Genomic DNA, 144179 nt, shown 5'->3' with positions numbered 1-144179 from the left:
GGAGGTGCTGATCTCCTCTCCCTGGGATACAGTAACAGGACGCACCAGGGGAGGTTCAGTGTGGACCTTAGGAAGCATTTCTTTACTGAGAGGGTGGTCAAACACTAGAACAGGCTTCCTAGAGAGGTGGTCGACGCCGCAACCCTGTCAGTGTTTAAGAGGCATTTAGTCAATGCCCTTCATAACATGTTTTAACTTTTGGTTAGCCCTAAAGTGGTCAGGCAGTTGGAATAGAGGATCACTGTAGCCCCTTCCAAATGAAATATTCTGTTCTGTAAGGGATTTTGTATCTGCTTTCAAGTATGAAAGAGAAACTGAAGCTTGCTATCTCCATGTTGTTTCACTTTTCCCTTCTTTTGTGAAATTTCCCTTACTATCTATCTCCAGCAATGATTCAAAAATGAGTTCCTATGAAAATTAAAGCTGGGCTAACACAACATTGGCTTTGTCTCTACACTAGAGCTTTTCCTCTCTCTGTCTGCCAACGCTTTTTATTCATGTGTTTTGAAGCAATAATTTTACACAACAGAAAATACAATCCATCACAACAGGCCCCTCATCTCAGCTGGAGCCTTTGAGAGTGCCAGTATATTCTGAGGGAGCTGGATGTTTTGTCAAGCACATGTGTATACCCAGACAAGCTGTTAATGCTTTCTTTGGTCTTTATCCTGAAGTTCCACATTAATCCCTCTGTTCCTCTGGTTAGGATTCCCAAAGCCAAAAATAAAAAAAATGCCTTCAACACACAACATGAAGCCATCTATGTTATAAGTATCTTATTTACATGCAGATTATTTCTCATTAACATGACATTGCACAGTCTTGTAAATAAAGGCACTCCAATTCTAACACCATGTGGAGAAATTTCTAGTAAGCACTAGTGCCACCTGTTTGAAACCCTATTCACAGAAAATAAGAAAGCAAGCATTGGACACCACAGTTAAATATTTAACTATTAGGCTTCAACTAGGTGAAAATTTTGCTTAACTTCAAATATGAGCGCTTCACTGGAGGAAAAAGAATGAGATGGAGACAAACTCTCCTGGTTCCCTCCCAACATAACAAAATCTCTTATGTGGTTGACTGCTTTTAAAATTACACAATTTAAATCTATCTTGTTCTTTATATTATACATACTACAGATTCAGGTATAGTAACTTTTCAGCCTCCCACTACATTGATATGTAAATTATTTACAGAAAGCTCATGTAAAAACCCACCCCCCCCTTAAGATTTCTTACATCATTAGCCCTGCAAATTCCAGTTAACCGCCCATCAGATCATCAGTTTCTGTTACAGTCAGCAAGTTTCCACATTCACAAATGAGACTTCCTTTTCTAAGTGTTCTCTGTCCATTCATAGTCATCAGATTTGTCTTTTAAAAGTTGAGACAGAAGTGTCCTGAAATGTCCTTATTTGCATTTTTGGTAGGCTTTTTTAATGCCAACAGAACAGTGATTTGCAGTGCACTTTGCTGCTGTATTTCTAGTCTGTAATAGAACTATGGTTGGTTAGGAAACAAAGCAGTAGCCTTGAAATCTTCAGCTCATGTTTGAGGTAAGTATGCATTTGTATAGTCTACTGATCTAAACAGCTTCTACTTATTTTCATACACTTTATTTTTTTTTTCCAGGCTCTGATCTCCACACTGTGCAGTTCACTCTTTGTACTAAAGTATTTAGCTAATGAAACTCAAATCATGCCATCAGAACTCAAGCATGCCTGTGATCTGTCTTAAAAGCTGAACACTGTATAGAAGTAAATTAAAACTAAAATAGAGGTAAAGTATTTCTGCTAATACATTCTGCCAAGAATATGTTGTTTATACTACCTTAAATATGGGAAATTCAGAAGCAAAACATTTGAAGTTAGTACATGTATAGTATATAAGGAAAAAAGATTCATACTTATTACATACAATTCAGAAACAGAAAATTTGTTCCATTTTCATTTCAATTTTAAGAACCTAATGTAGGTCTATACATATAATTTTGACATCTAGCTTTTATATACGTGACTTCCCAGCACACTTCTTTCTAACAAGACACAGTAAGAAGATATAAAGTTGAAGAAAAAACACAAAAGCAAAACCTGGTCAAACCATAATGACTGTCCTCTGAATTCAATACCCACTTGTTGCCTCCAGAACCAGATACCTTAGATCAACAATGTAGACCTCTATTCTGTTTCGAATTACAGTTTATAAAGTAGTAGCTTGATTTTACCTTCTGTTTACAAGCCCCCGAGATAAGATGTTCATCCAATGCTTTTGCAAGTTTTGGTATGCAGAAAAGGTAGTCTGTAGAGACTCAAGGTCTGTTTATATGAATTTTTTCTTATGGGCACTGGGCATTTTGCCTTGGTTTCCCCACTAGTATTCCAATCATCCCTTCCTCACTCTTTCTCTTCTAGTCTTTCACTTCTCAAAACTTTACATGTAAATTGGTCTGCTGCTTCTTCCTTGAACACGTTTGTGGACCATCTCAAGAACTGACAGCACATTTCAAGGACTCTGTTGCTCTAAATTCCAGCATCCAGAAGAACAGTACTAAGGAGGAACGGCAATTATTCGGGACAAGCTGAGTCTCAATCCATGCTCAGCAGATACCAAAATTTAGGTGATACACTAATCAAATTCATACAAAAGATGTGTAAAAAGTTATTTTCAAAAGATTATGACTCAAGTTTAACAGGTTTTTGCAATTATAGCAGAGTTGTGAACATATTTTGTTCCCTCAACCAGTACTTTAAGTGCAAGTTCCAAACATTTAAAAAAAACTCACAGAAAATATCAGATTGTTTCATTAACAGTGAACTGAACTTGCAAAATATTCCTTTCCTGAAACCAGGCCAGTGATTTTATTATAATTTACTAACAAGTAAGATGAGGAAGACATCCCAACACAAAGTGGCACCTGAAATTATCTGTTAGTTCAAGATTCACAAAGCTAAATCCAGTTCATGCAATGGCAAGTGATTTTTGATCTTTAATGCCTTAGGCAATTTTTATCACTAATAGAGAGCATTAGGTTAGCTATAGGTCTGGTCACACTACAGTCTCTACCAAGACCAACAAAATTTCCAATTGCAGGAACAGAGATTTAACCAAATTTAGATGGATTAAAAGATTGGTGAATTTGGCATGCATAGTTTATCAACTCTAATTCCCTTTGTCATTACCACAAATCACAGGCCAGAAAACTGTTGATAACTCAGTATTGAGGAGCATGAGATCCTTAAATTCCTAAGATGGGAAGGTGTCAAATGCAGACAAACATACAAACTCACCAACACACATACTTTGTAAGTCTTCTGGCTATGCTGGAGAAAGTCTAGTTAAAAAGCAAGTACAGCAGTCAATCCAGAACTAGAGACTGGCTGGTTCCTCAGACCTTCTGCACTCAGTGATGAAGACAAAACCAGATGCATCTGGGTGTTGGCCGAGCCACCAGTTAAAATAGTCATTTCAGAGTGTATTCAAGAGAGCTCTGAAATACTAGACTTGACATCTATTTTTCATCTTCAAGTCAATACTTTTCAGATATTTTAAAAGTTGTAACATAAAAGCATATTAATGACAAATAAGCCAAAAGGTATTAGTAACAAAGCTCTTACTATTGCTTCACCATTTTGCTGGCTTAGGCAATAGGATCAATGGCAGCTATTCACATTACACACTGTAGATCTATCACTGTATGATGTTGCTCTTGACACTCTTTTATCAATTGCCAGGCATATATGCTGTGACACTAATACTGAAAATGTCCACACAAATTAATCTTGGCCATTGTCTGGGTAAATTCAGGTCCAATCCAACAGTATGTCATTAATCTACAATGTAGCTATGCAGAACATGTGGAAATATGCTTAAGACTCCAAGGAATTTCACTGCTCTGTCCAACTGGATGTCCTTAATTTTAAAAAATCGGGGTTTTATTTGTATTACAATTACTGACTTAAGCTTAAACAGCTGTTACTGAGGACATATCAGAAGTAGTGTAATTTTTTAGCCACTTACATTGTAGTAGCCCATAGAATTAAAACAACCATAGTTATTTTAAGCCATGTGCAAACTAACAAAGAGAGGCCAACACCATTAAATTTTAGTGGCTGCACCTCACTTAAGTTTAACTGAATGGGACTGCTACAGTAGTGGAAAGGATACCTTGTAAATAAAGCAAGCTTCCACCGACTAGAAGTGGGCACAGGTAGACAGATAGTTGAGAGCTGCCAATTTAAAAAAAACATAGACCCCAACCTTAATCAATAACAAAATTACCAGCTGTCTACACCTAGCAAGTATCAAGCCTTAAATTTGAGGAAGAACTTGAAAGAAAACATGGCAGTGGCCTTAATATCTAATTCAAAGTAGATGTTCCACATATTGGCCGGAATTAAATAGTTCAAATAAGTATGGTAAATCAACCATTATTCTGTGAACTCACTCATCCATTTAGAAAACACTATACTGTCTATAGTGACAGGAATAAACCGTGGCTTAACACAATTCAGCAGTTCAATTTTTGTAACATTATTTATTCAGTAACAAACTAAAAATCAACATTCTGTCTATCACTGTATTAAAAAGGAAAAAGGCTGAAAATAAGTCAAAGTAATTTGGAATTAATTCTCTTTGATAAGCAGTTTTCCAAGGGACACATATGAAGATGTTGGTCAAATTATGTTTTTAAAGACGTGAATGATTATTTCAAAACAATTCCATTAAATTTTCTTAATCCATTTTTAATTCCAAAATGATCTGCTAATATTACAACAACATGAAAGGCTCATCATTCTTGCACAGAAACAAATTTGGACTGGAAATGTTTTGGTAGACACTACACTGCTCTGCTAGAAAGTGAGTGCCACTATACTATATTGCTAATACCACTTACAAACCATTTCCATCCATATAAAAGTCTACTATTCACATTACCTAATAACTTCCTCTAATTAAGAACAGCAATAAAGAAATGGAATAAACCCATCTCCAGTCCTTCCAAATCTTGCAACTACAAAACAAGGAAAAAGGTATGGTCAGTTGACACCATAGGTTAATGTTTCATTCCTTTTGTTACAGTCCTTTAAAAGTGGTCTGAACATTACACAAACACTTCATATATCACAGAACTAATTATCTAACTACCCACTGTTACCAAAAGCTTATCTGAGTGGGGGGTGGGCATTCAAATTCATAATGAGGACATGTTTTCTATGTCAGAAGCAAGTAATTCCCAAAATAGACTGGTAGCTTTTGACATGGGAATGAAATAAAATGAAGCAGTGACATGGAAAGTGATTTGTCTTGATTTGCACCCAATTAAGTATATCCACTTCCTAATTCAAAATGCTTTATCAAATTTCTGTGTAGTAAAATTTACATTAAAATTTAGTATCAATATAATTTCATATCCAAGATCTTTAAACATAAGAGAAAAAAGATCTAATTTAAATGACTGACCACTATGTAAAAAATTAACCATGTGCACATATTTTTGCTGCCTTACAGATGAAATCAATCTTTTTTATAAAGGTGAAGTTGTTCATGTAACATTGATTTTTTTCCTAACAGAACACTTGAATTAATTAAGACTTCCAAGAGTTTTACTGATTTCTTTAAAAAATGTATTGCTACATACATACAAACATGGACAGTACACAAGAAAAGTGTTATACATCCCTACACTTAGTAAGCATGACAAAGAAAAACTAAAACTATGTCTTCCCATTAAGAAGAAAATAAGTAAAATTGCAAAGAACTGCTAATCTCAGCAAGTTATTTTAATCTAGTTTCCATACATTGTAATGGAATAATTGCTCTCCTGCTCACCAAAGAACTTCATGAGAATTTGTATTATCAAGATTACCTATACAAAGCATGCTGTTAATCACTTAATTTCAACACAAACTCCTTTTTACTTGAAATTCAAGAATTTATTCCTTTAAACTGTATCTTCCTTATTTTATTTACAGACATTCCTACTGAAGTTCAGTTTCCACATAGCATCACACACAAAATATTTACAAAATGCAGTGTACTGCACCATATAATATTGATCAAAAAAGGCAAAAAAAACCCAACAGAAAAAGGACGTAGAACACTTAGAGCAAGGGTTTATTCACATGGCGAAAAAGAAAAAGAAAGGAAGCTTTGTTTTGTTTTTTAGTTTGGTTGTGTCCCCCCCCAAATGAATCTTGGCAAGTAGACAAGACAGACAACCTCAGAAGAGAACAAACCTGTCTGACTCCTTAATGTTTACTGCAAGAGAAGATTAATTATTTTTAACACACTAAACCACACTGATCATAGAGAAAAGAGTGTGAATCTCTAATACCTCTATTTCTGGGTCTGCCTAGTCTGTAAAAGATTTCTTTCCCTTACCAGCAGGTTTTAGTGTTACACCTTCCAGTACCCCACATAAATGACAATACTGAAATAGCACTAGCCCTTGATGCAGTACTACTATATGTATAACCCTGATACAGTGCCCATAGAGACTGAGGTCTGTATTGCTTCTATACTTCCCAAAATGAGGAAGCAAAGTCAACAAGCCTTGTCCTCCATATTATTTTACAAAGCTATTCTAATCAAATACTGTGCCAGTAGAATTCAAGAACAAGATTTTGAATCATAGTGTTACTTGCAATTTCAAAATACACAAATCCCTCCAACTGCTACAGTAGTATGAAGGATCATAAATTACAAAGAATGTTTGGCTTGCAACCAAACATTCCTGTGCAGATCTCAAGAGACCCCCAAAGGAACACCTAGTCCAGCAGTTCTTATGAAATTTTCTAACACTCAGGAGGAGAAGAATTAGTTTTTTGGCTAGCAGATGAGTCTGCTAACTACAGAAGAGGAACAGTTAGTGAAGACCACTAGCAAAAACCACAAATATCCAAGGTGATCTTGAAGAGCAAGAGACCACATAACAAGAGCTGAGCAATGGAAAGACTTACAGGCCATGTTCAGAAAAAATATCTGCCTTTCAAGTCAATATTTTGGAAGAGAGTCCTTATTCCCTGCACCACTACATTCAGACCATCCTGGCTATTGGCACCTGTATCTATAATTTAACTTATTATTTGCAGAAAGGAAGGGAATGAATCTCCATTACTGCAGCAAGTCTGGTGGATGAGGATAAAGCATAAGACAAATTATCAACCTATGCATTGCAGATTTTCAAAAGGCAAGATCTAAGGGTCCTGTCTGGAGTTAGAACATAAGTATAAGGTTCCTTTAAAACGATCTGCACGCAAAATAATTTTATTGGGGCAATTATATGAAGTATTTTATTTTAAATATAAGATCAAACAAACACTTCCCCAAGTACATTCCCAAGAGAGCCCAAATCTGTATTTTGAAGGCCCAAAGACTACTACCACTTGAACTACAAGAGTAAGCATTTCCCTCCCAACACATAGCAGCCCAACGAAGACTGTGTACAGAAACACATCAGTGAAACACTGTATTCAAGAATCCAGAGGTCTATTCTGAACACGGTAAGGGAGCACCACTGTAACAACAGATCATTGGCAGGCTTTACAGTGCAGCAGAACAGAAAACTGCTTGCAGCCAACACACAGAACATCCTCTTCATCCAGCACAAAGATAGGTCTGTGCTTCACTTGAGGTTTAGTTTTAGGGTTATACCTCCTGAAAAAAATCAGGTTTCTGCTACCATTCCTCCTTTTAACAGAGCAGCATAAAAGCTTTTAAGATCTTAAAGAGTGGTAGGGTTTTGGGGGGGGGAAACAGAAAACAACTTGCCATTTAAGATATTATTATATACCAGTGAAATTTACTAAGCTTTGTTCTTTTTAATCTGCAGCTTCCTAAACCACGAGTAATATACTGTAGAAGCCTCTGAGTTAGGAAGACAGTGGTGAATTAACTCAGTTTGTAAGTGTTGCTTTTCTACAAAAAAAAAAATATATATATATATATCTTTGCTGTTTTGCACAATTCTAAGAGAAAATAAACCACACTTCCTATCCCAGGAATCAATTTGCCCCCCCTCACTAAAACTGTTCACGTAACCTAAACCATTTTTTAAAAAATCCTTTGTTTACATTTTTGTTGCCTAGGTGCTTCATAAAAGTTTGGGAAAACTGTGAAAGTTCAGATCTGCAAAACAGTAGAAAAAGACAACTAAAGATTCATACTTTAAATTCAGAACCATCGGCCATCTTTCACAGTATAGCACTTAACTACCCCAAACATCGTTACCTTCTTCTTCACCAGCATCTCCTGTGAGACAGTGCCAGACCTACACTCTTTACCTCAGTGTAGCATCTTATCTGACTCAGACTCTGAAGTCTTTATGAACATCTTAAATCATTTCCTAGCTGTACTTTTGCACTTGCACAACTGTCTTTCAAGAATCTCTGCATTCTTAATTTTTGTAGACCAAAACTCAGTTGTGGGATTCTGTCTGTATTTTAGAAGCAGTATTTCACTGCGTGTTTTCACCTGCTCTCTTATAGCCTGTCTCAGTTGTCACCCAGACTTTTGGATGCTTGTGAACTTAACTATTTTTGCATCTCGAAGTATCTGGATTTTTCCCTGGAACTGTCAATAACTGAAAACATTTTCATATCTTCCCCAGGTCTAGATTTTCCTGGCTTTTAAAATGTGAATAAAGTTCTACCTTGCCATATGAAAATCCAGTGGAAAAACACAAGGAATAGTTCAAATCATTTAGCCCTCCCCCTCCACTTTTAAGAATAAAACTGGAGAAGAATCTACAGTAATCTCCCATAACAGCATGTCTACTGAAGTTATATGGTTTTGGTCTTATAAGGAGAGTTGTAATTTTAAATGCAGCAAAATTTACAGTAGCTAAAGCTTTTACATCTTTCACAGCACAGGCTTCTTCACACATGGCCCAGGAAGGGGCCTATCTAAAAAGAATTCAGATACAAGGATAGCAACAACTTTTACTACTCAAAAACAGAGCACTCGGGTTCTGTGTGTATCTCTATTACAAAGTGTAGACACACTGTCAATTGTTTAGTACACAGCAGGGAGAAGCAGAAACTGAAAATAATACACAGAGACTTTGAGGTGGAACATCACAACACAGAATGAATCCTGTTGGAAATACTAATTTTGAAATTAATAAGTACTGAGCATTCTTGCAAAACAAAGTTGAGAAGGTTAGGTGTTGAGCCTCAGCCACTGCAATGTCCATACTGTTGCAATACTTACGGCTACCAGTTTTGCTCAGTTGTTCTGACCTTCCACAGCTAACTTTCAGGGTTCATAGTATTTTCTTTCTCTCTACCTCACTGCGGCTTATTAAATAAATAAACCTCAGAGATCAGAGTGCTTTAAGATGCCAAAGAGTATGCTCATGTTATATCAGAGGGGATTTCCACATATAAAGACATATCCCACATACTTGACCACAGATATCTATTACATACACATGTCCATTTGTATACATGGAAGTTCAAAGTATAATCCAACTTCTTTTAAATTTAATTTAAATAAGGATCAATTATACATTATGAACCTTTGCTCATGTGCCTGGTTGTGAGTCACACAGAAAATAAAGGAAGCAGAGAGAGAAAGGAATTGAGATAGAGAAACTGAGAGCACTTGAGAAAATTGTCAGGAGTGCGTGGCTGCCACTCAGTCATTTAAACAAAGACAAATAACACTAATGCACGAGCAAAGTGAATAGTAAGGACCCGTAAAGTAAGCCTTCTCCACCAATACACAAAATGAGGGGGGAAAGAGCAGCAGAGATACATCTTTTTCCCTGTTACATGAGATATTTAACAGGCATGCTCTGTTCATATGTATCATATAAAGGGATAGGTTTAAAACTAAAAAAAAAAATACATACTTTATATTTAACTTGTTATTCCAAGAACCCTGTCTAGAAAAATGACATTTTTATCCTATCACAAGTCCATGATGATTCATAAGCAACCTTAAATGCTTACAAAGGAAGATTTATTTTGCTCTGCCCACCTCTATGACAAATCCGTAGTTTAGCTTTCTTTACATTAAACCCACATATCTGCATGATTTGCTGAAAAAGGCATATTTAACTGAACAACTTTCCCAAATACTATCCTCATATTTGACATTTACCAGTATCATACAATAATCTAGACACAAAGTATACTTGAACAGAAATAACTATAAGGTATAGTAACTATACTGTTACAAAGATAATTAAAAGAAGAAACGGGCAGTGGAAGTATCACACGACAAAAAGGTTTATTAGCAGATTAGTAATATATATATATATATATATATATAATAAGCTACTGAAACAGAATCCTGGCTCAGTGAACTAAAAAAATAACCATAACCTGCAATAATTGGTATGCTTTTCAGGCAAACATCATACCCACATCTAAGTTTCAGATGTAATAAAAAACCCAGTGGTTAAACCACATAATTATGATCACTGCAAAAACGACAGAAATCTTCACTTTGAATGGTAACACTAGGGTAATTGTAAACAGGGGCAAAGAGATGTCCTTCGTGATCTGTGCACCCCTAGAAGTCCTTCTGTTTGGACCAGAGTTACCTGCAGCTTCGTTTATTTAATCCTAATATATCTTTTTGTTTACTAACACTGCAAAAAGGTCCAAAATCAAAGGTCCAAAATTCAAGAATCTGGAGGGAGAGGAGGGTGAGGAGCGAAGTGGTTATTCACTTAGAGCATAGGAAAGAGTTTTTCCCTTTTAGGCATCTCTCCTTGTGCTAGCCTTATTGGCACAGGCCAGTTTTATGTACAGTATATTTAATTTGTTAAGAAACAGTATGAAAAACAAGAATATACACTCATATTTGAATACGTTGCTACACCAACCTACTACAAAGAGGAGTTCTCAGCAAGTTTATTAGCTTTTTGCACATACATATACGTGACATTTTGTATGACTAGGTCCTTTTAAGAATTAGGGGTTTAAGATTAAAATGTATCCATTTAAAATGAAATTATATAACCGGTGTTAACAAAGGAGTACACTGAAAAAAACCAGTAAAAACATAGCTAAACACACTTTATCTCTTACTCATCCACTTTATAAGACTAGAAGAATATTTTTTGATGTCAGTCTCCTAAAGATGGGTAAATGAGTAACTCTCCCTCTATTTAGCACAAGGAAAGTCAAAAAATAACTTACCTTTAACACTTTTTCTGTTAACATCGGCTCCTTTTTCAAGTAAATACTGCGCAATTTCTTTGTGGCCTTTGTAACACGAGATCATCAAGCATGTATGCCCATGACGGTTTGATACTTCCAGGTCTGCTTTGTGCTCCACAAGATACTTTACTATTTCCAGGTGGCCATCAAAACAGGCAGCTCTAAGTGGCGTTGAATTTGTCAGAGTTGTATTGTTGACAGATGCACCACGATCTAACAGACACTGAACCACCTTCAAGTGGCCAGCTGCCGATGCTGCCCATAATGGCGGAGCCCCCTCAATAGTCTCACCATCAAAATTCACCGAACCACCAACTTCTATTGATGCAGAGCAATGGTCCAACAAGTATTCCACCATGTCAAGGTGACCATAACGGGCCGCCATCAGAAGTGGTGTGGCACCATTGGTTTTCTCTGACATGAGTAGGGCTACCTCCTCCCTTGTTTTGCTTGCCAGTAACTTGGAAAGAAGCCGCAGCTTGCCATCACGAGCTGCATTGAACACCGCTGTCTTTAGATCCATTTAGTCTGTACCTCTTTGCTTCTAGAAGGATACACACCTTCCTTTTTCAGAGTCAAAAGCTTACAGGAAACGCACAGCCCAAACAGAACGTTCCCAGCTTCTTCTCAGATCAGTTTGATCTACATGGGACAACATGGAGACTCTGAACAGGGTCCTGACAAAGCACAGGCCGTGCTTGTTATAAACCTGCAAGAGAACGAATTCTAGATGTTTTTAGCTCCTACTTTCCAAACAAGTAACTGCAATTGTATTTTTCGACAGCTATACCCAAACAACTCGTTGCTGTCGTGCACTGACGTCCCGCCGCCTTCCTCAGGACTCTCCCAGGCTGCGCAGTGCCCCCTGAAAAAAGCTGGTGGGGGACAAGGGGTTGACCCTACCAGTGTGTTATCCATACCAGCCGCATAAGAATCTTCTTCTCCCTTACCCTACCCCCGACTTGTCCTAAGGTTTAGCTTAAGGAAAAAGCACCCCCCGCTCCCCCAAGGAGTCCCGCAAACACGCACCCCACGGGGGAAAGCCAGGCGGGGAAGGCAACGAACGCCGCGGCCGCCACGCTCTAGCCAAGCCTCAGGCGGTGAGGAGAGCCTGAGACTGCCCTTTCCCTCACGACCACACTCAGTCCGCCCAGAGGCCCGCCGCCCTTCTCAAAGCGAGCCCCCTCCTCCACCCTCCTTCTCCTCAGGGCCCCAAACCGCTCCAGGTTCCCTCACGGCCCGCCCCGGCCTGCCCATCCGCCCGAAGCCGGCCAGAAAGGGCCACTGGGCTACGGCTTACCTTCCTGGGGTTCTATCAGCCACCTCCCGCCGCAGCAGACCTCACAGGAAAGCACCCACCGCCGCCGCCGCCCCCGGCGCCCCGTCCAGCTCCTCCATGACAGCCTACCCCTCCCCACCCAGAACCAGCCTTGTGCCCGCGGCGCGGCGCGGCGCAGCGCAGCCTCCTGGGCGCGGCCGGCACCAATCAGAAAAGGGCGCGGGCGCCCGCCAGCCACTCGCAACGGGGCTGGGGGCGGGACTACGCCGCCGCTCAAGGGCGGCGGAGAGTGCAGGAAATGACCGCTAGGGGGCGGGCGGGAGACCGCGCGCGCACACACACAGACACACACACACACACACAGCGACACAGAGACAGACACACACAGAGACACACACAGCGACACACACAGAGCAACACACACACGGACACACACAGACACACACAGAAACACACACAGAGACACACACACAGACATAAAGACACACACAGATGCAGACACACACACAGATACACACACAGCAACACACACACAGACACAGACACACACACACAGGCACAGAGACACACAGACACAGACACACACACAGAGACACACAGACACACACAGACACTGACACACACACAGACACACACACAGACACACACACAGAACACACACTCACACACACACAGACCACACACAGACACACACACGCAGAGACACAGACGGGGACACACACACACACACACAGACACACAGAGACACACACACACAGACACACAGACACAGATGTAGACACAGACACACACACACACAGACACACACACACAGAGCCACACACAGCCACAGCTACAGCCACACACACAGACACACACATAGACACACACACACAGACACACACATGCACAGACACAGACGCAGACACACACACACACACAGACACACACACACCCAGAGCGACACACACACAGACATACACACACACAGACACAGATGCAGACACACACAGACACACAGAGATACGCAGACACACACACACACAAACACACAGAGACACAGACACACAGACGCACACTGATACACACAGATACACACACACACAGACACACAGGCACACACAGACACACAGACACACACAGACACACAGACACATACACACAGACACACACACACAGATACACAGACACATACACAGACACACACAGACACAGACACACACACACGCACAGACACAGACACACGGATGCACAGAGACACACGCACAGACACAGATACACAGACACCACCCCACCACCACCCCCCCCCCCAACCCCGGTGCCGCACCCCTCTATAGCGTGGCCGGGTGGTGTTACGGGCCGGGGGCTTATTCCGAGGTTCGGAGCTGGCTGTGCCGCACCCCCGGGTGCGGTGGCATCCTGGCAGGGGGGTGCAGCACAACCTTACCATATATATATATATGTCTCATTAATTAATAAAGTTTGAGTGAAATGTCTGATTTTTGCAGTGCAGAGGATAGTCTGGCTCCGGACAACATAGCTATTTGGCGTAAAATTTGCTTTTCCTGACGTTGCATGTGGCTTCATACAGGCTTGGCACATAATGTTTCTTTTATTCCTATAACAATAAAAAGGGCGAAACCCTAAAGACTGCACCCAAACAAGGGGATGTAGCGTCTGTCACAGCCAAGTACATTATCTGCAAGCCTCAGAAAGGAGGGGCGCCATATGCAGAAACAAACTTGGAGAAGACCATGGACATTAATGGGCAGTGATTTGAACATTAATTTGCAATGCAATCTAGTAGCCGCCCCCCCCAAAAAACAACCAACAGCAAGAAAAAAGAGAACACAGTTAAATTTGCAATTTTATGTATAGAAGCAATATATCACAGCCTGTTTGACCCTTTGTACGCTGCACTGATGAGACAGTACATAGGCTGCTGATTGTTTAGTCTGCAAACCTCAGAACCAGAAAGACAAAACAAACTGATGGGGATTTAGAAAAGAGCAATCAAAATGATTAAGGAGCAGGCGGTATTAATTGATGGAGACAGATTAAAAGATATAACTGTGTGTAAATGCTAAATTATAAGTGGGGGTAAGAAGAATAGGGGACTTTTTCAAGAGATGTGAGTGGAACGAAGGAATTATTTGAAGAGTTTTACAAGCTTTAGTCAACAGAAATTGGGAAGAAAATGAAGGGAAGAAAGTGCATGCTTAGCATCAAAAATAATATCCTGGTACAGAGACTCTATCAAGCCAGAAAAATCATTTAAATGTTACAGGAGCTCAAGGATAGAGTCATTTGCAACTGGGCAGTTCACATCGCATCACATATAAATAACGTACTGTAAGGAACAGTTCTGTGCTAGGCAAAACATGGAGACAATAACTTGAGAGACCTTTCCCCTCTAGTCCCTGGAGTTTTCAGGGCAGTCAATATGCAGCTTAGTCAGCACCGACAGACCTGGATACTACAGGGCTTCACAGTCGCTTGTGAAGCAGTGGATGCAGCAGTGCTTCTATGGATATCAAACACAGGCATGTCCCTGCCCTTCCAGGCTCTGAATTAGGCCAGGATTCCAGGACAGGGTCCACGGGAGGAAAATTGGGCAGGCAGGCCAGAGAGGAAGGGGAACGGCTTCTGCAGAGACCTTCCTTGTGGACCGTGGCAGAAGATGAACCCTGGTACAGAGCTGCAAGGCACACTGACAAAGCGTTTAGACACAGCCTGTTGGACCACCAGGCTTCTTCTTTAATAGAAATCTCTGTCTCCTGTGGCAAATAATAATCTGCCCTGATATTTCAGAAATCTTCCTTAGAGTCACTAGGTGTAGGCATTTATAAATTAAGCAGAGAAATAAATTATTAAAGAAAATTTTACAGTAGTTACACTTCTCCAACTGTCCTGTTGCGATCTTTCTCTTTCATACCTCGATATACATACATCTTCAACATTTTTTTAGTCATACTGATGCTTGCTAGCTGATGCCTGCAAGCAGTTGGTGCTAATTGCTGTAAGGGGCCTCAGACAAGAACGCGCCCAAGGACATAATTTTTGCAAGTGTGATGGGTGCATCCAGGAAGGGTAGAGAAACCACAGATACCTGTGGGAGCCAAGGATAAGAAAGCTGAGAAATTTTACAGGCAGAACAATGAGCCAAGAAGAGGCCATATATGAAAAAACCTCTGAGTTCATGGAAAGGACACTAAGACACCTCTTCAACAACCACTAGGGACCACGACAGACCACTGAAAACCCACCTGGAAGCCCCTCAGAGACCCTTCCCCAAATTTTAGTACACTTGCGCAATGTGTTAACATATGCACCTCTGAAAATACGTGTGTACTTCTCAGAAATTACATTAATATTCATTTCTTTTATTGTATATAATAAGTGTGCTTTTGTCTTTCGGCATGCACGCTAGGTGGAACGATCCCCCGTGCATCCAGCACTGCAATAAAGAATGCCTGTCTTCTAAAACTTCAGACTAAGTCTTAGAGGGTTCTTTTGAGACTGAATTTATGGTAACAATATTTATATTTTATAAAGGCCATTCTCAAGACATGAGTGGACTTAGGGGGGTTGGACAATGCAGCTGCATCCTGACCACTGTTGTACATGTTTCACACTTTCATGCTGCCCCATGGAGGCAGCACTTGCTGGGCAGTACCTGGCTCCAGAGGGACACTGAAAGCCACAGGTCCAGGTACATCCCCAGCCGGTGCTTCCCCACCGCAGTTATTTTCTGACTCCCAGAGTGGACCTAAGTCCTGCTTCCCAGAGGTGAAAAGCAAATATTTTGACCCAGTGTACCTGAAGCACCACGAAAAACCAGGGATACCAATTCCATCTTTCAGATTTTGACTTTAGTCATTCATACCCAGCCAATCTGGCATGGGGACATGGTGCCAGGGACAATTTCACCTGGCTTGCCTCCCCCTCTCTTCTGGCCCCATGTTGGATGTAGGAATAATGGCCTCATGCCCACAGGAAAGAGGGGTGTTGTCAGACTGGGATTTTTGGTGGTGCTCCAAACGCAGGCCTTGCCTTTGTAAAGTTAGCCTTGATGCTTGATCAATTTTGCAGTTTCCTTCCCCAAAATACACGCTCTGTTTTTGAAAGCTGTGAATGGAGAACAGTGTTAAGGGGAATAGTAACATGTGTTGTGATCACTTTGTTCTCACCTCAGGGTAGTCTTGTCCTCACAGCTATTCACAGGAGACAGCACAAGGGATTTGTCACATACGTGGGCTATTAATGTGCTACCCACCTTGCAGACACCTATGGTTTGGTGTGGAGAAGTCCTTCCCTTGGTCCCTAGGTCACACCTCTGTGGCACTGTGTCTCACAGACCAGTGTTTTACATGTTCATTTTGCATGCAAATGGTAACACCGTAAGGAAAAACTCACAGGTCACCACCACCATTGATAACATTTCGGGAGCCAAATTTTGTTTTCAGGAAGAGATCCGGTTGTAAAGGGCTGTATTATTTAGTTTCAGCGCTTCAGTTCTTTATCCCTATGTCCCAAAGGACAAAAGAGGATGGCACAGAGCATGCTTTCTTCTCAAGATAGGCTATGTGCAGCAATACAGGAAAGAGAAACCTCAACCACATCTCAGTTGTTAGCTTTGGAACTAGAAGCAATATATCTACATTAATGTGGTGATTTCCTCAAATTTTTTATCCCACTTTTCGTCAGGCACCAGGAGATATCCCCAGCATGACTATACTTCTGTTGGGCCCTGAGCTACCTTGGAAAACTCCGTGTTACATTGTGCAAGTAGGACACGCACTCCAGCTTGTCTGCATAGTGTATGTAGCATGTGTCTTATCTAAACTGGCACTCAGTCCCCTACACAGAGCTGGCTGACAGTTAGGAAGGGAATATAGGGTATAAGGTCAGGAAGGCTCCCAGGAAGGGGAGCTGGAATAGATGGCAAGGTGAGCAGAGAGATACCTAAGGCATCTGTGAGCAAATGTCAGCATGTGAGCTGAGGCCCAATTATTCAATAAACTGAAATACCTGTTGAAGCACAGCCTGAATCCTATGTCTTCCTTGAGGCACTCTGACGACTGGGTGAGAATGTCATAATGGCAAACTCCTGCCATCTGCTGCCAAACTTACCTTAGTAAAGCCCCTTCCTTGCTTGCCCACACTGCTGGCAGCCCCACTGGTGGCGCAGATGCCAACAGTGATGCTACATGTAGTTGCTGTCACTTGTTCTTATCAATGAATATTTATGCATTTTCATATGAAGCAGAAGAGCTTCACGAGGCTGACAGAGACACCCACCCAGGAAATGTCTGCGCCCAGGGGCTGAGACAGCCTCTGTGGCAGTGGGAGACCCCTACACCACATAAGCTGGCCAGGGAATGAAAACCTGCGCCCTGTGGCTGGGGCGAGGGCTTGAGATACCAGCAGCACCTCCTCACCCTGCCTGAGCCTGAGAATCATCTGCACATACTGCACTGCAAACCATTCCTCTCTCTCAGGACAGCAAGCACCACGGGCCTTGGACACGCACTTGGGTTAGGGAGATTGCATGCATGAGACAGTTGCACATTTAGGCTAAGTCTCCTAAAATGTGATTGCTCACTTTAGGTAACATTAGTGATACAGACGTTCACCCTTTTGTCTGAAGCCACAGCCCTTTGTATGCAAGTCCACTGTAGGCAAGGCAGATGATGATGTTTATTCTTCTTTAACTGGCAACTCTTTCTTGTATCATCCTGTCAACAAAACTCTGGGAGCTGAATTCATTAGTTGTGTAATCAGACAGACTTGGTACAAATTGGTGTTAAAATTGTAAGAGAGGTTATGAGCTGGCTGGAGATGTGAGTCTGCAGGAACTGAAAAGTTTTGGCGGGTTTGCTGAACCCCTGCAAGCTGTGAGCCTTCCTTGTCCTTTGGCACTTAACTCACAGACAACAGCAGAAACAGTCTGCAGCCTGCATGTGAACACAGACCAAGACAGTGAAGTCTGATCCTGGGAAGTACCTCATTTCTCAAGAGGAAATAAACATCTCTGCTTGTTCACCCTGGAGTGTAAGGATGACATTTTGTTTCCAATGAAGTCAGCTGAGCCAGGGTTTTACCCCCAATATCCATAACAATATTTGGTTCCCTAATTTTCTCTAGGTGCACTATGAAAACAAGGAAATAAGAAGAAAATTATAATCAGTTTGTTTATAACTTGTAAAAAACTTGGACAAGTCATACTAATTTTATAGGCTATTGAATTATACATTTGTACATGTGTATGTCTGTATGTGTATATAATGGAAATAGTTTATAGATTCACTTCCCTAAAATACATACAGGGGTTTAGTAATGGAAATATACTACAGGAGACAGGTGCTATTCCACAAGATGTGTGTATTTCTTAAAGGTACAAATAAGGCAAGTTTACAAATATCCTCATAAAGGGAGTTCAGGGTTTTTAAACAGTCTAATTAACCTTCACCTTTCCTCACTGTTCTAGTATTTGATGTGCAAGCGCAAAATTTCCTCTCCTCTCTCTCCACTGCCTCTGGTGCTAATTCAACAGGTTGAAAGTACATTGACAGTGGTTGCAATTTTCAGAAATTCAAGCATTTCTGTCATTAAATTCAGGGGCAGTTGTGCACCTAGCTTTTTGGTTGGTATTTGCCAACCTTGTGAAAGCTGAATTTGCCTCCAAGAAGACAAACCCAATTTTTTTTTCCCTTCTGGCAATCCCTAGCATGCAATTGTAAAAGACCCACATGTCTGAATTCATACATCCAAAGACAGTCCTGCTAGCCAGTGTACAACTGTACATTGCCTCTTCAGTAACAATAGTCTGACATTTTGGGAGAGGCTGCCCTAGTCTGCACAACTGATCTTGAGCAGTAAAACTTGTAAATTTAACATGGCAGAATTTAAATGTCACAAAAGCAACTGCCAGAGTAAAATTCTCTCCCAAAGCAACATTTGCAATTTACAAAATAATCTCAGATTCATCAGTACAGTTGTTTTAAGTCAACAGTTGGCTAAGCTGTAGATAAAAAAATGTGTCAAAAATTAGCTTACTATTAAAAATGATCTCACTATACTTTAACCGACCATTATTAGGTAGAGCCAGTCTTGTTCATGTTGCTAGCCACACTGGGGTCAAACCGTGCTCTGCCGTGGTGTGATCCTCTGCCAGAGAGATGTTGGGCATGCACTGTGCCTTTGCTTACAATCAATTGGTTTGACTAATCTTTTGCTCTGTTAAACTTCAGGTTGTGCCTTTGTGACACTGGAAGCCTCTCCTGTCCTGCAGACTATACCCATTCTGGTATATTATAGATGTGAAACTTCCAGAATAAGCTGCTCACAGTCTCTTTGCTGCTCTTTTTTTACCCCATACATATTATCCCCCTGTTATTTTCCTTTTGTTGCTCCCAGGCCAACTGAAAAGATGGGCCTGATAGTGTTGATAAAGATATACAGAATTTTAGCCATTGAATTCACAAGATTTCCAGAGTGGGTGGAATAAAAAATACATAACATCCTCTGCTTTCCAAGTATAGAACAGACATTTCACCTACCATGAAACCTACTAGGATAGTCATGATACTTGGGAATATGCATATTTAATTCCCAGGCATTTGCACAGACCCTTCTGCTAGTTCACTGCCCATAAAAACTACCAAGCCAGGGAGCATTCTGGACTGACGGAAAGCTCAAAAGGCTCCAGGGGGTCCAAAATGGTTGGAAGCAAACATACATGTTGCAAAGCTACTTTTCCTCAAATAGATGTCAGTAGAAGGGGGGAATCTGGGGGTAATCAGAGAAATACTCCATTTACCGTAAGCACCAGCCAGCACGAGTATAGATTGCAAACAAAACTCAGCGCCAGTGCTAGGCAACGGTCTGTATTGCAACACACCCTGTGCTGCAGCTCCTGCAGAAGCTGCTGAGTGGCTGGGAGCATGCTGGTAGTATTTCAGTCCTTGGCTTCAGATGCAAGTGCTATAAGCGTCCCTACATTTTAGTCATCTGCAGCTGTAACTGTCACTGGAAGCCTGCAAAGCCACCAAGCAGTTCAAACTAGCCCTGACCTTTTCCATTGCCACGTATATCCAGAAACCTTTCCATCTTTAGCAAAGAATCCCAGTTCCCAGAGGTTTCCGGCCACATGGGTGTGAGTGTGTGTACGCACACATGTAGTCACATGCTTATGTGCTTTGGAGAGTTCTGCTCTCATTTTCTGCCTTCTAACTATTTGCATAAGCAGCTGATCACAGGCAAGTGTGTGGCCTCTTAGCAAAAACGTCTCTGGCAGTAGCTTCCTATTAAATCATGACGAGGGACTCTTTCGTTAATCTGCCTCTGACTGCTGACTCTAGCTTGACCCTGAAGAAACAGAGGGCATGGACTAAGAGGAAAACTATTTCCAAGCCTGGCTTAATTCTAGGGTAGGAGACAGAGGTTTGGGTTTTTTTTTTTTAAGATTACATAAGATTTGGCTACTGAGTTTCTCAGTTCCCTTGTGCAGGGGTGTCTCTGCTTGTCTGTCTGGTGGTTTCTGATAAGAAAGACTGGTGTCATTTCAGTAGTGGCTCTTCTTGTGGAGCTGCCATCAGCCACAGCTGTTCCCTTGGCATTGTCCTGCATCCTCCCCTCCAGATGCTGGACCTGCCTGAGGAAACCCCACAAGCACTTGCCTTTAACAGCCGGGTTTCGCATTTCTGAGTAAGTCTGCAACAAACAACAGTGTAACCAAGTCCCTCCTTATCTAGGCTGACTGTTCTACTGTTGCACCATATGAGTATCTACTCCATTTTCTTCTGCAGGCTGGGTTATGAAAATACACTTTACTGGGGCTTCTTGCAAGCACGCCTCACAAGATTCAGTTAGAGCAGACTGGAGCTGTTTGCTTGGCTTTTAATGCTAACCACACTGAGCTTGTTAAAACTGTTCTTCACAGATTGCCTTAGCTTTTTAAAGATTTATAAATTTCTTGGATTTGTGCCACTAGCACCTCAGGTACTCAGGCACTGTCCTTTCCTTGGGTACCCCCCAACTCTGGCTGTCAGCCAGAGAGCACAAGCAAACCATTCCCAGCACTGAAATCTGAGGAGAAGCTGCCTTATCTCAGTTTTGGTTTTTTACCTTTTTTTCCCCCTTTAATGGTTATGCCAAATGAGATTGATGGTTTTCTGAGAAGGAAGGGCTGCTGTTTTTACCCTGCCCTTTGTCTAAGGGATGAATGCAGTGCAGGGCAAGGTGATAACCACAAGACTTCACGTTTTCCACAAGCCAACTGGATTGGGTAACACCTGAGATGAGTGCCAGAAATTTTGCAACAGAATTGTACTTTTAAGAGAAAAAAGCCCAGAAAATGTCTCATTCCAGCTAGTAAGTCTGGACATTTCTTTCAGAAGTCTTTATAGACCTTCAGGCCGAGCAAAGGAAAATTTAAAATCACAGATAACCTAGTGCAGAGAAAGCCAAATACATCATTAGGCATATGAAGCGTGTTAGCTCTGCTTCCCATTGTGCAATGCCTTCCATCACAAGACTTTGTAAATATAATGTATGTAGCCTTCTGTGACATAAGGGTTGCTGTCCTGTTTAACAGCTGAACATAACAGTGCACAAAGAGATCTCTGAGCACCTAGCCTGCTGTGGAGAGAGGAAGCTGAGACTGATGGCAAAGCGCATTTTTCCAGTGTGCTGCCTTGCTGTCCCAGCTCCTGACCTCACCACTCGCCTTCCTTGTCTGTTCAGGCACATCCAATTTCCAACCACTAATAAGGCACCAGCTTCAAACACTGTTGTTGAACCAGAGGATCACCATGGTCCTCACCCACCAGGGTCAGGAGGCTTTCACTCAAGTCCAGTGCAATGCTCAGCATCCCCAAGTTCTCTCCCCATCTCTGACCCTTTGCTCACTTTTGCCAGGACAGAGCGTACTGAGGGGACAGGTGGTGCCAATGTGACATTTGTGATCTCCAGAGGGAGGAGAGAGCGCAGAGGCTGCCAGCTGCAGAGTGCTCCAAGATGCAGGTGAGAGTATCCCTTGCAAATGTGATAGTCTTGGCAATAGTTCTCTGGCTTCTCCCAGAGAGCAGTAATTCAGCTTTAGACATATTTCCACATACTTGGTTTGTGGTGCAGTATTGCTGACCCAGCAGTATGCTCAAAACTCCTGAACTGTTTTTCTCTTACCATAGCAAACACAGGGGAGGGTCACCCAGCTTACTTTTCTAGCACTTGCATCTATGAGTGTGAGACCAGGTGCAGGTCACAGCTGGATGACATACACATTTCTTAGGCTTTACTTATTGCAGGATACAAATTTCCACCCTTTGCCAGAGTATCCCCACATACCCTTTTTAAGTACTGCATTCTGCTGAAGTGCTTGGGGAACTCCACATGTGGCACAAAGGCAGCTGCCCACAAGAGGTACAGCAGAGCTGTGGTCAGCAGCAAAGACAGCCTAAGACAAGTAACAGAAGTTTCATATGGCTTGAGTCTGCAAGACCCAGGCAGACCCTTGCCTAATAGCCAGGGAGTTGTCAGCCAGGAGGGCGGCACACAAAGCATCCTGGTAAGACTGGCAAGAAGATGGGTGGTGGTCAGTAATGACAAGGCACACATTTCTGTATGAAAATGAGATGGCAATTTTTATTTGCAGGCACCTAGCGTACAAGCTAGCTGTCTGTGTGGTTCTTGCAGGCAGTATGCAGCAGTATGAGCAGAGAGTAACACTTAAGGGAACACTTATTTTCTGAACTAGATACTGAAAGAACAACATTAAACCAGTAAATGGCCTGGGGACTTTAACCCTCAAACATTGCCTGAAAGCTGCACAGTAGGATATTACCTGGAATCAGCCAGAAGATATGGTTGTATACAGATGTGAGAATAACTAGCAACAACGATGAAGAAGCTTGGTAGCTCAAGAACAGGAGTCTCTGGGTTGATGAGGTTTGGTCCAAGCCTGAAAAGTGATTTCCTTTTTTGGAAACATTTAGCTGCGTAACAGCCCAGGACAGACCACATCTCCTCTGGTTTCTCTTAGACTTCTTCTCATTCTCTTTTCCTTCTGTCTTCTTTGCCTAATCCTTCCTTGGTATGGTTTACAGACTGTGTCTATAGACATGTTGCTTTACATTTACCATTTTAAATATTACAGGAAAAAGTGCATTTACACTAGGGGAAAAAATAAAAAAGGTAAAAAATACTGTAGACAACACTTAAATGAACCATCACTGGCAGAGGAATTCTGAAAGCCTCCCACAGCCAATACCCTCCACCCATGCTCACAGTGCTTGTGGCTCTCCTGGGGGATCTTGGGTGGGTCCAGCCACTCCACCATGACAGGGAGGGCAGAGAGGAGCAGAGGTCTGTCCTCCTGCCTGCGGTGACCTGGTCCTCACCACTGGTGTCAGAAGTGCCCCTCTGCCTGCAGGCAGCTGCCTGTTGTCATTAGGCATCACTTGCAGCACTGGGGACATCAGGAGTGAATAACTGAGAAACTCACTACACTGCTCAGGAGTTTCTGCCATCCCAGGCACCATGACTGACTGCACCAAGGGTGCTTTGCAAGAGCTGTGGACACCCAGCAGCCCCCTGACTCCAGAAATTTGCTTTTCTGCAACACAGGGGTACAGCCCGCATGTGGATGAAACATGTGGTGTGTCCATAACTGATTCTCCCCCTAAATTTTTGAGACAGAGATACATAGCTGTTATTCTCCTCATGTGCAAAACAGGGAACAGAGGCAGATCACAAAACACTGTGTCCAGAATCTTGCTGCACGCAAGCAATGGCACAGCTATCACGTCAGCTACCTTCCACAAGCATGGCATCGATGCTGATCCAGACACTAATGCCCTTCTCACTGCCTCTTCTCTTCAGCGAGGAACAAATTGTTTTGTTCAGAGCTGACTGTCCTTACATTTGGAATAGCCAGATTTCAGTCATTCAGAAAATAATAAATTATCATGTTTTGATTTAATTTCCACCAGAAAAAGCAAAGATTTCCAATGCTATTTTAGTAATTACATTCCACATCAGCAATACAAAACTACAGCAAAACCTAATGCAAGCTGGTTTACTGAATCACAGCTAGCAGTCCTATCAAGCACAGGAAGAAAAAGAACACTGAAGATTCATGTTAAATCTGTTCAAATATGCTTAAGAACTGGGATATGTAAAGGGCACAAGATACAAGTAGTTCAAACTGATGTCATTTCTGTGGCTCTCCTTTTTCAGCCTCAGCTCAGAATACTTGCCTTGAAGACAAACACAGTCTCCCAGACTATTCTCTCCAATATAATTGTCTAATGTTTTCCCTTACAGAATGTGTCAAACAAAGTTTAGTCAAAATGAGCCTAGAAAACTTTTATTGAAATAGCAAAACACATCAGAAAATGTTTTCTTTGTTGAAAAAAATCCTAAATGTAATAAAAAAAGATCTTTGAAATGCTTATTACTCTAAGTGGCAACATATTTCATAGAATGCCTTTCATAATGCATTTATTTCACTGTGATGACAAGTATCCCTCTTTTATTAATATTGTTCAGTATCAGCTACAAGATGTGAAAAGCTGTACCGTGTTAATGGAAAACAGCACATGTCTGGCAGAGCTCAAAAGATAAAGCCAAACGCAGGTAGGATTTTGGTTTGGCAGCATCTTGTACCTCTAAGTAGACACAGTGACAGGAATGCCTTCATATACAGCATGCATGCAGCAGTACTTAATTAACATGTCTTGGTGGAGAACTTTACCGTTAGCTTTGTCAAAAGAAGAGTTTCCCTTCCTTTATAAAACAAAAGCAAGGAATAGCACTTCTGCTTTAATCTAAACATTGTCTGTCTTCACAGTTTTTCACCATGACAAGTGGTCTACTTTCTGTTTCATCCTTTCCTCTGTGTCTCTCACTGCTGTCTGTATGTAACCTCCCCTTGTTTTGCTAATCCAGGACTATCCTCTGTGCATCACCAGCCTCCAAAACAAACAAAAAAATCTTCTCCTGGCTAGCTGGGTATTTAGAGGCCTCACAGGTATCAGAGTGTTGTAATTTATGCTGTTAAGAGCATTGACAAGGGAGGTAAAATATTGACACAAATATGAAGATCCATTCAGAAAATTTTGTCAATAACATGATAACCTATGCTGAGCCACCCACAGTATCACTTAAGTTTTCCAAGACATGCTCGCTGCAAGGCATTGCTGTGAAGATTGTTCCAGATTTAACACAAAACTTACTCTGCAGCAGGTTCTGGATCTGGATGGCTTAATCTGCGTCATTGTCAGTGTACAGAGTCACAAACTTATAGAAAACAGTGTCAGTAGTCTCATTACTGCTGCAAACCCCTGAAACCCTGCTTGTGGGCTCTCTGATTTCAGCAGAGAGGCTGCACAATTCATTAATTGGCTTGGAGTCTCCTAGACCAGTACTCAAGCTGTTAGCCTTTTGTTGCTCTCTGCTGAGAGTGATTTTCCTGGAGTTAGTACTGCCCATTACTAAAAACACACATGCAGGAATGACTTGTTGGTGTGACTAATGTCTGCTTTCTCCATTCTTTAAAAAAAAAGTCAGAGAAAGAAAAAAAGCAAGAGACTTACTGAGTGTTATGACAATGTAAAAAAAAGGATTCCTTGCCTTTTTGAAATAACAAACTTGTTTGACTGGAGGAAGCTATTATTCATTAAGCTGCTAATGAACGAAGGCAGAAATGCTGACAGAAAAGCTGATACTCAAGTTCAATAGTTCCTAGCCCTTTTTGCTGATGAACTCTCCAGCTTGCAAAGCAGGCCAGGCACTTCCCATGGAGACTCATCAGCTTCCAGCAATAGGAAGTCCATGCAAGAAGATCCAGCTCTTGTTGTGGTTCCCATGTTGCAAAGGGAGGTGCTCTGCTGTAGATGTTGGCACAGCGTTGGCAAGGTGGAAGCTCATCCATCCCCTATGTGATCTGTGCTGTCACCCCAGCTGAAATCAGTGACGGTCAGACACAGGGAGTGTCCAGCTGCCAGCAGCACTATGAAGCCAATGCATCAGCTCTGGGGAGGTGCTAAAAGGCGCAGCACCTGCAGAAAACTGAATGGCCAGCCTTTTGCTGTCACATTCCTCTTCATTTCTTTAATCGTCATTTGCACAGCTTGAGCTGAATTTCCGGGAGCATCCTTCCTCTGTGAAAAGTTGGAGAAGCTGGTGGTTTTAATTCTGATAATGCCACTTGCAGACCTGAGCAAATGCCCCAGGGGAGAGCTGGGCAGGAGGCCAAAGCTGCCAAACCCATCTAGCTGTAGCATGAAAGTGCAGTCAAGGCTCACACCCTCCAGGTAATTTAGGCAACTGAACTGGCCTTCAAATTAATCTGGGCTCCAGTGCCCTTGCCCAGGTTACAGAGGAAGTAGGAAGCTGACAGCATGAACAATGAAAATGTCTTACACATGGAAATAAAGATACAATATAGCTGTACAATTGTTTGTCATGTACATTTAGTCCCCTGTAAAGCTGTAGAAATGAAGGTGTGGGACCTATGCCTTTTACACAGTGTCCCCAGAGCAGCCCCTGATGTTACTCTGACCATACTCCCATGGCACAGAATTTACTTTCAAATGGTTCAGCAGAAGTCTGGGCTAATTTCTTTTGTTTGAAGGAAAACCCAGATAAAAGGGAGCAATTCAGACGTTTACTTTTGCAGTAAGAATGAATTGGCAGTGAGAGAAGTGCATTGAGCAGTAATTCCAGTAAGACACACAGTTTCTGTGCTAATGATCCCTTAAATTCCCATGAGACCTAATATAGGGCCAGGCATGCAGTTGCTGTGCTTGGTTGCATGCCTCTCTTGGCAGCATGACCAGCCTCCAGGAGAGAAAACACAATGTTGCTTCTCACAAAGAGAAAAGCATCAAACCACACTCGCTCAGAGAGGTGGAAGAAAGAGTACCGAAGAATAATACAACATTTTTCATCTTTTTCCACATTGAAAAAATAATGAATTGCTTGTAAGAAGTCAGATCTTCTGTATTGTCTAAGACAAGGCTCATTGACTCAGTATGTGTGTGAGAGGGAGAACCGATTTGGGTGATGAGACTGTTTGTCACAGACAAATACCATCCTTTCCTATACATTATTTTATACACCTACCAACTACTTTGCCCTTCCTCCCCCATAAAAGCAATTTTCTAAAAAAGAGTAACTTTTGCTTTTCAGTCTATAGAAGAATATTTGAGCAGACTTCCAAGGCATTGCCTCATTTGCCTTCTGTAAAGATTTCTATCTGTAGTGTACATGTATGTATCTTTTATTATCAGTATCAGAAAAAGCTGAAAGGAAAGTGAGTAACAGTAATCTTTTGAGGCAAATATGAGCTCTCCTCTTCAGGACAAGTCCCCTTCCAGCTTTAACTTCAAGAAAGGGAGTCTGTATCATTCAGGATCTTGTTTGCAGGTAAAGAAATGCATCCCACAGAGCAGGTTACTATCAACTCTGTGTATGCTCACATAGCTTTCTATCAGCCTGTGTGTTCACAGGACATGCACACAGGGCATTTACATTATATGTGGCAGGTGCACCTGCCCAATGAAAATAGGGCTTCTTTGCTGCTGAAGTGTAGCAGCTGTTGATTGCGCCTGTTTTCAAGGCTTCACGGTAGTTGAGGCCTTTGGCCAATGGGAGCCGCTATTGACCACAGGTCAGATTCGGCTGGGTATAAGTGGAGTCCCCTGGGGGAGCCATTTTGAACTAGTCCCCTCCCTGGAGCAGTATGTTGTTGTTGAGGTCTCTCCCCTTGGGTTGGGATGCTGCCCAAGGAAACTCCTTGAGGTTACTTGGGTTGGGATGCTGCCCTGAGAAGTTCCCTGAGGTTAAGAGTCTTCATTTTTTAGTTGAATGATAGAGCATTTTGGGTTGTCATTAAACCCAAGGAAGTGGTGCTCTGTTCTCCTCTCATGGGCATTTGAACCTGCTGTTGAAGGGTTGTGGAGGGCTAATTAATTTTGTTGATAATAAATTTTTAATTTTTGGTTGCTGTTTGTTTATTTGAGAGCCTCCATAACACTACAGAAGGCTTCAAACAAGCAGCCATCTGATTACTCAGGGAGGAATGCTTTTTCACATGCAAACTTTCAGCGTCTGTCTTATTCATATCTCCCCCATGCATAAGAAAACACAGATTACCTTTTCAGATAATGGAGGTCCTCCCCTGGAGGAACCATTCCTCATCATTGTGCTGAATAGTAGAGGCTTCAACCTTACGAACCTCTTCCAGAAGTCCTACTTTGTGTCAACAGGAACATGTTGACACATGTATCCTTGGCCAAAGAGCACAAGCCTCCTCCAGTCAGCTGCCTTCCCCCAGGGCATCTTTCCTAGCACATCCAGAGAGACTGCCATTGACAATAACACTGCCAAAGAGGCTTGTCAACAGATCCTGTTGGTTTGAGTCCCCAGGAAAAATATGTAGCATGTTTTACACTGAACAATTCTGAAAAGTGAAGAAGACAGGGTATTAATGGTATGTAACTTTTAAGGTGTCTCAGAAGGGTGTTTGAAATTTACAGTTACAGAAAGCCATCCTGTGTTATCATAGTATAGCAAATATATCCACAGAATATTTCAAAGTTGTGTTTAACATAAAAGTAATAAAACCCAAGAAAAGGTGTAATATGCTGTCTTTGAAAAGTGTTTCTCTTCTTTTCCCCACTTGTAATTTGAGATAATGTTGCTCAGGTAGCCAAAACTGACTCTTCTCCCTGGAGGTATGTAGGAGGGTGTAGCACTGCTTTGCTTTGCACCTGCTTCCAGCTGCACAGGTGTGACCCCCAGCAGCACTTCCCTCTGGTTTACCTGGGGAAGGGTTTGCATATTAATTTGCTGTTGGCTTTAATGAGTCATTCACTAGTTCTTTAATGGATTGGGGCTCACATCCTGTGCTCAAGTTATTGCAATTCAGGGTGAGAGCACTGATTCTTGAGCACCAGGAGGAGGCTCATGCACAGTCAAGGTCTGCAGCGAAGGGAAGACCAAATTGCCAGGTCTTCCTCAGGCCCTGGTGGGCCTGACCTCCACAGCATCCTTTGTCATGTCCCAGTGGTGGGACTGCTGTGCAAAGAGCTCTTTATCTCCAGCTGCTTGTCTGTAAATGTGCTCTCACAAGTAGACATCAGTGCTGAATAACATCTCTGGTTTGCTTTTACTAGGTAGACAAGTCTTTTACTAGGTAGACAAGTAAACCCCAAGGCAGGAGTCAGCCCAAAATGGCCAGCAAAAGGGACCCTGGGGTTTTCAGTGGTTTCTGGCAGTACGAACTTGGATCTGTGACATCTTCCTGCTGATATCACCCTGGGGGTTGCACATCTGATGATACAAACCACCTGAACTTGTGCTATAACAGGTGGGGGCATGGTGCCAGTGCTCATCAAGAGTGACCGGGGCCAGCAAGAAGAGGCTACAAAGCTCCTTCATAGGGGGATTTTCACTTCTGAGCTGAATAGAAGTAAGTCTGGAAGCTAAAGGGATCTTTCTGGGGATTGCATTTCCACATGGCTGGGAAGAGGCTTGTGGCTCCTCTCCCATGATCCACACAGAACTATTCCACCTCATCTCACCCACAATCCACTTAGCATTGCGGAAAAGCCTTCCCCTCTGGAGGCTTGGCTCTGCTCCCCCTGAGCTATCACATCCTTTGGAAATTCTCAATGAAAAGAACTTTTGCCCACTTGCAGCTTTCTGTGGGGACAGCACACAGACAGCAGTGCTGAGCAGCAGCCACAGCACTGGCAGTGGCCAAGCTGTTGCCCGTGGCAGACGCAGTCCCATGGAGGGGGAACCACCCCATCCCTCTCCTTGGCTTGCCCTGACACCAGGAGCAACATCCCACCTCCCTCCTGCTCCACACCACAAGCGTGTGGTACTCACACAGCAGAGATGTGGGCACTGAGCAGGTGTCTCCAGAGGGACACCAGGGCCATTGCTAGTCAGATCTTGCTCCTGAGGTCCCTCCTCTGAGATACCCACCACAGCATGTCTCAGATCCCTATGACACCAAATTTCATCAAAAGCAGAAAAAAAGCAAAGTCAATATAGGATACAGTGTGCTGTACAATGCATTAATCCTCTTTTAATGGATGTGGCAAAAATATACCAAATCTAGTAAAATGCTGAATATCTGGGTAATAAATACAAAGCCTTGGATAAAAAAAATTCAAAATCTTTTCCCCAGTTAAGTTGAAGAAACACATGTGGGAAATGGCAATCAGACCAGAAGCAGTGAAAAGAATCTCCTTTGGTTAAGTGGTGACTGGAGTACACCTATCTGCCCCAAAGTAGTATTACCCATGTGGCTGTGATGAGAAGAGTGCTTTAAGGAACTCAAAGATCTTGTTTCTGATCAAGATTTGTATTTAATTCTTCTGCACGTACAACAACAGAGATATGCAATGTCTCATGAGCCCAGTAAGAAAAATAAAACCAAAGAAAAGTTAAATTGTTTAGGGTAGCATACTTGTCTCAAAAATCTTTTCATCACGTCACCAGAACTCATGCAGTGTTTAAGAAATCACAGCCATTGACTACAGACTTATGTTTTAAAGCATTTCCAACAGCCAGTACATTTTTCTACAACGGTCATGTGCAAGACATTAATGTGTTTAAGAGCCTTAGATGCTGTTTTGTCAATTTTAAATTGAATTGATTCAACCCAGAGTGGTCTATCAGTTGGCAGGGCTCTTCTTTGCCCTTTGCCCTGATAAACTGATACCAGCTCTAACAAATCAGGAGGTCGTTTGCTGGTAGACATTATTAGACAAACTGATATAGTTGGAAATATCAGAGAAGCTTTTGGGTGCACAAATCCGGAAATCTGCAGAAGGGCTTCAGTGACTTAAAGTCTGTCCATTTCTTCCCATCATACCAGTTATTTAATAAAGTGTATTACTTCTTCCAGCAACCCATGTGCCTTCTTTGTCCTTATACCATCATGGTTATGATGAAATATCATTCTGACAAAGGCACAAGGCAATAACATGATTTAATAATAATGGCACAGTTCACTAACAAGATTGGCTGTTGGATGTTATATCTTTGATGTTTGCTTGGGAACATAGCTGCGACTAACCCTGTCAACTGACATTTATAAGCTAAAATTCAAAAACTATTTTCTACAGTGTTTAAGTACTTCCTGCTCATGAACATGCTCATGAAGCTTAAAAATCTTTCCTTGGCAACTTGCTGCTTTTCCACACCATACCCAGGGCCTGCTCACCATTGGTTTGGTGCTAACTTGAAACATCTGCTCTGAAGAGGAACGTGTACGAGCTACACAGATACAGCGCAAGAAAAAAACAGTTTCTGACTTATCAGCCTTGACACAAGTAAAAGACGGATGAGCCGTTCCTGCGCTGCCTGAAAGCCTGTGTGTAGACACGCATACACACACGCATACAAACCAATACATGTGCACAGTGGTGGGTGTCACTTTTTTCCTTGCCATTCCTGAAATAGGTTTCACATTTGCTGAGCAGCAGCACCACCGTGTGACACATCTATGTCATGCCCTATAGGGTTATACACCTATGTATCAACGCTGTGCTCACCGAATAGGGAGGGGCGCAGCTACTGGTCACATGAGCCACAGAGCCTCCTCCCAAATCATTCTGTTGGCAATTACTTCAGCTTTACCCTGTTTCATTTGCACTCACGCTTGAAACACGGATGGCTGATCCAGGGATCGATCAGCTCCCAGAGCATCAGCCCTGGAAGGTGCTGGGAACTGGGCTCCAGATCTGGTCATTCCGGTTTGTTTTGGAAGGACTGCATTTGTAATTATAGGCACCCTGAGGGTGCACTATCTCTTAGCATGGTTAAAGATATATCACGAGTTAGACTAATCTGTTTTCCTTGATGGATCTGAGGAGAAATATGGAAGAAATGCAACCCATATGTGTCCTCAGTGAGGCGATGACTTGGGGTTTTTGAAGTTTAAGTAATGATGCCCGCATAGGCTTCAAGCAGTAGATAGGAAGACTGTACAGAGGCTCATAGCTGAAAAGAAAGAGCAGGAATAAAGATTGGTAAATCCATGTCAATATTGCTTGGGGACATAATAATTTTGTCCAAGCTGAAAATGAACATTTGTCCAAGCTGAATATGATTATAATCCACTCCTTTGGAGCTGTGCTTTTGCAGGCACAGCTCAACAATGAAGCATGCTCCCATGACAGACTAAGATGATTTTCTCTTTTCTCAGATGCCAGATTTTATAATGTTACAACTTTCTAAATAAGCAAATCAGGGTCAAGTCAACATTATGTCATTCCCTCAATACTGGCCAGGATTATACCAGATGTTTTTAAATACAAAAGAGAGAACCATTTTGTAGAAGACAAAAAGGCAATATTACATTTTTTTCATGGCAAAAGTGTGCCCAATATTTATTGTGTACATTTAAACAATTTGGTTGATCAGACTTTTGACATGGTGCTAATGCCTGATTGAAGCAAGAACTGGAAAAGACCCGATGTGGTTATAAACTAAAGACAGGAAGAATCTGATTATCCTTCTCTCAGTGGTAACCAACCTTTGGGGTTCAAGCATAAATGTAAAATGTTTTCAAACAGCTTTTTCTGATTATTCATGCTTTTGCAGGTAAACAACAATGTTGCATAAAATAATGAACTCTTCCAGCTGAAAGAAATGGCAGAAGAAAAATACCTATTTTAGTATTTCTATTCTTCCTCTCACTCCCTGTCCATAGGTATGATACTGATCAGCTTACAAATGCAAATCTACATCAGGAACACTGTCACATGTCGTTTTTCCAGATGAAAAATAAAACCAAGTCTTTTGAACACTGACATCCCCAAAGAATGTATTCCCAAACCAGTCTACTGTGAATTTGTTTGAGACAAGAGCCAGCAAATACAGTAATGGAAGAGGCCACGTATGCTGCACCTGCCAGACATAATCAGTTGCCCCAAAACTTCATGTGAACATGGCACAAAAGAGCACAGTTCTCAAGAAGCATGTGTGAAAAAATTCTTATGCTCTTTAATAATTGCCCAGTACAACTTGGAATGCCAGAACAAGGGATGAAGTCTTTCTACTGCAATCCTACATCTTTCATAAAGAGGTGAGGGCTGAATCATCAAATCCGCATTATACACAGTATCAACGGCTTTATAGCTCCCATAAAATCTTCTTTCATACAGTTGTTTACAGGCTATAAAATGTAAGGGGATGCTGGACCAGTCTTGGGAACTCACCATGCTAAGCACTGTGCAAGACGTGTAATAATAACAAGGCAGTTTCCGTTTCTGAGAACTCAACAGTGTAAGTAGTGACAAAACACGCTAGCTGGATGACACAAACAGGCTGCCAGAATAATGTGCTCCTCTTGCACTGCTGCTAGCACAGCCAGCCCTCTGCTGTGTGGGCTGTGGAGACACTTGGCTCCATGGGGCTAACGTGAGTCAGGAAGCAGAACAGCGCATGCACAAATCATGCACCAGTTCATTTCAGTGACCTCTCAGAAGTCCCTGAGCATCAAAATGCAAGCATTACTGGCCGCCTTCTTCACCAGTACTCTCACTGCCTGTTGTTAAAGCATCATTTAAATATATTTCCATTATCCATAACTTTGTTTAAGCCATTTTACTCCAGCACTAGTTACTGTACATAACTGAGAACTCACTGTGCTTAATGTTGAAGATGTGATGATATGACAGGCTCTTCCTCACTTAACAGGGGCCACAGGCAATTTGATGATACACCTTAACACTAATGAACAGTTTATGCTAACCTTTAAGTAGTTCTTCTGATTTTAAAAGTCAGGAAAGATAGATCAGTCTAATAAAATGAATTCCTTAATCCCTTCAGAGCACTGATAAGGCCACAAACATGTGGCAGGAGACAAACCAGGTGGTTTACGTTGCTGGGGAAGGCTGTCCTCCACAGCCTATCTCCTAGCAGATCAGCTTCTGAATCAATAGTGTTTAAGACTGAATATTAAATTAAACCATTTTCAGTTTACTATGTTAATATACCAAGCTGAAGACTGCAGTGACTGAAGACTGGACTGAGGCGAATCCCTTTCCTGCAGGAGAGCCTGGTCCCATCAGAGGAGCAGGGAGGGCAACAGCAGGGGTGGCAGCAGCACCCCGTGCCTGATTTCCACCTGCCACCACACACCTGTTAGAGCCCTAAGCGAACCCAGCTCGGCTGTACATGGCACTTGTCACTTCGTAACAGGTATCTACCCTTCTGATAAAGCCAGAGGTGCCTACACCCTGTTAGGCCTGGTCCACAAGTCAAAAGCTTCACATAGAGCAATATTTGACTTTGCTTCAAGGACTGTTTTGAGCACAGATGATCCATCAGCCCCTTCTGAACAGTCCCACTGCTGAGGATTTTGTTGGAGTCTCCTTGCATAACTTGGTTTCAGCCTTCCTGCTTCTTTTATTCACTTGGATCAGTATGTTCCCACTATGCCATCTAGTACCAGAGACCCCAGGTACTTAAGTAATTATTTTAATAAAACTTAAAACTCATGGAAGGCTGCGGTGGACTGTCTACATTACATTTAAGCACAAAGGATTTACCTTTATGAGTTCTGCTGCTCCTATACTCTCACTTTGCCATCTCAACTGCTCAGAATTCTAGCATGTGTACAGACAGCTCTGCATCTTTCTGGTCCCACAATAAAGCATTACACACAGAGACATCATTCTCTCTGTGCATTGTTCAGACAATATTTTTGCATACTATATTATTTTTAACTCCTAAATCTCATGGGGATTTTTAATGAAGCAAGCTTACTCTCCTTTTATGGCTGTAGTTTTTTTCCTACTCAAAAGATATGCAAGGCATCTTCCTCATTAGTGATATGTACATATATATAAACAGCCTCCAGGCTGATTCTGTTTTGGTTCTGTTTATAAAGAAAAGCATGAGAACTGAAAAAACTTTGTCCCCAAGATTACCATTGACTTTTTCCTTCAGTTTTAAGGTCTGAGCTTACCGAGTGCATTACCCAGGCATCACCTTTTTACCCAACTAAATTTTTCACACAATTAAAAACACATTCTACTGTGTTAGTTCTACAACAGTGATTGCACTAGCACACAATTTATGTTGCTACTGGTAATCTTTCACTGCCAGATACCAAAACCTTGGAAGGGAAGGGAAGAAGTGTGGGCTCTGCTGTGCAGGGAACTGCCGCTATTTGGGTCCTTTGGCAGAGGAACGCAGTAATAAAATCAATGACCTGCATAGTTATCCATGCTGACTTGCCCTTTTTGGAGTTACAGCCTGGCATATGCTAGTCCTGTTAACTGCACCAGAGCATAAAGAGTCACAGCTCCATCAGAGAAGGGATTCTTCTAAACAACTTGGGAAGAGACAGGGTAAGAACAGGGTAGGTGAAAGCCTAAGCAAGGGATCTTGGCTTCATAGTTATTTCTGTTGCTGTAAAACCAAACTCCAAGAAAATGGGTAAGTCTGAACTTGCATAAACTTTATTTTGTTCGAAGAGTGTATTCAAAAGCAAAAATATATTGTATGATAAAAAGCCCTCCATGTCATCTCAAAACAAAAACACTTCTTTCTTTCCCATCATTGACTGTTTAACTTAATATACAACATAATTTTTTATTACTCATATTGCTTTCCAAATGCTAGGCAGTGCTAAATTTAACAATTTCTTTATGTGTAGTTATATTTGTGCTTCCACAATGAAGAGGTTTGGCTTCCATTTTCAACCAGATATTAAAGTTTAAGAAGAAATTCAAAACCAGTGCAATGCTAAGGACTTTAGCACCTGGCATTGAATAGGGAATTTTTTCAATACATAGTGGATAGACTATTATCAAACAAATGGAAATCAGAAAAACTAAAATTAGAAAAATAGCACAAGCATTCATTGAAAAGGTATTTAAAAACTCCTAAATTTTTTTTTAGTGTAGCCATTCTTCTATAGCTTAAGTAACCAGGATAAAGATGAAAATGGAAGTTGTATAACACCATGAAATGCTGTACCTTCTCATGCCTGTATTGTAGCCAGCTGTTCTCATACCTTTCACTGTACTCAGCCAGATTCTCAAGGAAGTGATGTCAGGCTTCAGTGGTCCTATATACTGCCTATATACATCTATATAATAATACATACATAGAAGTAAAGAAGGTACAAGTTATTGACACCCTCTGAATCATAAGGCTCAAAACAGGGTTTTAGTCATCCCTCTGCATTCACCTCTTGGATAAAAACATTTTTGAGTATGGCAGGGTAGTTCCTTGTGTTTCTGTTTGTAGTAAAGTCCTGAAGTTCTACGTCATGGTTTGCAAGAGACTTCAAAGAAACTGGTTTTGCAACATATCTACCAATGCTAAACCCAAAGCATATACTAGCACACCAAGGCCAAAACAACTGTTTCTGAAGCCCTAAAACTGAGAACTTCAGGGAAACACAGCAGATACTACAAATGTCATGCCTGAATCAAGACCCCCACCCTGGAAATCTCTCCCAGCTGACCCACCCCAGGTGATACTGGCTACAACACAGCTCCCCTGTTCCAAAACAATTTGACTATTTTGGGCCCAAAGGCTATGAATTACTGTTTATTAAAAGGCGTACTAACTAGCAACAATGTTTTCAAGGTCTTAACATACCCTGGGCCATGCTGAAGCACATCCTTGGGTGCCCACAGGGTGACAGCAGGTTGATGCAGCCACCTCTGCTCTTCACCATGGGGTCAGCACCATGGCTAGTTTGCAGTAAGAGTGTCCCCACTTCACAAGGTCAGTCTGAAGGAAAGCTGTTGCAAGTATACTTGAAATTGCTAATGTACAGGAAATAAGACATTTAGTTTTAATGTTAGACATCACTTATGTTTTACTAGCTTTTATTTTTTCCTGTATTTTTTTCTGTATTTTACTGTAGTGTATATAATTTCATTTATACTTTTTCCTAACTACCCTCTATAGTCGTCACCCAGTTACCCACTTATAAGATGTTTTAAAACCTTTAACTCCTTGCCTAGTAAAGACAGACCTTGGACAGTCTGAAAAACTCCCTGAGTACATCCCTAATAGCAGGAAACTAAACAAAACAAATGCCTAAGAAGATGCCAGTGTCAAGATAAGGGCTGAAAGCTGGAACAAACAGGAGGTGAAGGACGTATGAAGTAACTGTGACCATATATGGACACTAGAGACCTAAAGTTCACTAACGGACAGTGTGAGAAAGGCTATGTGGACCCCTAAGGAGGGGAGAAGACCCTCATTCTATTTTTACTACGCATGCTCAGACTATGTAAATGAATTCTGAGAACCCACTAGCATAAGAATGCCTTTTCTAGGAAATCTGGTGCATATGTATGTTTTTTGTGTATATTAGTCAGAGAGTTTTGTTAGTAAGTGCGGCACTTGTGGTGGAGCGATCCCCAGGGCTGCCCAGCGCTGCGAATAAAGAATCCCTGCTCAACAGTTATACTCAATTCTGACTGTTGATTGAAGCTCTTTGTTTCAAGTCAGTGCCTTTCTTCCATCGCATTGTATATTTATGGCATAATTTCCCACTTCACCGATCCTTGCAACTTCCTATGGTCTTCCTGGGGTTTTCTGAACCTGGATGTTGATTTCATGATTACAGTCCACAAGTGATGTTCTCCAGGGTAAATAAAAAAGTGTAACAGACCAGGGTGTTGAGGAAAAAAAAAAAAAATTAGCAAGTGCCTGAAGGGAAAAAGCATAAAGCTGTCAATTAAAGATAAATCTGTGCTACTGAAACTAATATTCATCTGACTTACATTGCAAAAACTTATAAGGAACTTGAGACAGATTATGTTTTTCTTCTTGCAGACTGATGAAAACCATCAATACCAGGGAAAAAGTTAATAATAACTTTGAGAAAGCACTATAATAGATGTCTTTTAGTTGCTATAAAGGCATTATAAGAGTCACCACAGATAAAAATAACTGAATATATGATGTGCTATGATAGCATGTGCTGCCAGAAGAGGGCATCACATTATTGGTCAAAGATCCATAACAAAATTAAGCATCATTGGATCTTAGTATAGAAAGAGTTAAACGTCAGTAACAATTAGTGAGCAGAGAAAGCTAATTACCTGAAACAGCCTTTGAAAAGTAACAGTTTAAAAATCCTATCAGACCATATACTTTCACAGTCATATTCAGATTAACTCATTCCAATTAATTACAGAAATACAACTTACTAGAAAAAGCACTTGTAAGACATCATGCTGCAGTTAATGTGAAGTCCAAATAATCATTGTACAGGTTTTCTTTTGTCTGTCAGCTCTGAAGTTCACATAAATAAACGCTGGATTACTTTTTCCACTTCAACAGTAGGACAATAACAATAAAAATACCACTAACAATAGGGCTGTAGTGTAAGATAAACATGCCAACCTTCCAGCAATGCCCAGTGACATCAATAACTGAACAATGAACCAAGCAAACCTCTCTCTGTTGAGTTGTTCTGAACAAGAGCTGAAAACTTGAATTCCATGAAGCATTTCCTTGATAATATGCAATAATCCTGCTTTCCTTTAGGGATGTAGAATATAACTACAAGCTGTAAAAAAACATTACTGGCTACTTAGGAAACTAGACCCCTTTCATATGACAACTGATGAATTTAGTCACATAGCAAGCACAGAACCTTTTCTAGAGAGACCTGTGTTCTGCATATGATGTGCTGCACTGTAACTCGTCAATGAACTGCAGGGTCAGGCTTTAAAACTTCTCTTTCTGTAAGTGTTGCTGTTGCATGGGAGCATAAATCCATAAATGCAAAAATTATGTATAAAACCTAGGAGGTGGTGCCCTACTGATTTATGTGGGAAGGCATCCATAGAAGTCATCTAGTCCTCTTCATCGTCCATCAATGGCACCCAACACTGCTGGCCCAGCAAAACACAGTCAGAGGGTGCAGGTACAGCACAGGCCCAGCAGAGCTTAGAAATTAGTAGTTTAGTTTGACTAATGACTTGTTTTGCCTTTTTTTTCCCTTAATGGAAAGAACTAACTGTTCTCATATTTTTTATATGTAAAGACCAGACTCTTTTGACAGTGTGCCTCAGAAGATACCTTGTTAATCCTAAACTTACTGAATAACATCCAGTCATTGTCTCTTTCTTTTGAAGAACAGGATGACAGTAGATGAGGAGTCTGCAGTGGATAGCAGCTTGTGGTCAAAATCCAGCACAAATGAGCTGCTCTGGCTGCAGAGGACAGCCTAATGCTCGTGGTTCAAGGCAATATACCAGTCCAGAACAGAGGATATAAGCCCTCACTGAAAGGACATGAGTGCTCATCAAGAGTGACCGGGTCCAGCAAGAAGAGGCTACAAAGCTCCTTCATAGGGGGATTTTCACTTCTGAGCTGAATAGAAGTAAGTCTGGAAGCTAAAGGGATCTTTCTGGGGATTGAATTTCCACACGGCTGGGAAGAGCAGAAGCCTTGTGGCTCCTCTCCCATGATCCACACAGAACTATTCCACCTCATCTCACCCACAATCCACTTAGCATTGCGGAAAAGCCTTCCCCTCTGGAGGCTTGGCTCTGCTCCCCCTGAGCTATCACATCCTTTGGAAATTCTCAATGAAAAGAACTTTTGCCCACTTGCAGCCTTCTGTGGGGACAGCACACAGACAGCAGTGCTGAGCAGCAGCCACAGCACTGGCAGTGGCCAAGCTGTTGCCCGTGGCAGACGCAGTCCCATGGAGGGGGAACCACCCCATCCCTCTCCTTGGCTTGCCCTGACACCAGGAGCAACATCCCACCTCCCCCCTGCTCCACACCACAAGCGTGTGGTACTCACACAGCAGAGATGTGGGCACTGAGCAGATGTCTCCAGAGGGACACCAGGGCCATTGCTAGTCAGATCTTGCTCCTGAGGTCCCTCCTCTGAGATACCCACCACAGCATGTCTCAGATCCCTAAGGGGAGGTGGGTTCTGAGTCCTATGCCCTCCCTCCCCATGGCAGGGGCAGGGGCAGTGCCATGGAGAGGCTTGGAGAGGGGCAGCTGGGCACATATTGGGAACAGGAGGCCATGGGCTGGGGAAGGAGCCCTCTCAGGCATGACAGTGACAGCTTCTCTGGGGATGGAGGTCAACAGGAGGCTTAGGCCATTGAGTTGGGGTTTATTTTTAGCATATCCCACGTTAGCTACAGCATCCTACAAATACATCATGGTCGGTTTCTCTGTCTTCATTTGAGATGCCACCACAGGCATGCAGAGAACGTGCCGGAGCTGCAGATGGGCAGATAATGGTCTCTGCAGGGTTTGGATTGCTCTGTGCTGCTGTAAACCTTCCAAGTGCCATTTTACATTTGCCACAACCAAGCTCGTCCATTCTGGTTTTGTTCCTTCTGGGCAGCTGAGTGTCCTTGACCACCCAGGGCTGTTTACCCTGTGGACTGCCACCAAATGGCAAAATACTCACCACCATTGCTCCCCAGCCTGCTAGCCAGCACTGCAGGCTGGAGCTGTGGCTGCAGGAGAGAGGAAAGTGGCAGCATTTCCCTCCCCCTGGGCTTAGCTGCTCCTCGGCATGCGCAGGTGTGCCTCTTCAACAGCCTCTAGAGACTAAGAGCTGCTCCTTGTCTCTGAACACTGGAAGTCCGAGGCAGACAGAGCATGCAACTGCTCCTATCAGGCATTAAACACCCCAAAATGCCCCTGCTACTCACTAGGCCTTTACACCACAATGGCAAGGAGGTACGAAGGTAACCTGCAGTTATTATTGTGCTGTCTTAACTGTGACTGGTCTATAAACCCCTACAATGAGAGAAGGCTCAGAGAAGATAGACATGGATGACGTGCTCATGAGGTTCAGTAAGGAATCTAGGAAGTGGCCACAGCTATTGTAAAAGATGCTGAACTTAACACACCAAGGGGATCCACGGGTGATTTTTGTTGTTGATAAATGGCTGCAACAGTTGAGTGGGTCAACTGGTTATGTGGATGGATTTCCTCAAAATAAGCAATAGAAAGTATAATCTTCCTGAGCCAGCCAGACCAGCATGAGGGGAGTGTGTTTGAGGTTCAGCCTAACATAGAGTACAAAAACTAAACAACCAACAAAATGGACTTTGAAGAAAGTAATGGGCTTGAGCTGGCTTCAACCCACCTATGCCTTCCCAGTGACTGGGGATGCCAAGCATCATGACAGTGAAGCTGAGGTGAGTTGACCCTGGCTGGATGCCAGGTGCCCACCAAGATGCTCTACCACTTCCCCTCCTCAGCTGGACAGGGGGAGAAAAATACAATGAAAATCTTGTGAATCAAGATAAGGACAGTGGGAGATCACTCACCAATTACTGCCAGGCAAAACAAACTTGACTTGGGAAAAATGATTTCATTTATTACTAATCAAATCAGAATAGGGTAATGAGAAATAAAACCAAATCTTAAACCACCTTCCCCCCACCCATCCCTTCATCCTGGGCTCAACTTCACTCCTGATTTTCTCTACCTCCTCCCCCTGAACGGTGCAGGAGGATGGGGAACAGGGGTTGCGGTCAGTTCATCACCTGTTGTTTCTGTCGCTCCTTCCTCCACACGCTCTTCCCCTGCTCCAGCATGGGGTTGATCCCACAGGAGAGACAGTACTCCATGAGCTTCTCCAGCATAAGTACTTCTCACAGGCTGCAGTTCTTCACAGACTGCTCCAGCGTGGGTCCCTTCCTTGTGTCCTTTCCACAGGACACAGTCATTCAGGAACAGACTGCTCCAGCATGGCTCCCCCATGGGGTCACAAGTCCTGCCAGCAAACTTACTCCTGTGTGGACTCTTCTCTCTCCACAGGTCCACAGGTCCTGCCAGAAGCCAGCTTCAGCACGGCCTCTCCACAGGGTCACAGCCTCCTTCAGGTGCAGCCACCTGCTCGGCGTGGGGTTCCCCCACGGGCTGCAGGTGGATCTCTGCTCCACTGTGGACCTCCATGGGCTGCAGGGGACAGCCTGCCTCACCATGGTCTTCACCATGGGCTGCAGGGGAACCTCTGCTCTGGTGCCTGGAGCACCTCCTCCCCCTCCTTCTTCACTGACCTTGGTGTCTGTGGGGCTGTTTTTCTCACATATTCTCACCCCTCTCTCACAGCTCCTGTTGCACAGCAGTTTTTTCGTCTTCTTAAATATGTTATCACAGAGGCACTACCACCATTGCTGATGGGCTCGGCCTTGGCCAGCAGCGGGTCCGTCCTGGAGCTGGCTGGCATTGGCTCTATAGGACATGGGGGAAGCCTCTAGCAGCTTCTCACAGAAGCTACCCCTGCAGCCCCCTGGCTAGCAAAACCTTGCTACTCAAACCTAGTACAGGAGCATGTAGATACAGACTGGCAATAGGAATCATGTTTGTATTGTAGTTCAATTGTATACTGCAATTGCTATGCTGTGCTTGGGTTGTGATTTCAGTGCATTGCTGTATTGCTCTCCTAAATCAAAATCTCATGTAATGTTAAATATCTTCAAATAAGTAAATTTGGTTAAAACATTAAACTCTCCTCATGTGGAATATCTGAAATAGTATTAGACCAAACTACCCATCTACAATAGATACTTCAGAAAGTGAAAGGAAATGAAGGTCTTATGGCTGCTGCTAATAGGTGGCAGGTGGGTGCCTGGCACAGGTGAGATCTCTGACAAATACACCCATCACCACCTGCAGAATTTGCCTCCACTCCTGCCCTGGCCAGGCAAGCCCGGCTTCTGACTGAACAGCTTTTGTGTGTGCTGAAGCAGGTCATTAATTTACACAGTGTGTCTTTCCACCAGTAGAGAATATCGGTGCCAGGTTATGACTGGCAGGAAGAGGCTACAGTGGACTGTCATTGTGCCACCAAGTAAAATCAAGCCTTACTGACCTGCTGCAGGCCTCAAGTAGGCTTGTTTTAGGTGATGTACACATACATACAGATTTTGTGTTTCTCTTCATTGTGATCCCACAGCTGCTAATGCTGCCCTGTGAAACCGATGTTTTCCTCAGTCCCACAGCTGCTGAGAACTGAGATCCCTAGGAAGTATTGCTTGCCTTCAAGCCTGGCTCCTCACAGATCTGAAGTTTGTGGCAGTCTGCTTCACAGGTCTCCCTACGAAGTTCAGGTTTCTCAATTCTCATATCATTTCAGCACCTATCGATTAGGAGCACCTCCTGACTTCCTCAGAATTTCAAATGTGAGGTGTGTTTCAAGCTGCAGCAGTTTGAACTGAACAAACTGACACTGTGTATGAGGTTGAATTTTGCTGAAAGTTCCCACTAAGTCTACCTCATTATATAGTGACCAATAATATGGAAGACTATAATCAAGTTAATGTATTTTCAGTGTGTTTGAGTAGCCCCTGGGTGTTCAGGATACGCACTTCAGACTACACAAATCTAGTCTTAAAAGTAACCACTTTCACTAATTACCACCATAGGAGTTAGACTAGTTGAATAAAATTTGAGTCCTTGTCTAGAGTCTTTTTTCTATAGAACAGATAATTAGGGGTACGTTTTTAAAACACACAGTCATTTGCTGATTTCTTTTGAACTAGATTCTATCACTCTGTTTTGTAACTCTTGCCACAAACTGAATATTTTGGATGAAGTATTTAATTAGAAAAAACTCTTCTGAAGTAGCTAGTGACAAAAATGGTAAAATAATTTCTGTCTGGATTTTTTTGTTGTTGTTGTTGGTTCATTACTATTATTATTCTACAGTGCTATTACATTTACTAAACCAGTTAATACCTATCTGGATGACTTAATTTTCTGAACTGACTCATGTTACACAAGAGATGGAGCAAAAATAAAAAGGCTAAAGGGCCATGTCAAATGAAACTCTTCAGGCTTATCACACTCCCAATACATCATATTTCTTATTACTTTCTTCAATGTAAACAATAATAAAAACTACTATAAAAAAGTCGTATTATCCTAACACATAAAGAAGGATTCTCAGAAGCTTTCAACGATCATTCAGATACAAACGGAGCCAAATTCTTATGGATGAGTTTATTATCTTTCACTGCTTTCAAATCAAGCTGTCAGCAGCCTCTAAAACACTCGTCAGGCTTGTTTCTTTTCCTAGAAATAACCCAACAATTAGGTTATTTTTGGATGGGACATAGAGTGTAAAATTATTATGGAAAGATAAACCTTAGAATCATAACAGAGAAGACCTTGTTCACCTCTCACATTTTATTAGATATTTATTCACCAGTTAAGGCCATAATTCAAAGCAGTTAAGCACATCCTTAGTCAGAACCCCAATGGTATAGGTTTAATCAGTGTACTCTGACATGTGTTTAAGTGATTTACCAACTTGAAAAACCAAGTCAGGCTTCATCCATCTTATAACAAAATTTTATCTCATCATATCCAATCTAATGCTATTTGGATCTAAGTGTATTATCTGCTGTAAAAAACCCAAACACTGAAAGTTAATAATGCACTATCAGTTTGGTTGTGTAACTTAAAAGAAGGATGTATATTAAATATGAATGCTCTGCTGCAAGAGAAAGCTGAGCAATGATATAATCATTTTGTTTTCAATGGTTTGTTGAGTGGAATGACTTAGGTTGGGTTTTGTTTTTTGCCCATCAGTTCTATGCTGGCAGCGATCTTAAGGGATTTCAGGGTTGCCACGAAGTGTTAATTAATCCTGTGTTGTCTCACTGAGCACCAGAGCAAACAATGACTTTGATATAACTGTACAGGAGTGGATATTTTCATTTACTTGGGTGTAAGTATATTAAGAGAAGAAAGTACTGCACAACTGAATAGCTTCAAAAGGAGGGTTAAATATTTTCTGTTCCTTTTGGAAGAAAGAGCTGAGTCCTTCTGGCAATGTCTTTCTCAGCCTAGAAAGACCTATAACCACTGGACTTGTGCATGGGACCATGATTTGCAGGTTCATTCACTCTAAGGATGCTGACTGGGTCAAATACAACCCCTCCCTTCTCTAACAAGGTAGGCAGGGGAAGAACTTAGTTTTTGTCCAGATTGTGTTTAGGAATTAACACTGAACTATTCCATACCAGCAAGGCCAAAGCCCTTACAGACATGCCCCATTCTGCCCCAAATCTGTAATATTCATGGAAATATTATACAGAGGGAGGGAGTGTTGACAGCTGCTGAGACAAGTTTCCTAGGAAGGTGATCTTTGCCCCTCAAAACCTGTGTGGCTTCACATGGAATTTAAGCCCTTGGTTGGATTCTTTTTTCTTCTGATCTAGCACCAAGTCTGTGTCTCCAGTGGTTGTAGGCTTTGATTCAGCTGAGTATTGAAGCATAAAAAATGAATATTTTTTTTTCACTGGACATATTCCTGAACTTGAATTTAAGCATATGTCTCAAGGATATGATGCCTCTGTAACAGCCAGCTATTGTAAAATATCTGTTCTTTTCATTCTTGCATATTCTCTTCCCTTACCCTCTCACCCCTGTTATTTTAATATGCAATGCTCTCATAATGAAATCCAGATTCACCTGAGGCGACATTTGGATGACAATTTTTTAAATTTTATTTTTTAATGTCCTTATGATGTCTCTAGGAAATTTTCTGCTCTGCTCATTCTAAACTTATAAATAGAACAATGTCAGGGTAAGTCACTGATTTAAGAGTGTTGTGATGAAAAGAAGGAAGCAGGAGATAACAGAGTTTCTCCAACTTTGTATAAAAAATGCATGTCTGGTTAACTCTAAAAAGGCTGATAGGAGGGGAACATCCTACCCCAGGAGGCACCACAAGATGCATGATTTTCTGAGAAGAAAATAGGCAGTAAATTGGGAAAAGATAAGGGGTTGGGGGGGGTGGGGGGGGTGGGGGGGGTGGAGACTGCCACTACTGACTCACCTTAAGACCAGGAAGATGTGTGTCCCCCCCCCGCCTTGAGTTTGCACAGAAGAATTAAAAGACACTGTAACTTTAAATCGAGATGAGGCATGTTAACCAATGAAGGACAAAGTAATAAGAAACTAACCAATGATCATTACTGTAAAAGTGTTTGTGTAGTCTGAAGTGTATAAATCCATTGAAGTTCTTTTGTGCAGTGTGCTACCTTTGTGGAATTACCACCTAGCACCCCACTGTGCGAAGACATGGAATAAATAAAAAAACCTCTGCTCTGTGTGTATATTGGCATATTGCACACCGGGTAAACAACCCTGCTTGTGGGACAACACTTGTAGTCATAAACATATCACAGAGAACTCTGCCTAAGGCTTGTATCAATTGAATAGCCAACCTTTCTCATCAAGCAATGCTACTGAAAAGAACAAGAAATGCAAATCTGCAAAGCACTGAATAATTACAGTCACAGAGGGGAGGCTGTTTTCACAGCTGTTTTACCACCGACATAGACATTGAGATGCTAAATTACACTTGAAAAAACCTTTGCAAAAATTGTTATGGTAGCTATATAAAAGCCCCATTTCTTTAAGTCCCTTCACTCTCAGCTTGTATTGTAAACACTACCAGACAAGAGACACAGGTTATCAGCATGGGCAAAATGTTGAACAGTCATCGGTCTTTTGCTTCCTGTCCTCACCTGGTAAGCAACAGGTAGACCTCAAAGCTAATGTCCACCTTTAATAGTGCAAATGTGCTTTTGGCCGTACAAAAGCAGATTTCTCTCTGGCTATCTGAAGTTCCAGGTAAGTCGCTTAAAACATAATGGGGTGGGGTCAGGGGGAGGTGTTCTGGTGTTTTCTAAGTCCTACATTTCCAAATAATTTATGATCTGGCGTTTTTTTTTTTTTTGTCTTTTAGGTGTTAGGGGGAGGTGGGATGCACGCTCTCCTTAAGGGTCATATGCATTACAGTGACTGTATGGCTCTCAATGTGGAACACGCACATGAGATTCTGATGTGAGTCAGAGCCCGTATAGCTGATATGAAAATACATACAGCTTGTGGTTACTGGATTTCTATAGCAAGCAAACAAAGTATCTAAAATATCCTATGCACATCAAAATGCACCACTGTTCCAGGGAGTGCCACTCAGAAAGGGAATGTAAGTCTGGTGAGACGAGGTGCATGGTTAGGACTCTGGTTTCAGACTGGTGGGAGATTGGCCTTTTTGAGAGCAAGTAATGGGTAGGGCAAGTTTTATTCTTTTTCCAAGAGAGAAACATTATCCAATAAAAGAAGAGAAACTAGGATACAAAACTTTTGTTTTGGCTATTCAGTTCTTCTGATGGTGAAACTTCTCAAAACATATTTGTCTTTAAAGAGTCTAGTTCTAGCTTTGAAGAATCATTTGGGAGTTGGACTCGATGATCTTCATGGGTTCCTTCCAACTTGAGATATTCTATGATTCTATGATTTGAAGGCACTATGGTGTTAGATGCTTTTTTGGCTATACAGTGTAATTTACGAAAAAAACCCCAAACAAACTGAAGAAATACACAGAACAAGGAAACTTAAAACATGAGCCTTATCATGTTGTAATCACCTCAGCACTTCCAAAAGGCTCCCTATGAAGTTCATGGTCCATTTCAGATATCTAGGGTATTCCCACATATCCAATACTGTTAGTCCTCCTAAAGCCACTTTATTTCTTCCTTCATTCTATTAAAAAGAGTTACATTACTGCATTGAGCTGCTCCTTCTTGCTAAGCTCTTCTGAGAATTGTTTCAGATCCCTGTCTGGCTCTTTTCACTTTGGGCACCAGGCGTCACAAAGTTTTCCAATAAGCATCCGAAATTTAATTATGGTTCTTCTGTCTCAGAACCCATCCTTGGAATGCCTGTTTTGAGACCTAAATTCTGTAACAAAAGTACTTTGAAATGCTAATTTAGGCTATATACATGAGAATTATTTGCTGTTTTAATCAACAGTGTCTGATAATAATAATTTGTGCTATTTCAATTGGTTCATTAGCTTTTTCATTGTTGAATAATTGTTGGGAAACACTGACATTTAAATAATAATAATATTTATTTATCTTTTTTTAATTCTGGTTTTATAATTGCAATAGTTCTTCAAAGGGTAGTACAGCCTGGGTGGTGCCTTCGAGATAACTATTTGAAGAGAATTCATAATGGGTCTTGCTCCTGGCTGTCAGAAATGGAATGAACCCCATCTGCATCTCCTGAGGGAAGGCCTTGAAATGTCTTTTAATTGTGTTAGAATTATGAACCCTATGGTGTGTAGCTCCTGGAAGATCCAAAACCCTCTTGTCAGATCAGAATTAAATTTTTATCTCCTGTACCTCTGGCAGCCGTGTGGCTTATGATGGACCAGAGGGAGGCTAAGTTGTGAGTTCATCAAGTCCAGAATATTTTTCTATGTGACAGCTTATGAGAATGTGCAGTGTTCTGAAGCCATAAAAAGGCTTTAAGTAGACACCATCAGCCTGCAACAGAAGCACAAAAAAGAATGGAAGCAGAATAATTATTTTCCCTACACAAAGTCTTATGGACAAACATGGCGATTAGAGTTCAAGTACTTTATTTCTTTGTTCCTTCCAGTAGGCTGAGCTCCCTGATTAACCTACCTCTCCCATGACACACAGTCAGCAGGCGACTCCAATGGTGCATTACATATCTCTGTCAGGAGGTGCCTGAGGTACTTTAGAAGTAGAGTTAACTGGACAAAGTCCTTACTACTCAAAAAAGAGAGGACATATATTACAATACCCATAACTGTCCATGATACTTTAAAAGAGAGATGCAGTATGAAAAGTGTTGAAAAGTGATGTTTCAGGTGCAGGCAAAATAGAACTCCAAACCAAACAAACCTTCCAAGAAAATGTTTCAGTTCAGGTCAAACTACAAATGAAAATACTTTGTTATTTAGTGAAATTAAAAATTTTGCATAGGAACTTTCTTTTTTTAATGAAAATATATTTCCTGTTGATTTTTTTTTTTTACCTAGTAGTTCCAGATGGTCTTTATTAGGTACTAATTTCCTAGAAAACATTCATGAGATGCTGCTAACCCCCTTAGGTCATGCTGAAAATCTCACTGGAAATAATGGAAAAATCATTTTGGTTTTACACATGTATGTACTTGGAAGAAATGCATATACTGCTAGGGACTGTACCCGTTCTGATTATGTTCAATTTACTCAAAATGATGATTGAAGTTATTCTTATCTGACATCATTTATCTACACATTTATGGGTTGCTATACCTAATACTGATGATACACTCCTGTTCATAAATAATTGCTTGGAAAACAATTCAGATCCAAGCTTTCAAGGATGGTAGTGAAAGCTGTGCTTTGGAAATGTACTTTCTTTAGGTCATAGAGATTCATAAATCTCAGTGTTCATGAACTGGTAGATACAGAAGTTTAGTGGGTTTGGTTGATTTCTAATTTTTATAGGATAGCAGTATGTCCAAGCCCACAGCTGATATGTACTGTGTAAACGTCATCTTGGCTTTCCTACTCCAGCATCAGCTCAGTTTTCTTCTGTCCTTTAAATCAAAGTAGCCTTTAAGGATCACAGTCTTCAATTTTACAGCTCTTCTCGAGTGGTTCATCAGAACAATACTTCACAAAATGGATCAACTTCATTCCGTCTCCCCCTTCTTGAGCTCTGCCTCTAGAAGAGCTGCCCCTGCCATAGAGGAGGGAGAGGCCTCCCATAGGATCCCCTTTCCTCAGATAAACAGGTCTCTCCATGACCAGTCAAAAGCTCCTCCACTCTCTGAAGACCTCCCATAGTTAATAAGCAATGAAGCATTTTAGTGAAAAGAATTAGAATTAAATAAAAACAGTAATAAAACCCCATGTTACTGTTCACCATGGAAGGATAGGTAGGCAGTCTCATCTGATATCTTTATTTTCTAATTAGAAGATGTATCATCAGCCAAAACAAACTCTAATTCATTTTTTGTGTTTGTCACTGTTTTGGCATAAGATGACACAGACATGATTTTTTTTTCTGGTTGCAAATTTACCACAAACCCACAGTATTGCCCCTGACTTTAATATGGATGTGTTCACTATGAGTCGCTGTAAATGATCCTAAAAATTGCAAAAAGTGTGATTTTGTTTACATGCTTCCATAGCAATGCTTCTTTTCTCAAAAAAAAAGAACAAAGTAACATTTCAAAAGGAACCTTTTAGAGCTTCTGGTAGAAGAAATGAACACAGTATTTTATTTGATATATAATGAATTTTCAGGAACTAAGAGGAAATAAAAATATTTTACAAATGCTTATGGTACACTTAGCCCTACTATTTCTTAAAATCTCTTCCATCACATTGTTTCCTCTCTAACTTGAGAAAACCACAAAAGAGAAGGTAGAGGTTTGTTGTAATGATTGTGCATAGCACTAGCTTCCAATAACTGAAAGTAATGGATTTGTTATCAATATTGTTACACCTTCATCTGTGCCGGTCATCGCTGCCAGACTGGCATAATTAGGGAGACCTAGCTGGTCCTTCCTATACGCTAATATTTCGATCAACCACTTAACTTTTGCTGACAACTGCCTCTTACAGACAGGCAGGGTGGTTAACATGGGATGTCTCTTAGGTCTGTTTTGATCTGGGAGAATCCAGGTAATTAGTGCTCAAATCACTAAACCTTGATGTGAGTAAAATATTTTTGAAAGTCAATTTTCTTAGTTTTAAACAACTAAGAGTCAATTAGAAGATCTTATTTTGTCTAAGATTTAAAAAAAACCCCCACATTACACAGATGGTTCCATCTTACTACAAAACCACATCATTCTGAGGTAGAAAACTTCCCTTGATAAAGGGAACTTGATAGAACAAGAGGGAATGGCTTTAAACTGCAACAGGGGAGGTTCAGACTGGATATTAGGAAAAAATTTTTCACAGAAAGAGTGGTCAGACAGTGGAATGGGCTGCCCAGGGAGGTGGTGGAGTCACCATCCCTGGATGTGTTTAAGGGTCGTTTAGATGAGATGTTGGGGATGTGGTGTAGGGGAGAACTTTGTAGAGTGGGGCTGATGGTTGGACTCGATGATCCCAAGGATCTTTTCCAACCTGAATGATTCTGTGATTCTATGATTCCCTGTACATTTTCGGGATTAACCAGATGAGCAGATATGCACTTGTTATAGTTAAGATTAAATGAAATACAAGGACTACCTGCAACCAGTGGGTCTCACCAAGTCCCTTTCTGAAGCAAACAGAGGTTGTAGCACTTTGCTGTTCTAAGGAGTCTGAAAGACATTTCTTTTTATGAGATTCTCCCCTAGACATACATGTCATAAGGAGGACTAACATCCCAGAGGATGTATGTAACTTAGACCTTAGCCTTAAGCCCTTTCACAGCCACTTTCCATTCCTCTGATGCCTTTTCCTCTTCATGCACACACAGATGCCAGACAGTGACATGAAGACCTTTATATTTTGATCATTATCCAGAAGTAGCCCTACGGTGGAGTTCTGTAGATTTTTACTCAACCTCTCTTAATTGTTGTTGGGAAGATAGGGAAGTAATTTGATTGCCTTTGTAACAGAGGAGACAGCTGAGAATCGCAAAAGGTTACAGCCTGAGAGAAAAGGTGAATGGGGAAAAACAGTTTCTGCTGGATGTTTCTAAATAAAGTTTTTTCCCTCTCAACACATGCACACGTAGAGAACTGTTCAAATGAAACTAATTTTATGACAAGCATATCATTGTTAACCTAATTTGAAAATGAAATTTGCCTGAAATGGTAAGCCAAATTCGATGTAATTTGAGCAGCCTAAACAGAGAAAAGCTTAAGAGACACACTGATTTGTCCTCGTCAGCTCTCCCAGTGGATGAGTAAACCAGATTGCAGCTGTAGCCTTGATAAAGCTGCTACGACATCCCATGTACCTCTGCACTGCCCTGCTGCCCGGCAGGCTTAATATTTTTCAAGCCTGCCACTTCTTCCTGTGTGGGAAGTTATGATCTGTAGCAGCAGGTTAATTAGAGGAATAAAAATTAATCTGGTGCCTTCAATGACAAACCATTTGGCCTCACTGGTGGAGCACAATGAAAACAAAAGAGGTGGTGTTGAGGGGGATATCCCAGGATTTTAATCCTTCCCCTTGATAATCTACTTTTTAGCCTGGTTCTTTAAATGCAAAATAAACAGTTTATGTTTGTACTCCTCCCACTGCCACCCAATTTCTGAACTGTAGACTGAAATTTTAACAGCATTTGATAATGGGAAAAATTCAAAGATTCTACACATTCTCTTACAATAAAGGAGAAAAGAAATCAAGAGGAAGACCCTATTCCTTCAATAAAAGTCAAGATAACAGTCTAACCTCCGTTCTTGGTACATGAAAAAGAATTCACACGTATAAAATATTATGAACACCCCCTCTCTGCCAAAACAATGCTGAGACTTTGAAAGATAAGAGATAATCCAACCATGAAACCTTCCAGCAACGCTGCACCTAATTGGTGCCATTCCTTATGCCCTGGCTGGGTGTTGTGTACTCTTAAACAGCCAGTGCATCCCAGGAACTACTGAAAAATGGACAATTCACCTGTAATATAATACTTGTACCAATATAGCAATGCACTTAGCATTATTAGTACTGTAATATACTTCTAGCTATTTTTGAAATAGGGTATTCCATTCTATGGAGAAAATTATGATGTTTGATTTTCCTTGACACAATTTCTGGATTTGCAAACCCTAATGTTTCCAGCAGAGACTGAGAAATTCCCTGTGCTTCAACTCTCATAATCACTTGTACTTAACTGTCCTGTTCCCTTGAGCAGATAAACCTCTGATTTATGCTCCTCCATCACAAGAACCAAAATAAGAACAAAGTTAAAGGAAATTAGTTCTATTGTTTGGGGTTTTTTTACATGTTGGTTCTTTCCTACAACTTCAGTGGTAGGCCACAATATCTTGTACTAGGAACTACATGAATGGAGAATTAAAAAAACAACATATAAAGCAGAAAATATTTTCTAAACCAGAAAATGACAAAAGAAAGCAACGAAAAATGAATTTTTCCTTCCTACTTATTGCAAAGAAAGGGGATACAAGAAAATAATTTTGGATTGACTCAGCATGAGAAAAACCTTTTATAATAATCTTCTATTTAACTCATTTGCCATCTTCCTTCTATCCTTAAAGTTATGTAGGTTGTGAGCTGGCAATACTATTTCAAAGTGAATACAGAATATGTTTCTTTTTTGCCCTCCTGCAGGAAAATGTGGAAAAACACTGTTTTGTAGTTTGCCCCTCTGCCCTGAAATTGACTGAATGTCATCAAATGTTATCTACTTCTTTAATTCTCCAAATTTTCTACAAATTTTCTTTCTATTTAAAGTCTGAAAGGAAACACACCTTGAAAATTCTAGGTTGGTTATTGTTCAATGTTGTCTACTTTGTAGAGAGGCATCACTGAGAAATTACAGCCTGCCCTGAAGAGAGTTTTAATGAGGATGGTGGCAACATGAAAATTTGTGAGGAAACTCTTTCTGGGATGACCACTTAATGTGGACAGTCTTGCCCTGTGTTGATAACAAAACTGTTCAAGCATCCACATGTATGTATAAAACACTGTCCTTTTTTTTTGGATTTGTTTTGCCCAGGTTGTTCAGTTCTCAACACCATTCAAAATGTACCTCAAGTCCATCAGAATTGTTCAAGCATGTTCTAATTTCTTTTACACCTCTCTTTGTCCTCTTTCCACTATCTGCGTATTGGGCTCTAGGGCAACACATCCCACATACGTCATAGAGTCATAGAAGGGACCTTGAAAGATCATCTGATTGAATCTTTTGTGGGAAAGGGAGTCTACATGATATTATCTAGCATCCTGTCTGATCACATCTTGAAAACCACCAGCCATGGGAACTCTACCATGTCCCTGGGAAGGTTGTTCCAATGATCGATTGTTCTCATTGTAAAAAATGTTTCTTATGTCAAGACGAAACCCCACCCAGTGCAACTTGTACTCATTGCCCCTTGTCTTCTACATGTGGCTCCTTGTGAAGAGAGAGCCTCTGTCTTCTTTGTAGCTGCCCTTAAGTACTGAAATACTGTGATGAGGTCCCCTCTGAGCCTTCTCTTCTCCAAGGACAAGAGACCTAATGCCTTCAATCTTTTCTCATTAGGCAGGCTCTCCCTTTGATCATCTTCATGGCCATCCTTTGGATCTTCTTCAGTCTGCTGTGTTTCTTGAATTGTGAGGACCAGAACTGGACACAGTACTCCAGGTGCAGCCTGAGAAGTGCTGAGTAGAGTCCAATGATGACATCTCTATCTCTGCTAGTAACACTCCTGTGGATTTAGCCCAGGATTTGATTTGCCTTCATTGCTGCAGTGACGCACTGCTGACTCATGTTCAGCTTGTTGTCCACCAGGACCTCCATCTCCGTTTCAGAAAGGTTGCTCCCCCACCACTCAGATCCTAGCCTGTACTGGGCTCTTTAGTTATGTCATCCCAGGTGCAGGATCTTGCACTTGTCTTTTTTCAACTTCATGCTGTTCTTTCCTATCCATTCTTCCAGCCTGTCATGGTCTCCCTGTAAGATGACTCTCCTTTCTGATGTGTCCACCTCACCACCCACTTTGCCATCATCAGCAAAGTTGGTGAGGATGCTTTCAATCCCATCATCCAGATAATTCATGAAGGTGTTGGACAGTGTGGGGCCCAGTATTGATCCCTGGGAGAACCACACTTGTGAAAGGCTGCCAGCCTCAGTAAAATACATTGATCACCATTTATTCTACCCATCAGTTTAAAGATGTACACAACTCTTATGACAAGTCAAGTTTGTATGAGATGGGTTTGTGAGTCCTTTTCATATTACTAAGAGCTTGTTCTTTGGAAAGAAGACAAGCTCTGCGGGTCCTTTTAGTACAGTTACAGACTAGATGAAAGCTGTACAGCTGTAACACAATGGCACATCAATAGCGATAAAGCAACAAGGCCTCAGGGCTAAAGCACCAGACCAAAACCTAAATTCTAACGGATTTTCCCTATTAGCTTGTGAAGTGACTTCTCTGGATTTCCAGTTGCTTTGTGGTCAAATGGTTCTTATGACACTTCTTTGTTTTATAAACTGTTTTCTGCAGATGGAAGAGGCAGTGTAAGAGGTAGGTGACCTTGTTACAGAATGGGTCCTCAAGCTGCACCCAAGGATGCTTTCATTTTACCTGATTTTTATTTGCATAATCTAAAGAGTACCTGTATATTAGCTGCTTTATGTCTGGAAATGTATGTTTCTTCCAGGGTGGTGATTACTTTCAAAGATGTGTGGTTACTGAGAACAAGTGCAACTCCCTGGTTATCAGTGTATGAAGAGCATGGAAAGAAGGACAAGCCAGAGTGCAGATGTTGCTGAACCAACTCCCTTTTCAGCCTCAGATCTCACTGATCTGCTGATTACTTCTTGTAGTAAATTGTTACTGATTGTTGCCCATTACACTATTGGTTGGAGTTAAATATGCAGTCTGTTGTTTCTGTGCATGTTAAACTCCATGTTGTATTGTCCATATGACAAGATACTTTCAGTTCGGGGGTTTTGTTGGGTTTTTTTAATATCTCAAACCATTTTCGGTATTTCTGGGCTAGACACCAAGATGAGTCTGTTTCTTCAGATTCAAGTGATTCGCAAGTGCTATCACTTTCAGTGCAGAGTGAATAGGAAACTTTAAAATATGAGTAACTGACAAACTACAAAAGTGAAAGGCACTGATTTGAAATATCATGAGTCAGGAGAAAAACTGTCATTTATTTTCCTCCCCGTAGCTTTAACTCTGTTTTGAAAGCAAGAATCACCATAATTCTTTGCATTCCTAATATATTACCACTGAGAAAAATACACAGGCCCTTCTGAAGATGAATTGAGATAGCTGTTATGTAAACATGACAGAGGAGCCTGCTGCTCTGAGGCAAGTCTGTGCCATGCTGCAAATACATGTGAAAGGGAGGGAAAGTTTTAAATATGTTTTTGGAAGCTTTTCCTCTTTTTCTCCCCACTCCATTTGTCTGAATTCCTTATACTGGGCTGAAGCAGCTCTAACTTCATAGAAACATAAAAGCTCTGGGATCTCCTCTTCTTAACGTGGACATTTAACCTCCATCCTCATTGTATCCAAGCAGCTAATGATCCCTGGATTATCCTTTAAAGAGGGAAGGAGCTTGTACCTTTTCCTGCAGATGATGAAATGAAACACAGAGCAAGGAAGGGTTACACCTGAAGGGCACTAAAGTGAATCCAGAACCCAAGACCATGGTTTCACAGGATCCACAGTCTGGCTTGCAACTGGGGTATTGTTGAAGTACCTCCTCTTCCAGCCCCCTTCCACTGCCATGTTGTTTTCCTTGAGCTGGAGCCGAGTGCTCCTGTGAGTATGCTCAGCTGATTCAGCTCATGGATTGATGTGGAAATAAGGAAACTTTGATGGATGAAATGAGTACACATTCTTAGTGACTTTCACAAACATCACTGAAATGTATTTTTTCCCATCTATTTGAATGTTTTGGTAGAAGTGAACATTTTAGCAACCCTAATGCTATCCTTACAGCAGAATAACATTCCATGACCAGTTTCAAATGTCACAGATTCCAAGATGTATTCTCACTAGTGGACACAACACATCAAATCAAGGGGAATGCAAATGGTCATGTTAGCATTATCACGCTGCAAAGTAAGATTACTATAGACATGTAATTTCTCACTAAAATTCCCTTTAATAAATAAAGATTTAAAATATCAAGTTCAGCATGACCATGTAGAACAAATAGAAAAAAATACATCCTGTAATCTGATGCGGAGCTTCCCCTGCTCCCCCTATAGCTTCCTTGTTGCACAGTCTTTCTGTACCCTGTAAACTCTCCTGTGATTAGCCTTGCTCTGCAGGTGTGGGACAGAAGCACAGGTTGTGTCTGTGTTGTATTTCAGACACTGGCCTGAATTCACACTCCTGTTGCACTTGTACCTTCTGGAGGCATATCTACGTTTAGATGTGGATTTGGGTATGGCAGGAAGAAAACAACTTGAGCCCCACACTAAGGTTTCATGCAGGTCTAACCACATCTTTATGACAGTGAATAGTTAAAAATCAATGCGACTCACACAGCTAGTCCTGCATATCTGATCACTAACCAATACGGTGCAGACAAGTCGACCCCGTGTCCCTCCTGAGAGGACTTTGGCACCACGTATGACAGTAACAATTTCAGCTGCTTGGACACTCTGAAGCAAAAAAGGTGAAGAGAGCCAAGACAAGCACAGTTGCCAGGGTTTTGATTTTCTTTGCAGCTTGACCAATAGCTACTGTACCAATAGCCGTATGTAGTTGTGGCTATGGTGACAGAGAAAGTCTGTGGAATTAAAACCACACTGTCTATGCCTCAGCTACTGTCCTAAACGTCTGAGAGTCCCACTTTTTTGCCTGAACCCAATGCATGGCTTGAAGACATCTTGCAGCTACGTTATTGTGAAACACCCCTTTGACCATATATAGATATATAAGGCCTAAAAAGGTGAAAGTCTGCACAATATTGTGCAATGCATTAGTAAACGTCATCTCTCAAAGACCAGCAGCCTGTGCCAGCTGTACCTTCTCAGTCAGGAAGCAGCAAGGGTCATTGCTGTCTGGGGGACGGGGAGCTGGAAGGCAGGAGAGAGTCCTCACCCACCAAAGTCACAGCCCAGATTGTGAGGCGATATGGTGATGATGAGGCAGGTCTAAGATGAAGCCAGGAAGCCAGTCTGCTGGTCAGGGTCAGGACAAAGCCAGCGGCTGACAAGCAGATCCTATGGTGATAGGCAGAGGCCAGAAGCCCCGGGCTCAGGGTCTGGCTCATCACATCCTTGTCCAGGCAGAGGCATGGCTGTGGCTGAACCATGGCAGGAGGGACAAAGGCCCAGGACTGAGTTTCAGTCAGCACTTGAGGGTGGGGGTGAGGGATGGAGACCCCATGCAAGGGTGGTCAGGTCCATTGATGCCTTAAGGTCCTCGATGCTCTTAAGGCAGTGGGTTCACAACCTTAGTATTTAATACCAAGAGAAAGCCCATGTCCTTGCACTGGAGTGTATACCTCCAGTCCCTCTGGAAGGTGTCAAGGTCACACCTTACGAGGAAGATCTCTGCAAAGTTTCACTGGGGTCAATGGAGGTCATGACCTCTGGTGGGTATCTGAATGATTTCAAACACAAAGCTGTGGGCTTCTGTTCTCCTGCTGTATTATTGTGACAGTGAATGCTATGCAAGGACAGTTACAGCCACAAAGGCCTCTCAGTTAAGTGGATGGGGTATTCCCTCGACAGGTTCTTCTTCTCCAAGGCACATGTAGAGCTGCTGCAGCTCCAGTTTCACCAGGTGCTGCATGCTGTGCAGCCAGCTGGAGCCTACTTCATCTATATATCTGATCTCTATATTAAATTAACCTTCTGAGAAAAAGGTTTGCACTACGAGTAACAGTCATCAGAAGACAGAATAGTTCAAGGGATGCTTCACACATCTGGGTCACTAGATTAAAACAAGCTCACTCCAGGTCAGGTGCGATGGAGACCTATCCAACAGGTTTTTGGTAGGCTCTGACAGCTGGATGATGAAGAAACAGCTCCGGGGACTGATCTGCCATCTGTAGGATAGCTTCTTGAGGTCAAGGTTGTAAAAGCACTGCGTCAAAGCAAGGGAAGAAAGCCTGTACTGCTGTTTTCTTTATGGTGTTTGTTTTCCAGGTAGATGTAAGGTTTCATCCCCCTGCTTAAAAAAAAGTTTTACTTTTCAGATGTACTAATTTCCCTTTTGGGTTGCTTTTGCTCGAGATTCTTTATATATTCCCCTCAAAGGTGAATGGATTGCTGCCTTTTTGATACAAGTTTTACAGTATTCAAACCCAGTTTCCTTGTGCAAGTGACAATTTGATCCTGCATGCAGTGAAGACAATGGCATATTCAACTCTTGAACCTTGCCAGACTACTTTACAATACTAATCTGTCTACATCATTCAAAGATACTTTTCATTTGACAAAATTACTTGAGCAGCAGTTTCTTAAAGAGCAAATTATTTTAGTAAATGCAATTCACAGTAAGCAAAAGTGTGTAGTTGTGGAAACCGAGAAATAAATTATGGCATTCTTGAGATCAGTGGCATTTCTCTCCTCTCCTTTAAATATGTGCTAAGGCATTTAAAGCTTAGTATCAGGGTTTATTCCTAATTGGTCTGGTCATTCAGACATACTGCATTCCAGAAAACAAACAATATTTTGTGATCACAATAAGTCATCTAAATTTCTAAAGCCTCTTAAGGGGAAATACAGTTCAAAAATCACTCACAGTTTTGCAGGATGAGTGCATATCAAGTGAGGTAAATATGCTAGTCATGTATACAGGAAAAAAAGAAAGAAAAAGATTGTAAAATCACTAACACTGGAGCGTGGATAACTGGCTGTCCTAGAAGCCAAAGCCACTTCTTTTCTTTGAGATTCAAGCACGGCATTACAGAATAAAAAGGTCAATGCATACTCTTACATATTATTATTACTCCTTTGTTGAATAAGGATAGTTTTTTCCCTGTTTTGTTGCCTGTGTGCTCTTACTTTCCCCTGCAATTAGAAATACCTGACTGGTGGACTCTGCTGACCCCGCGCTCTGGCGTTGCGTGGTGGTCCGTAAGGGGGCCCTGGAACGGGGGAAGGTGGGGGGGAAGGACTCTGCGTGGGCTGGGGTCTGCTCTATTTGCCTCCACCTCGGGCGGTCAGGCAGGCAGGCAGGCAGGCAAGGAGCGTGCAGGCAGGAGGCCAGGCAGGCAGGGACCCTGGAGGCAGGCAGCGGCAGGCGGGGGGCGGAGCAGGGGGGGGCGGAGCAGGCAGGCGGCTGCTGGCAGGCGGCTGCTGGCAGGCGGTGGCGGGGCCGGGCCGGGCCCGGGGTGGGGCGTCACCGCGCCCGCACCAATCGGCGCCGGCGGCAGGGAGGCGGGCGCGGGGCGGGCACTGCCGCGCGCCGCTCGCCCCGCCTGCCTCCGCACCCCGGGCGGCCGCTGGCGATGCTGGGGCTGCGCCGCGCCGCCGCCGCGCTGCCGCCGCTGTGGGCTGGGGCCCCGGCAGCCGCCATGTCTACGCTGCTGGTCAGCCAGCCGCGCTACGCCTGGCTGCGGGAGCTGGGCCTGCAGGAGGAGAACCCTGGCGTGTACAACGGGCGCTGGGGCGGCGGCGGCGAGGTGCGGGCGGCGGCGCGGCCTGGGGCTGGGAGCGGGGCCGCAGGAACCGGGCCGAGGGGGGGGTGATGAGGCGGTGTGCCGCGCCGCGGCCGCGCTTCGGCGGGGCCCTGGGCCTTGCGCCCCCTGCGTTGGGTAAAGGGGCGGGCGCGACCCTCTGCTCACACCCCCCTCCTGCTCTAGGTGGTGACGACGTACTGCCCCGCCAACAACGAGCCCATAGCCAGCGTCCGGCAGGTGAGCGCGCCTCGGCCGGGCAGGCCGGCTCGGGGGCAGGGACCCAGCGGCTGCTGGGAAGGGAGGAGCCTTCGGCCACCGCGGCCGGACTGGGGGGTGTTTGGGCCTGAGTTCGGGAGCTGCTGCGCCTCCCCTCCACTGGGTTCGCGGAGGGCACGAACCCGCCGGGGTGAGTGGCGGCAGGGGTCTGGGAGATGTTGAATCCAGAGGCAGTTGGTGGGGCTCGTCGCAGCTCTGGCCGTCTGCTGAAAACAAGCCTGTGGCTTTTCTGGGAAGAAAAACAGGCTGTTCACCTTCCCTGTTCAGTGGAGCTGAATGGCCAGGGGGAGGTATGAAGGAGAGCAACGTGGCATTCACGTGGTAAATTCGTGAGAGTTTTTAGTGGGAGAACAGTGCCATGGCGCTGAACTACTCCTTTTGTATATTCGGATTCGACTAGGCCTTAATGTCCAGTGAGGCTGGTGGACTAGGACAGTCCTCACAGCCTTTTTTAATATTGTTCATACTAGTAGCGTCTAAGATAAGGCACATGAATATATGATGAATGCCTCCCTCACAGCTATTCTTTATGGAGCATCCTTTGTCATCTGAAGGAATATTTCTGCTCGTTTGTTTTTTTGTTTTTTTGTTTTTTTTTGTTTTGGTTTGGTTTTTTTTTGTTTGTTTTTTTTTTTTTGTTTTGTTTTGTTTTTGTTTAGGCAGCGCATGTGCTTTTCCTTGACAGTAATTTCAAGCAACCCAACATGCCATATTGGAACCAGACAGGATATAAACTTCCTGTGAAAGCAGTATTCTGTAGTGCAGTACTATCCACAAGAAATGTCTTGAGTTGGATGCAGAAGCTTTTCTGTGGCATTTGTTTTGCTAACTTTTTCTTTGACATGCTGCTTCATGTAGGCTAGTTTGGAGGATTATGAAGAAACAGTAAAGAAGGCTAAAGAGGCATGGAAGGTCTGGGCTGATGTAAGTTAACAGAGACCTCTTTTATAACATATCTCTGGTGGGTAAAGGACATTAAATTGCCCTCTCAGGTGGAGGTGTAAAAACATGTTCATGTTGTGTATGTTGGATTAAAGCAAAAATCTGCATTGAGGACCTCAAGAAACAAATTCAGATGGCTTGGGCAAGTTACCATTGAGGTACAAAGATGAGGACATTGACTTGTGGAAAATGTTTGTTTTGAAAAGCCTGGCAAATTTAACCAGGTTTGTGCCTTGGAGCCATTGCCAACAGGTCTGCTGAAGTTCAGAAACATTGTAGCAGGGAAATTACTCCTGTGGGTGTGTTTAACTTCCTGTTACCGTTTGCTTTCTCCTTCGAGAGCTCTGCAGAATGTTTGGATATCTTAACTTGTGGCAATAAAGATCTTCTCATGGGGTGAGGAAGACTGCTGGTTTTGAGTGTACTTTTTTTGTTCACCAGCTGTCCTGATATTTCACAAAACAGCTATGTTGTTCCAAAACTTTAGTGTTACTTTGCTGTGTCAGACAATAGCTAAGATATTTTTCCTTAGCAAGCTGTAGTTCTCAGTGTACCTGTACAAGCTATGTCCAGCCAGCACCCATTCCCTTGCTGGCCCTGCCAGGCTTGGTTTTTATCTTTGGTTCTTTGATACAAGCTGAAACCTGAATTTCGTAAGGTATTGGGCATTCTGTATTTTATCCAGCAAGGTAGTTTGCCTTGCATGAAGAGAACAAAGTTCAGGATAAGTGCAGGGGCTTCCTCAGGATGTTAGTATGTGTTCTTTTGTTACAATTCATTAATATAATGTTGGTTGAGGGCATGCCAGCTCATAATGTGTTTGGAAATAATCTAAAAGAAATCTAACAGGTAACAAAGAATCAACAGTTCAAATGCTTTAAAGCCTCATCTCAAAGCTGTTTCTAGTTTGTGAATTTTGTTGTTTGTAATGAGGTTATCTGAAAGATTTTTTTTTCTGTAAAGAGATATGTTTGCATGGTTTATGTATTCCTCACTCCTCACTGCCCAGAGAACTACTGTTCGTCAGCAGTTTCTAATATGGTTTATTATTGATCGTGGCTATTGATTCTTATCTTAACATACTGGTACCACATTAAAAAAAATTTATTAATACTTGGTATATGGCTTTAATTTTTCCATGATTGAGGCTTCTGTGTGTCTCAGCATCTGCTAACAAAATAAGTGTCAACAGCCACTGTCACAGTAAAAAAAATGTTTGAAAATGTGATGTTAAGTATAGTTCAAAAGCTCAGAAACCAGTAAGTGTGCTGTTATAAAAAAATGCTTGTTTCTTGAGGTGCAGCAGATTGTTTGGGGGCATTGTGGATGTTGTAGCTGAACAGAAGTAGCAGAACTAATAATCTGAATGCTTTTGACAATATTCAGTGGAACTGAAGTTTTGAACAGACATAAATGAGGTGTTACCAGTCTCTGTGGGGCAGGAAACAGTTTCTTGTAAAACAGTGCACATGATAAAAATGGATGAGTAATGATGGCTTGGGAATATAGGGGAAAAAGCTCAGCAATCAGTGATTTCTTACTGCAGGGGTAGAAGACTAGCAATATATATGCAGCAGAAGTCACAGATGTTCAATCTCAAGTAGATTCTTCTGTTTTCTTTTGTTTCGACTAGATCCCTGCACCTAAGCGTGGAGAAATAGTGCGACAGATTGGTGATGCCCTGAGACAAAAAATCAAAGTTCTAGGAAGCTTGGTAAGTGTTTTAAGAAGCAGCTTAACTTCGTGGGGGAAGGGGTGTGTCAAAATTGTTTTCTTGGTTTTAACTTACCACTCTGCAATACTAACCTTAATAATTGCTAAAATGCTGTTAGTCCTATTAGCTTTCCTAAAGAAATTTTAATTAAAAAAAGGTAAAATAGAAAAAAAAAGAAAAAGGTAAGTTTGCATTCTGGCATCCTACACTGAAAATGATAATATATAATAGGAAAAGAAAGTGTTAATTCATTCTGAGCCTGTACTCTGGCCGGCAGGAGTGTTACAGTGGTTGCCCTGCTGTTTTCTCACTTGCCTGTCAGATAGGGCACTGACTGATACTAAAAGTGTCCTGACAAAGACCTTCCTCTAATACAGAGCTTTTAACCTTGGGCTCTTTCTGGTGATCTGCAGGATTTTGTGAACTGACATGCAGAGGTATAAGGCTTCAGAAGGTGAGATGGTCTTAATGAGATCTTCTTGCAGTGCTGTGCAGGACATAAAGGTTGAAGGACTGCTTCTTTAAAATGCTTGCTAGTTGCTAGGGAAGAAAGGGAGAAAAGTGGGGAACTTCCCATTTTCCTCTTACAGGGCTTGCCTGTGTGTGCTGCTATTCAGAAACATCTGTCAGTGAATAACTCTGTGTGTAGTCAAGCCCACAGTGTTAACCTACAAAACTTTGTTCTCCTGTTTCCTTTGATATTGTCTCCTAAGCAGAGTTTCTGTGGTGAAATCAGAGTGCTAACATACTTTTGTATTCAAAAATGGTACAGCTTCCCTAGTGAGTGTTGACAGACAGAAGTTTGCTGTGTGTTCCTTGGACAAAACTTGTTGCTTGTTGCCAGAGCATTTTTCTAGCTTTTGCAAACAGATAATGTCTGTTCAGCTCTTCCAGAATAGGGTGTGAACTTCAGGGTAAAATTTGTGCAGTAGATACCCAGTTTTTAGTACTTTTCCTGGCATTAGGGTATGTAAAAGGGAACAGTATGGCAACTCAGGTTTTGATAATGCCATTGGAAATTTCCAGCGTCACCTCACAAAGTCCTTGTCAAGTATCCAGATGTATCTCTACTGCACTTACAGACTCACTGGTGTGTTTCTTGGTAAATATGTCTGATGCCCCTCTGTTTCTGGTCACAGATAGGGGCTATTCCTTCTGTCTTGAGATGACCACAGGCGTCATAGAAGTATCTAGAAATGCACTTAGTTACCTGTATTTTAACTTTTGCGTAGAGAGTAAAATCTTGTGGTAATTCTCTGAACCCGATTCCTCATTTAACAGCTTTTTCAAAGTACAATCATTAGTCTGAAGCAGTAGGTGATATCTGCATGAGAATCATGCCTATAGATATCAAAGCATGACTGTAAAATTAAGTGGGGGTAAATGGTGACTTCTCAATTCTTAAGTTAGTGAATTTTCTCACTTTTGGAGGAAAACATCTTCAAATACCAGCTTATTCTCATCAATTATCTGTATGTCTGCTGTGTACATCTAACATGCTTTTAACAGAAGAACGTAATTTAGGATTGACTTCAGCTGAAGGAAAAAAAAAAAATTGATCCTAAACATCCCAGTTTACTAAAATACTAAAGATGTGTAGACATTTTCAGCACTGTCTGAAAATGGAATCTCTCAAACTCACTTTGAGATGTTGTAAAATGAGTAGTTTGCTTATGAAATATGTAAATGACCATTTTCTTTTGCTGGAGCAGAGTAGTCCCTCTTTTCCAATTTATTCCATGACTGGTACACAATGTATGCTAACATCCTTATGAAAATTCAATGTTTCGTTGATCTGAATTTGTGAACCTCATTGCTGTTGGATACTCCTTTCAGTAATTATTATTCATTTTCTCAGTTCATGAAATTCCTCTTCTAATATCCTCCTGTTGTATGGGAATGTGACTGCTGTCTAGTTGTCTATTCTGTTCTTTCTTTAAGCTGTAAATAACTCGGAAGAGGTGAATCTCTTCTAATGAAAAAATGTGTATTGAATCTTACTTGGTGTACAGATATACCTGACATTATTGGGAGACAAAATGTATTGGAGATGCAAAAGAATTTTTAAAAAAAATAATTTTGTCTTGCTCTTAATTTTTTCAGGTCTCTTTGGAAATGGGAAAGATTTTTGTCGAGGGTGTTGGGGAAGTGCAGGAGTATGTTGATGTCTGTGACTATGCTGTTGGTTTGTCCAGAATGATTGGTGGACCTATTTTGCCTTCAGAAAGTAAGTATGTGTGTATGTATGTTGGTTATTTGGGTTTTTTTGTATAAATGAAGATAAGGAGATGTATCTTAGATATGTAGTGATGTAGTGCAGCAAAATCTCTGTACTGTGAATTATTTAGGCAGCATGTTGTCTAGGAATAGATGTGCTGGTAGGCAGTAGTGCCAGATAATGAAGTATCTAGCCTGTGGTGTGTAGCAAGAAAGGCAGTAGATTTTTCTCTACACTCTTTGAAGCGTTAGATTCTCTTTGATTTCTTTGTTAATGAAGGTGCTAGAGGAAAGTATGTAAAAAGTTCAGCAGTGTAATTAGATATGAGAAGCCTTTTTATCAGTTATTGTTTAGCCGTTCTGTTAACTGAATAGTTAAAATAGTAAAACTTCATGTTGTCATGTTACTAGGTTTTTCCACAATCTAGCTAACCTTGTTCTAGTGAGCTGCAGAGTACATATAATACAGCTTTCCACAAGCTAATTATCTGATAGATGGAGAAGTAATGCTAGGGCCCTTGCTCACATGGTTTCCTTTTCAAAAAACATTAAATGCATGCAAATTGCATTACGTTGTGTCTTTGCTTTCAGGACCTGGCCATGCCCTTATAGAGCAGTGGAATCCCGTTGGGTTAGTAGGAATCATCACAGCCTTTAACTTCCCTGTAGCGGTTTATGGGTGGAACAGTGCAATTGCAATGATCTGTGGAAATGCTTGCCTCTGGTAAGATGTAGCACTCCAATTTGCTAGCAGCATATTAAAATCAGAGAGCTGTTATCTCAGTCATGAAACTGTTATTAAATGTTTGGTGTCTCTGTCTATTTGATTCTATCTCATGTAGGCTTAATTTCTATTTATTTTCAGATTCATTTGTAGCCAAAGAACTTTGTTTTATTTTGTGGTAATGTCTTTTATGAGGTATTGAGATTCAGACTTGTCCAGGACTTAGCCAGATGGCGTGTTAATAAAGAACCCAGTTTGAGGTCTTGCAGCAGTGATAGTGAACAGTTAATATTTCAGAATTGGTACAGCTACAATTAAGTCTAAATAAGTAGCTTTGCTTCCTCTCCCACCTCCTGCTTCGCTTTCATCTACCTGCTTCTTTCTAATGTCTGACATAGCTCTAGTTTGTGTGGATATCAGCAGGAGCTCTGAATGTTCAGCTGTGGAAAGAAATGCTTGAGTTCCTGTCTTAACATGCACCTGAAAACCTATGTTTTCCACATGCACCTGTGCCTATTTGAATTATTTCTTATTCTCAAAGAATTGAAAAGAAGATGTCTTTTTTTAAATTTTTTTTTTTATTTTTAGGAAGGGTGCTCCTACAACATCCCTCATTAGTGTTGCTGTTACAAAGTGAGTTCTGGTTTGTTTGCTTTCTGTTTTGCTTTGTAAACAACTTATTTTCTGTTTGAAGTAGTGCTCAATGGTCAGAACTGCTTTCTCCTTGTTACCTAAGAAGTTACAGTGTATATATGATGTTGCCTATACAGTTGGACAGTTTTTTCTGGGAACAGGGCTGCGCTTCTGCTGAATTAGGGCTAGCTGTGTGGTTTGCTTCCTTGTAGAAGATGAATTGCTCACAATATTCAGCTTCCCTCAATCATGCACTCATGTTTCAGAATCATCTCTTTTTTTGGGAGTCTCAGTCCAACACCAGCACCCAGTTTCTTGGCAAATTCTTCTGGCTGGCTGTGTAGACCTATATCCTGAAGATACCTTCACACAATCTTCGTTATCCAAACCTAGTAACACCTTAGCTTTTCAGGGTTCAAAACTCATTCTTGATAACAAGGAAAAGAAGCCCAAAGAATAAACATCGTAGTGATACTTACTCTAGGGTTATTGTTACTTTACTTACTATATTAGCATTTTAAATACCTGTGTGTTGTGTGTTACAAATAACATTTATATTTAAATGTTAAATATAAATAGGCCCTTTTAAAATAACTAATTAGTAAGTCTTGTAGCTTTAATATTAATTTCTGAGAACAATGGCCCCAAACTCCTTATGACCATTTTATGTAGCTCCATGAAGTTATATAAATGTCTCTTTCTAATGGTGAAAGACTGTATGGCCAAGGTTTTTACACACTGATCTAATGCTTGTTTGTGCCAATTGTGTGAATGCATATAGGGTCTTCTGTATGAGCTGTGATTGTAAGATCGAAGTCCTTGATGAGAGAAGTGTGTTTTGTGTTGTGCAAACTACGTGTCAATTAACTGCAAGACTGCTGCTTTTTAAAAATCTGTAGCTTCTTCATGTGCATGGTCAGATGGTTTTAATGGTTCATTCCCTATTATATGCACCTGTCAAAAATCTCTGAAATTCTTACTTCTTTGATTCTAGGATAATTGCCAAAGTCCTGGAGGATAACAGAGTGCCTGGAGCTGTCTGTTCTTTGGTTTGTGGTGGAGCAGACATTGGGTTGGTAACATTTCTTGTGTTTTGTGAAGATGTATAGAGGGTAAACAATATACTTTGAGGTACTTCTTGTAAAGTTATTCTGATCTCCAGGAGTTTGCAGTACGTAAATGTACCTGTTGCCATCATTTTTATCAACTGGTCTGAAACTCTGACCTGGCTGAAAATATAATATGTATTCCTACTTGCTGTTGTGAGATCAACTGCTAGAAAATAACTTAGCAGATATTTAATGATGAGACATGACTAATATGTTCTACTTCTGCATATGCTTACATGGAAAGAATACAGCTAATACTAAATTCCACTCATCGTGTTCTTAAGAGTTTTCCATTTCTAGCCCATTGGCCTTTTGGACCACTCATGGAGGAGAATACTTCCCCATTTTCCATGCTCACATAGGACTCTGCACTTGGTCATAAATGCATACCTGGGTTTGGAAGCTGTACCCATCAAATTGTTTTGATTGATTTTACAATGTGGAAATTCCCAGTACAAATGTATATTCAGATGTATCTTTTGAGCATTTCAAGAGAAGACAAAACAGATGGTAAGCATTAAAAAAGTCACAGGCATGTGTATTTTTTTTTAGAGAACATAACAATTGGAGCTGATCTCACTACATCAGATTGAATTTCAAAATTAGTACAGGTGATGCTCTTACAGTCTGAAAAGTGGGAGGGAAACAGCCTTGTTCCTCTTTTCTGACTAAGAAGCTTTCCTGCCATCTGCTCAGTCACTTACCTGATGTTTTCAGAGAAGTGGCTCTGACTTTAAAAGATCTCCCTGGTTGAAGTTGGTTTATGTGGAAGGTGCAAGCAGCTGTCCCAACTGCTCTTCTATTGAACATGGTGGTGTATCTCCCGTTGTGCAGGACAGCAATGGCAAGAGATGAGAGAATGGACCTCTTGTCCTTCACTGGCAGCACAAAAGTGGGCAAGCAAGTAGCGCTTATGGTTCAGGAGAGATTTGGTGAGTGTTTGGAGTCTCCTCCATTTCTTTCAATGGCTGGGGAAGTCAGGGTTGCCCCATAGGATTTTAAAATAACAACTTGTTTCACTTACCTCTTGTCACCTGTTTTTTTGGTGTTTTTTTTTTTCAACTTGGTGGAAATAGGGTGTTGAAACTGCTCAGAGCTAGATACTGCATTTTTCAGTTAATTCTGTTACAACTCAGCATTTTTTCCAGGGCATCCACAAATCCATGGTCCTACAGTTAATTTGGGGGGGTGTCCATGAATATAGTTGTATGGAGATTGTCTAGATGAACAGCCAGGGCCTATGGTCTTTTGGCAATGCATTCATGGAGAAATGCCTCCTCGCCTTTTACTCCTTATAGATACAGGAGAAAAGTTATGATTTTTGGGGTGCTGTTTTTGTTGCAAATATTTAAAAGTGTGCAGGCATGAGTCCATGTACAGCTGCTGTATTCTAACTTTATAGTTTTAAACAGAAAACCTTGTGAACAGGATTTTCTCATTTTATACATTTCAAGTTCATAGGAATGTAAAAAAAAATAATAATCAGAACAGTGCAAACATTCACCCAGAAGTAGGCGATTATTCATTCTCTCAGACTGGAGCTAAAATAGTTGCCAGAGAAATAAATAAGCCTAGTTAATTTTTATGTGTGGGTTTTGATCCCTGTAGCACCTCCTCCTCTTTGTCTGCATCATAGTGTTCATGCTGCAACTTTTTCTGTTTTCATCTTTTCCTTTCCAGTCCTATTTTTGCCTATTTTTTCTAAGCTTCTTTCTGCCATAACTGCTCTCCAGGTATCTTTCTTCACAATATGTGATAAGTGTAGTATTCAGTGTAATTTTCTGCTTTGGCTAGAGCGATTAGTTGACTGTGATGCCTAAAACTTTTTGTATATCCAGAAAAAATATGTTTAATGAAACTTAGCTCTAGTTAGAGGTAACCTCACTGAATGAGGTGCAGTGAATAGAGGTGCGCATGATGTAACTTGTTTTGTGTGTTTTTATTAGGTCGAAGTCTACTGGAACTGGGAGGAAACAATGCCATTATTGGTAATGCCGCTAAACCGTATTGGTAATATTGCTAAACTGTAGAAATTTAGTCCCATAGATGATATTTGGCAGTTAGTATAAAAATGTTTGTAGCAAATTGTCCTGTCCTCCCCACCCCCCCAAAAAGTATGTAGTAGAATATTGGGTTTTCCTGTCTTCAGTATTGTGGAGGGGTAGTGTTTTAAGATAAAAAAATGAAAGTTCAAGCCCTTACGTGTATTCAGTGTTGAAGTTAAGAAGGGAATGAGAAAAGCAGTAAGCTTCAGTAATGGGATGTGGACAATGCTAAATTGATTTTAGGATAGTTTTAGTCTTGTGAACACCATGATTTTAGCATTTTAGAATATAAGTACATGTGTGCAAAGTTATGATACTTGAAAGCAAAGCATGCAGGTATTTATTTCATTAGCACATTTTACAGGTTTAAGTAACTCAGGGTATGATCTAGTTCCCAGATAAACATAACATAAACACTGTGAAGCTGAGCAATGTAGCAGAAAGCTATATAAATCTGGAATTGGCTTTGAATGATGGCATAAACATTGTTTGGTTGGACTTTGTCCCAGATTTAATAATAATTTTGGATACTTAAGAGAATTCCGTGGGACTGGTTAAGCTGAGTGATATTTTGGGGATCCTTTGAGGCGTATACATGCTAGCTTTGCTTTAAACATCCCAATGTCTTCTAGCCAGATGAATTTGTTCAGTTCATTTATATTTTACATTATTGTATATCTGTGTGTTTTAGCTACTTTTTTTGCATGCAATCTGGATACACTTTACCATTGTTTCTTCATGCTGGTAGACTTCTCAGTGAGAGAAGAACAAGGTGAAGAAATGGCAAGAAATTGCTTGTAGTTTCTTTAATTAAAATGAAGCTGAAGTTCTTTGTAAGCTTTATTGCAAGAGGCTGTCTTCAGTAGTTCAGACCTACATTTATGTCCAATTGCATGTGTCTAATTCCAGGTGTAAAAGTAATAGGAGTTTTGAGGTGTTTCCGATTATGTTCGTGTGCTATGCTAGGGCAACTATTCCTAATGCTTCTTGACCAACCTGTCAGTTTATTATATTGTTTAGTGTCTTAAGTCTTGCAAACTGCCTGTTTACTTCAATAATGCTGATGTTTTAATAATTAAGTGTTTGAAGATGCAGATCTGAATTTAGTCATCCCATCTGCTCTATTTGCCGCTGTGGGAACAGCAGGTCAGAGGTGCACAACTGCTAGAAGGCTGGTGAGTAAATGTGTATTGTCTGGTTTGGGTAGCTCTGAATTTAAACTTAATTCAAAGTAGCTCAGAAAATGTATAATAATTCCTAATATTATGGAGAGCAAGAGATAATCTTTGAAACACATTTTTACTTTGTTAAAAATCAGTATGATGGGAAAATGATGGTGGTTTGTCATTCCACTATAATTCTAGCTCTGAAGAATTTCTTTATATGTGTTTTTAAATGTATCCGGTGCTAAAACTCAGGAAGATAAAACTTAACCATATTTCCTGTATTTATCTCTGTTTTCATTGCCAGAGCTTCTTTGCTTGTGTCTGCTACAAATTCTGGTGCAGCGTTTAGATTTCAGCAAAGCAAGAGGGCGCGGGGGGTGTTGCTTACTTCAATTTTTAACCAATCGTTTTCAACAAGTTTAAAGGTTTTATGTCAGCCTGTGTCTGTGTAGTCTTTTCAGAGTTGGGTTGATTTGGTAAATACTTGTCAAAATTGATGTGGGTTAACTTTGGGTGTATAGGAAAGACAGTGATTCCTCAAATTGTAGCAATAAAAATTACTTAAATATTTGTCCTAAAACACTTAAGTGAAGAGTTTGTAGAATACAGTGATACCATTGATCTGAAGATGGGGTAAAATTAAAACAGGTTTTTGTTTCTTTGCTTCTTTTAAATATTCATGGTGAAGATTTTACATCTTCATTTCATGATGTTGGTGCTGTTTCAAGGCCTTGCTCATGTGTTCACTTTTAATTTTGGGATTTGCTGAATATGAGCAACACTCTCCACACTTCATTCATCCCTCTTCAAAGTGCGGTAGTACTTCAGGAATAGTTACGTAGCCTGAGCTGTCTTACAACCTTCTTACCATGTTTTGTTTAGTTCCTCCATGAAAGCATCCATGATGAGGTGGTGGCAAAGCTTGCTAAGGCCTATGCCCAGGTCCGCATCGGTGATCCGTGGGATTGTAAGTATCTATTTCGAATTCAGGGGTTTAGGAGAGAAGTTTCTGTCTGTTTCTTTCTGCTTAAATTCCAAAGAGATTATAAATCAAAGCTATCTAATTTAAGCAGTTTACCAGGGAGTGGGGTTAGCTGGTTTCATTTAGAATGGAAACTCTGAAAGGGAGATGAAGAATCCGGCTAATACTGCTCATCTTGGACAGACTAAATAATTACTCCTAAAATGTCATAAGAATGTTTGCAAACATAGACAGTTTTGCTGAAAGTATGTCTTTGGATCTTTTGTTTTTAGCTGACACTCTGTATGGGCCTCTTCATACCAAAGAAGCAGTGAAAATGTTCCTTGATGCAGTAGAACAAGCAAAACAACAGGGTGGCTCTGTGGTCTGCGGTGGAAAGGTGACTTACTTTCATTCTCCCTGCTACATTTGGTTCTCTAGGAAAAAAGTTCAATAACATGGTGGCTTAAGCCAAGATTGTACCTCAGTTTGTCCTGTGAGCCATTACAGGATGTTATGTTAGTCAGTCTGAGAATATTTGAATTGCAATCCTGTCTTCAGGGTAAAGATGGGTCTACTTGGAAGCTACCTTCTCCTCCAAGAAATGGTTAAGAGGTTTTGGCTGTTCCTTGCACTACTCCCTAGTTGCAGATGATCACGAAAATACAAACAGCAATGTAAATGCTGAATATCAAACATGTAACAAAGAAAAATTGCTGTTCTGTCCTGGATTCATGGTATCAAACTTGAGGAGATACTGAAGATTCAAGAGATCCACCTGCACATCTTGATTATATGCGATGTTTAATTCTCATGGACTTGGTGTTCTGGGAATTCTTGTCTTTCACTGACACCTTCTTTATTGTGGATACCATTAAAGTTCTAATCAGCTTACTAGTCAGTTTACAAGTAGGAGAAAGGGAGTGTTTTTTTGTCAGCTGCTAGACTTTGAGATTTGATTACCTCCTTAGTAGACTAAGTTATGCTTCTGTATTTTAAATACTTAAATGAGTAAAATTTAAGTTACCTACTCAGATTATCTGACCTTCCATTTCTGAGTGCTAGTCACAACTATAGTAATCAGACCATGAAGGATTCCCTTCCTACACTACTACTAAGCAGGATCTGGTTTGAACTTACTCAGTTGTTTCTTCTTTTATGTGTTTTGAAGGTTATAAATCGTCCTGGAAACTATGTTGAACCAACCATTGTGACTGGCCTTCCTCATCATGCACCGATTGTCCACACTGAGACATTTGCCCCTATACTGTATGTGCTGAAATTTAAGGTAAAATAACAATGGGGGATTAGTCAGGTGTCATGGATGCTAAAACAAGAGTCAGGAGAGAGATTTCAGATGTATGTCACATTCATGTAATTGTCCTGGCACTTCATGAAGTGGTAACTGTTGTTCTGCACTGTGGGGTATACACTGTAATAGCTTACCTCACTGTGTAGCTACATTTATTCATTTTCTGTGAAGAGCACTGTAGTTGAGAGTCTGTACAGGAATAGAATTTTACTGTTCATGTCAACATGCTCAAAAGCAGGTTGTGTATTTTGTGCAGTGGTAAGAGGTATCCTATCCCTGACTTGGTGCACGTGTGTTTGCCAAGTGGCATTCAGTATATTTGTGTTATGGCTGTGGTATGTTGGTTTTTTTCTCACAGTGCTCCTTGTAACTGCTTTGATTTGAATGGTCATGGTTTAACCACTGACACATGCTCCTTTTAGGAGGAAGAGGAAGTTTTTGCCTGGAATAATGAAGTAAAACAAGGTCTTTCCAGCAGTATCTTTACCAAGGATTTGGGAAGGATTTTCCGCTGGCTTGGGTATAATTTAAATTATTTTTCTACCTTCCTGAAGCATAAGATCACAGTCTTTCATGTCTTTTGTAAACCTATGCACAGTGCTAGTTGAGCATTTTATAGCCTTATTTTAGGGAAGGAACCCTTCCTGATCCTGAGGAACAATACTGTCTTATCTTTGTAGGCCAAAGGGATCTGACTGTGGCATTGTGAATGTCAACATCCCAACCAGTGGGGCTGAGATTGGAGGTGCTTTTGGTATGTTACTTATGCTTTTTTCTTTATCCTTTAAATGATGAAATCCTCTAGCATCAGGTCTAGTGACTTGGTATTATTTCTCAGGCTTCATTTTTTTTGAAGCTGGGGGGACTTTTTTTTTCTAATGACTCTGGAAGAGAATAAAGCATTACCACTGTAAAACTAGTATAATTTAGGTCTTATGTTATTTTTCAAGATTTTAATCAGTCCATTTAAATGACAAAATTGAAGAAATCAGTGAAGTTAATTTTGAATTATACTGCTTTAACAGAAGACAGAAATTGACCAGAGGTAGTTGAATTTCAGCTTTTAAAAATATCTGTATTTGGTTTTTAAATATTCCATGTATCATTTTTCCCCCTCCCATCAAGGGAACGTAACTCAGAATTATGTTCTGACTGTGTTTAGAGATGTGGCTGAGTAGAAAACTATTTAAAACGGTTTTAATTAAAACGGTCTTGAGCAATCCCAAGCACAAATACAGGCTGGGCAATGAGTGGATTGAGAACAGTCCTGCAGAGAAGGACTTGGGGGTATTAGTGGATGGAAAAATGACTATGAGCTAGCAATGTGCACTTGCAGCCCAGAAAGCCAACTGTACCCTGGGCATCAGCAAGAGAAGTGGGGCCAGCAGGTCGAGAGAGGTGATTCTCCCCCTCTACTCCGCTCTTGTGACACCCCATCTGGAGTACTGCATCCAGCTCTGAGCCCCCAGCATAAGAAGGACATGGACCTGCTCGAGTGGGTCCAGAGGAGGGCCATGAAGATGATCAGGGGCTGAAGCACCTCCCTTATGAGGACAGGCTGAGAGAGTTGGGGTTGTTCAACCTGGAGAAGAGAAGGCTCCAGGGAGACCTTACAGTGGCCTTCCAGTACTTAAAGGGGGTACAGGAAAGATGGGGAGGGACTCTTTATCAGGGAGGGTAGTGATAGGACAAGGGGTGTAATGGCTTTAAACTGAAAGAGGGTAGATTTAGATTAGATGTAAGGAAGAAATTCTTTACTGTGGGTGGCGAGACACTGGTACAGGTTGCCCAGGGTGGCTGTGGATGCCCCCTGCCTGGAAGTGTTCAAGGCCAGGTTGGATGGGCCTTCGAGCAACCTGATCTAGTGGAAGGTGTCCCTCACCATGGCAGGGGGTTTGGAACTAGATGATCTTTCAGGTACCTTCCAACCCAAACCATTCTATGATTTTTGTTGTTTGCATGTGTATATAAAAATTACAGCATAAAATATCTTTGTGAGAAAGTCTTTAAATACATTTTTGCCTTTATTTCTCTTTTTTGTATATAGTGAAGGAAGTGGGGGGAGGGAAGAAGAAAGATTCACCTTACCATTTAAACAGTACAAGAACCAGCACATTCTTGTACTCTTGTCTCATGTTAAAATATCTTTAAAACAAGGTCCTCTGGTGCCAGCATGATAAAACTTTCAACTCCAGGCAGATACTTTTTGGATCAAGCATGAGGAGAGAGCTAGCTGCGTGAGTTTTATGTGGTGGTGTTCTGATAATTTATTTCAGGTATGGAACAAAGGCAAAGGAGTAGTTTTTCCCATTAATTTTTATAAAATGTCTCACCTCCTGGAGTTAGTCTAGATTCCCATTCTCCAAAAAAATTTCAAGTTCTCAATTATAACCTTTTTACTACAGGTGGTGAAAAGCACACTGGTGGGGGAAGAGAATCTGGAAGCGATTCATGGAAACTTTATATGAGACGGTCTACTTGGTAAGACAGACTTTTTAAATTCCAAGTAAATGTAAATTACGGATAAGCTTGCAAAAGTTCAAAACATATAAATCCTTGACTACAGGAGGTTATCTATAGGAGGTTATCTTTGCTAAATGAGATAGCCATGTATGAGTGTAACTGCCTTTTCTTCATGCAAGAATTTACATCTGTGTTCCTAGTAGAAGATGATTTGAAGGGCTTAGATAAAGACCTTTCTTTACTCACTTCCTCAAAAGAAAAAATAAAAAAATCTGTGGTTTTTTTTCCTCTTGCTTGATTTTAAACTTGGTTAAAAATTAAATTACTGAAACTTGACAGGGAATACATGAAGTGAAAAGCACAGTAAGGGGGCCACTGTTGCCACTGGCAGCTGATTTAGCTACGTATTTGGTATCTATCCATAAATCTTCTGGCAGCCTGTAGTGGGTGACCATTCCCACTCTCTGCTGGCCTCCCTAGTCTTTACCTGTGCTAACTTTGGTTTCCATGCAAAGGCTTATGAATGTGAGAAATTATACCTTGATTTTTTCTGTATGAACGTTCTCCTATTAAGAGATTAAATGGAGAATGATACTTTACGTTCTCTTTGATCTATCAAGAAAGAGATAATGGGGAATGTGGTCTTTCCCTATACATAGTTACTATATTGAAAACCAGAGTAAAGTCAGTTCATAACTCTAAATAGACAAACTGCTTACAGAAGTCTTTTGTATACATGTGACAGAAATCAGAAGCTTTGTGTTTAGCAAGTGGACTGCATAATCTGTCTCAGTGATAAAGTCTGGTCTCTAAATACTTGTTTCTCTTCCAGTACAATTAACTACAGCAAGAATTTACCTTTGGCTCAAGGAATCAAGTTTCAGTAACAGCCTTATGAATGACCGTGCCATGAACTCTCCTAGCATTTCAGAACCAAGCACCTTCTAAGCCTCATGGTGAAGAAAGTTAATTACCTGAAATTTACCTGCAGCAGATACTAATTCTGTCAAAAAATCAGCTATTCTAAAATTGCTTCACTTTCAATGTATGAAATGACTACTTCAGTCTTCAAATGAGAAGTATGTGGTCTTTGGGAAGAAGGGAAGGTGACTGAAACTAACAAACTTGGATTTGGGTGGTGTGGATAATCTGTTGCCTTATCACTATATTTCAGTATCAACATTGTCTGTATCCTCTGCCTCCCCACCATTCACTGATATTTTCAGGTGGTAGGGCTATGCTTCAAACTATGTGCTGAGTTTCCTTACATAACTGGTGCTGGAGGGGATGGGCAGTACAGGGCTATTTTTCATTGCATAAATAAAGGTACATTTTGTGAGATACCCTGGGCTTCTTAGTTTTTTTTATTCATTGTTCTGGAGCAGGAACGTTCAGCTGACTGTCCATTTTCACACACTGAGCTGCTAGCTGGGAGAAGTATCACTGGGCTAAAAGGACTGCTTTAGTTTTCATGTCTCCTTCAGAAAGGAGACTTTCACCCTGTACGTTGGGAGATAAAGGGTAAGACCAAGGTCTACTGCAGTGTCTTGGAACCTCCTCTTAACACTAGAAGGAATCACAGCCAATTCAGGTTGTCACAGCTCTTGTGCCATCCTACAAGCAAACCAGCTGAAGAGCTGGAGGCGCAGCTAGGAGGGATTACTTTTCCTGAGGGAATTTGTGGGGGAAAGGCAAATTGTTTGTGTGTTTACCTTAGGTGGGGGGTTTCTTGTGGCCAGTGAAGACTACAGCCATCAGCAGCTCTGATCCTTGCTCAGAATCCAGGATGAGAAAGGGCATGGTGCTGCAACAGTGATTTTAGCTTTCCACAGAGTAACTTCTGAAGCTTTTAATGTACCATTTTTGGAGGACTTTTCCTCTCTTTTCCTCTCAATCTTACGTACCAAATTTCCCCAGTCTCTAAACATGGCAGAGCTGTTCATTTTGGCTCAGATTCTAGGACTGGTTTGGCTTTTGATTTATTTTGATGCTAAGATGTTGTAAGAGCAACACATCCAATGTGTTAAAGGTCCAATATATGACAATGCTAGCTGGTCATCTTTCACCTTAATATCTAGTTTTAAAATATGTAGTGTTTTGCATTTTACATCTGTATTATAGAAGGTATTTTGGGTGTCACTCTCTAGAACAACATTAGGCAGCCAGTTTTTTCCTGCTGAGTCTCTTACAGCAAGGTGAACTCTCTCCCATAGTTCTTTGTGCTTGGCTGTTTAACTAGGAACAGATTTCATGAAGTAATGTTGTGTATTTGCACACAGAAAGAACTAAAATCCCTGAAACAGACAGATAAATCATTTGCAGATAGAAGGCAAAGAAACAATTCAATTTCCAAACTTATTCTGAAAATAGCACAAGTTACAGAAGCTGTATCCTTTAACACTTCAGTGGCACTGAATGTTACTATGAAAAACTCAACAATGAAAAATAAATTGAACTTCTCTCTTTCCTCTTCTTGCTGCTTATTAATAGTTTTTGGATAGCCTCACTTTGTCACATCTGTTGTTCTTGAAATTAAAGGCCTTTTTACTCTTTTTGGATAAATAATTTCACAAGTCCAATGGCTTAATTTACAGGAATGAGGTATTAACTCTGCCATCTGGCTTTATATATGTGAACTCAAATTGGATGGTGGGTCTGATGTTTGACTAGTCTTAAGATCAGTATCTGAAAATGAATATGAAGGGAAAAAATGTAGCAATGTAATCAAGAGTGACTGTATAGCAGACACACTAAACAGTTTTAAAGTTTAACTTGATGTTTTGATATATACCAATCCCTTCAACACAAACTTTTGAGTAGTCAGAGGACTCAGTTTGAAATACTTGTGTAACTACCTCTGTATGAGTAAGTGCATTAGATCCACTTTATGTAGGCAAATAACGGACTGTCTCTGTAAGCAGATTACAAATTTGAGTATATGAATTACTATTTCAAAGATTGTGTTATCTGCATTGTCATTGGACTGCTAGTATGGCATTACAGCAGGCAGTCATAATGCTTTGTCTGCTTCCCAGACAGCTTTGAACTCCTTAGATGATTTTTGCAATTTGCTTCTCTCTGCCTTTCTGTTTTAGTTACCTGTTGAAGAATCCTATGTGAATTGACTAGCTGAATGACTTCCAGTGGAGTGGCTCTTGGGAGAGTGCCTTTAAAGACAGCTGCCAATTGTAATAAGTTTTGGCAAGGGTTTAGGTGTCTATAAGCAGTTATGATTATGAAGCAGTATTCAACTAGGGAGGTTTTAAAGGTACTGTAAACACTCTGTTTCTCAAGTTCTGCTTTAATTTGGAAAGTCCACTCAGGAGATTGTGAACTGCACTGGCTGTCATTGGGTTATCTCACCGAAGGAAAGCAGTTTTAGAGTTCATAAAATGTGTCTTGGAGCTACTGGTATGTGCAACATAATGAAACTTAAGAGTTTTAACACAAATTTTATCAGCAGCTTCCACTGTTGCATATACTTAATTACCACTGAGTGTGTAACACCAGTGAATAACAAGTGTTAAATGACACGTGGTCAATAATTCATTTGTTAGCATGGTATTGCTTACTGTGAAATGACCTTGGTGGGAACAGTCTTGCAAGTAACTTCCTTTCTTTTTGTCATATTATTAACTGAAGTGCAAATTCTACTAATGTAATTTTTAATGATAAACAGAGGAATTGCTTTTTAAATGAATGGTGGAAAATCAAACCTGCAGGCTGTGATCTGCAGGCTGCTACTCTTCCATTCTATTTCATCCTATCACAGTTCCTAACAGAACAGTTAGCAGAGGAACCAGGAATACTACTCATCAATAGTAGGTCTCAACTTAGGTTTTTGCAAATAGCTGCCCTGCAGCTGAATTTAAAACAACTGGGAAAGTGTTCACTGTTATCTTTCAGTACTAACAGACCAACCCATTCATATTAATTATATCGTGTTTTATCATCAACCCATTCATATTAATTATATCATGTTTTATCATGGTATTGACATAATTCAGTTCTGTGTGTTGTTGCTGGATGGGTTCAAAAGCACATGGCTGCCAGAACTCTTAATTGTTGGTAGCTGCTGCATTAAAGACTCATTAGACTGCACGAATCCATTCAAGTCTCTGCATTAATCTCAACAAGAGCTATGTAAAAAAATGAAGTGTAAATTACAGAAGACCTCTTTGCCTGGATTGTCTTCTGAATTCTTTGCCACATCGATGCTGCACCAATGTGTTAGGCATGTATTGCACAAGCGTATATTCATTTTCCTGTGTGGAAAAGGACAAAAAGTTTTAAGGCTTATATATGGGTAAAATGATTTAATCACATAAAACTAAATTATCGAGTAAAAACAATGGCTTAGCAAGAACTTTTTTAATGTCTTCTGTTTGCTATTCTGAAATGTGTATTCCTTGATCAGCAAAACATGCCGTCATTTGCTACATGCCTAGTGTTTGAAAACTAATGGATTAACTGCATTCAGTTGTTTGCAAGCCTCTGCTGCCACTGAAGTGCTTCTTGCAGTGAAAAGTGTCTTGCCTAACCTTTCATTTTGAACATGGTTGCCTGCAGGTACCTGGTACAAAGGTACATACTTGTTCACGATCTATCTCTTCTGCTAAATTATTAGTGTTGATTCTTCATACAGCTCATTGCTTTTCTCCAGATAATAGGGAAACGCTTCTGCATTTTGGAACAGGAACTTGCACCATATGGTGTAGCAGAGCCTTTTTTTTAATCACTGTGGTCCTCCCGGTGTCGCTGGTGCTCAGGCTAAAGCCTGCCAAAGGGTGGGTGGCACAGCGGCAATCCCTCCTGTGCTGAGTAGCCTTTGTGTTTGCTAGCCAGCTGTGTAAAACACAAACCTCTTCATCAGAATGTCTTCCATATTCTGGAACATCTGTGAACACTACTTCCGAGTTGGTAATCAAATACTTCATTCTGCAAAAGTTGATTAGTGCAGTTGTTATATAAAGCATTAACTCCAAAAGCCAAAGGATAAAAATAATAGCGTACTAATCTCCAGGGAAGAACAAATTGTTTAATACATAACTTACCTAGTATGTTACTGTTCTCCAGCATTACGGCTCTGTTTTTCTGCAACCTGATTTCAAGGTGGGGTTAAAGGAAACAAACAGTGCAAACTAGATCTCCCAACTTCAGAGGAAGGCACATCCTTTCATTACACTAAAGCCTGGAAAGCTGGAAGTTGGTAGTTATGTTTCCTGCTTCCCTGGCACTATTCTGACAGGTGTCCCAAACCTCTTTAGATGTGGTAGTGAAGTTAGCATCACCCACTCACTTATTCAGGGGAGTGTTACAGAGGTACGAAATGACAGCATGCAAGTTTAAAAATGAGAGACAGGAATAACAGAGGATAAACACCATTTTTCTTGCCCCTAAGGCATTTATTTAATCTGCAGACTATTACTGAGCACTTATTGTGTCTTTTGTGGATTTTAAGAGGCTACTCACTCATTGGCCTGTGATTCAGACTGACATATAATGATATAAACCTCTCAGTCCGATGTGGTAGCTGCATTTGAAAAGTATCTAAGAAGTGCAGCACATACCTCTTCTTCGAGTTGTATTTCTTCTAACTATATTTTTTACCAAATTGCTGGTATTTTTGTATTTTTAAAAAACAGATTCATCACTAGAAGTATGAAGGATAGTTATATAACCCCAGAATATCAACCTCTATCTAGCTAATATGTGACTGTATTCATTTACGGCTGTGCTTACGATTAAGTGTTTGAGAAATGAGGGGTATCTGTTTGCCCCGTATAGAGTAAAGACATTCCTCCCCCTCTCAGTTTGAGCCAAACAGCACCTGGTTTATGGTCTTGGTTTAAGGCAGAACAAATAGCAGAGTAAGGTTAAGGTGATGTTTCACGATAACGATGCAAGTCAAACTAGTCTCCTAAGCTTTGCTATGGTATTAAGTCTTTGAAAAAAAATAAATGAGAATCTTAGCTGAAGGAGAAGGTATGTAGAATCATGGAATGACAGCAAAGGGGACAGAAACTTATGGCAATAAGAAAAAAGTCAGGGATGGAGCACAAGGTAGGAAATCTAAAAATGGTGAGTCAAGCATTGCTATTCCAAAGCAGGCTTAACCAACTGGCTGCTGTAACCCTGTCTTGCTTGCTATTTTCCTTTCCATATTTTTGGTTAGCTGTGTTACTGATTTATTTTTTTTCCCCTGACAATTTAATGCTGAAGTGGCACCCTGCAAAGTCTGGCAAGCACCATAGCTGTGCAGGGGAACCTGTTGGAATGCAGAAACTGGTCACTGGCCGTGGAAAAAGGAAGGGCCTTGAAAGTGAGGATGAGGAATTCAGAACCACCCGCAAAGGAGGTGGTGAAGCCAGGGTGAAAGACACAGACATCATTGCAGAGCAGAGAGAGGACCCAGTACCAGGCTTTTAGATGCTGGATTTTACTTTGGGAATACCGGGGAAGATAAGGTCGGGCTATTGCAAATGGGAGGTGAAGTAGAGTGCACAAAATAGAATAGATTGAAAGAGCATGTTTTTGAATATTGTATAAAGGAACAAAGGATAAGAGAATTACTGAATGAGGAGCACAGGGAAAGAAGCCAGATGTAGTTTAAGCTAACACATAAGGCTGCAATTACGGCAGATAAAGTATAGGCAGACATATTCACCAGGGAACAATATCATCCTAAACCTCCAAATCTGTTAAGAGTTCATTGACTGGAGCATGAACCTGGCAGTAAGACAGGCTGTCAAAACTATCCATTGTGATTAAGGAAAAAAGGATCAACAGCACAAAGGAAAGCATCTGAGAAGAAACATTCTAGTTTTGATGTTTGTGTTTCTATTAATGTTTTCTTTACTGTAAAGATTGTCCCAATGTCATTCAGCATGTTCTGTGTAAAAAAAAAATTAAAAAACCCCACACCAATCTCTCTGTTCCCTGTTTTTTTAAAATCTGCTCTGATGTATTAGTACATGCATTTCAAATCACTATATTTGTTAGATTTATGTCAGCCAATATTTGTCCAAATATTCTAGCTTGCATGATGATCTTATCATTTCCTCTTATGGCTGTTCATCATCTTCTTTTTTCTGAACAATAAATACTGAAAGTTCACAGAAAGACTAACCCTTACGGGTACTTAGCCTGTGTTATTGCATGTTGTGTTGTTCCTACAGGAAATAGTAAATATGAAGCATACTTTGCACAACTATTTATGAGTTCTTCAAATCAAAAATTTCTTAATTACTGTAAGTTAGTCATTCCTTAGAGTATTAGCTTGTTCCTTTGGGGCTTTTTTGAAACTGGGTTAATACATTGGTATTTCAGTCTGCTGGGTTTGCAAAGAGTGAGTGGTTTGCTTGGTTTACAATGGCCCTCAGATAATCAGAACATATTTGAACTCTATTTAAGCTGCTAAGAAAACCTGTTTTGCAATGTGGGTTAAAATACCAGGAAATCATGGTCTTTCATTATTTCCCCACCAGAGATCAAAATGAGTTCTGTCATAGAATTACAGCGGATATGACCTAAGACGAAACAATTCCTTTTTCCCCAAAGTACCTATAGACCAATATGTATTTTCTGTAGCATCTCTATGACTTTACATTTGTTTTAATGGTTTATCTAGTTTGTCAATCTGTAGCTTCTCATTCCTCAGCAGTGAGGTGAGATTAGTCAACCTTTCCTATGGTTCAGGAAAGCAACAGAGTAGAAAATACTTGTGCTCTTCTTTTCTCATTATTCTGGTTTAGCACTGCTTCTGTTTGAACTCTGTGTAATTCTGTATAATTACTCCAGAATGATATTTGCTGGGAGTGAAGATGTGTCTCTACCAGGCCACTTAATTAAGACTGAAGGTATTATATGAATATTAGATGAATACAGTGAGTGCAGCCATCACACAAACCGAGTTCTCCTTGATCTCTGTTGTGAACCTTTGTTGTTCATCTTTCATTTCCTCCACAGCTCTTCCCCAGGAGAGAGGGTTTGAGAAGCTGTATTTTTCTGCAATACACTGTTCTGCTGCTCTACTTGTCCAAGAGATGATAAAAGCTGTCTGCCCTTCCTTGCAGCCTGAGCTGCCCTGCTGCGATAACCTGCACCCACCACAGCCGCAGTAAGAGCTGGGAAGTGAGCACTCCAGCATGGCCTCCTCCCGTGTCCTCCAGACATCAGCAGTCAGTTAGTTGCTGGGCATCAGAGGTACCAAACAAAGGCCTCGCTACGTGAAGCACAAACGTGCTGGCCTGACTGTATCGTTTCCAAGGGTAAGAGCAATGCATGCTCACAGTGGTCCATGAGCATCTCACACCAGGAGAGGTCTGCTGCCATCTATGAGATTTCCAGAGACGTTATTATTGCTCTACAGTTGCCCAGCACAGTGACTACAAGGTAAAAGCACAGAGATTTCAATATGAATACACATTCCTTCACACAGATGTGGCCAGAGCGCTACAAAGCAAGATTTTGGCTTGTGCACTGAATTGGAGGATGAACAGGATCTTGGTTAAACTGCTGCCTCATCCTCCTGGTTCCCACATAGGACCTGTGCTGCCATCTGGAATACTGCTGTTTTCTCTGTGACCTGCTGTACTGTCTGGCAGTGAATCAGTCACTGTCCCACACCCTTTGGCTGCCTGGTTCAGCAGGTTTTCTCTGAGCCAGGCCAGGGAATCTCACAAAATCTCATTGTAACTGTTTTCTTTTATGAGCAGGGGTATGTGCATGTGTATGATGGTTCTATCCAAGCTTGCTCTTAAATATAGGTAAGTGCTGCCAAAAGGGAATTAGATGTACAAACCATCATCTCTGACATTGATCCACAGTAGATAAATGTGTTTTTACTGTGGACACTCATCATTTCCATCTCCTCCTTCCTCTGACAAACTGGTTACTCGGATGCCCTGATTCTATTTCACAGAGCTGATGCAGCAGAGGTCATTCAGTATGTCTTTGCACTCTGGACTTTGCACAAAATAACCCCAGCTGATTTTCCTGGAAGCACATTAGGGATACTGATGGCACTGCACCACAGGTGTACTGGTGGGGATGGGAAGCAGCAGCATGTGACCAAGAAGCAGAGTGATGGTAGTGTGGCAGTACTACTGGTCTTTAATGAAAGCAACTGCTGGCAAGTTGGACAACTGTCACAGTCTGCCTCACTTAAGTGATTAATGGTGGAGAAGATGGAAATGTGCATGTGTCTGAAGTGACTCGGGCACTTCACTGTATGAGTAAACCCTTAAGGATCAGGCAATGCTGATTTCTTTACACTCAACTTTATGAGTGGTGCAATAAATAATAATAATGTACCTTCACACAAGTGTTTTGTGAGGGATTGCTCACTCTAAGTGCTAGAGAGGTGGCAGGAAGACAGGTAGTGTACATTATTCAAAAAAGCCCTGCACTCCTGTGGCCTAGCTCATGACGCATGCTATTGCTAATAAAATCCCATGTGAGCAACTTACTCATCAACCAGCCCTAGGAGAGAAACAGGCCAATTGCATGTGACTTAGAGGAATAAGAAGCACCACTGAGCCTACAACAGAGGTATGAATGGATATTTTCTTTTTTTTGGCTCATTAGCACTTCCTGAACTGTGCCCTTACTAGGCCAACCAGATTTTGGTAGTAAAATTATTTTCTTTTTCCTCAAGAAACTTATATTGAAAGTAGAACCTTGGCAGCACTTGCACAGTGCTGCTTCTCAGGTGTTGCCATTTGCACTGCTGCCAAAAGGATGTCAGTGCCCAGAGCCAGGAGCCACCATTTGCTCAGACCTCTGAGCCAGTACACACTCACCCACTTGTGCTGGTTTTGACTGGGATAGAGTTATTTTTCTTCATAGTAGCTAGTATGGGGCTATGTTTTGGATTTGTGTTGAAAACAGTGTTGAAAACATTCCTGAAAACAGGGGTGTTTTCATTACTGCTGAGCAGTGCTTACACAGAGTCAAGGCCTTTTCTGCTTCTCACACCACCCCACCAGCGAGTAGGCTGGGGGTGCACAAGAAGTTGTGAGGGGACACAGCTGGGACAACTGACCAAGGGGATATCCCATACCATATGATGTCATGCTCAGCATATAAAGCTGGGGGAGGAAGAAGGAAGGGGGGGGTGTTTGCAGTGGTGGCATTTGACTTCCCAAGTAACCATTACACGTGATGGAGCCCTGCTTTGACTGAACACCTGCCTGCCGATGTGTGATGAGTGAATTCCCTGTTTTGCTTTGCTTGCATGCGTGGCTTTTGCTTTACCTCTCAAATGGTCTTTATCTCAGCCCACGAGTTTTCTCACTTCTACTCTTTTGATTCTTTTCTCCATCCCACCATGGAGGGAGTGAGTAGGCAGCTGCATGGGACTTACTTGCTGGCTGAGGTTAAACTATGACACCACTGCTGCAATTCACACTTAAACTGCATTATCATATGAGTTATACAATTGTATGTGATGCAAAGCAGTGGGAAAATGCCCTGGGACTCCAAATAAAGACCATCACAATACAGAGACTTTTGTCCTTTGGATAATTTCTTGATCATAAATTGATTAGATAATCTAGGCTGCTAGTATTTACTTTTTGATGTGGCAGATTTTCTACCTACTTTCTTAATAAGGTTGCCAAAATTTGTTCTAGACTGATGACAGATGCAAGGACAAATATGTTGGAGGAAACATTAAGACTTCATTTCAATGCATAAAAGATCTGTGTTTCATTTGCTCAAATTGCACATCCTCATTACTCTGCAATGATGGCAAGCTTTTGCAGCACTTAATGTTACACTATTCATCTCAGTATGATTGATAAGAATGCTGCAGTCTCCTGTCATGAGTCTGTGGTTCTTAGCCTGTGTGCAAGTTTATTTGTTTATGAAATTTTTGTGTCAAGTTCAATGTAAAGAGGAATAGTTCTCTCCTCCTAGGGCTTCCACATTCCCTGATGAGACCAGTGTGGGATGACCATCCACTAGAAGCACATATCCATATCCCAGAGATTTAAAATTTTTCCCAGTGAAGGTAAATTATGGAAGGATTTTGCCTGGGAGCGACAGGAACAGAATTGTTCTGCTGCACAGGGCACTTTCCCAGGCAGAGCCAGGAACGGGCAGTGGGGGAAATCCTGTACTACTCCAAGCTTTCAAAGTCCAGACTCCCAAGAACCCTTCTAAGATAGCCCAGGACACCACACAGTAACAGTTTAGTGGCTAAAGCAGCACAGCTGTTACACACTCACTCATCCATGCTTGGGATGTATTGTGACAAGTTTTTACTTGTTGGAAAAACTCTCAGAGGGAAAAAAAAAAAAGCATGTTCTATGATTTAGACATTAATATCTCTGTTTTTATAATGCAATTTGAATACATCTGTTTTTGCAGTACATCTTGCATATTGTAAAAGAAAGAATGGATCAATTCAGATCAGAATAAATACCCACACTCTGGAAATCAAACTAGTTTAAAGATCTCTCAGTCTGACAGCTGAAAAAAAAAGGTAGGTTTCAGAATGACAGAAAGAAAAGCTTTTGAAAATAACACTGTATTGTACCTGTACAGTTGTTACTGTATATCTCCAACACAAAAAGAACCACATTTTTTCACCAAATGCAGAAACATAAATGGAATTTATGGTATTAACTCAAAGGGCTTATTATAAATATTAAAACAGACCCAGGATTTGATGGCTCTGCTTCTTACAGCAGAGCAGAGCTGATTCATGAAAAAGAAGTGAGTGGCAAAATAAAACTGGTAAGCAAAGAAGGTAAGAGATGACAAAGATGATTTCTGGTTTTGGTGTTGGTCCCTGGAGACTAATTGCACTATACAAAACAAGGAGGAAAAAATCCAATGAAGTATGTCAGCATATAACCTTGCTTTTGTAGGACAAAAATGAATATTGAACTTATCTTACAGTCCATCTTATCCTGAAGCATACTTGCTATGTCAGACATACTTCCAACGTTAACATTAAAGGCTTTAAAAAAAAATCTGATTTCCATAGGTTAGAAATAGCAATATAGGTCTCATTGTGCTAGGTAATTCCATCCGCTTCCTAAGGGAACACAAACCAAAAAACCACAAAAAAACCAGGACAAATAAATTCTTCTTTGATAATCCTCCATTGTCATATATTAAGAGTTTTCTCTGATGCTTACAGCTGAGGAGTGCAACCAGAGTCGTGTGAAAGCCTAAGTTATAGCGACTGACACATTTGATCCATCTCTTACATCTGTGCCCATGGCTCCTTGGGGAAGCACAGAGGTACAAGGCAGGTGTACAGAGACATTGCCTCAGAATATTCTTGCAGTTTCCAATATTGTTTCACTTTGTATGGAATAAAATAACAGAAAAAAATAGAGGGGAAAAAACAGTAATGTCAGCAAAACTCCTGAAATATTATTATTCCAGGCATTGTTCAACAGGTTCGTCTTTGATACTGGGCTATTTTACAGACTCCTCTTCATATCTCTGGTGGAAGATTAACTATTTTTAGATGGGTTTCTATTTAGCAGATCAACTTTTGGATCCAGGTTACACCTGGAAGCACAAGAAGGGAAATGGAGGCAGAGGATATGCTATAAGTAGAAGGAGGGAGTAACTCAGTATGGGAGCTCTCAACAGCCAGCTTTGAGCGCCCATGTTTCTTTAGTCCTTATCCTTGCGCTTTCATTAGTTGTTAGACTTCAAACCATCACTTCTTTTCATGGCAGGAGTTATTATGATAGTCAAAGTGTGATTTCAGAACCAGAAATGTAGAAGGGACTTGGAAGACATGTGTGGAAGATGTGTTCCCACAAGAAGTTTAAGTTTTTCAGCTCAACAACCATCTTCCTTATAGCCACTACTACTGATCAGAGTCTTTAGAAGGCTGACCATTTCCAAATCAGCTAACGTAGATTTTTTTTTTTAATGTGTGGTATTAGTGTCATTGCTTAGAACTGTTTTGGGGAAAAACAGAAGGACATCTCTTCACACTAGCGTCATAAACCAGTGTCATAAAGCATTTATTTTTCACATGACTCATCTGTGAGAGAAGGTTCGTGGTTCATTACATACATTGTGGAAACAGCTGTTAGTGCTAGCTGCCTTTCTTCTCACTTTGCCCCTGTTCCAGAATGCAGCCACGTGTGTATATTGCCACGATAACAAGGAATCAGAGCTATATTTTGTCCTGCATGCCAGGTCCAGCATGTAAGGTTATAATTAAGTTACTCATTACCTTTTCTTCTTGAAGGAGCTCTTATCTATCTATCTGTAGATAGTGCAAAGAGCTGTTTTTTAATTTTGTACCTGACAGCACATTGGAATGATTTTCCTTTAATCTCCTGCTAAGCGCTGCTAAAATGCCTACTCAGTGGAAAATTACCTTATCAATACCATTAAGTGAGAGCAGCAGTTGAAGGGGCCTTTATTGTATAGTCCGAACTACCTGCATTGCCAAAGACTAATGAATCCTTGTTATGAAGCTTAATATAGAAGGTCACAGCTCCAGACATGAGCTTGCTGTTTGTTATGTAAAGCCTGGGAAAAGATACCTTTTCAACTCTAAGAACAAAATGAGCTTTTAAGCAGTATCCAAATGAACTCAGTAAAGAAATTGGCAAGGCAGGAATGTCGCATACACAGTAAAATACATTGGCACAGGCTCCACGCACAATGGACAACAGGAAAAAAAAATGGGGGCGGGGAAAGAGCTATCTAGACTGAATTTACAGAGGCTGGCAGCTAGCAAGCCTAGGCAGTATGAAATGTATATGGAGGGCAATAATTTCTGGGACACTCTCTTCAAGGAGCTAACTTCCAAGTTTTTTGGCACAGATGTCTACTTAGTAAACAGACATCCAGTTCAGGGTGTTACTCCTTCCACCAATAGTTACACTCTTTGAAAGGTGTCTGGACCTTCCAGGAGAGGGAAGATTTTTGGCACAAATATTGCTCATTGGGGCAAAAAAAGGTAAAGTGATTCATGTAAAGCATTTGTAACATCAATAGGGGGATATCTGGAACAATCTTATACTTTTTGTATCAGAAGCACAAGCTTGGGGAAGGTTTTGCGAAAATGCAATTGCCTTGCTTTCCTTCTCAGTCTGCTTGCTGTGAAAGTGCCTGAGCACTTGTTTGTAAATTGTAATAGCGATACCAGCTACAGAAGGGCAAAAGTTTCTGATCATTATACCAACCCTGTGGGTATCCTCTCAGAGCACTTTTCTAATCAGTTCCTTGGGATCATCCTCTTTGAGGATCCTACCAATAGCAGGTGTAGACAAGGGCTGCTAACTACAGTGCCATAAGGATGTAGACCTAGTCACCTAAATAATTTTAGATTTAATTTGAGTAGGCACAGTATCGGTGGCCAGTTTGACTAAATGGAAATTTGAGGATCAGGAGAAGCCACCAGAAGGAAAACTAGAAGGTTTAAAAAATAACTATGTATGTATCAGTGAAATGCCTATATTTTGGACAGGAACAGTTACAGGCATCATAACATTGTATTAAGCACAGGGAATAAACTCGTAAGTGCTGCTGAGTTAGTGCACACAGTGTACATTGTTTTATTATATGCATTTGACTGATTTTTTACTAAAAATCCAGGAAGGCTGCTGATAAATGGAATAACTTAAGAGACAATTAAATGAAAATTACTGGCATATATTTTGGTGTGGCTGTTCACTGAACAGCAGGCTATCATGAAGCTCTACAATTATAAAATTGTATTACACTGATTTTATAACCCAAGAAAGCAAAAAACCCCATCTTTTGTAAAGCCTCATTACCTGCAATCATGTTTAGCAAAAACCTCCATTGCATTCAAACCACAAACCTAACAGTATCAAATGAGATTAGCCAATTTTCCCACTTGAGAAAATTTGCATGTCAGACTCAGATAGTCTCACCAGGCAAACTGAAAGCAGGTGCTGGCAAAATCCTTTCAAACATTATTCCTCTGCTGTTTACAGAAGCACACAGGCACTGAGCACAAAAGGAACTGTTTGCTCAGTTTAACTGTTTGTTCAGTTTTCTGCCTAAATAGCTAACTTTTCCATGATCTTTATTGCACATCACACCTGCTCTGTAAATGCAAAATCTACTACGTTCTTGTGAGTAACACCTCACTAGCAGCTGCAGCTGAACCAGCTGAGCAATATAGCCTGCAAAGGCCTGGATAACAGCAACCTGGAGATTTATTTGGCATTTGCCAGCTGACTGTTGGGTGGAAACTTGGAAATAAAAGTGCAGGCACAGCAGGAAGCAGAGAGCATTACTATATACCTGCATGAAGTTTCAGGTGAAAGCAGTGAGAGTAGTGATAGTATTAAATTCAAACACACAGACAACTGTTTGTCCTTTCTGCAGATGCTAATGGGAGTTACCACCTTTCATGTTCTGCTGAGAGGGGACTTTTTATTTCCCCTTTTTAGAGTGCTAGCTGCATCCTTCACACCAACAGTATCAAAAATGTGATACCCCTCAGTCCAAGCCAGTTGGTACTTCCCTCCCAAACAGGACTGGGGCAAACCCCTCCTCTTCAGTCACAAGATTGAATCACAGGATTGAAACCACTCCACTGACACTTCTAAACTTTGTCCCCACAGGGTCTTACGTGGGCTCTGTCTCCCGGTTTGGAAGTACTGCAGTACTACACATTGCCCAACTATGCACTGACTTCTGAACAGCATGACATCCTCCTCCTCCCTCTAGGAAAAGGAGTGAGGGCACCAACAGAAGAGCAGAGAAGAGGTGACTGAATTGCATCGCTGAGCTGATGGGACCAGAGAGTCACAAGCACTAAGCACCAGTTCTTTCTTTGGTGCGTAACTTGTTTCTCCTCCATTTGAAATACTGTTACACCTTTGTCAAGACTTGCCCACTCTAGCATGCTGCCTGAAGGGGCTAAAGGGCACCATCCACCTCTGATTACTCATTCACTCTGGTAATTATTTTCTTCGCTTATGGCTAATGATAACGGGTTAGCCTGCCTGCTTCACATAAGACACATAACAAATATTCTCTCTCCCCCCTTCTTTTCCTATAGCAAAGCATATCCTTGTTGATGTAACAGAGTGACAGGCTAACACAGTTCAGCCGCTGGATATAATCAATTTTCCTTGAAGTTCCTTTGATAAAGGTGACTTGTGGCATCAATTTTTAAACCATAAACAGAACTACAGACTTCTGGTACTGATACAGAATTAAAGGGAGGGAAGTAGAGAAGGGAAACAATGATGTCAGAGTCCAAAACGTTGCATAAGCTGTGTAACTGTGGAAGAATAGGAAAAAGGATGCAAAAAGAAGAAAACAATCAACTTATTTCCATAGTTTTCTTGTGAAACTAGGTTTTCCAATAATCTCATGACAGCTAAGGAAAGGCAGAGACTGCAATATGGAGAACAGGCAAATCTCACACATTTCTGACAGACCATGCTCAGATGGTATCTTGAGCCAGGCAGGCACATTAGAGAGCAGAAAGGGCTCTCTAAGCTGTCTACTACTCATCCAACATCCTTCAAGGACAAATCCCTTAAGAAAACTATTAAAATTTCCTCAAAACTCTAGGGGTCAAATTTGCTCCTACTGTTCTGTCACTGCAGTCTGGGAAGACCTTGAGTACAGCTGAGTAAGAGGAAGCACATCAGCAGGGTAGAGTTCTGAACCCTTGGTGTTGGGCACTGGGGTTTGCACAAAGTTCGTACCATGAGTATGAGCCTCATGATCGTGAGTATCATGTTTGACTAAAACGGATGGATGGAACTGAGTTGATCCAAATTATAGTACCGAGTCGCTTGTTTTAAAAAAGTTTATTTAAACAAAGTAGGTACATTTCACAGAAATGGTTACAAAATGCATAGCATATCATGAACAATACTGTTACTTTACAGATACTAGTTGTTATTATCCTAAATATTGGTTTTTAAAAACTAAACAGCCTGCTTGGTGAATCAGAAGCTAAAATCCCCAGTTATCCCATCTTAGGCACTATGGAAAAAAAAAAAGTATGATGTAACAAAGCAGGTGTCCACTTTTTCATTCACTCTACTGATTGTTTGTATTGCTGCATCATTAATTTGCCAGTTCCTATTATGTGGAAATATCCAGTCCCTGCAGTCACATACCAAGACTACATTTCCATCAACTGGAACATGAATTGCACCTGCTCAGTCGATCAAAAGCCCATTCAACTCCAAGGAAAACTGATTGAGGATCTTCACACCAATTAACTTAATGGACAGAGACCATATGAGTGGACAAAAAAATTAGCAGTTTTTCTAAGTTGTGCAGATATGTCACACCCATACTGCTATTTGTAAGCAACTTGATTGTAAGTTGGCAAGTCCATACATATTTCAAGCTTGACTTCAATGGAAATTGAATGCCCAGCAGAAACAGACCTTACCCTCTCAGTGGTGATGCAATACCACAAAGTGGAATTGAGCATTTTTACAGCACCTGAGGACTAAGCACACCTCACACATTCAGAGCTTCATACAGCCAAATCTAGGTGTCTGTTTTCTGATCTTTGGGATGCCAGGGCACAAAGAAGTAAAAATGAAGAGCACAGCACCAATCCGTAACCATAGCTGAGACAGAAACCAGCTCATTCACACAACACTTCAGCACATGATTCATGACTGAAATTCTTCCCATTTACACTTCTATGAGAATAGGCAGAAAGCAAATGCTGAGGTAAAAGGGACTGCACCAGGTTTGCACTGGTGTAAGCAAGTCTAGAATCAAGCAAGCTATAAAATCCATTAATTCACACACAATAGAGATGGAAAAATCCCCTCATTTTCAAAACATTGATACATGTCAATCAAAACATGTATGTTTTCAAAACACAGATACATGCTCAAGAATAAACTGACTTTCTGCATTATAACATGAGCTTTACAGTAGTTTAAGCTTGGCTTGGACTGAAAATAAAGAAGCCTGAACTCTGACCAGCAGAGCTCCTTTGGAACTGTTTGTCAAGAGGGAAGAATGAGGTCTGAAGCACTCCAAGAACATCAATGTTTCATTCACCCTCTTCAAGTAGTTTTTGTAAGTTGTTCTGTATCTTAGAAAAAAAAAAGAGAGAAAAATAATTGGGAAGCAGGAAGTGTTATACTGCATTTAAAAAAAAACCCAATCAAGACATACCCTTCCATATACTCTGTGTCACAACTATTCACACCAGTGATATTCATGTTAAACATTTCCTGCCCTAGAGTCAAACGAAACGTCTAGATATGATCAACCAGCAGCACACTTAGCTTTCATATTATGAGTATCTCCTGCAATTTCCTCCTATAGATTCTCTCCTTCATTAGGTATGAGAAAATATGATAGAGAAAAGTAAGAGCTGGAAAAAAAGGGACAAGTAACCCAATTATTTTGAACTTGATCAAAACCCAATAAAAGCCTCAAATTTCAAAGTTGCAGCTCTTAGGTTTAAGTGGATAATTCAAATAGTTTTTTAACAGCTTCAGCTATACAGCCAGCTATGATGTGTGCACAGCAAAATAAGGTCTTCTAACCATTAGCAGACATGTCCCATTTGCCAGATTTTGTGTCTGATTGTGGGTTATCTTCTCTTAGTTATACTTAAGGCGATGCCAGCCAGTTGCATCCTCAAGGATGATTTGTGCAGACCTATTTTACATAGCCTGTTTATCTACCCTTCATCTCCTTGTCCTTAAAAGCAGACAGGGGGGAATATAGTGGGTCACATCCCATGGGACACGTGATTTCTGTATCCTAGTAACTAGCAGTCACTGGCTACAGAAGGTTTGATCACAGCTGCTTTCAGGCTTTGAGGATCCACTGTACTTTCTGTTCAAAGATACCATTTAATCCTGCCTCACGGTTTCTAGCCCAGATGCACACCTTTTTCCAAGAGGGACATTTTGGGGAAAGAAAAACAGTAGGAAGCACCTAATTTTATGAGTCACTTAATGCATCCACAGGAATTTCCTTTTAACAACCTACCTTAGAACAAGGGAACAAGTAACATTAGGCCATGTTTTCCCTCCCCCGATTTAACACTTTATCCTCTGTTAAAATGCACCATGCCTATCAACCTAGTAAATACACTTAAATGTCAAAGCAAAATTCTGCTAAACCATGGTAATTTCTCGGCTCCAAGTATGAAGTAGAGCTTGTAAAAAATAACAAAAGTAATTGCCACATATGCTTGCACTGAACATTTTTTAACTGGAGAGTAATTTTTAACTTTTAACCTAGATAATTTCTGTGCTCTAGTTTACAATGCTGCAGTCGCACAGGAAGCGAGGGGAGAGACAACAAGTTACACTGGAACTTTTATGCTATGTTTGCTGCTGAAGCCAGCTGCAAGCAATTACTAGCACTTTTCACTAAGGCATATGAAACAGTTAAGCAACTGCAGTAACTCTGCTCAGGGAACATAAAGCTATTAGGTTTCTACCAGTTTTGCAGTACAAGAGTATGATCAAAGATCCTGTTCTAACCACCGCTCATCTAGATTAGAGAGTACCAGGATGTGGCACTATGCAGCTACAGGCAATATTCATTTATCTTGTATGCACAGCAGTTGATTGTGTCTTGAGTATTTGGCAAATACAAGGTTAAGACTTTAAGGGTCCAATCCTGTAGACACTAACTGAAAAAAACACATGACTTAAGACTCTAATTCAGGATGGAGGGTCACTTCTCTGAGAATAGCTGAATGATCTGACCATCCAGCTGCCTTTTACTGTGTGTCCAAGCACAGACTATATAAGGGAGTTGGAAAGTGCCTAGCCCTGCTGCAAAGGGCTGCTGGCTGGTTGGTTTCCCACTGAAAGGAAGTGAGGTCTCCCATGAACCATCTTGCCAGCCTGTCTCAGACAGCTGGAAAACAGTAACCTCTTAAGCCTTATCAGTAACCTAATTTGGATAAAGATTGTATGTGGTGATCATCTGGTAAGCATTTTCCCCTTGTATTCATATTGTTATTATCCAGAGCATACAGAGAGGTTATGCTAGCATTACTCTAGACTTCCACAGCCAAAGGGGTGGCTGTGATACCTCTTTCTGGCAGCCTCTGTAAAACCTATCTCACACAGGCAAACAGTGATATTAATATAATCCTAGCTTCATGCTATTTGAGAAACGTGGTTTGGGAAAAAAGGTGTTCAAAGACCTTGGCATGCACTCAGTTTTAGAAGCAGAGGCAAAAATATCCCACATGACTTAAGCACACAGGAATTCAAGTAACTTTTGGTTTTGCTCCACTAATACTTTTTTCATGTTTGGCCAGTGTGTGTTCCCAACACATAACATTGCATACACCTGTACTGGATGCAGCTGTCAAGGTTTGTGGGCAGGAGCAGTCAGGGGCTGCCCTGTGCTGAACATGGCCTTGCCAGCAGCCTCCCATGGACCCACCGCAGGGCATAGCTGAGCCCCTCAGCCAAGATGGTGGTGGAGCCTCTGGGAAATGTATTTAAAAAAGGGGAAAAACTACCAAAGAGAGAAAGGAGGAGAGTGAGAAACAGCAGAAGGAACACTAAGGTCTGAGAAGGAGGAGGGTAAGTATGTGCTCCACGGCAGAGAAGATGTCTATGCTGTAGCCCATGGTAAACCCACGCCAGAGCAGGCAGTTATTTCCTAAAGAACTGGAGCCCTTGGAGGAGCCCATGCTGCACCAAGGGGAAAATGGGGGAAGAAAGGAGCAACAGAGAGAAAAATGTTATGTACTGACTGTAATCCCCCACCAGCCCCACTTGAGGGGCAGAGATAAGGGTGAGTAGTCAGAAGCAGAGTTAAGCCTGGGACAGTGGGGAGGAAAAGTGTTGTTCTATCATTTGTCCTTGTTTCTCTCTACCCAAATCTAATTTAACTGGCATTATATTAAATTGATTTTCCCCAAGTTGAGCCTGTTCTGCCTGCAATGGTAACTAGTAAGCAATCTTTCCACCTTTATCTTGACCTACAAGCTTTCTCATGCTATTTTCTCCCCCTGCCCTGCTAGGAGGAGGAGGAGGTGAGTGAGCAGCGGCTGGGTGGGTGTCTAACTGCTGGCCAAGACCAACCCACCACAACACCTAAAGCGGAAATAAGGTCTGCACACCCACTCTTGTTTTGCATAGATTTCCAATTTAAGTTGGAAAGCACATTTAGTTTTGCAATTAGAGAATGGTAAAAAGTAAAGTTCAGGTATAGGGAATTACACAACTGGTGCAGCAGCATTTGTGTTAGTGAAACAGACAGATTCCAGCCACTTCATATGAGGTGGCTGATTACATATAGAAAGTCTGCATTGTTTTTCTTAATCAAAAAACCAAAATTCAAACAAAAGCCCCAGACAGAAAAGTCCAAATAGTAATAAAGGTTAAGTTCAGAATCTTTAGCGTTCATGGACAAAAAAAATTGAGATCATTATGTGCAATAATCACCCCTGAAGTGTCCAGTTTATTAGTATTCCTGGCTGTAAGCCTCAGCTCAAGGCAAAACATTTACACATACCAATGCTTGTACTGTGGCTAATTTACAGTCCAAAAAACAATCCTTTGTCTAGGAAAACATGCTAGCTTCTGGTATCAAATACGGGAATAACTTGGCACTTTTCAAAATAACAGACTACAGAAATTCAGTAAGAACCTGATTAGTGCATCAGCACTTGCATTATAACACAGGAAGTTACCTTTTCCAATTTTATAAGATTAGCAGTTAATTCATCACAAAGGGCATCAGCATTAATTTGCAGATGAGATCCCAAACCTTGGCGCACTGGATGTCTGTCAAACAGAATGAAGAAGTGTGACAGAAGTGAAAAAAGAGGAAAACAGAACTGTAGATGTAGATGGGAATACAGTGGCAACATTATGAACTATACTTGTTTACAGAAAAAAAGGCCTAAGTCACTTCTGCACTACTGACTACATTCTCTTTATGTGGTCTCATTCTCCAACAGTTTGGATGGAAAACTTTATAGCTATTTCCACTGGAATTAAGTTGAAAAGCTGTGCAAGTTCCATGTCCTGTGACTTGGCAGAAATAAAAAAAACCAACCCCTTGACAGTGTAGAAGTACACATTAGATCCTGTATCTCATTCTAGAATCAGAGCAACAGAACTTTCTCATCTAAGAGTACTTCAGAAGAGGGACACAGCGTCTTGCTAACAAAAACATGCCAAAAGTGGGAAAAAGGCTTTTGACATTGCCTAGTATTAGAGGTAGTTTGCCTCTCTCCTTGCATTATTGGTAAAATATAAATGCAAGCCTGTTTAAGATTAGAACCATTTCCATCCTATTCCTTTTTTATCAAGAACCTATCTCTGCATGCATAACAAATGCATACAAGTCCTACTGCTTTCCACAGAACACAGCTAAGAGCAGTCATTGTTCAACATGACCACAAGTGTGTTGTCAGAGTGACCTGTTTGTCACGGATGGGTCAATGGAAGCTGAATTAACAGGCACACTTATTCAAGAGCTTTGAACAGGTTTGAAACACTCTGTGGACAATTCCACCCAGCCTTGGTACAGCTGTCTTGAATTTTATCTCCCCACTCTGTTTTCCAGCTAGTGCTTCTCCAGCTGTCAGCATTCCCACTCATGCTGCATATGGCTGCAGGTTTCGCACTGAGACATACAAATGACTTTTGAAGCCATGTTTTACAGACCATCTCAGGAAAAAAAAATCAATTATGAGAAGAGGCGAAGAGTTATTGCAAAATTTAATGCTGAATAAAGTGATTAGTATTCTCAGCAGTATGCAGTTAACTGCCTTCTGTACTTCCTGCTAAGACAGGAGCAGGAAGCTGATGCCACTTACAGTGGCATACTGCTGTGGTGTATAACCCTGCACTGCCGCATCTCCATTTGATGCTTGCGTATTTCCTATCCATGCAACATGGAGATTAAAAAAAAAAAAAAAAAAATATACACAGGCAGACGACATCCATGACTCTAGCTACAGAATGGAACTATCTGTGGAACTATGGCCCCTTTCCCTATTTCTTCTTCAAATACACAAAGAACCTTTCCTTGGTGTGTTTGGATTTGTTTTTATTTTGGTTTCGTTTGGTGGTGTGGGGTGCTGGTTTTTTTTTTATTTTAGGAAGATGGGATATCAGTTCTTAAAGAGAACATAGGCAGCTCAAAGCTTTAGAAAATATTATACAAGCAAGTCAGATGTGTTAGCCCAAAGATTATGAAGTACCTTCTGTCATCTTAGGCTAATCAAGTGACATTAAGACTGAAGACAAAGTTACACCTTTTCCACAGAATCATTGCTCTGGAAAGGAACTACTCACTTTAGCAGTTTACACTGAAGTTACAACTATCTGAAACATTCTCAGGGCAGTAGTACACCATGATCTATCACATTTGTACTAAAAGTCCTAAACAGAAAGCTGTGAGATGAGGCAAGTACAGATACAAGAACTACAGGACACTAAAGTATCACAAGGGCACTGCAGTATCACAGCAGTTTCTGAATAAAACAGATGAACATGACAGATACTGGATAAGATTTTAAAACCCCAACATTTTACAGTGTGTCTTACTCCTTAAGATGTGAATCAAAGGATGTGATGGAAATAAGACGTTCCTCCAGGACACTGATTTTATATCTCATGTAGAAGGTAGAAAATATTAATACACAAACACTGTAAGAGGGAAAAATAGGGCACATCAGTTAATGGAAACTTTAGAGGTACCTGACAAATTTAATGTTGAAAGACATTTAAATTGTTACTTGTACATGTTGAATAATAAAGGTATTATTCTTAGAAACACATCAGCGGCATTCAAACAGTTAGAAAAATCTTAGCCTTGAGTATGGCTTTGCTATGTGACATGTAAAATGAACTCTTAACATTTCTGGAACCAAAAGACCCTTTGCTTTTAAAAGTAAAAGGCCCGTTAAGTAAGCCTGCCCAGCATTTCTGCTTCTGAAAAGTATAAAGGCCAAAATTCCCAATAATTTCCTTTTTTCAAGTGAAGCTTAGACTGTATTAATCTATATAAACATAAGAAAATAATAGTATTTTGACAATCTTGGTATTAATTGCTAACTTACAGAACTGCGTAAAATATGAGTACGTGGTTCAGAGACAAGAGCTTCTGGGACTTCACTTTGTGAAAGAACCTGAAGGCTTCGGAATGGCCTGTGAGTAAATGAACCAAGTGTTACTTTGATCAAAGCAGACCACAGCACACAAACCATGTTTTGAAGCATGCAACAGATAATATAAATAGAGGGATAAACAAGAAAGATCTTCCAAATTATGTGAACTGACATAACTATGCAAATATCTTGACTAACTCCAGCTGAAGATCTTTCCTTGACTCCTTACCATTTCGAGGACTGCTTCGGGCTTTTCCATCAGGTCCACGTTTACTGTGTGCATCTGAACGGACAGACTTTGCCTCAGTCTTGGAAACTTTCAAGTGAGTCTGTGTCTCAAGAACATGATAATCTGTGAAAAGCAAGATTTTTAATAAAGCTGAAATATGAAGTGAATGGAAACTGTTGGTAGCTTAAGTTAGTCAAGTGTAGGGGAAGAGGAGGATTTTAAAAGGTGCATTTCTGGACTTGGGATAGAAAGCAGCAGTTGGTTTAGTAGCCTTAAAACAGTTTACATAGTAATTCCACATCATCACAAAATATAAAGAAGCACCTGAACTGGAAGAGGACAATATATACTGCATTTACATTTCCAGACCCTTTGAAAGATGGCAAGCTGTGCAAACTTTGAAGGTTGTCACTGAATTCCCACTCAGAAGATTATACAGACACAAAAGTAACCTCTGAAAAGGACTGAATATGCTGAAGTAACAATTCCAAAGCAACACCAGATGGAGATACTGCATTGTTACTTTAAAAAAGGAGATTATAGCTCCCTTTCCCGACTTTTTTAAATGCAGATGATGTCTTGAAAGAGATGGGACAGGAAAATCCAGACACTCTCAGTTTTGTTCATGCTTTACTTACACACCCTGGACTGCTCTAATGATGCACAAGAAACAGAATCACAAGTGACAGATGTGCTCTCCCCCACCCTGCCACTCTTTTTCCTAGGGTGATTCTTTAGCTGGATATTGGTTTTTTACTTGTGGAAAAGGAAAATGGAAAGGTTTGAAGTAGTTATTAGCCATAAGGAAGACAGACAGCAAGTTAAATCATTATTCAGAGCATTCATGTGGCAAGTGATGACACCACAATTTAATTACTGCTTCACAAACACCACCAAACAAAAACACAGAGTAAATACCAAAGATGAACGCGAATAGCCCCAAATCATACCACTGAAAAAAGACACATAGCAAAAAAAAGTTTATTAAAAATAGCATGACAGAAAACTGCTATTAAAAAAATGATAGTGTTTCATTTAAAAGTCAAAATGGAACCCAGAGTAATAACAGCATAACAACACATTAATATGTTAATATATATTAATGGTACAGCAGAATAATACCCTAGGTTTTGCTAGTAACATTCAGCATGTGCTACATAAAACAAGTTCTGCTGTACTAAGGAACTTATATGCAGTGAGTTTCTACACAACATTCCTGCTAATTAGGTGAAGAACTTGAGGCATATGAGATTACAAACAGCAGAGTTAAGAAAGAACAACTCTGAACAGTATCTTCATGTGTCTTAACTGCAAAAAATAAAATGAGGGTTTTAAAAAACAAACCCACAAAAACACATGCCAAAAATAACTTTTTTAATGACCAAAAGCCACCACTGTACAGAATGTTATTTGTATAGATTAGAAGAAGGTAAACTGTGACTTGAACTACTTTAGAATAAGGGGTTTTGTTTGTCTGTTTTTCTTTTTTTTAAAAGCAGGAACATCTATGTGTATCTCTACTAGTATAACTAATGGGGGATGTGGGGAGCACATAGTACATGGATAAGCAACTGGAGGCAGTAGTGATAAATCGGATCCACTGCTGACCAAGTCATTGCCTGAGTCTGGATTGCAAAGGGATATAATAATGGAAACACAGTTATTGTGGCTTTGAGGAAGACCTTAAAAACCATGTCATTCTCCAGGACTGTGGAGAATGTAGATTCCACATCAGAAGGGGATTACAGAAGCAAAACTGAGAGATAACCCATTCTCATTTTCTTGGGGCCCCATGATCCCATTCACCTTGGAAGCATTCCAGCTCTGGTGTCTGTGAGCCTGTGCTGCTGGACTCTTCCATCTCTTGTCTCCGCTGCTGCACTATTCCGTCCAGATCAGAATAGTCTTCATTGAAATCCTGATGGGGAGAAAGTCACAAGAAAGCTCATCCCTGTTCTAAATCTAAACAACCTTATTTCCTCTGACCTCCCTCTAGAAACTGAACCAGCAATTACAGATTTAAAACTGTTTAACCAGGAACAATCTCTGATATCAAGATCAAGTTAGCAAAATAAGCCCTATATTATCACCAGAATTCAAGCCTCACCCCCTGACTTAAGTGAAGAGATTTAAGTCTGTATGTAAAAGAAAGACTGTTAAGTTAGACAAACTGGACAGGCATTACTAGAATTAAGACTCTGGTTGTCACATGTGACTACACAGCTCTTTCAGATGTCTGAACAGGCTCAGGAAGGACTGCAACTACAAACACTTCAAAAACTGTTCATGGCAGAGGAAGAAGCAACTTTCAGTAGAGGGTGTGGTGAAACCTGACTGCTAAAGAGAGCATACAGACCTTGGAATATATACAAAGCATATTTATGTATGTATACTGCATGTGATCAGATCAAATTACACCTATGCTCATCATTCTCACTGCTTCCTAATGTTGAAAAACTCATGGAAGTTCTAGAAACAGATGTCATGATTTCCTTCAGTTTCCCTTCTTCAGACATTATAAGTAATACTTGCAATGAAAGATGCCATGCAACATAAGAACAAACATCTAATCCATTTACCAAGGACAGAGTTGTAGGACGATCAGCCCTGAAGCTGTTTTCTGCAGAAGAGGGATTTGGACTGTTGCCCATGCTTCTATCCTGAAAAAAGCAGCAGTGTTAACAAGGAACACTCAGAAACTACCTGCCATTTAAAAGAAGAAAAGCAGTAATACTGAACACAAAGCTACACACCATCTTCACTCCCATTAATACTTACCTCAAGATGTCCACAGATAGATTTCAATAGCTTGTAGGTGGTATCTCTGGAGAGTAAGGAGACAAACATGTACTGGAAAACAGAAGTTCCACAACTGTTTGAGAAAAGGCCTTTTAGGAAGCTGCATCTAAATAAAACTGATAGGTGGTTTTGCTCATCAGGTAACTACTTTCAAAAACTTCATATAGCAGTAAAAACCTCCACTCCTTCTAAGCCTATGACCTGAGGTTAATCACAAGGAACAAAGAACAGGCACATAAAAGTTACCACGTTCTGCTGCAGGAGCCAGAGCATAGTCCAGATCTGTTCTTTTCTTAAAAAGACTTTGCATATGATCTTTTATCTACCCCTTTAAAAAAGAAAAAAAGAAAAAAACACCAAAAACCCCATAGTTATTTTTTTACAGTTTCCTGCATCCACAAAGTATCTGTGCAATGAAAATAGTCTAGTTCTAAAGCTACGCTTGGGATAATCACATTTTCTACTGATTGATGCAATGACTATTCCTGAGTATCACTGTAAGCAACAGTATTTTGTGCATCTAAGGTACTGCTGGTCAGGTAAGGGACCCAAGTAAATGAAAGAATCCTGTCAGAGCTGCCAACAAGACAGATAACCCTATGTGCATGCACTTCCAGCTGTTTCAGTTCCTCCAGTGCTACTACACACCAGTGTTGGAGAATGGGGAATGGTAGATTACAGAGAGAAGGTGGCAACCAGAGATTCTGTTTCTTACTTTCTCATCAAGTTCTACATAGGTTTGTTCACTGCAGATCCAAAGAAAAAACACAAAGAGTTAGTAAGAGGGGAAAAAAAAAAAAAAAATAGTCCTTGCCTGGCACAAGAGTGGAGGTAGAAGAAGCTAGAATCATCCCCTAAGAAACCAGATCCTCCAGGGTCCTAAGTCTAAACGCCCACGTGAGACCAATTTCTTTTGCTGTCCCAGGTGGCCGCTTGGGACTTTCAAGAATCCCTCATATTACTGCCAGTAAGTAGGGAGGGGGGAAAAAAAGTAAAAGAAAGCAGGCCAAATTCAGTAGCTTCGCCCCTTACCAGTACTTACCCTATCTGTGACTGTTGCTATGATCAGAGCATTTGGCACAAGAAGGGCGGTTTTGGTTTTCTTCAAAAGTGTCACCGAGAGCACAGGTATACTAATCTGAAACAAGATCAATGCAGTTTTAGAGTCCTAATACATGGATAGAAATCTGCACAATCTTTTACAAGGAGCCAGCCTACCGACTGTGATAAGCCAGACCTCCAACACTCTTCATTTAAAGATTTCTTCACTATGTCTCCACTAATATTTCATATTACTATTTTTTAACTATTTTTACTTCTGTTTTTATCAGATGCCAATCCAGGCTTTCGTCTGTGTCTTCCATTCCTGGTCCCTTCCAGCTCCTACATAACTACAAGCTTAGTTCACTGTAGATCTGTAGAACAAACCAGTTTTAAAGATAGCCTTCTTTGTTTAGAAACAAAATATTTTAGAACACATGAGACAAGAGAGGCTTGTTGAAGAACGAACATAAATGTCTTCTCACTACTTAAAGGTCCTTTAGTCTGCAACAAGCAGCTGAGTAAACAGGTCATCCTTCATTAAAGATCCAATACCCACACACCCACTGACTAACTTAAACTGATTCCTCTGCATGCCATCCAGATTTGTCTACATTTACATTGAAAAGTTCTCAGTTTTCCTTCCTGCTTTGTGTTTACATCCAAGTCCATTAGCATAATGTCTGCTAAGTTTCAAAGTATTTCACTTCAGATACACTGTATGGGCTCTTCTTATTTATATTACCTGGCTTGACTTTAGTTGAATAGCCTAGAGTTTAGCGAGTTAGGCAAATATAATAATCCTGGATACTCATGATTAAGCTACATCTCCTGCTGAAAATTTCTTTGGCGCACACTGTCACAACTACCTGAGAAATCTGGAAGCACTGAATTAAAAACACATCATTGCAGAAGGAGAATGAAGCTACTCTGTGCACAGTTTCATAAAACCTTGTTAACTTTTGTTTAGAACAGCAATGCAAAGTCATGAAACAAAAAATTGTTTCAGGTAACAAAAAATGTATTTCTGTACATTAGTCCAGGTGCAAGATTGCCAACCACTGCTGAAGCATGGCTAGTCAAATATCTGCTTGTTATCTAAGGGCTAGAAACTCGCTCTTTACTTGGTACTTAGTCCTGCTAAAAAAGTGTGCTAACAGAAAACAACCAAACCAACCCAAAGCATATAATTTTAATTATTCTTAGTCCCAAACCTGTGTCTAAGAATCAGTAAATCTGGTCATCATTTGTTCTATTGAGTTTTTTATCATGTCAGCTCCATTTGTCCTGCTTCAGAAGCCGTTATCTTTCAAAAATGGGTAATTAAATAGGTCCTCCATTATACCTTTTCTTCTTAAACTAGACACTGTTATCATTCCACACAGTTCTTGCAACACTTTTCAAAACAGCTTTTTCTGGGAGTGAGAAGGGAGCAGCTACCATGGGCATTTGATACAAAATACGCAGAATCCTCAGGTAGTCAGAACAGAATCTGCATAACTTTAAAAAAACCCAAGCAAACCAAAATAAAACCAAACCAGAAGATTTTTCAGCAGAAATCCTGCTAACAGTAATGATAAATAAAAGCAGCTTAGAAGTTTTCTAACTGGTTCAGTTCACCTCAAAGAACTTTAAATCAGAGATGTTAATGGCATTCTACTGCATGCTATTTTGATGGATAACATTACTGTAATCAAGACCAAAGTGCACTTAACTGGGATTAAGTATTGCTTAGTGCACTGTTACCCTAGCATTAGATTAAAATGGTAAAATCACTGCAAAGTACATTATTTATATCTGGAGTAATAATTATTTCAGGAAAACAAGGTTTACCTGCAGGCAACTTGGAAAGCAACTAAAATATGTAAGATAATGCTTAGCTCCCAGAAAGACTCAAGGCAAATATAGCGCCAAAACAGAACTACCTGGAAAGACAGTGATGTTTTTCAAACCTATTCAATCCTGCAGAAGCAATCTTTTACTTCTGAATATGCACAGTGTTTACACTGAAGACTCAAATCTTCTGACTTGCATGGTTATTCCCTCCACCAAAGCTTTCAACAAAAAAAATTTCTGCAGGTAGAAGAATCCATGTTGAAAAATTTATTACAACATATAGACCTGCTATTTCTCACAATAAAACACTTTATCACTAAGCTTAAATTGTTTTACAAGTTCTAAGCAACAGAGGTTTTGCGTCTTGGAAACTCTGTCAGTGTATCTGACTGTTAAAAACGTTCCTCTTCCTGTCAAGCTTGATTTCCTCCTCCTCCTCCCATTACATTATTTTTCATTATATCCTCACTTTTCCTGCTTTTTTGTTGACCGTATTCCTAAAAACTTGTGCCTGCTGTATGTGATTGAACAAACCTTTAAGTGTGTATTGCGGAGGTAGGGGAAGACAGCTGGAAGTAAATGATCAGGCCTATCCCCTTCACTCTTAATTTTCCTGCAATGCGTTCTGAAAACAATGACCCAGAATTGAATAATTTGGAATATCACTGTAGCCACATTTACAGATCCTGTCTACTGAACCCTATCTTGTAACATGCTTTCCCTTTTCATCATATACATAAATATGTATATATTCCTGCATTTAAAACCCTGTTGACAAAGACCATTTCCTAGTACTACACCATTGTCATTCTGCATCTATTTTCCCAGGTTTTTCTAGTCTACTTTGTAGAGTTCTGCTAGATTTTTGTATACATTTAGCTTAGTTTGAATTAGAAAGCTGTCCCACAGTTTTGTCACATTTGTTCATGGTGAACATGAAATTGCTAGTACAGCAGCTTCAATTTTAATGAAGCTAACTGCCAAGATAGGCTATTACTAATTATGAATGATGGTATCCAACCATTTGTTGATCTCCTTTGTGCCACATGGCTTTCACCGACATACACACCATCCGCATTAATGTACCACCTACGACTACTATCCAGTTTCTTGTGCTAAGCAGTAAAACACAATAACCCATAAGATCACTATGAACAATATGTTGTTAATAATTTTAAGAATTCTTTAAACCTATTCCACCTTCTTAAAAGCCCTCTCAAAGATAAATGGTGTTTCATCAAAATGGTTGACAGCAGAGAAATGAGATACGGTCAACTCCTAAACTGGTTTCAGCACCCAATTCACTGACAAAGGGTCTGGATCTAATCAGGAACTTTGCTCAAGGAAGTACTCGAGAAAGAAGCCAAAGAAATCCTTGCAGCAAATCGAGCTGTTTCCCAACAAAAGCTCAAAAACAAAGCAAAGTTTATGTAAACAAAACCACTCCAAAACCTCCAAATAACAGAACCAGAACACAAATCTTTTTGGAAAGGCTTTATCTGAATGCATATCATTCACCACAGGGGGCCCAGCCTTAGGTGAGTCATATTTGAACCAAGAAAGAGTAAATGATGATCCCAACTGTTTATGTTCCATTTCTGCTCTTCATACTAGGCTCACAAGTGAAAACCTAGCAAACTGTTTTTTCCTTCCCCATTCTCTATCTATGCAGGAGTGCTAGAACACCTCAAAGACCTTTGTCACTCAATTCACAAGCCAGTTTTAGTTCTTCCTCTTTATCTTAATATGCTTGATCATTCCTTCCAGTTCCCCAACTACAGTCTTGTAGTCCTTATACTTTTCAGCCTTCCTTCCTCCTCCTCTTTTCCATACTTACCCCAAGATAGACATTTTTGTAGAGTTTGTGCTACATGGGCTTGGCAATGCCCTCACTGCTGCATATCAGATTCTTTCCTTTTATCTGTTTTTTTCAGACAGGAAGTCCTTAAGAGAGAGACTCAATCTTTAATAATAATAGTGCTCCAGTTCTAGAGTGACTTTCGGGCACCACTTCTGAAGACTTGATTGTATTCAATAACACTTTGAAGTGTTAGTAGTATTCTAGCCTTGCATAATCGTGTGAACTTCTGGTGATGAACGAATTGTTAAGAAATAACATTACTGTTCTGTACATAAAGATTTTACTAACCTTAGTGTCTTTACCAAAAACCTTGGAATGGAAGCAAATCCAGTTTTCAGAAAGGAATAACTTTCCTTGGTACAGAATTTCTTTCTGCAGAGCACAGGTAAAGCCTGAAACAAATAGATACTCTACATATCTTTAAGGTAACCACAACCCAAGCCAATTCTTATCAGTTTGACTTCTGTTTTAATTTTTCTCAAAGTCATAATACGTTTAGGTTTATATCTTTTGATAAACATAGTTAAACTTATTGAGTATTTCAAGGTTTGACAAATACTGACAAGCTCAGAAGATTTCACAGGTCTAAGTTTAGACTCAAAATATCTGAAGGACAAAGACTGAAATGCATAACATACAACTTGTTCCCAGAAGCCAAAAAACCTTCCTGAGAGAGTACCACCTAGCTTCCTATAAACTTTTTGACTAGCTTTCACGTAACTATATTATGTAAATGCAAAAGCTTAACGAAAAGTTTTAGCTTTAAACTTTTAGGTCTATACCAGTTCTCTGGACTAGATGATCAACAGAAGTGCAACACATGTAAAGTAGTACTGCTTTTACTTCACAGTCATTGAGCAAATAATTTCTCACTCATGAATCAATTTCTCTGTATTCAAGAAACATTTGTTATACATCCGTGTAGAACTCATTTATTACAACTACCACAGAATACAGCAGAATCTTTATATTTTAAGTCCTTCTCCTACCAGTGTTTTTAAATCTTGAAGCATCACCAGCAAAAACTCAAACTAGTCACTTGACCAGTGCTGTCTCAGTTAAGTAGTGCCTTTAGTAATGAAGCTTCAATACCAAAAAATGTCACACTAGGTTACTCTGTTAAGAAGTGCAAAGCAGGCTACAATACGTAAAGATGCCCAACATGTGAAGATTTAAGTTTTGCAAGATTACAACAAAAACACCCACTGCATGCAGATGAAGGCCTTGTAGCTCTAGGCAGCTGAAGTTTAAGATTTTCAAAATCTAGGTAGTCCCTCTTGTACATCACCGCAGTTGGTAGGTAACAACGTTATCTTAGATTCACAGCCAGCAATGACAAGGGGGTTAATACTTACTTTGTTTCAGTGGTTCATCAATGGGAACATCTAGAAACAGCTTATGAAAGTGTGCATTTGCCTTCAGCTAAAAAACAAAAAGCCCCACCCCCAGAGACACAGGCCTTATTAGATAGTCCTATAATCAGGTGACCCATTCCGCTTCCTGTCCTCCCAATACCTTCTCATTTTGCCCACTTGTTTTACAATAAATCCTCATTTTTGCTATGTGGCTATTAAGCCTGTATCCTGCTTTACCCAGACTCTAAAGCACTGATGAAAAAAGAACCTATGTCCTTATACAATCACAAACTATAGTATTGCTAAACAAGGGGGCTCTCATGATAGCTATGTATTTACTCTTACTATATATAAACAAACAAGTCCATCCTCTGCCCTACCTGATTTGAGGCACGTTTTTTCCTTTCAATCTTGGAGTCACTCTTGATATCCATTGTCAGGAGTGGACTATCTGTGATGTTCTTTGTCCTGAAGATTAAAAAAGTCATCCCATATAAGGCTGGCCTCAGTTCATTAGTTTTGGTAAATTATCAATAGGACACGCTTTTTCATGAAACATACTAATCCTTTAATAACTACTATCTGATTCATCAAGGATTATGCAGCAATAAAGACTATATCTTATTCTTAAACCACACCAGCCATCACTGTCTTCGTTTAATTTAGAAGGAATATTCTAAATTATTAATTGTAAGGAGGTGAAAAAAGCTCAGACATTTTTACAACTTAATGAATTATCACAGTGCTTAGCTCCATGTTTGTTTGTTTCTTGTCAACATGTGAAATACTAATACTAATTGTGTTACTAATGCAAGATAAAGTGAGATAAAACATAGTAGCTGAGAGTGCAAGGTAATGTACTGAAAGCTATGAACTTGTACTACAAAATGTGAGATCATTTGGAAAGTGCAACAGAGAAGAAACAAGGCTGCACAAGTCAGAGGGTAGCCATGAACTGTGTAGCGTAGTGTAAAGAAGTCATTAAGACAGCCAGCAATCCTAGAGGAGATGAAAGTGAATTGTGAGTGCCACTTGTATAGGAAGATGTACATGTACAGCTCCAGCCATTCATATTGGAAAAGAAAACCAAACAAAAAACCAGCAGCTCTAGAGTAGAACAAGTACAGAGGGAAGTCTCTGCAGATGGCTGGGAAAATAAGTTTAGGGTTTTTTATACAGGAGGAATCAGCGGCATGGACTATTCAGAAAAACAAAGAGGTGGGATAACAGTGTATCATAAATCAGGAAGAGAAGAACATTATCCTGGAGAGCTGTTTAGCACATAACGAAAGTATATCAACATGCTATAAAATTAAGGTAGCTCTTTTTTAGAAGCCTTCAGATGCAGACTGGAGAGCAGAAGGAAAAACACAACACAGCACTCCTATACTGAAAGACTTGAAGAACATGTGCTAAAATTCAATGGGGCAAGAAAGGTGCTACAAAAGTTTCCATTACTGCACCTTATCCTGTACAGCAAGTCTTATCTAATTTCCTAAACTTGAGAGGTTCAGGGTTTCCAGTAAAAACTGTAAGGGTGAGAGGAAGGGAACCCCCAAGTTTAATGGAGATACAGCTGGATTTAGGAAAGAGATTGTACGGCAGGACTGATTTAGACAGCAGGGTGACTGACTGCGTGTCTCAGGTGGTCCCTCACAGAATAAAATTCTAATATACATGTGTACGTGTATTTGTGTGCCTATGTAAAGTACAGGTCAAACTGAAATGAACAGTGAGCCTTATAAAAAAATCTTATGCCAACCTATCACCAGCACACAGGCAATTACATTGTGAGTGGTAAGACTGGAACAAGAGTTGGGGAAAAAAAAGTAATCACATATTATTCAAATACCTTCTCCTCAAAGATACTTCAGGAAATTAAGTGATTTTTTAAAAATATCTGCCTTGTGACTAAAAGCACTATCAGGTTGACTGCTGACTTTTGCACTGCCTGCTCAGTTGACGAAGTGAAAGGGATGCAAAATTTGTATTCAAGCCCTCTAAGTGGGATTTTAGTATTATTTCATTTCCTTTTAGAGGAGTTTCAAATTCCAGTTCTCCAACAAAGGAAGAATTACTGTTTTTGCAGAGGCATTACAATAATCTGATGCAATATACAGCACAGAGTCCAAAATTAAAACTTTTGTTATAGTTTTACCATGGACAATCAATATTCCAGCATGAAAGTGTTCTGGGAACAACCCAGCACTCAAACTGCGGCTCAATTTGACTGTCTGTCAAATTGACTGTGAAACAGATTTAACTGGCATTGGCACCAGTGTATTTTTTCCTAGAACAGGGAAGCTAAACCAGTCCAAAGTCTATCTGCTTGTGGTGGGTAAAAGAGCAACCCCAGAGCAACCCTGAATCCTGTTTACTTGCATAGTGTGCAAGCTAACCCACAACCAGGATGTCTGATAAATCTTGCTACCCAGCGTACCTTCTTGAATGGGTTGTAATCATTCTGGTTATCTGACTAGAAGTAAACTGAGAGCATTTCTGACATTACCTAGCAACATCAACTTTTTTACGGTCATCAAAATACTCCATTTCAGTGGTATGGGTCTGCAGCAACAGAGCAGGCAATTTTCCTGCCTTTCTTTTTTCATCTGTTCCATTTTCTCCATCTGAACTGCAGAGGGGGGAAAAAAAAAAAAAAAAGATAGAAATGTGTATTGCAGGATTCATACCAATACCAAATGCCACTAAAACATGTTGACAATACAGCACATATTAAAGAACAAAACTCTGACATATCTTTTGTATTAAGGTCCTGAAAAGTCCTAATCTACTGATTTGACAGCATTATACATCTGAACAGTATTCTGAGCTCCAGTACTGGAATTTCAGCAATGGAGAGAGGAAAACTGAAATACTGCCATGGATATTTCAGCACTCGTAAAATCTGTAGCTCTAGCTTCCATTCCAAGAAGAATGTCTCATTTAGGAAAAATGCATTCCATGTCCAGTACTCAGACTCGATGACTAATGGAAATTAATTTGATTGGCAAGTTGGAAGAAACACATCCTGCACGACAGTACCTAGAGTTTAGCAGATTATTTGTGGGTCAATGTTGCAAGAGGAAACTCGGTCCTACTTTGCCTCTTGCTTACCTCTTCTGTAAGAGTCCACCTGCAGGATTTTCACAATAAAGGGTACTCTCAAAGTACCAAAAGAACTGGTTTTATTTTACAAAAACAGCACTGCCACCACAGTGTGTTGCCTTTTCACAGCACATGACACTGCCTCAGAAATATATGTGAGGGAACTAGAGTCTGAGGGCTAAGATGTGCCATCACAGCCTTTTCCTGGCTTCCCTTTCCATAATTTTCTAATGAAATGTTAACTCAGAAAATTCAGAAGAAAAAAGCTGTCATTAATAACACAGTCTGAAGAATGACAATATTTTAAAATATGACAAATACATACACATACCCTCCTTCAGAAGACTAAAGCCTCAAAAAGACTACAGGATGACCTTAGGATTAAAGAAAGCCAAACTATGTTGCCCGTTAATGTAATGCCTGACCTGAATGACCCCATTTACAGAAGCTTTCCATTATAATGTTTAATTTCTGCAATTTTACAGCAATAACACAGCCACTACCACCATGTGACAGTGTCTTTACAATAAACAGTTTCTTCTCCTATTAAGACAAAAGTTTTGCTGACAGAGGTTCCCAGACTAATTTAATCTCTCTTCTTTTAGGAAAGGCATAAAAAGATCCATTGCTTTGATTACACTTTGGTGAATAAGATCAGAAGATGCATCTCAAAACATCTTAATTGAGATCTAATGAGGCGGTATCCTACCTTGCAGCTAAATTAGAGCTTATGTCACAGGACAAAAGCCATGGAGTTTTGCCTTACTGGTGCTGGGACTTGTTCTCACAGGGTCTTATGTTTACATACAGCAACTATTCCCCTATCTAAACCTTTCTCAACCCTTAGCACTCCCCACCGCAGGGGCACTTGCATTGACTTTTCCTAAGTCACATTTTGTGTATACTTAGAAGAGTTACAGCACTAATAAAGTCAATAAGGCAAAAAACAATTGTTTCCCCATCGCTTCACTCTTGGATTGGTCCTGCCTGATCATAAGGCATCAGCTTTTAGTTTCAGCCAACATAAACTAGAATTAAATGGGCAATTCAAGAGATTCAAGCAGAACCCAATCTTTTGCCTGAAAAACCCAAATAAACAGTTTTATGCTGTTTGAGATATTAAGCAGAGAGAACTGCCAATCCAAGGTGCTCCCCGCAAGCACAGGGGAGCTTGTATTCCAAAAGTCTGCGAATACTGCAAATGTCTTAGTCACAGTCTTTGTCTGCTGTATTTCTGTTCCTCAAATTCTTGGGCTTCAAGGGAGGCCAGAGAATACCAGACATGAGTGGGATGAAGAACAAAGTGAGGCAAAATTGTCAGGTTCAATCACACCTGCATTTCAAAAGGGCAGTGCAGCATGGAAACTCTCAAATGAGTAAGACTACATGACACAGCAGTATTTTTAAGATGAGTTAGATGCTTGAGTGTATTGAGATGCCTGTAGTAAGATGTTTGAGCCTGGAGCTGCCTGGTGTCCATTATTGCCTTGGGCAGCCTGCTACTCTTACACAGTAATGCTGTTGACTGATCAGCAACCTGTATCACACTCAACCTTTGTACTACAAATTTGTTTCAAAAAATACCTATAACAGAGGTTTTAGTGGTCACTTACACTTGCCAGCATGGTTAGATGTTTTGTTACTCTTAAATGTTTTGTTTAATGACCACTCATATTCTCTTTTCCCTCACCCATAAAGTAATCCCTACTTTGAAGTTAAACCTATGAGCCTGTTCTATCCTGTCTGTCTTTCCAATTAACCACTACTATTCCTGAATCTCTACTCATTCCCTCTAGCTGCCTTCAGACGGCAGAGAGCTAGAGCATCTCAACATGCTAATCCTGTTGTGTGTGGAAATGATGAGCTATCTCATGCTAGTCTGGTCACCTCTCCAGGACTGTCTTCTGCAGCTGCGAACAGGAAGAATGTACCCAAACACAGCAAGAGTTCTCCAAAAACATCTGAGGCATGAGGAGACTCACCAGTGTAACACATGCCACTGACAGTAGCAACTGGGTGTATTCCTGCTAGCTGATATGGTTTTGCTATGTCTGTCCTTCACCCTACCTCCCATATGCTGCCTTCACATACTGAAAAACTACATAATGATTTGTCCTCATGCTCCTGATAGCTGCTGTGTGGAGCTATAGTTAAGTTCCTAGTAGGTGTCTCTAAAGTATCAGAAGAATCTTAGCTGACCCTCTGGAGAAGGAAAGATCACAAGTAAGACCTAAAACCAGTACAATATTGTTCATCAAGTCACAAGCAAATTAAAGCACTCCTTACATTTTCATGTGTGAGTCAGGATTTATAAATGCTTTGTAAAAAGAGCACAAATGTCAGCAATCCATGAAAAAAAATCAGATCAAGTGCATTTAAACAAAGTGCTACTTGCTACAACTGTTAACAATAGTTGCAAGCAAGTGAACTGCACTTGCAAATACCAGGGCAAAGCATGTAAACTTTGTGACATCAAGACTTTGCTGATATGAAAACATTTTTCAAATTGAACATATATTGTGTATTTGGTACTACTACCAAGCCTATCTAAAATAACAGCTAAAAAAGTTGCCTTTAATTTCCAAATAAAAACCAGTTGTCATAGAGAGTATTTTCAAAGCCAAGGCTAGCGCTTACTACGGGATAATAAGTTAAAATAAACAGTAGTTGTAAGCACTCTAACTAAACTTTTTGCAAGAAATATTTTCCTTTTTTAACCATACACCAGTAACTGAACTGAGTTTCAGTAAGATTAAATCACAGAAAAGGGAAAGTGATGTGAAATACATCATACATAACCAAGGCAGTGGACTAAGTTTCATTCTAATGAAGTACAGAATGTACTTCATTTGTCAGTGTATTTTAAATGTCAGAGGAACTTCACCTCTTCTGATTTGAACAGTTTCTGTGAAACAAAAACTTTCTGACAGATGGGTGTGTCAAGTTCCTTGTACTGCAGAATGTTTTCTGAACTTCTAAAGGTTTTCTTGTTTGGCACTAATCTTGTCCAGGACCTGAAAAATTCAGACGTTCTGTAAAAATTATGCTGTGTTACATTAATGGGGATTTTTCAAGAAGAAAAAAATTAAATACAGTAATCGAAAAGATAAGCTTTTTCCCCGTTTCCTTCAAAACTGGTTTGAATAAGAAGCACTGAACACAAATAATGTGAGACACGTGCTAATAGGCCACAGTTTGGAAAGTGAGCCTTAAAGAACAACCGTTGTCTTTGACAACCCCAATATAGTCTTACTGAACATGAACACTTCTCAGGCATATGTAAGAGACATCAAAAACTCCAGCACTGTACAGCAATTACTGTCTTTAACTTCCCATAACCACACAAACCTTTCTACAAAGCTTCCTCAGATTTGCCCCAAAGGACACCCATGCTACTTCGTCTGCATGATAACAGGTCTAAAAACTTTAGAAGACACACTGAGTTCTGACAAATCAGCCCCCCAGTCCACAAACTGTACATCAGTTACACAGGAGAAAAAAGGCATGTTGAATAACCAGAGATGTTAGCTACCTCTTCAATTGTTTGCAAAACTGCAGCCAAACCAGTATTTTCTTAGGGTTCAACGTGAGTCAGCACTGCTGGAACATTTCCTCTGTGGATGGAGCATAGATATTGGATCATCATGTTACCTTAGAAGCCCTGTTATCCTGCTTCATCTCTTTTATACAAAAAGGATTCATTTTACAACAGCAGTTAGACTGCTGTATTGCAAATGATCAATCAAAAGAGTGCAGAGTAATTTCTCCCCAGCTGTCCACAACTATGTTTGGTACAACATAGGTGGAAATATCCATCACAAATGCAATGACATTCTGTATCTTTTGGTTCTGTTGGGTAGCTATTGGATTTACTCGGTAGCTGTTAGCAGACCAAAAGGATTTGACAAAGGAATCAAAGTATGCAAAAGGCTCAAATACTAAGAGGTAGTCTTATTTAAGCTATTCTTACTCCCAGACATGAACATATTCAGATAAAGGAATCGGTTATTCTTTCAGAAACTAAAAGCCAAAGGGAGAGGCTCAAAAAATTTCAGGATCCCAAATCAAGGTGACAAGACTCTGGCAGGCTTAAAAGCAGAGGTGATGGAGCAGGATGAAGAGATCTATCTAGACGTCACCCAGGAGACATACCCCCAACATGCTTCAAGCAGAGATGACTGCAAGGGGGTAAGATTAAATGTGTTAATGCTTGAAAGGACTGCCTGCTGCAGGCCACAGACCTCTCCCTCAGCATACTTTACTTGACCTATCACACACTGAATGAGCAATCATCTCAACATTCCCTTTGCTAGACCTAAAGTCTTAAGTATCCTTTCAGAAGGTATGTCCCATAGCTCTACTAAACACCTTTTCTATGCCACACCAGTCTGAACTAACCTTTTTGAGATGTGTAATCAGAATCCGGGTGCTTTATCTGATGATCTTGCTTTCATACCTTACACAGGTGAATTATTTCACTCCTGAAGAAAAATACCTTTTCCATTGTAAACTCTCCCGCTGTCCTCTTCATAGCAGATGAGAGTGGTCTCTGTACAGTATAAACTAACAACAGTGCTCAAGTCGAGGTTTTAGATGTTGTCTGTTTCTATAAAGTCTGGTCACTCAGAAGTAAAATGTCTCCAGTAGCTCTACAGCCATGCTCCAGTGTTACAAGGCACAAGGCACTGTTTACGGAAGAAAATACATCTCCTAAAAAAACCATGCCTCAGAATAATGTTGATTTAATCTACTCCTAAGACCAAGTATCACTTTTACCATGCAAATGGAAAACCAAATGTTAACTACCATCAAGACTCCAAAACTATCAAAACAGACAGAAAATGAGCTACAACTACGCTAATCACAAAGCAGCAGAGAGCTGTTTAACAGCTGCTATAATAGGTGTTAAGGATAGCCATAATGTATGCATTTGGTATTTATGTAATTCCATATACTTACTACACAGCCTGTATTTAAGGCTGAAAAGTGAAGGAAGTAAAGCAGCTGATTCTGAAGTACCACATTTCCTATTGTCCTGGTTTGAGACCAGAGGGCAACTGAGCACTACAAAGCTGTTCACTCACCCCTTCCCACTCAGGAATAGGAAGGAGAAAATGAAGCAAAAGGCTCGGGAATCAAGATAAGGACAGGGAGGGATGACTCACCCAATACGGTCACAGGCAAACTTGTTAGGGGAAGAAAAAGAATATCACTTTCACTGAAACACTAACAACACCAAGACTTGAGTGGGACAGTGAGAAGCATTACCACATCTTAAAAACACCTCGCCCCACCACTCCCCTCTTCCTAGGCTCAGTTTTCTTCCCAATTTCTCTACCTCCTCACCACCAGCAGCACAGGGGGAAGGGAATGGGGGTTATGGTCAGTTCTGCCACTCCCTTCTCAAGGGGGAGGACTCCTTGCATTCCTCCCCTGCTCCAGTGTGGTGTCCATCTCATGGGAGACAGTTCTCCACAAACTTTCTCGGCCATGAGTCCTTCCCACAGGCTGCAGCTGTTCCTGAGCTGCTCTGGCATGGATCTGTCCTGTGTGTTGCAATTCTCCCAGCACCAAACTGCAATAGTGTGGGTTTCTTCCCACAGAGTCCCGGCCTTCTTTGGGCACAGCAGCCACCTGCTCCAGTGTGGGGTCCTCCACAGGTTGCAGGTCAGCATCTGCTCCACTGTGGACCTTCATGGGTGGCAGCGGGGGGCAACGTGTCATCTAACCATGGGATACAGCAGGGTCTCGGCACTGGCACACCTCCAACCCTTCCTCCTCCTTCCTTCCACTGACCCTGGTGTTTGGATAGATGTCCTCCTTGCAACTCCTCCTCACAACTCCCACTTCTCCTCCCAGGTTCCCCTTCTTAAAAACATTATCACAAAGGCATGGCCACCAACACTAATTGGCTTGGCCTTGGTGAGAGCTGGGTCCGACTTGGAGCCAGGGGAGCTTTGAGAAGCTTTTCAGAAGGGGCCACTGCTGTAGCCCCCTCCCCTGCTACCAAAAACCCTGCCACAGAAACCCAGCACACATATATTTTGTATGACAGATACACAGCCAACAGATGTATTTATACCGAATATGGAGAGCAGCAAAGCATTAATGAAGGAGCAGAGATGTGAAACTCTGCATGAGGGAAAGGGTCAGTTTGTTAATATGAATAGGTATGAACCAGACTGAGATTTAACTGCCTCAGGTTGTTCAAGGAGCAGGCTAATTCTCTTCTCATGAGATCACAATTGAATATGGCATAATGGAGGCAAAGTTATACAGCTGCCCATTAACTGAATCATACGCATATGGATGGGCACACATGCACATACACCATGTGTTTCTGCATTTTTAGGATGAAACACGTCTGCAGGCACAGGTGGAACCTTGATGTCATCTAGCACCAAAACAGAATCCAAGCCAATTGCTAAAGACTTTTTTTTTAATTGTGAATCTTATTTTATATATCAAGGTAATTCATTTCAGAAATATTTACTGTGTTCTATTTCACAGCTCTCTCTTGGAACACAATTACTCACTTGTGAGTAGTTTCATATGTCTGTGGTGTTGTATTTTTATTAAAAGGATGAATGAGATTTTTGAGTTACCACTGAACAGAAACTCCTCCAACACTGTTAATGATAGAGGAAGTCAGTATTTTTCCTCAACTGAATAGACATTTCACATAATAACCAGATCAAGTTTCACTCGGACATCAGCAAGATCACTGTGACACTGCAGACGTCATTAGCAAGTATGTAAATTCTCTGTTCTAAATACCATCTATTATTAACTGGCTGTATTCCCTGTCTAATCAAAACCAGACTGCTATCAAGTTCCATAGCAAAAAAAAAAAACCCAACACAGAAGAATTCCCTGTGCTCTGAAACATGAGACACTATAACAAGATATTTTATTAAGTTAACACTAGAACAGGAACATAAGCCATTTAGCTCTCTTTTCAAGAGTTTCCGTTTCAGATATCCACTTCAAAAAGCAAAAGCCCTCTCATATGTATCTTCACTCAACTCCACAAGATTCCCATGATGCAGTTTTCATGGGAGCCTCAGCAGGGTGACCAACAACTATTCATCTGAACACAGGCATGGCCAAATCCAGCACATGACACAAATCTTCGACAGACACATTTCTGACAAAAATGTGAAACAAAAGACCTTAGGGGAGACACTCATTCAGGTCTACTTTGAACTGGAGCATGTGTTCTTTTCATTCTCCAACCTGTTGGCAGCCTTTACGACGAAAGGTTTTCCTGTCTCCCAGTTCTAGCCTACCTTATCTTCTGACCCAGAACAAGACAAAAAATAGGATCACAGTTCCTACTGGAGAGGAAGCGTGAAGCCTTTTATTAGATCACATTTTTATCTTTAGCTTCCAGAGGTAACAGGAAAAAGGTAAAGAAAGAATAATTCTGGATCTGTGACTGGTTCAGGATGCAGAGAAGTGGGCAAAGGCACTTAAGTGTCATGTCTACCAACTCTTCTATACCGAGTTCAATAAAAAACATTAATACTGCATCTATACACAATCCTTGTGTCCAGTATGACCTCACAGGCATCTATCAATGAGATCTGCTCCGTAACTCAAGCAGAAACACCACAAATCTCTCTCTGAAACGACACAAGCACCTTTACAAACGAGGCCTGATCACCAGAGCATAAGCATAAAGGTTTAGACTGAAGCTACATCTCTGTATTTTGGAGGAAGAACTCCAGAGCAACATGTCTCCACATGATACAAGACTTGGCTGTCAGCTGTCCAGCATTAATTGTGTTTTTGAAAAAAAAAAAAAAAAATGAGTAGTTACATCAGACTGAATTAAAATTCTTAAAAAAAAAAGCAGACAGCAGCAATTATATTAACAACCGCTATTAAGAATGCAGAACAGTTAGAGGTGATAGGAGAGGTCTGGGAGCAGTCTTACCTTTACTCCTTACTCTGCTCCTTAAGAAAAACAAAGTTAAAAAATGAAGCTGCCATGAATCACTCGATCAGAAGCTTCTGTTTTATGGCATTTTTAGAAATAATGACTCCATATGCTGCACACAAAGTATTTTAATCAATGTACACAGGAAAAAAGAATTTTGGTTCTTCAGATAGGTTATATACGAAGAGAAGGATGGTTGGGTTTGATTATGCAGCAGTTTCTCTGAGAACTGGCATTGACAACAAATAATCCAGTATCATTAATGAGATTTCTCTGTTTAAAAGGCAATGTTAATAGAGCATTTCAAGGCATGCCCAACATTTTTGTAGGCTCCCCAGCAAGAACAGTGCACAACAAGACCTAATGGAGAACACTAACTGAGATGAAAATGAACATCTAATTGTGTCCATCTGCCCTGTTTCATCACACCTTCTATCAAGGATGGAAGTGGATCAAAGTGAAATCACTGTTGGAGGCTCACTGTTTACGAAGGGCCTGGCAGTGCTGAATTTCCCATAATGATCTTTGCAACCTACGATTTTTCTTACAGACCCACCTATGTGTTCATGGAAAAGACCAGAACAATGTAGATAATCTAACATAGAAGCTACCCTTTCACAATAGGAAGTACTAGCTTCCAACAATGGGTCTAATCAATACTAATCACAACAGTGCCTATGACTGCCACACCGTATATACGGAACCATATTCCTTCCAAAGTCTTGGAAAAAGATATTTTTATTAGAAGCAGATGTGACACACGGTGGCCAGATCCCTACTAGGGCCAGCTTGATTTTCTATTTTCTGTGTCACCAGGACAGACAGTGTGAATGCTCTGTAAGCTTCCTTCTTCAGCATGAGCCTTTCCACTGGCCACACACTGTCCTCCATGGCAACATTCACTCTCTCCTATGCTGGCCATAGCATATTTACATGCATTGTAAAATTTCACAAAACCAAATGGGCATATATAAAATTTTGTTATTTACTGAACTTCTGTAGTGTCACAGTCCATCCAGAAAAGGGCTCAGCAAACCTAAACGGCTCTTCTTGAACTAGCATAGCATAAATGGTAGCTACAAAATTACCATCAAGAGTCTTTTGCCTAGGTGGTCTATCTTTCATAAACAGCCTAAATTTAAGGTTCCCAGAGGGCTAAACCACTGAGACACCTACAGGAACGGATTTTTGTAGAGGACGTGCCTTGGTATGGTTGGTTTTTTTGGGGGGGATGTTGGGAACTGTTGTTTCATAGTAAGGTAACTAGGCTTCCCCCAACAATCCACAGAAACGGAAGGCTTCAGCCTGCCTCTACACCCTCTACCCTGCTGAGTTTCTCTGTTGCCTATCTGCAATCTGCACATTACTTCCTGTCACTCGTTCTGGAAGCTTATTAACTCCCTCACCTTATTGTGCTATTTTTCAAGGATGGAAGCAGAAGTCAGTGCCAGGTAGAAATGTAGTTAAGGAAGGGAATACTTCATTACAGCACTGAAGCTCAGTTACAAGTGATTTAGAAGAGGTAACTGTTTTCTCCTTATACATAACCTACAACCTCTTGTTCCCCCTTTTATTCAGGTGTCTCGCCTCACGGCAGTTGAATTCATTACTGTAGCAATCACCCCAGCACGAGACAGCCACATTATGCCATTTTACAAAGAGGAGGCTGGGACCCTATACAGCGGGCTGGCAAGGAGCAGTTGCCCATGTCCTCCTGGAATCTCCCACTGACCCTTGCACTATCTGGAATGAAAAAATGGATGGTTTAAATATTTGTTTGCAGCTTTCTGGCAGGAAACATAATTTCTCTGTAATTCCGGGCAGCTCAGTGATCTTCTAGATAAAGCAAGAAGTATCTTTTCAAGGAAAAGTGGAGAAACAGGAAAAGACAACTTGTCCTACCGTATTCTTATTATCTGCAGAGAAATTATTTGCTCTGTGATGACAATATTTGAAGAGACTTTTCCTGATCAGCCTTGCTGGATTCAGACAGCTACCTATGAATTTTGGTTACAGTAAGTACTATAAAAGAGGTCTGTAAAGATTGCTAGACCAAACACAAGATCTGTCTGGCATAACAGTTAACCCAAGTCTAAAAAGGTTAGCTGGGAAAGAAATATATGGATTTGGCAGCCGCTATGTATAGAGCATGAAGATCATTAGTCTCAGCAGTGTATCATTAGATAAGCACATAGTTTCTAACCACATGATGACAACATGCATAGAGATAGTGGTAAGAAGACAATACTCTGATACTACATTTATGCATCACCTGTCAAATACCAGTAACAAATCCTGCTGCCCAAAGCTTATCTGTAGTATTATGTTGCCTAACAAGCATTTCTCACAGACTGTATATAACTGGTAAAGACAGCACATTTGGGAGTATTTCAGGTTAGCCAGTGAGTCACTTTGGTGCAAATAAAAGGCTGTTTGGATTAATGGTGTGCATTTACACATGGCACAATTATTTTTAAAAAGCTGCTTTTGTAACTTAAGCATATATACACAGTGAACAAAGAATGACAGGAAAAAAAAAGAAAAATAGGAGCAATTAAAAAGCATCATCATGAACAAATGGAGGTTGTCCAGTTTGGAAACCTCTCTTCTGTCACACCTCAATTTCAGTGTTTCACTTCGCAAGCCTATCCTTCTTTTCAGATCACACATTACAAATTTTGTTATAAAAATAGGGAAGAACTACCAGGGAAGAATTAAAAAATGTGACAGTTAATACGTGTTAATATCTTCATCCACTGAAAGTACAGAACGTGAATAACAAAGGCACATACCTATGCCTTGTTACTTTCACAAAAAAACAGTAGAAGTTTGGCTGCTGTAAAGGAGTTAACCTGCACCAAAGCTGAAATAAAACTACCTAATAAATAATCTCTCCTTTCCTCTCTGCATTTTGTATTTCTCTCAAGTGTCTAGGAAAAAAAGTTAGTGAGTTACGAATACGCACAGGTCAACCAGTTAATTGTCTTTTAACATATCAAGTGATAACAGTTATTAGGAAACATCTGTTACGGCAGCATAAGATGTCAGACAAACAATCCATAAAAATCCCATTCTTTCTTGTCCCAGATCTACGTAATCTGCCTGTAAGCATTTTCAACTTCTTTCAGTAGCATATTTTCCCCAGTATCTGCAATGTATTTTTGCTCAAAAAAAAAAAAAAACAACCCAAAAAATCTGTAACTTTCTATACCTTTCAGCATCTTAAGTCCCAGCCTCCTCATTTCTTTAAGTTACACTCAGTAACTGGACATTACCTTATGCTGTAACTGTAGGGTGACAGAATATGCCACTTAATGTTAGCGGTATCTTACCATACAGTAACTCAGCACACTGCCTACATACAGACAGATTTAATTGTACTAGGCCAAATATGATCTGTGGAAACCAGAAAACACTATATTGACTTCAACAGAAGCAAGTGTGTGTGAAAGCAAAGGATGCTGACATGGAATATGAATTTCTCGTTATTACACCTCTGCCATTTCTCCTTAATGTACCACACTATTTTCAACAAAACAACATCTGTTCCACTAGCTACCCCTGCGGTGGGGCTGACAGCTTCTGAGGCAGGTTCAGTGCCACCACAAAAAAAATACACCCCACTTTCAAGTCAGAAAAATAAATATCCTCTAAGTACTATGCAAGGGTTAATTCCTTTTTGGTCCAAGGCCACATCAGGATGTAATGGTCAGGGAACACCACTTGGAAAGTATTTTCTGTCCCAGAACTTTTGGTTTGCTTGGGAAGAACTCCACATTATGACAAACCTTTGGCACACCACTATTTTGGGTTCATATAATAACAGCACCCATCTTCCACGCAGTGTTATCTCTGTGGTTGTACAACCCACGGAAATATACTGCAAACTTTGCAAAGATATAACTATTGCTAAACATGCCATAGAAGCCTGTTTTCTAAATCAGTATGAATGTACTTAATTCTTTCTGTATAAAGTTCCTGAATCACTGGCAGATAAATACAATCTTCTCAGATCTGATCTTGAAATAATTTAGAAAAACCAATCCAACAAAAAACTCCCAAACACTTCTACAGCTTCAATCCTTCAGAAGCACCTATCGCCAGGGACACCTTTATGGTAGCAGCAGAGCATATCAAGATATAAAGTCCATGCCTAAAATGAACAACATTTTAAGCATACCTACAGGAAGTACAGATTACAATACATACATAAATCTTTCTCCCCTGAGCTTTGGAAAACACCAAAAGATTCCCTGAGCCACTAGAACTCTGCTAGGATTTTTTTTAAATAGAGGTCAGCATGACCTCTCTTGGTTGCATATTGTTTCCTGGAAGTACATGAGGGGAATGAAACTCCACCACAACCACACATACCTATTTACGAAATTTTCTAAAAACAAACCTTCAGCGATCCAACCTTTAGAGTTCACTTCTAACTGAATCAAAACCAAGATTCTGTTCTTGTTCTTCAGTTGAACAATCCCCCCTGTAGCTTCACATTAATCAAACCAAAGTTACTTGGTTTCCAGGGTTAACTCACAGTCAAATGAACACAATGGTTTCTCATAAGGATCCAGCTACCAGTTCAATGGGATTGGCAAATTAAATTCCAACTTGGTTCCCAGCTAGCAAATGCTTGAACAATTTTCTAGTTTAAAGACGAAGCACTTCAACCTTTTAGCCTACAGCAGTGTTTTCACCCTCCTGCTGCCCAGGCTAGTATCGCTGAACACTGTAGCTTGCAGCGTAACAGACTTCCTAGTTTTCCCCTGCGTGACACTTACCTTCTACTGAACAGCAAAAACTGACAGCTAAGAAAAGGAGAGTCATAGGGAGTGAGACTCTTCCATTTATCACACTGTTTAAGACTGACCTCACTTCTGTAACTGCAGTTGATTCAGCACTGAAAGATTAAATACCTGGGGACAAAACAGGGTCAATTTGTTAGTTGGTGCATGTTCAATGTCTCCGACATCAAGCTTTCTATACACTGTCTTGGACTCCTAGTCCTGTTCTCAAGAGAAAAATCAGATACAGATCTTGCATACCTGAAGAACTTCATTAGGTTCACTGGCATAATTCTGCATGGGGGATCAGGACCCAAGGCTTGGAGTCAGAAGGCTCTAGAGAAGGTTGGGGAATTAAGTCTCATTTGTAATGTTAAGTCACTGATGTGACTACACCTTATAGGATAAAGGACACTTAGAAGACACTTTGATTCCCAGTACCCTCTAACAAGCAAGTTATTTGTGGCAACAGATTTCACTGCAATACATACTTCTCGAATACACCTGCTTAGAGACCAGGGATACAACAGCTGGAGGGAAAAAAAAAAAAAACCCACAGACCTTCTCAGAGTTTGTTTCCAGGGAAAGAGCTAGTTGCTGGTACCTTGTTCTCCTTTCTCCTGGAGGCTGTTTAAGATTAAATCTTCGTGAAGAAAAGTTCTTTGGGGAGGGGAACCATCCCAGATGAGCATCCTTGGAACTGTCAAGTCCCATGTGAATTGGGAGCCTTGTATGGAACCAGACAGCTGCTTGATTCCAGTAAGATTTTCACCTGATGGTCGTTATCATGGCATACAAGCACCTAAACAACTTTGAACCTCCACAAAAAGCCAAAAACCAATGCAGGAAATGAAGCCTTTAATCCCTGATGTTTACAGTCACCATCAGAAGCTGGGAAGGCCAGCGGCCTCGGAGGAATGCAGGGAGTCCTCCATTGTTACAAGACCAGCAATGATTGCTATTCAGCTGGAACAGGAAGCCCTCTGACTTCCCTACCTTTCATCAGTTAGCCTAAGCAGCCTTCACGGCTCCCTGTTCCTCACAAAGAACATGAAGTATTTTAAACTCTTCATCTGCTCAGTTTCTACCGTACTTCTCAGGTTAAAAAGCAGAAGGAGGCCAGGTATGGGTATGGCCATGCTGGGCAAAAAGCATGGTGGGGAACCATGCCAAGGCAGGCAAGCGCCCACCATCCTGCTGGAGTGGCCTGTCCCATCCATATCTGGGACATAAGTCTGACTGAACTCCCACTTTACTGCATCTTGCCTGTATCAAAGTTTGTGAACTTTCAAACTTTCAAAGTTTTCTTGGCACCCAGAGGAGAGGATCACAGCTTCCCTCTGGAGTCCATGCACATTACTGTAAGTGATAAAGCACAGCTGCTGGATTTCTGTGCCACAGCAAAGAAGGATTACCAGGCTGTTGCATGAAATTACTAGAAGCAGTATTTATACGTCTTGCTCCTAAAACTACGACTTCGGAGTTTAACGCTGTGCTCAGGGCCCTCTCTTGAAGATCGGCTGAGTGGAAATGTTCGTGCTTAATGTAAGCCTGGACGTGGAGACCCCTCGGCGACTTTTCCCTACAAATTTCAAAGCCAACGCCCAGGACAACGAAGCCCCCACCGCGCCGCCAAGCCCCACGCCCGCCGCTCCGGGGGGGCTCCCCCCGCCGCCGCCGCCGCCTCACAGGGCCCAGCCGCTGCCGTGACTCCGCCGAGTAACTCTCTGCGGCCGCCTCTCCCCCGTGGGGCAGGCCGGGCAGGAGCCTCGTCCCCCCGCTGGGCTGCGCAGGGTCCGGTGGGCCGACGGCCGCCCCTCCCGGTCCGGGCAGTACTCACAGCCGCAGGGCGCCCCTGTTTTCCCGCCTACCGGCGGCCCGCACAGCCTTCGGCTCCTCCGCATCGCCCCGCTGCTCGGTCGTGAGCACCATCGGCACCCCCGAGCACGACACAGCCCGCCGCCGCCGCACGGCACTCAACCGGCGGGCCGGCACGGGCCGCCCCGCTGCCCCGCCCCGGGGCGGGCGCCGCCGCCGCCGCCGCCGCCGCCGTCCTGGGCCGGCTGGAGCCGGCGCGCGGGCCCGCGGCGGGGAGGTGCTGAAAACGGGTTCTGCCCGTCTGCGCGGGTGGCGGGCTGTCGCCCCGGGCCGCGGCGGGGAGCTCGGCCCCGGCTGCCGCCGCGAGGTGACAAACGCGGCAGTGGGAGCCCGCGCTCCCCGCGTGGCCGATCCATTACGCGCCTTAAATTATTCAGTCAGGACGTTGTCGCGTGAGACGCTGCCTCCCGCTGGCTCGGACAAAAGGTGTCCTTAATGTTTTATACGGGGGGACAGGAGATGCGGTTTCACACACAGACACGATCTGAGGAGGGAAGGTGGTGGTGGCCGTGGCCGCATGGAAAGAAAGCTTGCAGGCCGGCAGTAACTCACAGAAAACGGCTTTCCACAGGTTTCTGTCAGCGCTTTTCCCCGGTGTCTCTTTTGAAGTGGGAGATAGTCCAAATACCGATGCCGGCCTCCAGACAGCTGTACTAACAGGAACTTCTATGGTGATTAGCCGATTCTTCCATCTGGCTGCCTCGGGTGGCTTTTGTTTCCTTTCTCTTCAGCAGCACCCCAGGCTGCTTTGTCTGCCCGGAAAATGACCCAATGTTGTGCAGAAACCAGAGTGAGCATGGCCTTCCTCTGGCTCGCGCTGGTGGGGCTGCTGGGAAAGTTGCATGCCCTCAGGTTAAACGGCAGCATTTGGCACAAGTCATCTCGTATGGCAGACATAGACTATCAACATGCACATGAAAAACGTTTTCATTACGTGGTTAGTATGTGTGTTCACTTTGAACAAAGCAAAGATGTAGCGCTGTAACGATACATTCCAAGGAAGGCCAACCTTGGGATGAAAGTTCAAAGTAACATCTCTAGAAACAGGTCTATTTTCATGGTTTAATGTGTTAGAATATATTAACAGAATTAATAATATAATATATTAAGTTTTCTTCCTAACTACCAGACTGTTCACAGAAGGTAAGGGGAGAACAGGACAGTGGTCTCTAGGAGCAGACATCGAGGTAGGAGATAGATACTAATGTACATTTCAGATTAAAACATGTGCAAAGCAAATCAATCACCTTCCAGTGGCATTGTTAGGATTGCTTGATACTTACACAGTAGTATGAAGGTGCAAGAACTAAGTATTAGGTATTGTTCAATATATTCAGGAAATAAGTAAAAAGAGGTGTTAATGGTGATAAGGCTCAGAACTGCCATACCTGCCTGGGGACACAGATCCTGCAGAATGATTGCTGTATGGTTTTAGCTGGAGCAGGTGGGTTTAATTAGCTCTAGTCCAAGAAATTTTAAAGACTGTGTGCTAAAGCCGCATAGACAGGAAGACATTTAAAATAGCTGTGTTTCTGGGAGACACCATTAACTAATGTTTATGTGTTATTTAACGTGAAAATCAAGGCACATCTCAAAAAGAAATGAGATGTAATTTACAAGAAAGATTATTCAGACATGTTAGGTCCTGCACCTGTGAAACTTTGATTGCTGCCTTCTGCTTCCCTGTGGAGAACCTAAGCAGGTTTGGCACTGCATTGCAGAGCCTCTCCCACCCTTTTATGCCAGATGCAACCTGTGGCTATATAGTGGCATCCTATTTATCCAAGGAATAATAGAATAGGCCACATTTCAGCTGCCTGGGCTGCAAGTAGAGCTGAAGCTGAAAGAGGGAAGGAAAGGTCGGCATGCTGTGGTCTGTTTGGACCCAGGACTCTGCTGGGTTACAGCAACCTGCGTGAGGTTTTGGGTTCCCTGGGAATTGTTCTCATGTCAGTGTGCACTACCAAGCCATGCACAGTATGTCTGGAATCAGTAGAAAAAGTGACTGCCTACCCTTCATCTTAGTTTTGGAGGCCGTTCATTGCAACTAGAAAGGTATCAGTTGCTATTTTAGTCCTAATTTTGAGGCAACTGTCGTGTAGCTCTACCCACTCCAGCAGAACAGTTCTGTTTTACAGTAAGCAAGAATCTGGCTTTTCGCTATTTGAACAAATAAAATCAGCTGCCTTTTGGGTGCTTAGATTTTTCAGTCACTGGCAGATTTCGCTACAGGACTTAAATGCTACCTCTGACTGTTTTGTTCACTTATCTCCAGAGATTCCTGCCTCTACCACAGTAGTGAAAGAACTGGAAAGGAGCTGCTTGGTCCCTGGAGCTCAGTCTCTGTTTTAGTTTCATCTGGCTCCATTCTCAAAGTATGCAAAGCTCTCTGTTTTAATTTGTCAAGTTATTTACTGTAGAAGAAACTTTTATTCAAATAAATTGATGCCTGCAGCCTAGAACTAAAATGAATCCTTACTAAATACTTTGTTCCATATCATGATAGCTTAACTCTTGTCAGAGACTTGGTTTTGCAAATTATCAATACATTCCTTCTTAGTGCATTTTATTATTATCCGGTAATGACAGTGAAGGTAATTAGCAATGACTATAGCTTGTGTTTTTTGGAGGATCTGAGAAAGAAACTGTGACCAAGCTTTGTCAAACTGTGCATGGTGCAGCAGCTTCAGAGTGAGAGGACATGCATCAAAGTGATAAAAGTCCTGAATGCCAGGATTCTCAGTAATCTGTAATGAGAAGTGCCTTATATTAACCAAATGTGCAGCTGCTCATGTGGGTGGAATATACTTGAAAACCTTATGCTTTTATTTTGATATGCTGTGGCAAGTCTTACATATGTAAAAAAAAGCACAAAGGACCTTCTACTGTACAGTCATGATTGCTTATGTATACAAATACAGGAAAACAAGTATGAGAAGACCAGGCTGTCACCAACAGAGACCCATTGTTGTGTGAAAATGTGTTTTCTGTAATTGGTGAAGACTGGGGAGAGAAAGAGAACTTAGTACGCTATAAAATTACTGATTACTGTTTAATGCTTGAAATACTGGTGATGCCATGTAGGCAAAAATTGACATGTGTCTGCTCTGAAGAGACTGCATTAAGCCTCAGAGAGGCCTGAGGGTTTTCAAGCATCAGGACCTTCAACATTACATGTAACACAGCAAAGGATGAAAAAATAGAGATGAAATAATAGGAAAAACTTTAATTGTAAAAAGGATTATATGTGTCTTCAGTTTTCTATATGATACTCTGCGTTGGTAGGATTCTGTGGAAGCTACTCAAATGCCTTTGAAGCCATTAGGACTCTGTTAAGTCCTTAGTACTCTGTTGAAATATGATAGGAAAGCAGTCTTATGTTAGATATCATAGAAATAAGAGCTGTGATAGTATGAAACACAAATAGACTTTTGGAAAGATGTTGAAACGGTGATCTCTAGAATATACACAAGTCAGCCAGAAGCCAAAGTGAAATATCTTACAGCTTGGGAGGTGCAGACTAGAAAAGACAAACAAACTGCACTAAAAGAGTAGTGCAGCATTGGAAGAAGTTGCCCAGAGAGGCTGTAAACTCTGATTTTGGAGGTTACAAGACCCAGCTAGACAAAGCCATACCTGATCTCATCTGGTGTCGGTGATACTCCTGCCTCAAGCAGGAATGTTCAGAAACATCCGCAAGTCACTCAGCATACTTGAAATATGGTCAAAATAAATGGAATAAACCAAGGTCCTAAATAGTCTGTAGAAGATAAGTGGGGCCAGAACACAGTGAGTGGTGCAATTTTGTGAGGAGTGAAAAGCAGTTTTGGCCAATTGATCCCTGTTCCTTGCCTGGATTAAGAGTGTAGTGATTGATTTGTTTTTAAAAGTGTAAGATTGCTTTATACAGTCCTATGATTGGTTTCTTCTGAGCAGTTTGCCAGAAGTCATATCTGCCTATCCGTTCGTGGTTTTTGTCTAAAGGAGCCTGGATTACTGTATTGGTTGAACTCCCCTTTGGACAGGGAAGTGCACAAGGCACATTAAGTAAGCTGGGCTGACAGCTAATTAAAGCATTTCTCACCACAAATGGTGAGGCATGCTGAGGCTGTTTCATTGTGGCTGAATACTGAAGCAATTGGATGAAATAGACTACAGTTATGTACTGTAGCACCCAACAGGAAGAAGGAGAGAAATTCTCACACAAAACATCTGGCGTATTAGTAATGTGGTGTCAGCCCCCTCCATAGTGAATATGTAATACATTGTACGTGTACTCCATCAGCACATTTACAGCCATTTAGATACCAATGACCTTCACACAACTTACCGTGTAGTCACAGAAGACACACTGCATACTGTGTGTCTTACTGATGCATCTCACTGTGTGTCATACTGATCAAAATAACAATATGGGAAGGACGTTTAATGGCAAAACACAGTGGAACCAGTGAAGTAAAGGAACACTTATCTTTCTCCAAATTGTTCATGGCAACTTTCTTATATTCTGACAAAAGCAACCTTGTGACATGTAATAACTCAGTTCTGAGATGGCACTCAGCCAGTTGGCACTTTGCTGAAGAACACAGGTCAGTGTCTCCTCTTAGTTGATAAGAAAAAAAGCAGTCACGACATATTTCCTGAGCAATATATTGCCCTGGATGCCTCATAGATGACATTGTTAGAATGCTGTGATGCCTAAATCTTGTCATTTTTAATGAAAGTACCAAATCCCATTGCAGTGAAATCCATTTTTCTCCCATTTATAACTGTCATTTAATATATTGACCAGCTAGGCAGGAAAAGATAAATACAAATATTGCTTGTTCTACCCTAGTGGATCAGCTTAATTTGATTTGTCATTCTCTGCTTATAAATGTCCAAAGGAAATCCTGGGTGACACTTATTATCTGTATACAGATAACACGGACAAATATTTCAATCCATGTGTGCCAGTATGTTTAAGACATCAAATAGATTACGTGTGTCTAATGAATAATGTGCATGCAAGTACGTAATTACTGAATCTGTGTATCATAAAGGAATACAGTTCTCTTTAAACCAGATATGCATGCATGTATGCAAACATTCATGCTATATCTAGATATGGTGATTGTTTTGTTGAGAGAAACCTTTAGTCATCTGTCAGTCTCTGAAGAGCAGCAGTATAGTATGTTAAGTATTTAGGAAAGTGAAAGCACAACTTCTTTGAGGATAAATTGAATCTTCCACAAGAAAAAATAGTGCCCAGACTTTCCAGGAGCTTAGAAAAGGATTGTTCTTACCCTGAGGAGAGGAATATTAAAGTGAGAGACACAAGATAATATGAAAGAACGAATATGCTATCAGTGCTCTCACAGTCTTTACATCAGATGGCGTTGTGAATAATAAGCTATTCTACTGAGCTGGATAGACTTACTGTTTTGTCTCATTTAGAACTAGGTGCTATATTACTCTGGGGAAAAAAACCTGAAACGTAGGTATGTCATGCAGAGCAAGGCCACATAGGGTAAATGCCAAATCCCAAGTGCAAGCCATTGAGCAGTGAAGGAGTTGCCAGCGTTTTGGGTGCTCATAATTGAGCTATAAAGACAACACACCTTTTAGAATATGGTAAGTATGTGTTTATCTCTTTCACATGACTGCTTGGATTAGTCTGAACTAAGCCTCAGCCTTACAGCAGTGCACTGGATGTTTCTGAGGGGTATAATTTCAATGGAGAAGTAAATTTTCTTAAAAAAAGTTTGCATTCCCATCCAGAAATCTTCAGAGAAAACCTGAATGTATGGATCCTTTCTTGTGTCCAAACAAAACCCCCACTGCCACAAAACAATCTTTACAGTTTATGTTACAAGTTGTTACAGAGTTTTTCTGTTACTCTGCTGTATGCAAAAAATAGGTAAATATTAATGCCAGATCAGAGATCGAAATGCAAGTATTGTGTTGCCCCATGGCAGGAGGGTTGAAACTACATGATCTTTAAGGTCCCTTCCAACCCAAACCATTCTATGATTCTATTTAATTGATTTATGCATTGCAATAGACAAGCCAGGATTACAGTTGAGGACCCTTTTGTCTCCCATTTCCATGACTTTGCATTTAGAAAATGTACTTCTATATACTGTACTTTTTTTTAAAAAAATAATTAATTTAAATTTTTACGTAATGTCAATGTTACTGGCAAATGCTGAATCTTCACTTTTTTAAAATAATTTTTACAACCATTTGGTACACAACATGCATTTGATTATTGCTAGTGTTGATGTTAACATATGTAGCAGTATGACATTCACAGAGCTGGTGGTCAGTAGTCCTGATATAAATTGCTTAAAAATCTCATTCTCTTGTGTTCAGTATATTTTTTTCAGGGTCATTCTGAAGATTGGTCAAAACCACAAGGCTTGAGATTTTTCTAAAGTTGAGATCTGGATACAGGGTATTGAGTGACATTATAGGGATGGGCTCCAAAGGGGAGGTTGAGATCCATATTGTTTTTGCCAATATTTTGATCGGGACTACGGGAAAATGTTTTGTTCTAATGTCAGAAGAATTCTATACATTCATGCTGATAAAATGCTGCATACACATGTGGCCAATACTTTTATCAATATAAACCTGATCTATTATGCATGGCTGACACCTCAGCTATAGCTCCAGAGTCTTTAATTTGCTTCTGAAATCAGTTCCACTCTATGTCAGGAATAACATGCTGCCATGGTGATAAACTGTGAGCTCCCCTGTCTGAATAATGTTAATAACCACCTGGATTGTGGAAAATTTGTGCTTATCCACATGATGCCAGTTACAGTGAGGTGAAAACAGAGACGTAAAAACTTAGGCATATAGTCAGGTTTTGTCCTCAGGCATGAATTATTAGGATGAACAAGAGCAGTCATTAAGGTAGTGAATTTTCTCTGTGGATGCATCTTCATACATGGGAAATATGCTCTAAGTAAATAAGACTCTATTGAAAATAGTACCTAAAAATTCAGACCCTGCATTTCTTTTTCACTAAAGCATTTTCCCTAATTTTTCATGTGCCTCATTCTGGATAACTGTATCATGACTGTGACAAACACATGAAAAGCAAGTTTGGTGAGACCTCAGTCCAGCTATTCACAGAATCACAGAATCACGTAGGTTGGAAAAGACCTTGAAGATCATCTAGTCCAACCATTAACATATAACACTGGTTATCTCATTGTGTGTAATCATGCATTCTTTTTACTAGGTTATCTAGTATTACCTGCTATTCCATCTTTGATACTGATAGAGGTATAGTTTCACAGCAGGGCTTTACGTGATCCTATTATCCTTCTTACTGAAACAGCAGTTGTGTAAACTGGATTTCTAGAAGGCCTGCCCCTGCCACTCGCTCCTTGGCAGGCAGGTTGATTATTGAGAAATTGGAGGCAAAGGACACTGTTCTTTGTAAGGGCTGATCATATTCCTATCAGCATATATGGTAGCTTTTTGTGGACTGGTTATCTAGTGGTAAATAAAAAAGTAGGTAAATCTGTCTGCCCAGTGTTCTGGGCTAGACAGAGAAAAGAGGACAAACTTTCTATTGCCCAAATTAGAAGTGGTTAAACATCACCTACTTGTGTTGAACCCTCCATATGCCACTGTATGTACTCATGCCCCAATGTCTAATCAGAAAATGAGATCGAGAGGCATACAAAAACCTGTTAGATTTTAAAAACAAAATAGGCTTCAAGTGATTAGTTCTATATAAGAGCCTTTGAGAGCTCTGATTAAAACTTAAAATTTCTGATTTCTTATTCTCTGTTAAAACTGTTGGACATTATCTCTCTGACATTTGAGTTAGAAGAAAGGGTATTATGCAGATATAATATTAAAAAGCCCTAATAACATTTCAAAAGAGGAAAAATGAGGCCAGCAGTCTTATTTATACTTGTGACCCAATTAGTGATGTGAGTCATCACCCCATATAAGGAATTAGTGCACAGGCACAAAGAAATCTAATTCAGCCACAGAAAGACTATATAGAGGTGCTCCCTCCAAATCACTCTGCAGGGTGGCTGGGCACTGAGCAGATATTAAGGACAGTGCTTGGTAAAGAATTTTCAAGTTGGTTAAGAACTAAGTCTAAAGCTACTTTGAATAGCCTTTTAAAGCTATTGTATTCATAATGGGTTACTTGTCTCCTGCAGTAGATGGGGAAGGGTAAGTGGTAAGTGCCAGTAACCCTCTGACACTGCCTTCCCTCATTTATCTGTGCTGTCTAAAATGTGCATGATTTATCCAGAACTCTTCATTGCAATGAATTCCACCTTAATGTGAGTCCACAATCCAACAAGTCCACCTTTCCAAAGTAAGAAAACAGATTCCTCCTTAAAAATTGTTTGCGATTGTTCTATCAGCAGACCCTTTAGCAGTATTCATTCATGGAAGCATTCAACTTCCATAAATGCTCCTTGCTATTATGGCAGCTTTTCTTTTGAAACATAATCTAATAAGCATTGTAAAGTTTCATATAGGCCAAAACACACATGAAAATATTTTGTTAAATTCCCTGTTCTAAGAAAACTTACATTTGTTTTCTACAGAGGTCCACTCAAGTATCATAGATTGTATTGGATGACGTTGCACAGGTCATTTTAAGACCTAAGTTTATTAGTGTACAGTGCTATACATTTTCAAAGCCCTTCAGTGTAATAGATAAGGAGAGAACAACACCCTCCAGTCCTCCGTTACAAATTTCTTCTTTATAGTAGCGCTCCCTTTCCCAGTGCAATCAGTAACATGAGTGAAACTATCATCTCTGCATGCTCTGCCTTCTCATATTAAGCTTCCTCATCAGAGTATTTTCACTGGTGTATTTGTTCTAATGCCACCCTGTGTTGCTGCCCTGTCCCCCCGCAGCATCAAGTACATACAGAACACCCAAACATGTCAGGTTTTACCTTATAAACGCTGATCCGAAACTCTCTATAGGGCTGACTGGGTTGTCATTACTTGACTTTTGGAAGCTGTTCTGACTTTCAGAATGAAAAACGGAGTCCTCCAAGGAATTGCCTTTTCTCATTGTTTTAATGGAGTTAACTGCAGAATTAGGTAAATTCAATTCTAGAGCGATCCTTCAAACACACAGCCCTTCACTGTTACAGGAAGTGCAGTCTTGGTATGACTCCAGCTCAGGCTAGTTTTTAAAATCAGTTAATGAGTAACTTATTGATGTGACATCATAAGGGGGTTTTCGTTTTTATCTGCAGCACTTTGTAAGTTTACTTGGAAACAAAAATCATCAAATCTCTGTGCCCCGTGTCTTTGGAATGTTATAATTATTAGCAATAAGTTGTTTTGATGAATTAACAAAAGAAGGAATGTAAAGCAAGAACTCTAATGTTCTGATGTTTCATTGACAGGTTTGTACCAAAAACTGTAATGTGGTCTGTCATAAATTCTACTTTGTGAATTATCTACCTGTCTTTAATTACCCAAGTATGAATAACATAATTGTATAACTTTCAGAAGTGACTACATGTACCCATCCTGACATGTCAAAATTATTATATTGCACTTCACCAGTGACAGACTCGTGCACATGCATGCATGTAGCTGCTATAAAGTCAAGTCATTGCAGTTAATCTTAAATGCAGTTAATCTTCTAATTCTCAGTGCCCCAAAGCCCAACTGAACAAAACCAGTTTGCCTAACCATTTTTTCCATAGGAATTGGCAAACATTAACTACAAACTTACACAGTTTTCTGTTTGTTGAAGATGACTATAATGATTAGGTTAGTCAAGGAAATGATAAGCGATGTTTCTTTAGATTGTAAGTCCTTTTATAATACCAAATTAGCACCCCAAGGCCTCCAGAAATTCTGGTAAACTTCATTTAGGGCCTGCATGGTAGTAAGTGTTTGTCTATGAGACTGAACAAGCGTGGAATCTAGTGCTCTCTTTCTATTCTCAGCATCTATAAACAGATTGTGAAACAATACAAATGCATTTGGACTGTTCCCAGGCTTTGCTTGTAAGCTCAAAGACATCTAGTCAAACTATGATGTTTTTCTCCATGTTTATTGTTGTTTTCAGAGAATCACAGAATCTTTCAGGTTGGAAAAGACCCTTGGGATCATTGAGTCCAACCATCAGCCCCACTCTACAAAGTTCTCCCCTACACCATATCCCCCAACATCTCATCTAAACGACCCTTAAACACATCCAGGGATGGTGACTCCCACCACCTCCCTGGGCAGCCTATTCCACTGTCTGACCACTCTTTCTGTGAAAAGTTTTTTCCTAATGTCCAGTCTAAACCTCCCCTGTTGGAGTTTAAAGCCATTCCCTCTTGTTCTATCACTAATACCTGTGAGAAGAGACCAGCACCAACCTCTCTGCAATGTCCTTTCAGGTAGTTGTATGTAGGGAGTGGCGTTCGGAAGATCTCGCGATGTACGGAAGGAATAGCTGTAGCCCTCCCTTGTTACGAGGTAAGGTGATGGATAGGCTTGTAATGTTAAGGGCACACCCACGAAGGAGGTGCTTGGTGAATGTATATAGGTAAGATACACAGTTTAATAAACGGACATTTTGTATCCATCATATTGGTGTTTGTACTGATGTCCCCCTGAAGGTCTTAACCTCCTGCAGCATTAGTCTGCGATCTGAGCACCACTGACATGTGGATTGGCAGGTTTAATGAGGCAGGCTAATTGCGGTGTTGCAGTAATAGTCTCTGCGACCTGAGCGCCACTGACACGTGGAGAGGCAGGTTTAAAGAGGCAGAGCTAACTGCAACAGTTGTAGAGAGTGATGAGGTCTCCCCTTAGCCTTCTCCTCCTCAAACTAAACAGTCCCAGCTCCTTCAATCACTCCGCATAGAATTTGTTCTCCAGGCCCTTCACCAGCTTCATTGACCTCCTCTGCACTTGCTCCAGCACCTCGATATCTCTCTGGTATTGAGGTGCCCAAAACTGGACACAATACTCCAGGTGTGGCATCACCAGTGCAGAGTACAGGGGGACGGACTATCACCTCCCTACTGCTGGTCACACTATTTCTAATACAAGCCAGGATGCCGTTGGCTTTCTTGGCCACCTGGGCACACTGCCGGCTCATGTTCAGCTGCTTGTCAATGAGAACCCCCAGATCCTTCTCTTCCAGACAGCTCCAGCCACACCTCCCCAAGCCTGTAGTGATGCAAGGGGTTGTTGTGGCCCAAGTGCAGGACCTGGCACTTGGCCTTGTTGAAGCTCATCCCGTTAACATTGGCCCACTGATCCAATCTATCCAAGTCTCTCTGTAGAGCCTCCCTATCCTCATGTAGATTGACAATCGCGCTTAACTTGGTGTCATCTGCGAACTTACTGATGATACACTCTATGTCCTTATCAAGATCATCAATAAAGATGTTAAACAGAAATGGTCCCAACACCGAGCCCTGAGGAACACCACTTGTGACCGGCCGCCAGCTGGATTTAACTCCATTGACCACCACTCTCTGGGACCATCCATCCAGCCAGTGCTTGACCCAGCAAACCGTTCGCTCATCCAGGCCATGGGCAGCCAGTTTTTCTATGAGAATTCTATGAGGAACTGTGTTGAATGCTTTTCGAAAATCCAGGTAGAAAAATATCCACAGCTTTTCCCTCATCCAATAGTTGGGTCATCTTGTCATAGAAGGAGATCAGGTTTGTCAGGTAGGACCTGCCTTTCATAAACCCATGCTGACTAGGCCTGATCCCCTGGTTGTCCATTATATGACTTTTGATGGCACTCGAGATGACCTGCTCCATGACCTTCACTGGTACCAAGGTCAGACTGACAGGTCTATAGTTTCCTGGATCCTCCTTTCTGCCTCTCTTGTAGATGGGTGTTACATTTGCCACCCTCCAGTCCAATGGGACCTCCCCAGTTAGCCATGACTTCAGGTAAATCATGGACAGCGGCTTGGCGAGCACATCTGCCAACTCTTTCAGCACCCTTGGGTGTAACCCATCCGGTCCCACAGACTTGTGTGCATCCAAGTGGTGTAGCAGGTCTCTGACCACCTCCTCTTCAACTGTGCTGACCTCAATCTGCTTCCCCTCCCCATCTCCCAGCTCATGAGGCTGGATGTCCAGGGAACAGCCAGTCCCACTGCTAAAGACTGAGGCAAAGTAGGCGTTGAGCACCTCAGCCTTTTCCTCATCCTTTGTTACCATGTTTCCCTCTGCATCCAGTAAAGGAGGGAGATTTTCCCTAATCCTGCTTTTGTTGTTAATGAATTTATAGAAACATTTTTTATTATCTTTAACAGCTGCAGCCAGGTTGAGCTCTAGTTGCGCTTTGGCTCTCCTAATGTTCTCCCTGCATAACTTCACTACATCTTTATAGTCTTCATGAGAGACCTGGCCCCTCTTCCACAGGTCATAGATTCTCCTTTTGTTCTTGAGATCCAGCCAAAGGTCCCTGTTTAGCCAGGCCGGTCTCATTCCCCGCCTGCTTGCTTTTCGGCATACGGGAACAGCCTGCTCCTGTGCCTTTAAGACTTCTCTCTTGAAGTGTGTCCACCCTTCCTGGACTCCCATATCCTTCAGGGCAGCCTCCCAAGGGATTTTGTCAATCAGTCTTTTGAACAGGTCAGAGTTTGCCCTCCAGAAGTCTAAGGTGGCAGTGTTACTAACCCCTCTCTTTGTTTCTCCAAGGATTGAAAATTCAATCACCTCACGATCACTGCACCCTAGATGGCCTCCAACCTTTACCTCCTCCGCAAGCTCTTGTTTTGTTTTGTTTTGTTTTTGTCTCTGGTTTCTTTGCATGACTAAATACCTAGTCTTTGCTTTTTAAAATGTAAAATTTGTTTTGTGATCAGTATTGAGCAAACTGTAATGAAATCTATAAATGTCAGAAACAACAGGAGAAACAGTAACTATTAAAATACAGGATTTGCATAATACCTAAGAAACAGAGGTAGAGACAAAAGTGCAATTTCCTTGGAAGTGAAAATTCTGAATAAATGTAAGAAATCTTGAAAGAAAAAAAAAGAAGGACTGAAATACATACTCCTCATCATCTTGGGTATTCCCTGTGAAATGGAAAAAATTGAACACTTGTACTTAGGAGCAGTATTTAAGCTGCTTGGGAATTGAGTTGGACTTCTTGTTTTTCCTGAGTTAAATGTTCTGCATTAATGCCTCCTTCAGTAGCATCTTTGGTTTCCTGCTATCTAGGCCTTTTTGTTAGTCTAATTCTGCTTGATCCTGTATGATCATAGACTACAAACACAGGGCTGGCTAGCTAGGCAAAGTCTTTGTACTTTATTCCTCCTCCATAAAAAAACCCGATATAACCTTCAACAAATACAGTAAACAAAAGCTGTTTTCCTCCTCTAGTCACAAGGAGTATTGGCCTTGGCTCTGTTGTGTTGTTCACATCCATCCACTCAGGGTAGGAAGTCTCTACTCTTTTTAAAGAAACAAACATCCTTGAAACTGATTAGAAAACTTAAGTGACGTAGTAAGCTTGTAAATCATTAATATGAAGTATTTATCTTTGAAAACAATCTATTTGTAAAGTAAAATGTAATTAAACCACTTCATTAAAAGTCAGAATGGCAACTCTGTTCCTTCTGTATGTTAGAGAGAAAATACAGACAGAGGGTAGTTGAATTTTTCCCTGAATGAGCAATTGCAGGAACGATTTTAGGAAGGAGCAACGATGACGCGATTTCCATCCTTCAATTTTATACATCTTTGCTGTTGTTCACAAAAGTTAAGTTCTTTTACGGAGCACTGTGTCTCCCTCTAAACTACTGTATTGCATTATATGCCACCCACAGGGTAAATCTATGCTTTCCAGCCTGCAAATATATGACCACATCGTGTATGCCTGTACTGAAGGACTTCTAGGTTTGCCCACGCTAGTGCTATACTAACCAGCTCAGGTACTTAGCTGGTGAGTTAAATGCTCTTGTGGCTACACAGCTGGTGTTACTGAGCTAGTTTAGGACTAGCTCCGGCCTGACTATATAGAATCATAGAATCATTTAGGTTGGAAAAGCCCTTTAAGATCATGAAGTCTAACCGTAAACCTTAACACTGCTAAGTCCAACCCTGAGACTCTTACTGCTGCTGCTTATTAGGAGGGCTCACCTTTCTTGAGTGTTGCAGTGGTAACTGCCTGGATTGATGGAAAGGAGAGGAGCAGGCCTACAAGATGCATTTCTGGTGGGAGCAGAGAGGTACAGTGGTGGTAGTGATGTCATTGTATGCCCAAGGGATGGAGCTTTCCTCTCCTTATTATCAGGCTCAGACGAACTGAGTTTACTACTGATTGCTAGGGCCTCTGCACAACTGTGATCCTGAGCTATTTTGGACATTGTTTGGGACTGGAAAAGAAAGAGATGGTAGTTTGCAGTTAGGAGGCCAAAAGAGCTGACCTGATGGTGCCTGTATAAAAGATAAGACCTGAATTCATGCCATTTTTATTGGAAGGGGATCTAAGCTGTATGATCAACCTCAGGATTGCCCTATTTTGATGCAAGTGTATGCAAACGTTGTAGTTTATAATCACTGTGCAAATTTTTAAAGTAGTCAATCACTCCCTGTCTTTCTGATTCCTGGTATCCATAAAATTTTCCAGGGACGGTTTAGATATTTACAGAAATTTCACCTGTAGAGGTGTGTGGCAGATACAGTACTTGCTTTTCTTAGCTGCTTGCTTTAGATCTCTTAGCAGTAGTTAACGGATACCAATATCTTTTCTCTTTCTGATGCGGTGGATCAGGTGTGGGGAGAAGCTGATACGCCTGATGGTGTGGCTATCTGCTGTACACAGACTTCTCCCCAGAGAATTGTTCTTCATGTTCTGAAGAAACTAGTAGCTCGGTGGCTTGTAAGCTTGAATATATTTGACTCTGTCTCTTGCTGTCTTGTATCATGAAAACAGCTTTTCCCCTTTATTTCTTCCTTCCTGTAATCTACTTTTCTTCAAATCCATATGCATATTTGGCAAAGTGTATCCTTATTTTTCTCAATTATCAGACCATGCCCTTTAATTCTGACCTTTGTCACTGACACTCCGTTATCGCTTACCTGGTAGACTATATCTTGTGGAGTCTAGCACTGCTGCAATCGTTTCTGATATGCTGACAGAGGGGAAAAAAAAGGTGGTTGGTGTCCTTGAACCTCAAACAACTTTATTCTCAGTGTGCAATGGCCAACATTGAAAGGTTAGAATTTGTCTTGAAAAATTTACAATTCTCTTTTTTATCCTCATGACTGCTGTGAATTTTTTTTCAAAGTGAGTTACTCCAAAAAAAGAAATGGTAGTTTATTTTTGCTTTCTCAATTCCTGAAGTATTTTTTCTGAGGAAAGAGATATCAGGAAATATATTAGCAATGCCAAATGTGTTGCACCTATTTTGAGTCTCTGTGTCTTTATGAATAAAATGAATTCATGTTATCAGATAGGGAGAAAAAAGTGGTGAATTCTGGGTATTCAGATTGAGAGCTTTCATTTATGCTAGGAAAGCCTTTATGCCTTGTGATAGGTAACTGCTAAGAAACTGCATAAAGATTGCAAGTTAAAGTGATGATAAAAGGAGACATTATTAAACAAAAAAGGTAAAGACATGGCTGGAAATACATTCTGAACAAAATATTCAATTTTATTACCATCTAGGAATTAATCAAATTAACAGTAAACCAGTCACTGGACTTGTGGCAGAATGTCATACTAGGGATTTGAGATGGTGGTGAATGTTTCAATGTACAATCTTGTAAGAGCTGATATCTTGGCGGCAGTGCAGCCACAAAGCCTTATAGATTTTATGATAAAGAGCAGTGGAATGGATGAGTGCGTGTTTCATCAGTTTGCTCCAAGTCTTAGAATTTACAGGCCTGTAAACTGGAGTAAGACTGTGCATAATCAGTCTGTTACGATCCCTAGAATAGTTGGGGGTGGGGGGTGGGGAACAACATTTAACTAGTATGTTAAGTCCAGGCAGCACTAAAGTGGTGAGTTCTTGCTTTATGGCTTTGGCTTGGATAATTTTTGTTTTCTGTGGTAAATAAAGAAGTAGCTGCTCTGATTCAATGCTGACATTGTCTTTCAGGGTTAGGATTGCCTCCAGTTTTTGTTTTCTGTTTTGCTGCCTGGACCAAGCCTGTGCAAAACCTGGTATTTTTTTCTCTGAATTGTACATTTGAAAAGTGCACCTTTCAACAGATAATTCCAGAATGAAATACGGATCAGATCTAGTTCACTATAAAATCAGTTTGGACATTTTTAGAAATGTTTTATAGCTAGGTTCCTATATTCTGTCCCTCATTCTAATCTTTGATTTCTTGGTTTTCCTCCTGAAGTTATGTTTGTTCTGTTCCACCATGTGCCTAGTCTGCAACAGTGAGATACACTCAGTTCGTATGCAGTGCGTTAAACTTACACCAGTACTTAGTTGAATATGTGGGATGCTATAGGCAGATACCTAGGATGGCTGTGGCTCCTTCTGTGTTGCTCTGAATGCTGGATGAGAGCAGAACTGGTAGTATCACAAACACATTTTCGGAGCAAGGAGACAGGAAACTTCTTCAACTGGTCAGGTGCAGTGAGAGAGGTAGATGAAAATGTAGCATAGAAGAATGACACTAGAGGTATATAGGAATGAACTGAATGGTGTGGTGTCCATGTTTGTGGAAGTCAGTGACTGTTTTCCTCCTAAATAATCTTGTTGTATGTGCATGCACTTAAAACTACGTCTTTTTTGCTCTCTGGCATGATGGTCACCTCAGTAGATGCTCTTGTGCTTATTCCAGTATATGAATGCTCACCTTTCTCCACCTGGAGCTTCCTTATGCTCAACTCCTGGAGCCACCCAGATGAGACTTATCCAGTTGGAGTACTCCGGCATATCTGTGTTTGGGAGCCTCTGCTTCTACACAGGAAAGATTTTTTTTAAAAAACAAACCCACACCTAATGAACTTGGAAGAAAGCCATTGGGGTGGAGAAGAGTCTGATGTGGTGAGGTTACAAAAAGGAACTCTGACTTGAAAGGTGGGGTTTTATAAAATTTTCTTGTAACCATAGGAAATGATGAAGTCTAAAAATTTGTTGTACATACAGCTTTAATGCTTGAGCACCAGAGGTTGATAAAGAAATGCAAGAAAAAAGTGGCTGAGTTTGTTGCCCTGTGTGAGTGAGAGACTTGAGTTTGTTAATAACAACAAAAAAATACATCTTCTGGT

The 144179-nt window shown here is 40.9% G+C and overlaps 3 protein-coding genes across 6 annotated transcripts in view; 1 reads left to right on the top strand and 2 right to left on the bottom strand.

Moving 5' to 3' along the window:
• FEM1C (fem-1 homolog C) overlaps positions 1-12591 on the bottom strand; it is a 21936-nt gene extending 9345 nt beyond the window's left edge. The window contains exons 1-2 of the mRNA XM_074855480.1: positions 12473-12591; positions 11152-11881 (exon numbers count right to left, since the gene is read on the bottom strand). Of these exons, the coding sequence (XP_074711581.1) occupies positions 11152-11695 (544 nt within the window). The 5' untranslated portion in view covers positions 11696-11881; positions 12473-12591. The remainder of the gene's footprint in view (positions 1-11151; positions 11882-12472) is intronic.
• A 47719-nt stretch (positions 12592-60310) lies between these two features.
• Positions 60311-77425, top strand: ALDH7A1 (aldehyde dehydrogenase 7 family member A1). 2 transcript variants are annotated; one of them, XM_074855367.1, is made up of 18 exons: positions 60311-60523; positions 60704-60757; positions 61655-61720; positions 63372-63452; positions 65556-65679; positions 66261-66300; positions 66982-67026; positions 68021-68098; positions 68970-69067; positions 70082-70123; positions 71261-71355; positions 72229-72313; positions 72601-72707; positions 73479-73595; positions 74042-74139; positions 74300-74373; positions 76025-76100; positions 76915-77425. In XM_074855367.1, exons 1-18 carry the CDS (start codon positions 60350-60352, stop codon positions 76967-76969), a joined length of 1509 nt encoding a protein of 502 aa, XP_074711468.1. In that variant the 5' UTR covers positions 60311-60349; the 3' UTR covers positions 76970-77425. The 2 variants fall into 2 exon arrangements, with proteins under 2 accessions (XP_074711468.1, XP_074711467.1); XM_074855366.1 differs by having other exon boundaries at positions 66261-66393.
• A 15430-nt stretch (positions 77426-92855) lies between these two features.
• On the bottom strand, positions 92856-127020 carry GRAMD2B (GRAM domain containing 2B). Of its 3 annotated transcripts, none has more exons than XM_074855252.1 (14): positions 126945-127020; positions 111780-111902; positions 109651-109738; positions 109271-109337; positions 108204-108307; positions 104220-104315; positions 103157-103228; positions 102958-103038; positions 102185-102296; positions 100379-100501; positions 100102-100189; positions 99587-99688; positions 97720-97813; positions 92856-94131 (listed from the first exon to the last, which is right to left on the bottom strand). In XM_074855252.1, exons 2-14 carry the CDS (start codon positions 111818-111820, stop codon positions 94090-94092), a joined length of 1110 nt encoding a protein of 369 aa, XP_074711353.1. In that variant the 5' UTR covers positions 111821-111902; positions 126945-127020; the 3' UTR covers positions 92856-94089. The 3 variants fall into 3 exon arrangements, with proteins under 3 accessions (XP_074711353.1, XP_074711354.1, XP_074711352.1); XM_074855253.1 differs by having other exon boundaries at positions 92856-94125; XM_074855251.1 differs by lacking the exon at positions 97720-97813.
• Between the last annotated feature and the right edge of the window lie 17159 nt (positions 127021-144179).

Source organism: Strix uralensis, chromosome Z (genome assembly GCF_047716275.1).
Source record: "Strix uralensis isolate ZFMK-TIS-50842 chromosome Z, bStrUra1, whole genome shotgun sequence".
NCBI classification, from domain to species: Eukaryota; Metazoa; Chordata; class Aves; order Strigiformes; family Strigidae; genus Strix; species Strix uralensis.
The sequence above is the reverse complement of the archived record's forward strand: the minus strand, read 5'-3'. Positions and strand labels throughout refer to the sequence as shown.

Excerpts from the sequence above, each read along its gene's own strand:
- GRAMD2B (XM_074855251.1), bottom strand. The coding sequence starts at position 111,820 with ATGGAGTATTTTGATGACCGTAAAAAAGTTGATGTTGCTAG. Across the intron at positions 109,739-111,779 it reads AAAAAAGTTGATGTTGCTAG|GACAAAGAACATCACAGATA; the intron begins GTAATGTCAGAA and ends TTTAATCTTCAG. Across the intron at positions 109,338-109,650 it reads AAAAACGTGCCTCAAATCAG|CTGAAGGCAAATGCACACTT; the intron begins GTAGGGCAGAGG and ends TTTGTTTTTTAG.
- ALDH7A1 (XM_074855366.1), top strand. The coding sequence starts at position 60,350 with ATGCTGGGGCTGCGCCGCGCCGCCGCCGCGCTGCCGCCGCTGTGGGCT. Across the intron at positions 63,453-65,555 it reads TCAAAGTTCTAGGAAGCTTG|GTCTCTTTGGAAATGGGAAA; the intron begins GTAAGTGTTTTA and ends TAATTTTTTCAG. Across the intron at positions 72,314-72,600 it reads CATCGGTGATCCGTGGGATT|CTGACACTCTGTATGGGCCT; the intron begins GTAAGTATCTAT and ends TTTTGTTTTTAG.